The sequence below is a fragment of the Mytilus californianus genome, unplaced genomic scaffold (genome assembly GCF_021869535.1).
Source record: "Mytilus californianus isolate M0D057914Y unplaced genomic scaffold, xbMytCali1.0.p SCAF_9, whole genome shotgun sequence".
NCBI lineage: Eukaryota > Metazoa > Mollusca > Bivalvia > Mytilida > Mytilidae > Mytilus > Mytilus californianus.
The window spans coordinates 38699186-38801565 of NW_026262745.1; the positions used below are offsets into that span (position 1 = coordinate 38699186).

General features: G+C 33.0%; 4 protein-coding genes across 4 annotated transcripts; all 4 read left to right on the plus strand.

Moving 5' to 3' along the window:
* The first annotated feature begins 11247 nt into the window (after positions 1-11247).
* Positions 11248-19827, plus strand: LOC127715872 (uncharacterized). The gene is made up of 4 exons (XM_052221994.1): positions 11248-11984; positions 12997-13191; positions 19274-19379; positions 19822-19827. The coding sequence occupies exons 1-4, from the start codon at positions 11266-11268 to the stop codon at positions 19825-19827; spliced, it is 1026 nt and encodes a 341-aa protein (XP_052077954.1). The 5' UTR covers positions 11248-11265.
* Positions 19828-22173: 2346 nt separating this feature from the next.
* On the plus strand, positions 22174-77708 carry LOC127715477 (cytotardin-like). Its single transcript, XM_052221538.1, has 10 exons — positions 22174-22253; positions 30100-30300; positions 41451-41567; positions 59501-59686; positions 61102-61245; positions 63167-63313; positions 67062-67287; positions 72024-72116; positions 75337-75432; positions 76599-77708. Exons 1-10 carry the CDS (start codon positions 22177-22179, stop codon positions 76917-76919), a joined length of 1608 nt encoding a protein of 535 aa, XP_052077498.1. The 5' UTR covers positions 22174-22176; the 3' UTR covers positions 76920-77708.
* A 7941-nt stretch (positions 77709-85649) lies between these two features.
* Positions 85650-88775, plus strand: LOC127715873 (uncharacterized). Its single transcript, XM_052221995.1, has 2 exons — positions 85650-86383; positions 88619-88775. Exons 1-2 carry the CDS (start codon positions 85671-85673, stop codon positions 88773-88775), a joined length of 870 nt encoding a protein of 289 aa, XP_052077955.1. The 5' UTR covers positions 85650-85670.
* Positions 88776-90428: 1653 nt separating this feature from the next.
* On the plus strand, positions 90429-102173 carry LOC127715482 (uncharacterized). Its single transcript, XM_052221542.1, has 9 exons — positions 90429-90655; positions 91375-91503; positions 92101-92289; positions 94973-95068; positions 95431-95568; positions 99292-99517; positions 99887-99979; positions 100939-101034; positions 101763-102173. The coding sequence occupies exons 2-9, from the start codon at positions 91436-91438 to the stop codon at positions 102066-102068; spliced, it is 1212 nt and encodes a 403-aa protein (XP_052077502.1). The 5' UTR covers positions 90429-90655; positions 91375-91435; the 3' UTR covers positions 102069-102173.
* The last annotated feature ends 207 nt before the right edge of the window (positions 102174-102380 follow it).

Sequence of the window (102380 nt, forward strand, 5' to 3'; positions counted from 1 at the left end):
CCGTTATGGAATAACCGTTTCACAGATGATATCGGATATGTTCCTTATGTCGTAACTACAATACCCTCCCTTTTCACGAATGTGACTTACCGAATTAGACTATTTATCGGATTTGTAATAACATAAGCAACACGACGGGTGCCACATGTGGAGCAGGATCTGCTTACCCTTCCGGAGCACCTGAGATCACCCCCAGTTTTTGGTGGGGTTCGTGTTGCTTAGTCTTTGGTTTTCTATGTTGTGTCATCTGTACTATTGTTTGTCTGTTTGTCTTTTTATTTTTGGCCATGGCGTTGTCAGTTTGTTTTCGATCAATGAGTTTGACTGTCCCTCTGGTATCTTTCGTCCCTCTTTTATGTAGTGTTTAAAATATTTTTGAAAGAGCAGATATAGCAATCTGCTCTTTGAAGCCGCCAACTGTTGTACAAAGGATTGCTGATGTTGGTAGAAGGTTCCATTGTACTATTGTGTGCGGATTAAATGAGAATTTGTAAGTGTCTTTATCGGTTTGAATTTGTTTATAGTGGTTGGTATGTTTATGTCTTGTTCTGCTGTCTGATGTAATAAGAAGATCTTAAGGATAGATTGCTAAATGTTTGTGAATAATTTTATAGAATACCACTAGTCTAGTTTGTATTCGTCTCATTTGTAATGTAGGCCACTGTAGGTGTTCGAGCATATTTGAGACTGAGCTGGTATTGTGGTATCTGTTACACGTGTAGCGGGCTCAATTTGATTTTTGTTGTGATGGTCCCTGACACAAGAGCTAAACTCATGCGTGGGTCTAACTTATGACATGTATGCCTTTTCTTTTATTTGTTTGGAAGATACTTTTAGGTTACGTTTTAGAAAATTTAGCTGTCGATTTGTATTTGCTGTTATATTATCTACATGTTTGTTCCATTAAGATCTGATTGGATGGTTATGCATAAATTGTTATATTACCTTATCGGCGTACTCTACTTATACTTACAGGTATCGACGATAACATTTATAAAGGGTACATAAAACCGCATGTTTTCAAGGGAGACAATTTGTTGACTCACTAGATTTTCTGCAATCTCAATATTCAATCAACATTCTAGCTACTAGAAGATGCCCGCGAAATCGCGGTACAATTGGGCAAGTGTTGAAACAAAGAGTGTGGACACAGTAAGGATTTGGACACGGTTAATGCCTTTAATTATATTTCTTTAAAGAGATGATAATGAGGAACATAATGCAAAAGACCCCATTCTTCTCGTTTAAATAATTTCATCTTTTAGTCAAAACATTGGGTAGGGGGGTTTACACATAAAAAGGGGGAGGGGTCCGGACATCGGGTGTTTCTGTTTACACATAAAAAGGGGGAGGGATCCGGACGTCGGATGCCTGTGTTAATACATAAAAAAGGGGGAGGATCACTTCGACACGTTCAACGCCCATTTCATTTTTGGACAGTTCTGCACCTGAGTAAAAAGGGTGGATGTCGTTTAATTTAGCAAAATGATGCACTTACAATACAATACATGATCCTTATAGGCCTAACTGTCCTTTTTTCTATCCTTTCGTCTTACATTCACTTGGATTTCGCGGGCAGTACGTCAACTGAGCATGCACGAAAGTGTATAAGACACGGATCGATAACGGTCTCCGAATTTGGATATTTTCTCAAAAATTGGCGTTTTCTGTGGAAAAAAGATTGTTTCAAAGTTTCAAAGACAAATTTAGGAAGTACAAAACACTGCATTTATACGTCATATCACAAATATTTCCGACTTTGTATGGTTTCAGAGGAGTTGCTGCTAAATGAAATCGGTCTCTTCCTTTAGTAGTATAGAAATATAGATATATTTTTGTAACCCATTGAAAGAAAAAACTTCTCACCAATACGTGAGTGTTTTAGTTGGTTCATTTTACTTTTGATGCGATGGCCTATATATTTCTTTCTAGATGATTTTGTCAATTGAGGTTATTCCGAAGACCGCTGACGTCATTCAATGCGTTCCGAAAAGTAAATTTCAACCAATCAGCGGAATTTTAATTTTGGCCATATCTATTTTTGATGCTGATATTCGCAGATTAAAATGGAAATTTTAGTAAAATAGAATGCTTTTATTAGATATAAAACAGGAAATAATGAACTCTTTTAGCAAAAGAATTATTGGATCGGGGTTCTGTTTATTCACATGATTTGTATTTCACTCCCTACTCTTGAATTTTGTGGTAGAATTTTCCGACCCAAATGGTTCACCAAAACATTTGTTTTTTTATATAGTATCTACTTTATATACTACTAAAAAAACGAGGTCCAATTTGTTAGTCGGCATGACGTAAAAACGACGAATCAAATAATTCAACTTTATATATAATAACTTATATAGGACAATGGTGCTGATTAAAAATTACACCATTTCAGGCCCTTTTGTTTTTCACATAATTAATATCTACCAACAAGTTGCTTTCTTTAAAAAAAAGAAATGCAATCGTGAACCTAAATGCCTGCTTGGAATGATAGATCAGATAATTGTTTCAAGTTATAAAGTGGCATGATTTTACCTCATTTCTTTTTTATATAAGATGTAGATAAAATGACATGGATTCTTAATTAGACTGATGTTCTATGTTGGGCATGATTTTGTTGTTTAAGAAATAATTTCTTTCTCTCCCATCCCTCAGTCGCTTCCGATAGATAAAATTACAACATGATAAATAAGAAGCAACCACTGTATGTTAATTCCTTTCTGAGGTGCTATTTTGGGAATTAGGGGTAGCTTTCTGGCTGAAGTCGAAATGTTACTGTGAAAACAGTCTTTGTTGTAAAGAGGTTTAATAAAAATGAATCGTGATTATAAGTTTTTGTAGCCAGTTTGAAAATAGTTCAAAACCCTAAGCTATATTCTTATTTGTTAATCCCGAACTAAATCCATTTTGGAAAACCAATTACACTGGTTTGCATGGTTTGGTAATTGGCTATCATATTCAAAATATGCTTGATCTCAATTTATTTATACTCCAGGCAACAAACTCAGATCAGGTATTTAGAGTAGAAACAGTTTGAGACATCAACTTTATACTTAAATCAGTTTGTTCAAACACATCTCACTTTTTCATTTCATAACTTGTCCTTTTGTAAATTAGCCAAAATAAAATGAAGTTGGTGTATTTATACGAGTGTGTGACAGACAGAGAGAAGCAGGAATAACAGTGTAAATTCAGTATAGCTCATGTCCAGTACGCAATTTAAAAATCATTTTTTTGCAATTGCATGTCCGTTGAATACGGATATTGATTTTAAGAAAAAATAATTTGTTACTAAGTTGTGCTATTTTTTCTTATGAATGCAAACGTTTTTGTATCGTCTAATTTGTTATGATACCGTTCTATTTTGTCGCCAAAAACGCTCTAAGCCTGTGTCAACTAGACCCTCTAAATTCGCTTATGAATAAAGATTACCTCGACGCATTGAAAACAGATTGACGGAATTCCCAGAAACTTGCACTGATTCTTCTTTAGCGTGGACACGAAGTTGTGCACCAGCTACATGTTTGTACTTCAACTTTAAATCTTATTTTTTATTTATTTTTTTTGGGGGGGTGGGGGTGTTCACATACCAAAAACAAAAGAATTGACTATGCCATTTATAACTATATTTTTTGGAGAGAGTAGCCGACACACGTGCTTTGTAAAACTCGCACATTTTCCTACAAAAAATTAACATACGCATCTCTAATTTTATAAAATAATCTGGAATAGATAATATTCATCTTCCTGTTATTATAAGTCTTTTCTTTGAACAATTGCTAATATATTTTCGCAATCACATACCGTTAGTAACTTAAGTATAATAGTTTTCAATCCAAACATCGAGGAATAGATCAGACCTCATTTTTTTTACTTCATAGACCATAAGTTTTAAATAAATAGAGAGTCATCACCTCAACTCCAAAGAATATCACTCAGTGTCGTTTCATATCTATAGAACTATTTTAAGGACTCAAACGCATATTCATTTATGAACTGTTTCGATATGACATATAATTCAACTCACCTAAAAGGTGCCTTTAAATTTCGTCATAATTTCCAGGGTTGACTAGTATTTTAAAATAAGATTAAGTATGGTTTCTTTATATAAAAAAAGGAAAATGTGGTATGATTGCCAATGAGACAAATTTCCACAAGATACCAAGTGACGTTGAAGTTAACAACTATTGTCACCGTACGGCCTTTAACAATGAACAAAACCCATACCGCATAGTGAGCTTCAAAATGCCCCGAAATGATAAACGTAAAACAATTCATACGAGAAAAGTAACTGCCTGATTTCATTGTGTTGTCTTTTATTCTAATTATTGCCTTTTCCCCCTTATTTATATTTTGATACAAATGTAGAGCCTTAATTAATATAAATAGAAATGCATTATCTTATCTCTGACTGTATCTATCATCACTCAGTCCCTATAAAAGACAATCGTTATTTTATCTGACCCTTATTAGTATTTCACTCCTGCTATTGCATAATTTATGCATAATCAACTTTTCTATCATCCGTCATGTCAGACATCAACTTGAGTCCTACAATTTAATTATTCTTTCAGAATCATCAGCATACCGCTGCAAATATTTTAATAAGTTAAACATGTTAAATGGTTATTAAAAATTGAAATATTTCGTTGAAGCATCTCATATCTGCATTTTACACATCTCAACGATTCTTTAAGGTTCAGTTTGTTTTTCTTTAATTTATTTTCTTTTTATTTCAATTTGTATTTTGATAACGATAAAAGATATTTTGTTCCCATATTTTACCAATTAACTAATATGCTTATAATGAAATCCATTTTTGCTATTTTGATTAAAATAGGAACAATTTTTAAAAACTCCTTTATTACTGCATAAACGGACTTGAATTCGCTTAAAATCTAATGTCCAATGTTTACACAGCTTGTATATCAGAAAACTTAACATATGCGACTATGATTTAGTTAACTACTGATGTAAAATATCAATCTGTCTCCATTTACACTTATCTCTATAGCAACTGTAAAAAAAAGACGCTAATACATATCCATTAGGTCAATTAATTACCTATTACGCAGGTGGCCACAGAAAAGAACTGATGTATTCCGAAAAGACAATAGGCATGTCCGGTATTCCGAAAGACTACAACATCAATTAATATATATGCGTGAACCCTCAGGGGTTCACGCAATAATTAACAAGTTCCGGATCGAATCCGATACCGATATCAGTAGTACCTGTTACCTAATCTGTACGTTCCGCCTCTGTTAGGCGCACCACCAAACGGTGTATTTGGGATTTGCTATATACACGAGTCATAATCACACCTGAACTTTGTCATTATACAGGGATTGACACATCTAAATTCAATCATTGACCCAAAAAATATATCTACAAGTAGTTTCCGGTTGTAGTAGGAAACCAGGGCGGATTCAAACAGAAATATTTTGAAAGCAGAGAAAACTGTGCACTTTATAATCAGCATGACTTTATCAAATGACAATATGAATACTAAAAATCCATGCTGGAAATAAGGCGTAGGTACTTTAATTCAGTCACGGAACCGCGATGTCGCGGGTGTGTTCTAGTAATACTACTAAAATAACGAAGTCCAATTTGTTAGCCGGCATGACGTAAAAACGACGAATCAAAGAATTCGACTTTATATATAACTAATATATGGGACAATGGTGTTGATTAAAAATTACACCATTCCAGGCCCTTTTGTTTTTCCACATAATTAATATTACCAATAATTAACAAGTTCGAATCCGATACCAATAGTATATGTCACATGTATGTATGTATTTTCTGTATCTTCCTCCTTTAATATGAGCACCACCATGGGTCATGGTGTAAAGGAGGACATTTAACACACTGTATCGGTACAGATTTAATGTGAACATTTGCCTACCCAGTTTCCCAGCCTGGCCGTTACAACCAAAACCTTCCCCAAAACAATAAGTACAATGCAATAAAACATATACGAACACACACTCACCCGATTCGCCCATCCTCAAAGTATAAAAAATGCAAAATATGAAAACAATTATATACAAAATAAGGGACAAGGTCACCCCGGATGCCGCGCAAATGCCATGGCAACAAACGGATAACCGGTAAGGCCATACTTGGATTACAAACCGATATCGCTAAATGCCCAGCTGTTTTCCTGGTAGAGTAAAGCCAAAAATCCTACGATAAAGGATCTCTGAAAGATACTATCGATCTATTAGGGGAACAGATAAAACCCTCAGACATCAAATAGATTGGTCTGATAGTTTCCCACATGGAAACTACAAATATATCCCAAGAGCACATGTCTCAAACAAACATTAAAATATCTGTAGAAACTTTCCTCAACAACAAAATATAATTCAAAACATAAAATATACGATGTAAGGATAATGAAATTTATCCTTGAAACAAATTTGACAAAGCAATTTCAAACATGTTGAAGGATTCTCTCTGCAAAAATGTTCACATCCGCTCTCATCAGTATGAATCACCATTTCCGGTTGTGGTAAGAAAACCAGGACGGGTTCAAACAGAAAAATTTTGAAAGCAGAGAAAACTGTGCTTCTTATAATCAGCATGACTTTATCAGATGACAATACCAAATCCAGGTTAACATAAGGCGTTGGTACTTTAGTTCAGTCACGGACCCGCGGGTGTGTACTAGTAGTAATAATAGCAATGGCAATAATCTGCATTTATTTGCTCTAAATATTGTGAAAAGGATTGGGGGTCGTAGTGTTAATGTCACAAGTGTCCCCAAAATTTAGTATAAAGTAGAAATGGACATTGTTCTTTTAAGAGATCATAAAAAGTTATACATAAAACATTTCCAATGATCATAAAACCCAAGTTTTATTATCACACTCCTAACTATGTATTGCCACCTTAATGTTACTCCTGTTTTCAATTAAACGGTATTTTCTCACTTTCCGACATTTTTTTTTTAGATTTTCTGAATCACATGCATACGCTCTGCAGGTAAACGGTTAATAAGTGTTGAATTATTCTGGAAATTAAGGTTTTTTCTACCCCAAAACAGATGACCCTGGAAGTATTTCACATAACTTTTTTGAATTTTTGACTTTAAACGCTCTTCAACCTCATATTTGATTTGACCTTCCAACTTTTTTGATTCGAAAGCCTCTAATGAAACTTATGTGCCCAAAACGCGCGTCTGTCGTGCCGAATTATAAGTCTGGAACCTTTGATGATTTTGTTTCATTGGATAATTTGATTGTTTTTCTTTCAATTACTATAGCTGCGATCAATTTGAGTTAAACAAACTTTTTGTTAACGAATATCCTCTATACTAGTGATGTAAACTGTATAAACCACACACCTGTCTATAAGCCCAGACAGACATTCATTATTCCAGAGGGTTGGGTAAATAAAAGGTTTATTGTTGCAGTAAAATTTATTAACCGATAGTGAGTCAAAATTAATATCAATTTATTAGATTACTGAAACAGGTATATGGTGTCATGGTGTAAATTTCTGTGAATTTATTTCATAACTTTTCAATACTGTTTTATGTTGTTACAATCTTTTTCAATCCTTATGTCGTAATCTGCTTGAAGTTCAATTAGTAATATAGACATTAAAGAGTCAATGTCATTTTGTGACAACGGATTAAGCTTAACTAGTACTGGTGAATAGACCAAATTTGTCAAATGTATATTAATTAGTGTCATTTTATATTCGTGCAATTTAATATTTGTTATAAAAAGAGACATTAAGAAAATATTATAAGTTATATGGTTCGCTACTGACCCCCTACGGATCCATAGAGGGTTAGTAAAATCCATAGGGGGTGAGGCCGAAGGCCGAATCCCCTGTGGATTTTATTCACCCTCTATGGTCCGTAGGGGGTCAGTAGTGAACCGTATAACGAATTTATCGCACGCGAGACTTTTTCTGCAGCGTTTTGTAGAAAAATAAACAATGAAATACAACAACATCAATAGATGACGTCACCATTAACAGTAGACGTGACGTCATGAACCCACTATGAAATTTACTAACCCCCTACGGATCCATAGGGGGTCACCACGTGACGGCGTTAAACCAATCACAACGTAATAATTTACCCGCGGTGCGATAAAGTCAGTGAGGATTACCGAACGTTAGAATACGGACCCCGTATTGCTAGATTTAAGGACTTTCCAGCGGACTGTGCGTTGTTATTGTTTTATGGACTTCCATATGTAATTTTGTTTTATGTAATTATATTGATTTAGTTTGGATTTAACAATTATAGAACATTGAAAGTACAACCTGTGTATTTTTTTATTTATTCAAATCTACCGCTAGTTCCCCCGTGTTGTAAAATTACAATATGTCAATTGGTGGAGCGACTTAAAGATCCCTTGTGTAGAAGAATATATGTGGACCAGATCCAAAGGACCAATAGACCCACATCACTCTTGGCTATTAAGTATGTTTCCAGAAAATGGCACCCCTGCAACACAAGCTGGAGAAACAACTCTTATCCTCCAACAACTAGGAACTTCTGGTCTCCAACAACCAGGACCTTCCGGCCTCCAACAACCAGGAGCTTCCGGTCACCAACCAGCACCAATGGCAACAGCAACAACCACTACAACTACAACAGTACCTACAACAGCAACAGCAACAGCTCCAACAGTGAGTATTAATGCACCAGTCATTGCATATCAACTTCCACCTCAACCATCTACCTAACCAATACCGCCAGGTTTCCAGATAGAGCACAAAATAAATGTTCACATAAAACCGTATGATGGGAAAGTTTCGCCAAGTCAATGGTGGCAAAAGTTTCTGGCTTTTATAACACTTCAACATATGACAGACAAACAAGCGGTGCTATCATTGCCGTTCCATTTAGAGGATAAACCAGGTGAATTGTTTTCAACCCTAGCCGATGAGGCAAAACAATCTTTGGCAACTATCAAGAAGGCCTTCATAAGCAGATTTGAACCAAAAGTCAGTTCAAGTATTAACTTGACAAAATTAAAACAGTCTCCAACAGAAAATATTGAAGATAACATTCATCGGACAATTCAATACAATAAATATAGAAGTGCCTCAGTACCTTTTTTAATAGAACTTGCTATTAATGGAATGAAATCCTCAATTGCCCACATAATCATTCATCAACAACCACAAACGATGGAAGAGTTAAGGAAAATTGCTTCGATAGCTGAGATGACAGTTAACCAAACAAAATCTCAAGATGAAACTAACCTAAATGACAGTGTGGAAAAATTTGTGGCATCAGCTGAAGCCAAACTCATGGACAATTTGGCAGAAAGATTCTCAAGTACTATTTCTGCCATCAATTCTTCCATGGACGAAAAATTGACCAGTTACAACCCAAATACCAATAGACCAGTTAAAAACCATCAGTATGAACAACAACAATATCAACCACAACAACAGGCTAATTACCAACATCAGTACCAACCACAACTCCAGAATAACTATCAGCCACGACAGCAATTCCAACAATTCCAGCAACGACAGCAATTCCAGCAATTCCAACCACGCCAGCAATTCCAGCCACAACAGCAGAAAAGAACAAGATATCAGCAGGGCACAAACCAGAGACAGCAATGGCCACCACAAAACCAGACAAACCAAACTACAAATTGTAAAGGCTGTGGTAAGTTTTGTATATCAAGGTCCAAATGTCCTGCATTTAATAAGTTTTGTTTAAAATGTGGTAAACAAGGTCATTTTCAGTATGTATGTGGGCAAAACTTTCAACAGTCTGTCAATTTCCAATAGGGGTGCGAGCCTGCTTGTAGGCAACCAAGGTCTATAGGTGGGCATAATGACAATCACAGTCATAAGGCAATTGTAAATTTGTTGACAACTTTTCATCCTCAAAAGAGTACTACACAAGTTTCTGTTGGCAATGCGAAAACTCATGCTTTGTTAGACAGTGGGGCAAGTATCTCAGTCATGCATTCTAACTTTCTAAACAAAACTACATATGCAAAAGACAAACTTCTTCCTGCTGATATACCATCTATAATTGCAGTGAATGGTGATCATGTCAGAATATTAGGCAAAATAAAAATCAAGGTCACAATAGGAGAAAGAGACTATCAACAAATGGTATATGTGCTAAATAAACTTCACCATTCATTTATATTAGGGGTAGATTTTTTGAAAAATTCACAGTTACTTTAACAGACAACCCAAGCATATCAACTGTTATAAAAATGGACACGAAATCTGGGTTAGCAAGAGTCAAAAATGCTGTTATAATTCCTAAAATGTCTGGGAAAATTATATCAGTCAAAATTTCAAGACAAAAACATGGCGCTGAGGTTTTACTAGAACCACTTCACCTGGAACCTTTGATGATTTTGTTTCATTGGATACTTTGATTGTTTTTCTTTATTACTATAGCTGCGATCAATTTGAGGTAAACAAACTTTTTGTTAACGAATATCCTCTAGTGATGTAAACTGTATAAACCACACACCTGTCTATAAGCCCAGACAGACATTCAATTCCAGAGGGTTGTGTAAATAAAAGGTTTATTGTTGCAGTAAAATGTATTAACCGATAGTGAGTCAAAATTAATGATATCAATTTATCAGATTACTGAAACAGGTATATGGTACAAGAATAGAATACAAACATATAAAACTTACAAATAGTAGTAAGCGTTTTAAAAATACAGAAATTATATAAGTATCGTGAAAATCTACTTCCTTTTTTGTCCACTTCTCAAAACTAACATATATCCATAAAGAAAGTTCAGCAGAATCCGTATGCTGGTTACATATTCAGTAAAAAAAATGTGATGAATTGCAACCATTATTATCTTTATTAATTTTCTAATATATAATTATATATGTATATATAATAATTCATTTCAAATAAAGTATTCTTATTATTTATTCATATTTAAATATAGTTAAGCATTATTTTGAAGGTATTCATCAGTACACAAAGTTTTGCAACACATTTAACCTATTTACTATGACATAAGACAGGGGTCATTGATCGGGATAACGTGACTACGAGGAATTAACGATCATTGATTAATGGTTTTATTTTTTAGATAAATAGTCTAAAAATAGGTAAAGAAATTAAATGAAAATGATAATACTGATTATCATTAAATGACTGCTATATAACTGGAGGTAGATTGCAATAACAGAACGAAAGTAAAGAACTATTTTTGTTTGCTTATTAAATTACTTTCGGTTTGTAAGAGGAAGTAATAAATGTATATACAACTTTAATCTGAAAATGCCAATGGAAACTTGTAAAGTATGTGACAAAAACTCAGCGCAATTCTTTGACTGTGAGATTTGCAGACTGTATTGCTGTAGAGATTGCTATTCGACACATATTGGTTCGTGTAAATTTATAAAAGATGTTAAATGCAGCATATGTACAATTCACCAAGAGCAGGTAGAAAAATATTGTTTTAACTGTCGTCAGCTGATATGCCATGAATGCCTTAAAGGTGGTCATCCAACACATACTATACTCCAGTTAGGTATAGCAATTAGCAATATCAAATCAGGAATACCAAACGCTGAGACAGAATTAGCAGAAAAGGATGATATGTGTCTGCAAAATCTCGATACATATCGAAGAATACAACACGATTACAAAGATATTGTTAGAAGGGTCAAAGAAGAGGAGACGAAATGGAATACATTAATATCCGACATAAGTCGAAGTCTTGTTCAACCACTAAATACAAACATAGAATTGATTGAGACAAAATGCAAGGGAGTAGAATATACTTATGAAATGATAAAAGATACACAACATCAATTCAGAGACTTAGAAATCACAAAATTCCCACTGAATTTTTTGTTCAAATGGTCAAATGCCATGCAATTAAAAGATAAAAGTGATGAAAGATTAATGGGAAATGTCATTAACAAACAGATTATAGAAAGAAGCGAACTAGAAAAAAGCAAAGATATGGGATCGGTTTTCCAAAATCTTGTGTCGTAAGTTGTTATCTATTACCTATATATATAAAAAAAATCTTCTCACATACTAAGTTATGTACAAAAAATGTGCCGAATACCATCAAACATTATCATTGAAATATATATCATACGTATACATTTACACTACAACTTCTGTGTTGGAACTGGTCTTGGTGGACTTATACTCCAAGAGAGCGCCTTCCGATAAGTACTAAAAGCGGTTGGTATTTGCATAAATAAGATTGGTCATTTTGACTTAATTTTGGTAAACAAACCATATGTCTTGCATAGTTAAACTGGTAAAGATTATTGCAAACATTGACAATTCTTGGTTTAAAAATGTTATTTGTTACTAAAAATTATGTTTTTGTTTTCGAAAACTAAGGTTACCGTTCGCTCAGACAGCAGTTTTCACTTACGATCAAAGCTATTCTTGTATTTATCATTTTATTTAATGCAGCATAAATGTACATCTTTGGTTGACAAATTGTTTGCTCCTGGTGTTTCTGTTGAGGTGTCTTGAAAAAACTTATTCATCATATGCATTCATTGCAATATTTTCTTATTTTACAGACCTCAGTCGTTTTATATTACAGATGTATATGTGTTGCTGAAATGATTTTCATCGGGAATGTTCGAGGCTAAAAGTTTCAAAAGTCAACTAATCGAAAAGAAAAAAAAAAACCAAAAAAAAAACATGACTCTTTTTTTAGTTTGTCCATTCCTATTTGTTTCAGTTCATCTATCAGTGTTGCATACTTTAAATAGTACTTGTTTATTTGAATCTTGAATGAACATTACGAGGGTCCTCGTAAATTTAGATTTTGACATAATGCATTGACACCTGTATTTTGTTCAAGACTAAATGTTGCCTCTAAATGACTACACCACATTATAAAAATATTTATTGAAATAACAGCAAACTGCAGGTACGATACTCTGAACCCGAAATTTGTGTAATGGTGTAACTTAATTGTACTATCAACATTTTGCTAAACAAAAAAATACCTCATAATTACTTTAACTGTAGAAATATTGCGAAGATGAAAGATTCACCAGCTGAAACAATGGACACACTTACAGCTCAATTTTCAGAATTTAGCCTGAAGGAACCGCCTTCTCAAACAATGTCGGGCCGCCAATTTCAAGACCAAGAAAATTATTGCAAAGACACATCTGGAAATGCAATACATTTAAAAGAACAAAGTTGCAAAGAAATAAGCAAGTAAGCATACGAAATCGACCTCTTAGGCCATTGATGCAACCTTCTTAGAAATAGTCTGTTCGAAATATTTTTTTTTTAAGTCGTAACTTTAATATTTTGCATATAAACACTTGACTAAACTTTTGTAGAATAGTTATCCGGTTGTCAAGTCAAAAATTGGACATGCTATTGTTTGATGCATATGATACTCCCAATGTGACTTCTTATCATTGTTACAATAAGTACCATGACGACTGTCACTGGTGGTACACATATATACGATGTTTTTTTTATGTATTCCTCTGACAGATGCAGTCGATTGGAAAATATAATAGACTACATGCACATGTAGTAAACTTCAAGCTAGGTTTTTGATTAAACAGAGAAGTGATGCTAGTAATTTGAAAAGTTGTTTCATTGTGCATTCGGCAGACCCAACTGTATAGAAATGTGTAGAAAGGAATACTAAACTGATCTTGTTTAGTCTTGATTAGATATACGCTTGTTTTCAAAATGTATCTTATATCTAATTTCTTTATCAGAGAGTTATATAATTCGATTCACAATAAAAAAAAGTGACACAGTAAGGGCTATTGTCTCTCGGGATAGCAATGCTACACTATTTAGAACGCAGAGAGCCGGCTTGTATAAACGTGGAACTTTCACAAATCAGGAGGTGTTGACTTGAAACCGTCAATGTTTAGCTCCATCAACATATGTTTGTAGATAAAAAAGGTAATCGGAAAACTGTGGTTTATAAATAGAAGATAGTCGGAAGATACTACTCTTTGAAATACAGAGACATTTTATACTTATTGACTTGGTATGAGTGGAATAGTAAGTTTATTGTCCCCGAGGTGCAACTATTGCCCTGAGGCGTAGCCGAGGGCAATATTTGTATCCGAGGGGACAATAAACATACTATTCCACGAATATCCAGTCAGTAAGTGTTTTGTTATACCGAAAGAGTCAACAGACAATAAATGTCGGGCTAAATCAACTATCGTAATATATAAAAAGCAGAAACACAACCATACTGTTTCACGTTTACTTCATATATATTCTGAATGCTAAGGCTACGTCACGCACAGACGTCAACCCTAGATACAATAGGTAAAACGCGACGTCGTAACTCCCGCGGTATTCTCAACATTATCCAATTCCGTAGCTGCATTTGCAATTCCGCGAAATATAATGACGCTTGCGGTCAAATAGTTTCACCGAGGTACAATAGTTGGAAACTATTGACCGGTCAAATAGTTCAACGTTTGCAATTTGAAAAAAAGTGAAAATATTGTGTACTTTTTTTTATATAGAAAATGATAACTGAGGTATAATAAATTATGTTATAGACTGATTAAAATAAAATGTTGTTTAAGAAAATATTTAATGATAGACGTTTTACATTGAATTACTGAGTGTGATACGATATTCTCCACTTTAGACAGTTTAATACACCTTATCGCTATTTGTCCGCCATTACTAGACATCGCAAAGGTTCCCGTAAAATGTTGACGTCATAATAGCAAATGTCTGACGCCACAAAGGAAAAGTGACGTCAATAGTTCAAGTGTCGCAAATACTGAGGTCAACTGTCGCACATTCTGAGGTCAAGTGTCGCAGGTTCCGAAATAGCGATAAGGTCTATAATTATAGTCAAAACACGAGGCTAGCATTTATTTAACTGTAGAAATTGGATAATTATCGTATTGCAGGAGTTTCTGTGGTGAAATCTGTTTCTTCATAATTTTAGATTACATAAAATTGAGAATGGAAATGGGGAATATGTCAAAGAGACACGCAGACAAACAGTATCTTTCTTGTTTAAGTTTCTACGAACAGAAATGTTCTTTCTATGAGACGCTATCAGACACGGTCGCCTTTTTTTTGTGACGTCACAATAGGAAATTAAAAGGAAATCAAGAAAAATATGACGTCATAATTGAATTTCGACCAATGAAGAACTTATCAAAAACAAACCACACGTTTATTATAAAAAAAAATCATCCGGTCGGGAAAAGTATTTATCGAATAAGAATAGAATAACGAAAAAGGACGGATACTTGCATTGATTCATGCTACCTTGTCTAATATGTTTTAAAAAAAACATGAGTTTTCCTAAATTTCGACATTTGTGTTAATGATATAGAATGACCATTGATTTCAGTTTCACTTCACACAAGAGAGCTTGTCCAGAATATAAGAAACTGACGTTTTTGGTAAAAAATGGAAGAAACAAAAAGAATTAATAGTACTGTTGTACACATCTGCTGTATCATGTAAAAGCAGATTCATTGGCAATCATTCCACATCTCTATATCTACTTATTTTATATACAACTTTAACATATGGTTAAAATTTTGGTTTTACGTAGTTTGTGTTCACATCTACAGTAGGAAAACCAGATGTGCCTTTTTGGCCAAAAGGTGATTCGGCGGCGCTCAGCAGTCCAACGCGCAAAATTGGACTATTTTGTGTCGGTCGGCGTCAACTGAAAAATGACGCGCTTTCGTTAACTTATTTCATTTGTTTAATACAAAGTGCTGATGATTACGACTCTTGAATATAAACATGTTTATGTGAGAAAAATATATGAAAATACGTATTATTGTCATTTTTATATTCTAAAACAATAGGAAATCTATGCATAGAATTAAGGATTTTGATTTTCTGCGCTGTAAAATTAAATGGCAAATTAAATATTCAAAATGGGTACAAAAAAAAATAAATATCCTTCGATTTTCTAATAAAATTTACATAATTTCTCGCTAGTATTTGGCATCGAAATTCGTAAAGAAAAGGGGTGATCACGCCAGGGCAAAAATTTGCACCCATTCTAAAGTAGGGGTCTCAATTTTATAGATTTTTCTTTGCATGTGCGGTAGATTTAGAAATTGGAAGAGCTTCTGTTTAAAAAGTAGATATTCATTCAAATCTCACAAGAAGTTGAACCTAAGTTATTTAACCCATTTATAAATAACAATATGTGTCAATTAAATTGTAGAATTATAGATTTTTTTTCGAAATTGAAGAAGGCGCTATTTTTGTTTTTTTTTTTCTATTACGTCTATAGGTCTGTTATAATTATCAGCTGTTTCTAAAAAATCTCCGCCTCGATTTTTTTTTATACTTTCATATAGTAGCAATCTTTGGTACATAATGTAGATGTTATGAAAAATTTAGACAATTATATCGAGTAAAAATGGAGAACGGTCATCTTTATTTTGTGTGTCCCCACTACGGGGGCGTGGTACTCCCGCAACCTTGTTTCCGAAGTACACGATAGCTATTCATCTCTCGAAAATAATTATCCGCTTAAGAATTAAAAAAACATAACAAATATATTTTAAAACATTAATAAGTGTTAGCTGCTAGTGATATTTTGAAGCAGAATTGCCGGAATCCACCTCAACCGAAGTTGTATCAGTATATATAATATAGACCAACGTTGCATATTTTCGGCGCCGAAAATGTCAACGTTAAATGTCATTAAAAGTTAGATTCTTTTCTTCTTTTTAGCATTTTTTTTGTGTATCTAGATGACAAGGAAGTCATGCTATATGTTGAATCCATATCAACGTTTGACCAACACAGGCCAAGCTTGGCAAAATTTCAGCTATAGGCCTAAATGGAATTGATTTGTTGATAAATATACATCTCTGACATCGTACTTCGTGGATCCATATTTATTTCGTGAATTGTTATTTACCGATGTGTTTTTAATGAACATCTACTTTGAATATGCCAAAGAAAATCTTTCGTTTTTTACCTAATTTTCTTTGTCTGTTATGGTTTTTGTGTAGTTTTGGTTTTTTTTTGGGGTGGGTGGGTTGGGAGGGGGGCTCTTTTAAAATTTAGTTTTTAGACAAAGGCGTAGGTCATTTTTAGGGGCTCATGCTTCTTAATTTCTGGTTTGCTTTGTATGTTTAAACCGTCTGTGACTTTACTTTTTAAAATCCAATGTGCAGCATCTTAGGGGAACAACCATTTGATATTCTAGGTGGTCGGAGGGCGTGCAGTAGGATTTTTTCTGGATTGACTACAAGTATTTATTTGCATCTATTGTACTTATGTATCCTGTCATACTTTGAATGACAAAATTATTTTATTTTATTAATATTACTTTTACTGTTAAGTCTGTTTTTGTGATATCCATCTGACGTGACTCTGTACTTATGTATCCCATCATAATTTGAACGACAAAATTATTTTATATCTACCTGTGTGACGTCAAACGCGCGATTCTACGCCAGTATTTAAAACCTTCCATCCTTTATGGGTGGATTTTACATAGATAAATAAAATCGTATAATAAAAAAAGCAAAATGAGGATGTTAAATTTGATGTATGCCTTTTTGTGCTTCTTTGTTACATTTGTTTGTTTTATAGTGATTAAGATGATAACACAATGTTGACTACTGAACCCCTATTTTTGACATTTTTACTCATTGTGTCTGTTTGTTTTGTTCACGCATCGTTGTCAATATAATGGAATTTGATGCGACTGTCATACAATGGAGAGGTTTAGCTAGCTATAAAACCAGGTTTAATCCACCATTTTCTACATAAGAAAATGCCTGTACCAAGTCAGGAATATGACATTCGTTTGATGTGTTTGAGCTTTTGATTTTGCCATTTGATTAGGGACTTTCCTTTTTGAATTTTCCTCGGAGTTCAGTATTTTTGTGATTTTACTTTTTGCTACACATCCTTATTTTTTTCTAAATTTATTTACACATTTGTATACATTTGTATCCTGATCTATTCTGCATTAAGATGCAGAATATTTATTTTCAGCTTGTCTTGTGTCAAGTTATTTATTTCCAGTTCATACCAGGCCAGGTTAAATATTTAAAAAATTCTCCTGACCCACTGCTCATTGTTGAAGGCCGACTCTGACCTATAGTTGTTAACTTCTACATCATTTGGTATCTGGTGGAGAGTTGTCTCATTGGCAATCATACCACATCTTCTTATTTTGTAATCTGTAATCAATTTTAAAGCAGGCCAACTGAAAGGGAACTATACTACCCATAATAAGTAACTACTGTAAGTCAGAAATTATTGCGTGCATTAATTATTGCGATTTTTGAAGAATGGACAAAAATGCAAGATTAATTATTGCGATTTCAGGAAAAGCTGCATACAGATTTATGTATCAGATATCATAATGCGAGTTCTTATTATTGCGATTCTCATCCAGTTGCATTATTCGCATTAATAAAAACCTCGCAATCATTTCTGAATTTACATTACTTCAAAAAAACTATTACATATAAAATAATGAATGAAATATTTCATAGGATAGCTGCCATGAAAAATTTTTGTCTGTTGTACACCTATATTCTCCTTTTGGTGGCAGGGGCTATGTTGTATGGTTGGCTGTATCATAGCCTGTGATATGATATAGTTGTGCAGCGTTTAATGCAGGTGGCATATAGACCCCCTTCCAATAATTGATTTGGATAAAATCACTAAATTGTTTCACTCAATCTCAACAACAGAGCAAAAGGTGAAGGAAATCAATCCAAGTACCCCGGTATTAGCTGCATACTAGATTAAGTATGATATGTGATAAATACTCAATTCTGTATGAAATAAGTACCATAACTCTGGAATGACAAAAGTGAGCTTATTTGATCAAATCTAGCCTTGTGATACAATTTCTTGAAAAGGTATAAAGCAAAGTTGAGTTTTTGTACTACATTTGAGTAAATGTCTAATTTTCTTGAATACATTCCAATAATTCTGGAATGACAAAACCTGGATTTGTCAAATGCAAAAGGGAGCTTTGTTTCGTCAATCCTAATCTTGTGTTAAAATTTCAGGATAATGGGTGTAAGCATTTAGAGTTACTGTACGAAGTGTTGATCTTGTATATCATGAAAATTGTGTAGGATCGACCAAACTCGCAAACTCAGTGATATGTTCGTTTTGTATATATGCTGAATAAGGGTTCGACCCAGATTTGATTTCACGATTCACTGAACATGGAAAGATTTGCTATGATAGTGCGAGCGGGGCATGATGTCCTAGGGCAACATATTATTGTTTATAACTGTAGGTGGTGCATTTGTATCCTATCTTTTTTTCCCTCACACAGACCTTCACAACATACTAATGACTTAAAGCCAAAGATAGACATCTTTGAGAAAAGAGTTTCCGGTTTCATGGTTAAAAATGAAGAGATGAAGCACAAAATTAGGCAAGTATACATGTTTATAGTAATAAATTCTTTTAGAGGTTTAAATACAGGCGGAAAACTTCCTGTCTGTTTTTTCAAAGTATGTCTACTATAAAATATAAATAAAATTTCCGGCGAAATTTTAGTATATAAGAATCAATTACTTTGCATTTGTGGACCATGATCCTCATGTCCAAAATGCTTGACAGCATTTATAGTTCTATTGACTCATTCTTCAATATTAGAGATTCGACAAAAATATTTTTACCGTTGACAACATTATTTTCAAACATAGAAAACTAAATCGAAACGTAAAAAAATACTAGTTTTTGAAAGTTTTGTCATATTTATCTGACCTTTGATAATGTTGAACGATACAATCTTCTAAATTAAACAGTCAATTGCATTATATAGTTCCTGCAGATACTGTGACATTATTGTAGCCTGCAATAATTGTTTAATTTCAGCAATAATTTTCTTTTAACCATAATAATGTAAATCAATATGCACGGAGTAGCACACAAGCATTTATATTGTAGAGCGGCATAAATTCATATCATTTATAGCTAGTTAAGTAACTTGAAATTTCCTTCACCAAATGCGAGCATTATTTGATACGGTATATACGTTGCTTTTTATATGCTTGTTATCATATTTTGTTTATTTATTATACCGTTGTATCAATTAATAACCTGTGTTTCCTCTACTGAAATTACATGTTTGCTAACTTATATGACCGTTTACAAAAATGAATTTTTCGAAATACCAAGGATTTTCTACCCCAGGAATAGATAACCTTAGCTGTGTTTGGCAAAACTTTTAGGAATTTTTGGTCCTCAATCCTCTTCAACTTCGTACTTTGTTTGGCCTTTTTAACAATTTTGATTCGGGATTCACTGATGAGTCTTTTGTAGACGAAATGCGCGTCTGGCGTACAAAATTTAAATCCTGGTATCTATGATGAGTTTATTTATATACATCCTGTGTTAGTTCACTAATGGAGAAGAGGTTGAGATATATATGTATATAAAGAGTTTAATGCTACCACGAATCTATGAGCATGTCTTATGTCAAGAACCTCATCTGTGTTTTTTTCTTATGTTATATCAATTTATTTTGTATTTGGAGATAATATAAGGTGTTGCTTTATCTGCGTGTGGGTTAAGTTAAAAAACGTTCACTGCTTTTGATACGGGACGATTTAGAGCTTGCATAGACACCTATATATTGAAGAAGAAGTACGTTGCCCCCTATATGTCTTTTGCTTATTATGGTTGTTGGTTTGTTGTTTTATTGCCGTTTACAATGTTTATGCCCCCGCCGTAGTGGAGGGGGCATTAACTTTTACCCTTGTCCGTCTGTACGTCCGTACGTCAAAAAATTGGTTTCCGTTCTCTAACTTTATGCCTTGTTCACACGTACATTTAATTCGAATTGAATTCGAATCGAATGCCAATCGAATTCGCTAATCGCGTTCACACACTCTTCTTTTTTTTAAATCGAATCGAATTCGAATTGGCTAATTCCTTTATCCAGTTCGCATTAGAAATGCGTTTTCGTTAATAATTCGCTTTAATTCGAATTAAACTGTGGTGTGGACACTTTCTAAATTGTAATTCGAATTAAATTATAATTAATTAATTGATAATGCGAATTAAAAGTTACCGTCGTTTGGACAGTAAAGCGAATTTGACGCGCATTGCAATTCGTATTAAAATTTACGTTCAAACGTAAAATGTTTCGAATGCGAATTAAACTAATTCGAATTAGTTAATGCGAATCGAATTCGAATTACGTGTGAACGCAGCATTATTTTGCCTCAACCAAATGTTATAAAACTTATACACACTGCTTATTACCACAAAACACAGATCAAGTTTGAATTTTGGTGGCGTCACTTTTACCGTTCTAGAGTTATGCTCCTTTACAAATGGAAAAATTGCTGAATTTTTCGTTTCCGTTCTGTAATTTCAGTTTGCCTCAACCAAATGTTATAACACTTATACACAATGCTCATTACCACAAAACACAGATCAAATTTGAATTTTGGTGGCGTCACTTTTACCGTTCTAGAGTTATGCCCTTTACAAATGGAAAAATTGCTGAATTTTTCGTTTCCGTTCTCTAACTTTAGCTTGCCTCAACTAAATGTTATGAAACTTATACACAATGCATATATGCAAGCGGGGGCATCATCTGTGTCCCATGGACACATTCCCCATTTATTTTTTAATTCATATTTAACCCCTATAAGTAACATAAACATTAGAGGCAGTAAAGAGGTTATTCATTTCGTTGCATCCTAAACGGTGCATTCAAAGTAGAGCACGCATTACTATCAAAAGAAACAAATCCCATTCAAGAGTTTTAACTCTCAAGAAATGTTAAATAAGAGTTATCTTAACATAATATTTTTCACACTTTTGTAAAGAGTACCTAAACGACTGAAACAGAAGAACAAATTCCCTCTTTGAGTTGCACACACTATCTTTGGATTGAAGATTGGTCGTAACTTTTATATATTATTGTTTTATAAGGACATACTACTAAAATTATAATTGTGTGTAATAAAAATAGTACATTTATATTTAATTTAACATGACATAAAACAAAAGAATTGTAATTCTGTTTGTGATTCCTTATTATATTGCACGCTGCAAAGTAGCGGGGGTATATATATATACCTGTCCGTCAGTCTAAATGTTGTATCATCTCTGTTTATGTATAATGTTTCAATGTGTATTGCGTGGGAGTGTTGTATGCTTGCTCACTAATGTATTTAATTACGTTTATTTCCCTTTTTCAATGTATGAAGGAATAAGATGGAGGAATCCGCTAATCTTATATTTCAAAATGAAAGGTTGAGAGAACAGATCCAAAACATGTCAGATGAAATGGCGTAAGTTTATAATGTACGAATTCTGATTCTAATTACTATTTACCTCACTTTGTTAATTAATATAGTAAGGAAATGTCAGATGTGTTTAAACTTTACGTGACTTAATCTGCTTCCAGCATTCTACAGCCCTTGCAGAGTAAACCGAAAACAGTCTCCACTGAAACAAGTAGACCGATATTTAAAGGAGCTTAAACTCATCATATAAAAAAAAGGAGATGTGGTATGATTGCCAATGAGACAACTATCCACCAAAGTTCAAATGAAGTGGATGTAAGCAATTATAGGCAACCGTACGGCCTTCAACAATGAGAAAAACCCATACCGTATGGTCGGCTGTCGGTCTAATATGTTCAACTTTAATAATACTTTTTGTAGGAAATGAAATATAACATTCAATTACGTCTATGATATACAGAATAATAGCATTTTCATTTTTGATACTGACTTTATCAGCAAGAATATGAAGCGAACCCGCTAAGGAGAGCTGGTATTCGAGCTGATAAAGTCAGTATAAAAAAATGCCATTATTTTTTTTTATCGGCAATTTGTCTTATAACTGTATGATTTTTGGTTGAAAATATGAAATACAATGAAATTATTTTGTATCAATGGTTCTGATTGGATGACAATAGGCGTAAAATTCTCTATCTCCCTGTCTGTAACTAAGGAAGCCGATATTTTGAATACCGGAATGTATTGACATGTGATTTCTTCAATAATAAGCCAAAAAACTCACATTTTCAGTTGGAAAGCAGGTCACGGTTTGACCCCAAGTCTATCAGCAACAATAGAGTCACGTGACCGTGAAAATTCAGTAAAACTACGGATGAGACAAACCTCACTTTTACTCACTAAAATACCACTGTCATGGTAAAAACTTATTGATCAAAATAATCTTGAATATACATAGTTTTAACTCGTCAAAACTTACACATCAACTCAAAGTCCTTTATTCTTTATTTTATCTTCAAACTTGAAGTTTGTGTGAAAATTGTCCATGCTCCTGATCGAAAAATCTAAATATTTTCGAGGAAACTAAAAATGATGGGCTGAATTTAAATTTAATTAAGCATCTCATTAAGACAAACACTCGATATGAATATCTAGGCAATACAGTTTTGGATACGCAAACGTCAAGTTATGTTCAACACGAAGCGGTGGTTTTTTGCCGATTTGTGCAAGTGGTTATCTCCCCTTGATACCACCAGTCAAAATAAAAAAACACCAAAATGAATAAAAAGGAGTTTATTTTACAAAAATCAAGAAGAAAATAAAAGAAAGTCGATTAACAACTATGTTATTATAATATTAAGAAGAGATACTTCCCTACTTTTCAGAGAAGGATTACAGGTAAAAATTAAAAGACAAAAAAATGGTAAAAATAAGATCTAGAAACCTAGCTGAACTGATATAAATTAGCTCTGGCTGATGACATTTACTTTCAGTTTGCAATTTTTATAATGGGATATGGGATCACTCCTAATGGATTTTTTTAACTACTTCTAACAATGTTTAATGCAATAAAACATACTGTATACAATTTAAATAATCTTTCTGAAAAAAAATAGTACTGACCATTTTATATACTTTATATTTTAATATAGTGGGACCAAGAGTCAAAATTTAGTTTCTTCAAAGTAAAAAAGCCTTTTAACTCAAGCCTATGTTTCTTAGTTGAACAGTACAGTACAGCCTAGAAAATATCCTACAGAAAAAGGAAAAGTTTACCAAAAAAATGACAAAAATTCTGTAAAAAAAATGCTTAAAATTATAAGTGAAAGTGACATAATTTTGAATTTAAAAATCATTATTATTGTAAAATTCAACTATTAGATTAGCTAGCACAGTAGCCTTTGTCCAATTTCTCAGGGTATTTTATAGATTATGAAAGTAAACTCTTTGAAAAAAAAATGGGACTTCTTCTCTTCAGGTTGCTGTATCTGCTGCTTTACATATTTATTAACAAAGTATTGTATATTTTATCTGAATAATTGGATATTAATCTCAGAAATGAAAGTTGGTATGACAAATCTTGTGCATTTTACTTTAATAATGATCAATGATGATTAAATTTGACAAGAATTTGCCATTTGAATAAATTCAATTTTGTAAGAACACATCTCTATGAATTAATTTCTTGTTTGACTTGAAAAGCTAGTGTTTGCTCTTATTAATGTAGCTTACTTAGTAAAGAGATAATTAATAAGCAAGGTTTTTAACTTATAAAATATAAATATAATCAGCTGACCTTCATTTCCTTTTTTCATATGTTTTTTCCTCCAGAAATTTTCTTTGCAATGCATTTTCTATTGCTATTTTTGTGCTTTTGTTTATCCATAGGCCATCATTAATTTGTCATATTTGCTTCCAGTACAAATGAAATTTTCTTAGACCTATACTATAGTTTCAAACGCCATAAAGAAGAACTTTGTTGTTTCACTTGTCCAATGTGTAAATTTTCACTATGCACATGACCCTGACACATATTTTGTAAACGTTATATGACGTATGTTGAAAAAGAAAACAATGTCACCGTCAATTTGTGTAGGGGATCAAAAAGGGTTTTAATTACTTTAAAATGGAGGTATCGTATGGAATTGTGAAAAACAACAATTTTTAATCACAATTTCATTCATATCTTTAATAATATCAGTATTTTAGAGTACTTTGGAAACAGGTACAATGAAAAGAAGTTGAACTTTACTGTTTTGAAGTAGAAACGCAGCCAGAACCAGGTACAAATTGACATGACTGGTGGTCACCAAAATTGATGTATAATAGAAAAAAATGATGGCTTCAAAATTGTGTAGAAATTTGAAATAGTTTACCCGGTTTCATTTAAGATTATTACCGTTCTCTTCCGTATTTGGATACGCAAACGTCAAGTTATGAAAAATCGATGTTTTTGGCGAACAAAAAAGATGGCTGAAATTTTTTAGAACGGACAGGATAAAGAAATAGCAATAACAAGCTATTTTTGATAATGTTTTAATGACTTATTTAATCTATATTGGTCGCAAAACCTACAAATTTTAAAATTCAATTATAATAAAAGCATGACAAGTTGAAATAAATACTTTAAACGTCAATCTTTAAGCCGATTGATTTGGCGGACTTTTTGACGTCACGGACGACTGTAGCGCCATCTAATTAATTCCCCCTGCTATTGTTGCTGATAGAGCTTGACGACAACGGACGTTTCCAAGGACTTGCTTTCCAACTGTTTTGCACCTAGAAATCTTCTTTTTATCAAGTTACATTCTGAAGCGAACAAGAAGCCAGAAAACGTCCGGTGTTTACATTTGAGGCCGGAATCATACCTATGACGTCACATAGTTTAAGCACCAAAGAAGATAACATCATTTCGCGGAATTTTCGTTTAATGAATATTTTACTTAAGGAATGACTGTAATATTTTCTGTCTATGTAGAAATAACATCAAAAATGTGGTGCACACTGAATAACCCGCGTAGCGGGTTATTTTAAAGTGTGCACCACATTTTTTATGTTATTTCGAATAGACAGAAAAAATATTACAGTCATTTCTTATAATTTAATTCTTAATTACACCTTATATAAGAATGCCGGATTTTGATTGGTTGTTAGCCAGTGTATTTTTCGCATATTCTAACATTTTTTCCTCATTCCAAACGAATTTGCCTGTTTTTCACCACTGCCGGTGAATTTGCCTCAAATTCCCCTCTCTGCCGTGGTATTTGCCATTTTGGATATTCCTTTTTTACCCTCGCGAGCCAGTTCCCGCCAAAATTATTCGGAACCTTTCTCACTTTATCCCGACAACATGGTTAAGCACTATTTATTGAGTTAAACCGAAAACTGAGGGAAAAAAATGTCTATACAAATGAACGATTTAATGATGGAATAACAATGACGTTTACACATATGGATACCATGACGTTACAAAATGACAGCACTAACGCGTATAAGTACATGTATAATTCCCGCGATACTACGATTTCCCTTCACATGTACAGACAGTTTCAATCAAAACCTATTCGGTGTAATTAAACAGATAAACCATGTTATGGGGGGGTATTTGCGAAAAATACCAGTCTTGGGACCAAATTTCCCTCGCCTAGCGGCTTGGGAAATTTCACCGTCCCTTGACTGGTATTTTTCGCAAATACCCCTCCATAACATGATATATCTGTTCAAAATTCCATTTTAAACCTGAGTAAACCATGAAAAAACGTTGATGACGTCACGGTCACATGACAAAATTATGTCTATGAGCTGATAAACAAAACAACGTCAGCCAATCAGAAGACGCGTTACATCCAAAATTAAATTATACTGAAATAATGACTAAACTTGAATGATTTGTTTATTTTGCATTAAAATAGAGATAGGTAAACTAAATTTGCGACAGTAAAACTACCGATGGACGTCGGCAAAGCTTCAAATACAATACAGTTATCTCTAAAGTATAAAGCTATGTTTACGCGTACAAAATATGTGATTATTTTTGATAGGTGTTCGGTTGTATGAATGAAGTCGCGTGCATTTCATTGATAAATTGACGCGGATGGACATGAACACCTGACGTTGCTGCACTAATACATGACGTCATGACTTATATTTTCGAGTATCAAGTCCTGTCCATGATCTTGAAAATACTAGGCAGTAAGATCAAATGGGAAATGTACAAATTGCCGATAAAAAAATATTATTCTTAGATGTCAGGTGGGCACTATACAAACTAGAAATAACTTCATAAATTTAAAAAAAAAACGTAGTTTTTTGTGTATTATATAGCCAACAGTTGTACGTGACGAATACTTCTCGCCACTGTATAAAAGGGGTTTTTACCTTATTTCTTCTAAATGGGCAAGGAAGGGTCAGTTATAATCGTTTTTCTTTCCATGTTCAAAAACTTTTGTTCAAAGTAACATTTTGATATAACAATGACCGATAAAAAAAGGAAGCGAGTATTGTCAGGAATATTTTACCCCGCAGCATTGTACTGTGCTGTCTTAAGACATGAACTAGGTGAGCATCTAATGTTTAGGGATACTATAAGTAGACTGGCTTAAATTTATTTTAACTCGTCTTGACTCGGGACTACTTACTATATGAAGTTTTATATAGATGCTTGCCTATTGTTTGTTGACCTCTATATGTCATTTTTTATTTATTGTGTCTATTGATGTAGGCCTTTACCTGGCACTTTTTTTTATCTTGGAGATGGGGTCTTGAAAGTCACGAGTTCCCTTTTGTGTATGTTTCTGTAGAAAATCAAATTCAAAAACATAACAAATGCAAAACAGTATGAAAGAAAGTATTGCCCATAGTTATGATCGGAAATAATTTTAGTACCAATATCCCTTGTATTCTTCACCTGCAACACACCGTATATTATTTTTAAATGGTATTTGTTACATCGTTAACCGAGACAAAAGGTTAAAACAGTTCCAGATTTTAGAGGCCGTAATAACTGCTGCTGAATTTTTGTAAATTATTTTGTTCCAGTGGAGTGTGTTTCCTCTTAGATCTTTTCTTGTTCTCTTCTAACCGATGCAAAGAATTTGGGTGTTCATTTCGGATTTTTCAATGTGAATCATCGCACAGAGAAATAGAGAATACTATTATCGACTTGATCCCTTAAATTACAAAATTGAATGTCAAACACGCAGAGAACATTGTTTCATAAGTTCATCCTTTATGATTTAATTATTTATATTTATACGTTTAGTGAAATTCAAATCACTAGAATTACTTCTGTTTAATCCGGAAAAGGCAGACTTCAAATCCCTTTAATAAATCTTCAAGCTGGACACAGATGGTGCATGCATGGATAAAAATATAAAGGGTCTATAAGAAATCAAATTAAGCTGATGCTAAAAGTTGATGAATATTCCCTATTCAAGCTACACTATCTCCTTGAAACCATATTGGAAATAGAAATACAGAACCCGTAACATCTCTCTACAGGTTGAAATTAAGTCATTTCACATTTTTTTTCATTTAATAATTAAAACTTTATTGTCATACTTGTATACGAGTATGAATAAGCCAAATATAGATATTATGAATTAGGCCGTTAGTTTTTTCAATTGAATTGTTTCACATTTTTCATGTCGGGGCCTTCTATAGGCGACTATACGGTATGGCTTTTTCTCATTGTTGAGTGCTGTGCGATTGCCTATAATTGCTTGCATACACTTTATTTCAATTTTTGGTGGATAGTTGCCTCATTGGCAATCATACCACATCCCCTTATTTTTATATTATGAGTATGAAATATTTGTCGCTGAACTAAATGACATTCAATTAATTAATTGTAAATTCAGTTAACACTTCGGAGATGGAATCATTAAATATATAGATTTAGTTAATGTAAATTAAATATTTCGTCTATCAACTATGTGAAGACGACTGAAAGTGCCCTTCAATAATGCACCATATAATGTTTAATGACACGAATTAGAATTCATCCTAAAATGTTTGTAAAAATATTTTCCTACAGGATTTACACAAATAAAACAGTCTAAAGTTTACGAGATGTATGTATGTAAAATAAGCAGTTAACACTTCCCTCCTTCATGACAGGAACTCAGCTAGCAATAATAAAGGACACTGTGAAACATCGAAAGTAATATAAAACATGGTCAAATTCGGCATGTGAAAACTATTAATATGATTTTTGTTTATCAACTTAAAGTCATGTATGTGTCACTTCAATCAAACACCATTTGCATAAAAAGAACTGAACTCAGATAAGCATATGACAGCTTGTTAGATGCATTGGCAGTGTGTATTTTATCAACAATGTTAGGGAATTTCTGTTGAGTTCCATGTTTAAAATGAGTGTTTATTTTATACCTTCTTTTGGTATTTACCGAGTTCTTACTTTGTGTCCTCTTGGGATTCTGCCATGGGTGGACCGAAATGTCCATTTTGGACTGAGAGGGTAAACACATACAAATTACTATTTGAACATACGTAATGTGCGAAACTTTCTAAAGTATTTTTCAACACACAGTCTAACAAATATGTCGGAAATGCAGTCAATAAAGTGTTTTATATGATGCAAGTCTGATAAATTACGATGCAAAAAGTGGCGACCCGGTCTTGTTGTTAAATCATCTTGTGTTTCCAGCTCTTAATATATTAATCTTTAAATTGTCAGCACCAGTTTCATGAGCGTGCATGCAAATATAAAAACCAATGTAGTCGTTTTCCGTACTGGTAGACGACTTTTTCAGGGACAGAAAATTAAAATTTACTTTTGCCATAATTATAACGTCATATTGACGTCATGGATATCACGTCATTGCTTTAAAATACACTAAAGTGACCGATGGTCAACAATGTTATAAAGCATTTTAAAATTAGTTAGTCTATTATAGGTTGCAATGTTTTGATTTATAATGTATACTTATTGCAATATTGATGAAACGACATATATGTCGCCTTGGCATCAAACCACCAAACGACATATATGTCGCCTTGGCATCAAAGCCCCAAACAACATATATGTCGCTTTGGCATCAACACTCAAACGACATATATGTCGCTTTGGCATTAAGAGGGTTAAGTTTTTTTTATATACAATGCGTACTTTTAACATAATTATACGATTATTGTAGCATTACACTTTCGAATCCACTAATCTTTTTTTTACACTTCATTGAATTGTACATGTATTTGATTCCTTATTCATCTTGCCACAGCCCTAAAGAATTCAACAGTTGACCACATTCATATTTATTCTTGAATACTTAAAATAATATTCAACTTGTATCTAACGTGCTTTCAATTTACTGCTTTAAAATGTTTATAGACAGTCATAGTTTTAAGTTTAAACATTTAAAAATATTTTCAGCAACTATCAAGAAGAACATACATATATGTTAGATATGTTGAATTCCTTATTACCAGATACAATGACACAAATAGATCGGGCGACTAGCAAAGCAAATCTTAGATTTGAGGAGCTTCCAAGACAACCGAATGATTTTATGAACAAATGCACAACAGCGATTGAAGCAGTAATGATTCGTTACATAAAAATGAAAGAGGACCTGTAAGTTTAGTTAGAATAATAAATCTTGATTATGTATAAAGAATTAATTATTATTTTGAACTATGCTTAAATTATAATTATGAACTTCAGTTAAATTTTGTACTAGGCAAGTTATTTTCAGACAAATACGGTAAGATAAAGGCAAAAATAAAAAAGTAGGTTCTTTAAGTATGTCGGTGTATCATTCCACCTGATATGGCCGACCGTTGAAAGAAGATTAAGATTTTAACATGATTTGTTTATAAATGTTTATATGTAGTTAGTATTTTTTATAACAGTATGCGATTCTTTTATATTTAATAATCGAGGAGACAAAAGAAAGTGACTCCCCTTGTCAGACAAAATTGGACACAAACGTACAGAAAGAAATAAGATATTAATTCAAAGAGGCATAAGTCAATATATAAGTTTGTTCTTCCAGCAGCGAGCAGAGATCGCTTCCAGTTTTTAACCGGGTGTTGGGGTTGTGTGGCGGGTTGGCTGGCAAATATGTTTGGGCGTGCATTAAGGCATGTGGTTTCAGCTGTTTGCGTCTAATACTTCATGAACAGTTAAATTAATATAAAAATAAGAAGATGTGGTATGATTGCCAATGAGACAAAAAACGCCCCGAAATGACAAATGTAAAATAATTCAAACGAGAAAACGGCCTGATTTATGTACAAAATAATGAACGAAAAACAAATGTGATATATAGCAACAAACGACAACCACTGAATAACAGGCTCCTGACTTGGGATAGGCACATACAGAATGTGGCGGGGTTAAACTTGTTTGAAGGCGCCAACCCTCCCCTAACTTTGGACAGAGGTGTAACAATACAACATAAGAAGGCTATTCACGTTTTAATATGTTGTTACAAATGACAAAAAAGAGTTCAAGTTAGATATTTGCTTTTTTGAAAAAATGGCACTTAATGCCGTTCCGTGCAAACAGTTAGGCACTTTCAAACCTATTCGTTTCACATTTTTACATGGTTTTTATGATGACAATATGAGGTCAAGTTCGATATTGACGATTTTCACTTTTACCATTCAGGAGTTGTAATGGCCTGACCATTAAGCATAACCATCGATTGGGCTCAAGCAATAAGACTATCAGGTGCTGATAATTTATTCCCAAACCAATCTAAATAAATGGTAAAAAGCTGAAAATACAAAATAAAATACAATTTTACAATGTGTTCAATTAATGTTATAATGTATGAATGTCAAGTGTAGACAATAGCAAAGTCCATAGAATGCGAAATAAAGCTGCAGTTATTAAAGGTGAAGTTTCCAGTATATCACGGATAAAAAAGTTTATTTATGTGAAGAACGATTTGAAGGCAACAAATTACAAAGTTATAAATGTAACTCACTCTGTGCTTAGCCACGAATTGTGTCCTAGATGACGTTTGTCCTCAGAATGTTCTCCGGTACTGAGATGACCTTGCAGTATTCAGTTCGAGGTACGTTTAAGAAAGGGAAAGGTAACGATGATACGATGTTTTGACATTCTAGAAGGTTTAACAATGAATAATCATCCTAGGTCTGGAACGCATAGATTAAAAATATAATTAAACAAACTGTTTAAAATGACGAATGAGGTTACAGAATACTCCCCGTCTGATATCTATCTGATCACTATTCTATAAAATATAACACATATGAATGTCACTATATAGATCCAATATATGTACACAGAATTATACAAGGTCGTTCTCTAAGAGAAGAATCATGTCCACGATGGGGCGAGTGTAGATAGTGACTTTTCCATTAACGATTACTCGCACTTCTGCTTCTCGGACATGTTCGTCGGAACTTTTAAATGAGTTCACTATAATTCCAACGGGCCACTGGGTTCGGCAAAGGTTTTTGTCCTTTAGAAGAATGACGTCTCCTTCGATGAGATCACGCCGATCTTCGGTCCATTTTCGTCGTTGTTGTAGTAACGGCAGGTACTCTTTCCTCCAACGGGACCAGAAAACACTGGCTAGTGCCTGTATTCGTCTCCATTCGGCAAGACATAGATCTCGTTTGTCGAATTCTCCAAGATGATCTGAAGTTAAAATGTAGTCGGTTTTCTGTGCCAATAACATAGCCGGAGTTAATATTAACGGATTCTCTGGATCTGTTGATACCGGTACTAGAGGTCTAGATTTCACTATTGCTGAAACTTCTGCCATAAGTGTGTTGAGCACGTCATGCGTTAGGCTTCTTCCGGCTGCATTTAGAAGCATAGAATCAAGAATTCTCCTGGTGATACCAATCATTCTCTCCAAGGCTCCACCCATGTGGGACGAATGCGGCGGATTGAAGATCCAAGTTGTAGCAGAATTGTACAGAAAGTTCTTGAAGGGTCCATCTTCAACGTTGATTGAGTCAATCTTTAACTCGTCGATTGCGCCAATAAAGTTGGTTCCGCGGTCAGATCGGAAAATCTTAATTGGCCTCTTATAGCGGCGAATCTCCTGACGGCGTTTATGAAGGCCGAAGAACTCATTTCCTCAATTAGTTCGATGTGAATAGCACTTGTCGCTAAGCATGTGAATAAAATTGCCCAACGTTTTGAGTTGGCGTATCCACCACGTGTTTTACGTGAAACAATTGTCCAGGGTCCAAAGGTGTCTATTCCAACGTTAGTAAAAGGAGGTGACGGTTCAAGACGGTCCTCTGCCAAATCAGTTATGATTTGATACTCGGTTTTTCCTCTGAGTTTGCGGCATGTCACACATTTGTGAATAATAGAAGAGATCAAGCGTTTTGCTCCGACGATCCAGAATCCTGCGGATCGAATAGCTCCATCTGTGAAATGGCGACCTTGATGTTTTATCTTGTCATGGTAGTGTCGGACTAATAATGTCGCTAAATGATGGCGTCCAGGGACGATCAATGGTTTCTGTTCACGGAGGTTTAAGTCAGATTTGGCAATACGGCCTCCTACTCGTAATAGTCCTCGTTCGTCCAAAAACGGATTGAGGTTAGCTATCGGGCTCCGCTAATGGATTTGTTCCTGACGTCTAATGCAATCTATTTCATCTCCGTAAACTTCATGTTGAGCAGATATCAAGATGAAATTCTCGGCATTCGATAAACCTTCCAGAGAAGTCACTGATGCTGCCTGTTTTGACACGTGTAACCGGGAGAAACGTTCCAAAAAGGCTATCGCACGCACAAGTGATGTTCAGTTGGAGAATCGGTTGAACCTATCAGTTCCGATACCTTTATGCTCAGGTGTGGCAAATGGTTTTGCAACATTAACAGTTGCACGGATTTCTCCATCTTCCTCTGGATCTATTAGCTGATATTATGTCCTCAGAATCCTTCTGTTCTAAGGAAAGAAGTTGTCTTGGTCCCAACAACCATCCACTGCTATGAATTTCGTGGGCTGGTACAGACCTGGTTCCCGAATCTGCGGGATTACGGTTAGTATGTACATAATTCCATGGACTTGGAGAGCTAAATTTTCTTATTTTTTCTACTCTGTTGGCGACGTCGATAAAGAACCTTCTTGTCTCGTTACTGATGTAACCTAAGACCACTTTACTGTGTGTAGAATTTCACGGTGTCTATGTGTAAATCTAAATTATCCACGATGGTTTGTGTAATATCAACTGCTAATACAGCAGCAGATAGTTCCAGTCGTGGAATAGTGTGACCACTTGTTGGTGCAACTTTAGCTTTCCCAAGAATGAACCCTGTGTTTGGTTCACCACTACTGTCGGTCGTGCGTAGATATGCAACAGCTGCTATGGCTTTTTCTGATGCATCAGAGAAGACATGTAACTCCTTTGTGGCGGTTTTGCTGAGATACGGCACGTAGGTACGTGAAATGCGCAATGTTTCGATAGCAATTAGAGTATCTCTCCAAAATTTCCACTCAGCTGCTGTCTCAATAGAGAGAGGTTGGTCCCAATCGACGGTTTCTGATACTATTTTCCTTAATAGGAGTTTCCCTTGTATAATCACCGGAGCCAAAAATCCAAGAGGATCGTAGAGACTGTTTATCGTTGATAAAATTCCTCTCCGAGTGATCGGTTTGTTTTCTGATGATAATTGAAATAAGAAGTTGTCAGTGTTTACGTCCCAGCTGAGTCCAAGACTACGTTGTAGGGGTTTGCTGTCGGATTCTAAGTCTAGATCCTTTAGATTTGAAGCCAAATCACTGGCATGAAACGCAGACATAACTTTCGCACAATTAGAGGCGAACTTGTGAAGCCTTAAGTTTCCATATTTTGCTAAAGCCTGCTGTTTGTCCCTCATGAGCTTAACAGCTTCCTCTTTTGTAGGACATGACGTAAGACCGTCGTCGACAAAGAAGTGTATGGTAACAAAGCTAGTCACGTGACTGCCGAACTCTTGTTCTGATGCCTAAGCTGCTTTTCTGAGACCAAGCGTAGCAACGGCAGGTGAGGGACTATTTCCGAAAACATGAACTCTCATGCGGTATTCGACAAGGTTCTCTTGTGGTTCGTTGTCTTTATGACATAAAAATCTCAGATAATTTCGGTGGTCTTTTCTGACTACAAAACAGTGAAACATGTGTTGAACGTCTGCAGTTACTGCGACCATTTCTTTCCTGAAACGCAGCAGTACTCCCAAGAGATCATTAGTCAAATCTGGACCTGTTAGCAGGACGATGTTTAGTGAAACTCCGTTACATTTGGCGGAAGAATCAAACACACCCCTAATCTGATCGGGTTTCTTCGGATGATAAACACCAAACAATGGTAAATACCAGCACTCCTTGTAGTCGTTCAACGGTGGAGCGAGTTCTGCATGATTGTTGTCTAGGATCTTACTCATAAATGTAAGAAAGTGTTCCCGCTTTACTGGGTTTCTTCTCAGACTGGCGTCTAACAAATTAGCACGAAGAAGAGCTTGTGGTCTGTTGCTTGGCAATTGTTGTCTGGGCACTCGGAACGGTAACGGTGCTACCCAACTTCCTTCTGAGTCCCTCACAAATTCGTTGTCCATCTGTTTCATGAACATTTTGTCTTCATATGACATTCCAGGCTTATCATCATCCCTTGTTTTTTCAAAGAGTGGCGGTTGTAAATCTTTCTTTACAGGGTCTGTATAATTTTCCCGGATATCAAACTTGCTTGTGCATGGTTGAAATGTTGACGGTTGTCCCGTAGGTAAAATGTTGGTTATTTTGACGTTTAATTCGAGAGGCACATGCTGCTTGTTAATGCAAGTTTCTCCTATCACTACCCAACCCAGTTTCAATTGTTGTACGTATGGAGTTCTGGGTGGTCCTATGCGCTGGTCAAGGACGTGGTGTGCCTCTATAAGGTCTCTGCCAATTAAGAGAAGAATCTGGCATTTTTCCTCTATTGGTGGAATGCTACCTCTGAGTTCTTTTAAATGAGGGTGATGCATTGTGACTTCAGGAGTAGGTATCCCTATTATTGGGAATATGATCACATTCTATCAGTACAGGCAGGTCAAATTTGTCATTACCATTTATTGACTCCATGACGAAACCTCTTCCTCTTTTCCCGGAAGTGACAACTCTGCCGGAGCATGTTGATAAGGTATAGTTCTCCGGTTGATCTTTTACGTCGAAAAGATTGAAAAATTCAGGCGATGCTAGTGACCGGTTGCTTTGGTCATCAATGACCATTACTTTGTCCTGGTTATCCTTGTGATAAACATTCACAGGAAGTATTTTAGCACAAGATTTCCCGCTATATGTATCTTTGCAGATCTCAGTACAGATAGAGTTAACTGAGGTTGACTTAGTTTCAGCGGATTCTGTTGGCTCCCCGCCGTAGGCTTGTTTGGGCGAGCTAGACTGAGAACTTGCAGGTTGCTGTGTTCTAGTGATGTGAAGTGCGGTAGTGTGTTGTTTACCTTCACATTCTTTACAACTTATGTGTGCATTGCATTCCCGGCTCCTGTGTGTGGTGGAGTCGCAACACTTGTAACAGACATTGTTTTGTTTCAAAAGACCTTTGCGTTCTTTTATTGACTTGGCTCGGAACACTCGACATTCATTTAAGGAATGCTTTGTATTGTGCAGAATACAAAGACCTTGTTTGCTGGCGTCTCCAGATTGCTGCTCAACCGCTGTTTAATGAGCACCAACTTAAGTCTTGGGGTAAGACGTGAACCTTGGCGCAGCACCTTTTGTATTTGGTGTGACTTTTGACCCAAAGATGAACCCAGGATCGTTTTTAATTTTGCTAATTTCACTGATGAATGCAGATAACTCTGTAAAAGGCGGAAAGGCAACGTCGTGGTTAGATTTGTATCTAGACGCCCTTGTAATCCACTTTTTCTGAAGTCCATAGGGTAGTTTTTCAATAATAGGGTTTATTCCGGACGGTGAGTCAAAATAAGCTAGCAGACATCCCAGCTTGGGATTTTCCTTGTGATATTCTATTTCTGATAGAATATCAGACAGTTCATAGAGACGTGCGTTGTCCTTATTCGTCAAGGTTGGGAATTTGGCAAGTTTACTCGTGAGAGAGGCCTCTAACATTTCTGGAGCGCCATACCGCTGAAACGCGCTGTTTTCCTGTGCCAGTCATTGTTCCCAGATCTGGGAATACATTACTAGTAACTTCAGGCGACTTAGCATGTGTAGGCAAGACCGCAGGTGTTTTTGATGGCATGAACGCTGGTGCTTCATGACTTAGCTCAATCTTAACGGGATTTTGTTTTATCTTTTGAGGTCCTGTCACTTCATGTACGGCAGTTGTTACAGGGTACTTATTTACGAAATCTTGCACACGTTGGTGCGGGTCTTCTGTCTCGTCAGGAAGATCGCTAAACGCTTGGCTTTCATCGTATTCCAGAATACGAGCCTCTGCTTCCGCGGCTGCAGCTTCTCTCTGTGCTTCGAGAAGGTTCAAATTGGCCTTTAGTTCAGCGTTTTCCCGGCTTACACGCGCAGCCTCTTGTTCTAGTTGAGCTTTTCTGCGTACGGCCTCTTGTACTAGTTTAGCTTTCCTTTGTGCTGCCTCTTGTTCCATTTGAACTTTTTAATGTAAGGCTTCTTGTTTTTCTTGAATGGCTTGTTGGTCCATTTCGGCTTTAATTTCAGTTTGTCTTGACAATGCCTGTTCCTCTAATAATGCCTCCTGTTTAATTATCAACGCATGTTTTTCGGCAAAGGCTATTTTTGACTTAGCAGCCTCTGCTTTTGCACGCTTCCTCCGTGCCAGGCTTGACATATAGGAGACGTTGGAGCTTCCGCTATGCGAGGTTTTCTTACCCTTAGATGTTTTTGTTTTGGTGGATTTAGCCTTTGTCAGAGCGAGACGATGCTCGTGCAGGGTTTCCATAGCCAGGTCCACTTTAGACAGTCGAATTTCTGATGACTGATTACATGTGTCTATGTTCTTAAGACTTTCCGGCGTTCTGGTCTTCTTCAAAAAGTTCAGGCACTCATCTATGCGCTTGCGATAATGAGCACAGGCTTGTACGATTTTGTCCTCTGCTGTAAGCAGTTGTTGGAGCTCGTTTGGAGGAGTGGTCATTTCCAATAATTGGAATTCTAAACCTGACCAAAGGGCCTCTAGCTCCTGACAGAACTTGTCACGTTTCTCTGCGAATGCTTCGTGTCCTTTTTCTGTGAGATCACGTACTCGCCTAGTCTCGGGATTTTCATCTAAATGTGTGGTATTAGACGGATTTTCTATTAGTTCTTCAGAAACATCTTCCTCTCGGGGTTGAACCTCGTCATGCTGTTCCGCGTGACTGGGATCCATGATGGCTCAACGTTGTTGGTTTGCTACCTAGTACACACAAGTTGTGTTGTGCACTGTCGGTGTAACAGTACGTACGTTGAGGCTCCCGCAGGGTCAAAAACGACCTGCGACCTCCGGGCTTTTTAGAGGCGACTTCCGACCTGAGGGCCTTCTAAAAACGACCTACGACCTGTAAAATTTGGAAAAAAACAACCTCCGACTTCACCCACGCTAAAAACGACCTTGCCATTTTTGGCGCGATATTTTTCTTTGTGATTTGATGTCGTTTAGGATAGACTATTGTCAATCCGTCAGTCAAAAAACCGTAAGACAACAGTCAACTATGTATATAATAATGCCGGTACATAACCAATTAATTGCTACGAAGAACCGGAGGCTGGCAGTGAACAAATAGAGATGTGGAATTTTGTTGTTCCTCAGACAGAAGGAAATGCATCCAAGTAAGGTTGATGATCAGTTTCATGTTTTATGTCTCGACAACATTGTTGCGGTAAATATAGTTTTTCGGTCTGTTCGTCCATCCGTTCTTTCGTCAGTTACACTTTGGTTTACCTTTGCGTTTAAGATGATTTCCTAAAAAGTTTCTAGTCGAATCTTCATGAAATTTTGTACCATACTCTTTATTTATCATGATATGGACTAACAATTTTGTAAAAAATGGGGGGGTTCCATCGAAAATGGAAATAAGCGCCGAGCGGGACACCCCTGTCCTCAAGACATTTCCTTGTTACCATCAGTCTATTGATCGTGTTCAAAGTATCTCAGTAAGTAAATCCAGCTCTACATCCCCGGTGATTTTATAAGAGTTCTGGGGACTTGCTCAATATGAATATTGTGTTGGATTAGTGAAATACTGAATGTTTGGTTGAAACTACAGTTCTGAAAAATCGAAAAGTTCAAGTCCTGTTTTGATCTCAATATGGAAAAGAACGGATATGGGTTAATGGCACGAAGACATCACATATTGATCATTAAATGCCACACAAAAATAAATCTAGAGCTGACGACACCGGAACTTCAATAGAGCAGGAACTTCCCACTTACAGACAGCCATCTCTGGATGGCCTCAAACAAAACAAGAACAACCGAACCCAAGGGCCCAGCAAAATGTCCAAATATCTAATTTAAAACTAAAAGGTTTAATCAGGAACATATATGTCCCTGGTTTAATAACACAAAAATCGACACAACAATGACTTAAATGGATCCTTTAAATAATAAAACGACTTCCGACCTCTATGTTGGAAAAAACGACCTGCGACCTGTACATTTCCCTTAAAAACGACCTCGCGACCTTGCGACCTGAGGGGGGTACCCTGTGGGAGCCCCTACGTTGCTACGTTGTCGTTCCTTGTCTGGATATGTAAAGACAGGTTGTCGTCAATTAACTGTACGTAAAGGGATGACGCGTTGGTTGTAGCCGTAGAACTGACGTGGAGTGGCGTAATCTGTGTGACACAACAGGCAAGTTGTAGACTTTTTACTGTAATGGCCTGACCATTAAGCATAACCAACGATTGGGCTCAAACAATAAGACTATCAGGTGTTGATAATTTATTCCCAAACCAATCTAAACAAATGGTAAAAAGCTGAAAATACAAAATAAAATACAATTTTACAATGTGTTCAATTATAACTTAATGTTATAATGTATGAATGTCAAGTGTAGACAATAGCAAAGTCCATAGAATGCGAAATAAAGCTGCAGTTATTAAAGGTGAAGTTTCCAGTATATCACGGATAAAGGAGTTCAATTATGTGAAGAACGATTTGAAGGCATCAAATACAAAGTTATAAATGTAACTAACTCTGTGGTTAGCCACGAATTGTGTCCTAGATGACGTTTGTCCTCAGAATGTTCTCCGGTACTGAGATGACCTTGCAGTATTCAGTTCGAGGTACGTGTAAGAAAGGGAAAGGTAACGATGATACGATGTTTTGACATTCTATACGGTTTAACAATGAATAATCCTCCTAGGTCAGGAACGCATAAACAGATTAAAAATATAATTTAACAAACTGCATAAAATGACGAATGAGGTTACAGAATAGGAGTTTTGTCAATTGATTTGTTTAATTTGCACCCTTATTGCGTTTCTGAACAATAGGTTGAGAAGCTTTTAACCAGCGTTTTATAAAGTTTATTATGTTGTTACTATTGACGACTTTACATTGCCGAACAAGAGTTTTGACCCTTATTTTCTTTAAAAAAGAGGCGGAAGATATTAAAGCGATAATCAAAACTCATGACAGACTAAAGCATGGCAAAAAAACTAAAACAAAACGATGCAAAACACAAACTTTACACTACATAAAGAACTAAAGCATGAGCAGCACGAACCGCACCAAAAACCAATGATGAACTCAGATGCTCCATAAAGGTAAGCAGATCCTACTCCACATGTGGCATCCGTCGATTTACCCAAAGTAAGTACACATTTAAAGTGAAATATAGTTCGGTGATGTTCAAATCGAAAAAAGAGGATACAGAAGGGCTAAGGCAATTGTAACATCTTTGTGGTCATCTGTGACACAGATATTCCATAATTTTCAACCGACTCATGCCCGTAAAACTTTCGAAGGAAAAATCATGCATGGGATTCAAATAAAGCGCGAAGAAATTTGTTCGACGTCAATAATCCGGTATGTCTAAATATCTCAGGTAGGTCAGGTTTTTATTTTTTTAAATGAAATCATGAATAGCAATATTATTTCATCCAAACACAATGTGAAAAATGGACATTTGTGGTCAAATATGTCAATTTCAGCATGTTTATGACGTCATATTGACCTTTCTGTACAAAAGTGTCCAAAGTATATTTACTGGGTCAATTACCAATAAATTAACATCATTTTAAAAATCTTAAAAAATTTAACTATATTTGAAATTTCAGGGGCCAAATAATGGCTCTTATCATATGTCCTCCTTTCTTGGTTATTTATATTTACATGAGTATGTAAAAAATTTACTCATTTGAGATGTTAATGGTTTAAATAATCTGCGCTTGAATTTCTATTTCAGACTTTTTGAAACATGAATGATAAAAACATCCTTCGAAAGATGATTAAAAATATTCTTGGATTAACTAGCATATGAAGTCATGCTCAATTAAAAGCAAAAACATGCACTAATTTTACAACTCACGTGTCTTTTAAAACGCTCGTGTATAGAGAGTGCCTCGCTCTCTACTTTAACGAACCATTTCAACAACTCTTTTAGGGGACCGTAGATGGCCTGTGGCAAGGCTTAATTTCTGTCTTTATCCACTATATTCTTATTTTCCAGTGGCAGTCCAAATTTCTCGCCCTTCATCCCTGTCGTTCCCTTTAACATGACCTAACTATTGAATTAATTGTTAATATGTGTTCTCGTCCTGAACATACGTGAACTATTTTCCACTGGACATAAAGCAAACAACAATCAATCATCTTTTAAATTGTTTTATAGGATAAAAGCTAAACAAGACCTGGATGATAAATGTAAATCTATAGCAGAATGGACAATGAAGGTTAATTATGATAGTGGAGAGGAAATGAAAGCTTATCAGGAACAGAACAAAAAAATGTAAGTAAAAATAGATGAAGATGAAAGTATTGAGTCAAGACTCTAGTCTACCATACAAATTTATATAACACAAAAATATACATGATATATAAGAAAACGTAGAAACAGATTTTTTAAGGCAGTACATGTTGGCACGTGTTTTTAATTAAAGGTCTACTTTTATTGTTCATATTTTCTCATCATCAGTTATCGGGAATATGAATTAGTCCCTTTCCCTGTGCAGAACAAGACCACGGATAACATATTTAAGTTATTATCCACGAAACCTATACACAAACAAACCCCCATCGCATTCTATCAAGTTCTAAGTAATATGTATTGCAGTCACATGTATATGAAAAACCTTCCTTAGAATAAATTAGAGCTGTAACTTGATGATTTATTTAACAGACTTATGAGGAAGCACGTTCTACAGAAATCGTTACTACATAGTATTACATTTTATGGTCACCATCACGAATTGGTTGATCAATTTCAACAGTAAACTACTGTTGTCCCAAATTTTAACCATCTTTACAGTTTATTATTTGGCAGTTGATATAGGGCGTAAAAGCCGAATATGCATTTCCGTTTATATAATCCTTAAATATCGAATGCAAAACACGTCACAAATACGTGTGCTCTCTGAAAAATAAACATTTTCAACTGATTTTTATAGTTCGTTCTTATGTTGTACTGTTACGCCACTGTCCCAGGCTAGGGGGAGGGTTGGGATCCCGCTAAAATGTTTAACCCCGCCAAATCTGTATGGTTGTGCCTGTCCCAAGTCAGAAGCCTGTAATTCAGTGGTTGTCGTTTGTTTATGTGTTACATATTTATTTTTTTTGTTCATTTTTTGTACATAAATTAGGCCGTTGGGTTTCTCTTTTGAATTGTTTTACATTGTCATTTCGGGGCCTTTTATAGCTGACTGTTCGGTATGGGCTTTGCTCATTGTTGAAGGCCGTACGGTGACCTATAGATGTTAATTTCTGTGTCATTTGGTCTCTTGTGGAGAGTTGTCTCATTGGCAATCATACCACATCTTTTTTTTTATATTGAAAATCACAAAGTGACGGATGCAGATTATCAATTAAGTGAACATTTTTAAAAATAGTGTTTATGATTTTGTAAAGGCATTATAATGAATACAACTCCTGGGAAAGATCGAAAGTTTTCAACCTTAATGTTTAGACAAAAAAATATAAAAAATACTGGGACATCCTGATTTGGCTTTCTTCTGACTATAAATGAATTAAGTTGATGGCAGTTCTATAAAATGGGCGGACCCCAACCGATGGATTTTTATTCTTTATGTCTGATAACCAATCGCAAATTATACAAAAGTTAAGAATATTACATAAAGAGGTCTTCAATATATTTAACTAATCTCTTATCCGAGATTCTTAAAACTATTCTTAATACAGTTAATACAAGACGGATTTCAAAAACAGCTGTGTTACACCAGCAGTTAATGTCAATATGACTTTACTAAAACGTCAAAAGAGTTCCTTAATATTGCAACAATATCAAGAAGTGCGATCTTTAGATCTTATATAAGGCAGATACAAGTTTCTAGTTCTAGATCGAAGAAAAACACATGTATAAGGATACATGTAAAATCTTTTTTTCAAAATATCAGTTCTGCAATTTCACCAAACATATAACTTGGCATTAATGGTATTTCATATATGTATTGCAGATAAGTATAAAAGCAAGCATAATTATCTGTAATAAGTCATTATAATATTATGTCCTTTATAAATCATATTTATATATCTGTGACAAGAAATGATATTTTGGGTCCAATTGATGTCATTAGTGCAAAATGATATTTTTCGTGCATGAAGTACCTATGTAGAAGAGAATCAAAGCAGTAAAATTGCAGAGTAAGGCCTTATAATTTAATAGTTCTTCTGAAATCTGCTCCAAAAAATATGGGTCGGGCAAGGGACGTTTTTTGTTGTTATTTTTTTTCTTCTGGAAAATAAATTTTACTGGCGAGTGCTCTACAAGATAAATATGTTTTTTTATATGGTGCGATTTAAAAGGTGTACGATTCATGTAAATGTTATTACTCAGTTACTTAATAGAAATACAAAGAAAACAACAAATGCTCTAATGCATACAGTTTGCTCTATTGGTGCCCGTACCGAATAATTTTCCTTTAGCCGGCGTTTACCTCTCTCTGCAAATATTCGTTTGAATCCTTATGGTTTAGAAAGAATTGCAACCACTGCAACTTCCTTTTATATGAAACATAAAAAATTTTGTCAAGCATATCTGTTAGTGAAACGAAGTTTCAATGAAATCAAGACAAAGGTGTTTCAAGAGGAATTATGCTTGTTAAATTTGGATATATGACAGGTATTGAATAAAATTTCTCTTGTCAGTTGTGTTGGAAAAATATTGGAAAGAGTTGTTTTAAGCACTTGTACAACCATCTACACGCTAACAATTTAATTTATGAATATCAATCCGGATTTCTTCCTAAAAATGCAACTGTTCATCAACTTTAAGAAATATACAACTGCATCTTAAACTCTTTGGAAAAAAAATTGTTTGTATTCTGTGACTCTCTAAAGCGTTTGACAAAGTTTGGCATAGAGGTCTTATTTACAAACTGAAAGCCTATGGTATTGATGGAACCTTATTACAGTGGTTTGGACATTATCTGCATGATAGAAAACAAAGAGTAGTACTGCATAATTCGTCCTCTTCCTTTTGTAATGTGTCAGCAGGTGTACCCCAGGGATCTGTTTTGGGCCCTCTTCTCTTTGTTTTAAATATTAATGATATTGCTGATAAGCTTACATCATTGTGTAGGCTATTTGCAGATGACACTTCATTCAGTTATTCTGGTAACGATGAAAAACATTAAATAGTGATCGACCGCCACCTGAAAGAGCTGGGTGATTGGTCAACTAAATGGCTATTGTCATTTGATCCTGATAAAACAGAAATTATGATATTTTCAAATATTTAGATACCAGATCTCAACTTTTCCTTAAATGATAAAAATATCCCTATAAGTACATCACATAAGCACCTGGGGTTACCTTTAGTAGTGAATCAAAATGAAACAATCGAACAATTATATTGCAATTATAATTACAAGTGTAAAGAAACACCTTAATGTTCTTATAAACTTATCTAAGTTTAAACTTAGATATCGACTGTCTCGAAATAATTTAGAAAAACTCTACCTAGTTTTTATAAGACCCATTTTTATACGACCGCGAATCGTATATTGGTATGACGTTGGCGTCGTCGTCCGAAGACACATTGGTTTTCGCACAATAACTTTAGTTTAAGTGAATGGATCTCTATGAAATTTTACCATAAGGTTCAATACCATAAAAGAAAGGTTGGGATTGATTTTGGGGGTTATGGTATCAACAGTTAAGTGGCCAAAAAGGGGCCAAAAATAAGCATTTTTGTAACTTCCAGACAATTATAACTTGTGTGTTAGTGTATGGATCTCTCTGACATTGCACCACAAGTTTCTATATCACAAAGGAAATGGTGGGATTGATTTTGGGGGTAATTGCCTCAAAATTTTAGGAATTAGGGGCCAAAAAAAGGGGCAAAAAACAAGCATTTTTCTAGTTTCATGACAATAACTTGTATGTAAGTGTATGGATCTTTCTGAAATTGTACTACAAGGTTCCAAACACAAAAGGAAAGCTGGAATTGAGTTTGGGGGTAATTGCCCTAAACGTTTAGGAATAAGGGGCCAAAAAGGGGCCAAAAATAAGCATTTTTCTAGTTTCCAGACAATAACTTGTGTTCAAGTGTATGGATATCTCTGAAATTGTACTGCAAGGTACCATACCACAAAGGGAAGGCTGGGATTGATTTTGGGGGAAATTGTCTCAAACTTTTAGGAAAAAGGGGCAAAAAACAAGCATTTTTCTAGTTTCAGGACAATAACTTGTGTGTACAACAATGTAAGTGTATGGATCTTTATGAAATTGTACTACAAGGTTCACTATCACAAAGGGAAAGCTGGGTTTGAGTTTGGGGGTAATTGCCCTAAATGTTTAGGAATAAGGGGCCAAAAGGGGCAAAAAAAAAGCATTTTTCTAGTTTCCAGACAATAACTTGTGTTCAAGTGTATGGATCTCTCTGAAATTGTACTGCAAGGTACCATACCACAAAGGGAAGACTGGGATCGATTTTTGGGGAAATTGCCTCAAAATTTTAGGAATTAGGGGCCAAAAAGGGACAAAAACAAGCATTTTTCTAGTTTCAGGACAATAATTTGTGTGTAAGTGTATGGATCTTTATGAAATTGTACTACAAGGTTCCATATCACAAAGGGGAAGCTGGGTTTGAGTTTGGGGGTAATTGCCTTAAACGTTTAGGAATTTAGGGCCAAAAAGGGGCCAAAAAACAAGCATTTTTACAGTTTCCAGACAATAACTTGTGTTCAAGTAGATATAGGAAGATGTGGTATGAGTGCTAATGAGACAACTCTCCATCCAAGTTACAATTTATAAAAGTAAACCATTATAGGTCAAGGTAGTGTTCTTTAGATATTTGGATGATATTTTGGCTCTCAATAATGACGACTTCAGTATGTATACTAAAGAAATTTATCCTGTTGAACTTACTTTAAATAAAGCTAATACTAACAATGACCACTGCCCTTTCCTCGATCTTGATATCTATATCATTAACGGAAAGCTTAATACTAAAATATATGATAAAAGAGATGATTTTTCATTTCCTATCGTTAATTATCCATTTTTAGATGGTGACGTTCCCTTGTCACCATCTTACGGTGTTTATATATCTCAACTTGTACGATTCGCTCGTGTATGTAACAATGTTTTAGATTTAAACGAGAGAATTTTAAGTATTACTGAAAAATTATTACACCAGGGTTTTCGATATCACAAACTAGTCAAAACATTTACTAAATTTTATCATCGGTATAAGGACATCATTCGTAAATATAGCTCAACATGCAGACTTCTTATACGTTCAGGTATTCACATCCAATTTTTTATGAAAATATTCTTTATAAAGCACAAAAACGTCAGTATTCACCTCTGAAGCTAACAAAACCTTTAAATAGACTTATTAAGAAGGGATATAGTTACGATACTGTTGTCAGGTCATTAAAGATTGCATATTTTGGCGTTAATATTGATTCACTTATAGGGTCTTTGCATCGGCACTAAACACATTTATTTAAAAACCAGTTGTTGGCATGACACGGGTTATGTTCTTCTCATATATGTTATGATGGTATGATACTAAACCCCTAACGGGAAGGAGTGTGCCTGATATTCATATGATGAAGACATAATCTTTCAATCAGCTTAATTGAAGTCTGGAGCTGGCATGTCAGTTAACTGCTAGTAGTCTGTTGTTATTTATGTATTATTGTCATTTTGTTTATTTTCTTTGGTTACATCTTCTGACATCAGACTCGGACTTCTCTTGAACTGAATTTTAATGTGCGTATTGTTATGCGTTTACTTTTCTACATTGGCTAGAGGTATATGGGGAGGGTTGAGATCTCATAAACATGTTTAACCCCGCCGCATTTTTGCGCCTGTCCCAAGTCAGGAACCTCTAGCCTTTGTCAGTCTTGTATTATTTTTAATTTTAGTTTCTTGTGTACAATTTGGAGTTTAGTATGGCGTTCATTATCACTGAACTAGTATATATATTTGTTTAGGGGCCAGCTGAAGTACGCCTCCGGGTGCGGGAATTTCTCGCTGCATTGAAGACCTGTTGGTGACCTTCTGCTGTTGTCTGTTCTATGGTCGGGTTGTTGTCTCTTTGACACATTCCCCATTTCCATTCTCAATTTTATGGATCTCTCTGAAATTGTACTGCAAGGTACCATACCACAAAGGGAAGGCTGGGATTGAGTTTGGGGTAGATGAATCATAAGGGGGTTCAAAAAATAGGGAGGGGTTTTTTTTCCCCCCTTTTTTTTTCCTTTTTTTCCTTTTTTTTTCTTTAAAATTTTCCATTATAAGTTGGTTATTTTTTAGTTATATATAAAAGCAAATAATAATGATATGGTTTGATTTCATCAAAAATTGAAATATTGGGGTTCTTTGATATGCTGAATCTAACCGTGTATTTAGATTCTTAATTGTTGGTCCCGTTTGCAAATTGGTCTACATTAAGGTCCAAAGGGTCCAAAATTAAACTTAGTTTGATTTTAACAAAAATTGAACTCTTGGGGTTCTTTGATATGCTGAATCTAACCGTGTATGTATTTAGATTTTGGATATTGGACCATAATAGGTAAATTAAAAAAAATCAAGTTCTTAGACCTCATTCATTCTGAGTCAGAAACCTATGCTGTGTCAAATATTTAATCACAATCCAAATTCAGAGCTGTATCAAGCTTGAATGGTGTGTCCATACTTGCACCAACTGTTCAGGGTTCGACCTCTGCGGTCGTATCAAGCTGCGCCCAGCGGAGCATTTTATTGATTATGCCACGGAAGTGTGGGATAATTGTGGGATATGTTATTCAAATAAATTAGAGAACTTGCAATTGGAAGCCGCAAGAATTGTACCAGGTCCGCGCCTACCAATTTTCACTAAAACTGATACTCTGTACTCTGAGGTTGGCTGGGAATCTTTATGTGAAAGTTGAAGAAGACAAAAATTACAGATGTTCAATGATATGAATAAAAAGCTTGCACCTGAGTACCTGTGTAATCTTAACTATCCGTTGCGAAACGGTCAAAATATCATTGTTCCATTATGTAGACTTTCCTTTACCACTGAATCTTTTATTCCATCTACAATACGAGAATGGAATAAGCTTGATTTAAAAACTCGCAACATCGACTCTACTAGTATGTCTAAATTTAAGAAAGAATTTTAAAAAAAAGTAGTGTCCAGAGTAGAGTTGCAACGTATTATCTGTACGGTCCGTAGAAACTGAATATTATTTTAACTCAATTGCGATATTCCGCTCCATTTCTTATAATGGATCCTTCCTGTCAGTGTGGGTCTGATATTGAGGATGTTTATTAATTATTTTAGCTCACCTGGCCCAAAACGCCGTCGTCGTCGTCCATTAAGTTTTACAAAAATCTTCTCCTCTGAAACTAATTGACCAAATTTAACCAAACTTGACCACACTCATCATCGGAGTATCTAGTTTAGAAATTGTGTCCGATGACCCCACCTGCCAACCAAGATGGCCGACATGGCTAAAAATAGAACACAGGGGTAAAATGCAAGTTTTGTCTATTATCTTTAAAACCGTTATAAATAGAGAAAATCTGACAGGGGCATAAATGTTCCGAATGTTGAGCTCTACCAAATGTCAATTTACGTCAAAACTGTTAGGGGACGTCTTATAGGAGTTATTGCCCTTAAATGACAAATTTTACCATTTTTTTCATTTTTGACTATTATCTTGAAAATTATATTAGAAACAGAGAAACTTTAAATAGCAAAAATGATCAGCAAGACAACCCTACACATACGTTAAACATGGTTGAAATCGTCAGTTGACTCCGTCTTAGAGTTATTGGCCTTTGATGAGGATTTTCACCAATATACGTTTTTGCCTGATATCTAAATATTTTTAATAGATAGATAGAAACTTAAATAAAATAAGTAAAAATGATCAGCAAGACAAGATCTACAATTAAGACAATATGGAGGAAATCGTCCGGCGACTCTTTATTGGAATTATTGCTCTTTAGTGACGACTTTAACCATTTTTTTTGCGTTTTGCCTTATATGATAAAGATTATTATAGATGAATGGAAACTTTAAATAAAAAAAAAATGATTAGCAAGGATCTACAAACAAGTCATTTTTTTCCGATATAGTTAGTAGACAATCACTCTTTATAGGAGTTATTGCCCTTAAATGAGATTTTTTTTTCTTTTGTGTTTTGAGCAAAAGCTGAAGAAGATAGAGAGAAACTAAACAGTCAAAACGATCAGCAATACAAGATCAACAAACAAGATTTTTTTGTCATGAATTCTATTCTCGTCTACAATGTTGGAGAGTGTCTTTTGTTGAATATGCACTTAGACCTAGGTGAACGACACAGGCTCTTTAAGCCTCAAGTTTTCGTTTGCCCAAAATACACTACATGTAGAGAAAGTTTACTCAACAATCTTAATTGGCTTACCGAAAACTTTGTTTTAGATACTTAACTGTTAACTTCCGGAGACTTTGAACTTTCGAATGAACAAAATCTCCTTATTTTTAAACATGTTCAATATTTTATTAAAAGGTCAAACAGATTTCTAGTACCTTCATAAAGTGTTATTGATACTGGCACAGACGATCGTCGTCATCATAATCTTAGTCATCATCACAGAAAAATATTAATTGTTTTTTTCTTTTCTTCTTTTTATTTAAAGTTCGTATAATATCTAATGAATTTGTTCGATTTATATGCATGCTCATAATATTATTAATATATATATACTTATATTGTAACACGGAGAATACTTCATAAGTATGATTTACTTTTGTCTCATTCGTTTTGCTTAGGTTTAGCAAATAAAATATGTTTAAACTATTGAATAAAATCAAACTGACATGTGTATGCATCCAAGCAAACGACCCTTGAAATTATTAGATAGAAGTTGTTAACATTCTATAATAAAGATTGTTTGTTTTATCAAATTATATATAAATGTCTATCAAGTTACTAATTTTGTTCACCCTTTAACCAATCAATATCAAAATCATTCTTTGCAAAGCGAACTTTCATTTTGTCAACTTTTTTACCGTACGGTAATACATATCTAACACTGTAAATTTTTACCGTTTGTGTAAATTGTTTCAGAAACATATATGCTATTTGTCCATCCTGTTACCGTTTTATTAGACAAATTTGAACAGATATCTACTTTTTTATCACTAAAGTTTGTTTCACAAAAAAGTAACAGGATAGACAAAAATTAACAACAGCGTCCATAAAACATTAACTTATTTCTTGTCCGGGTTTGACTTTACTTTTGGTAAGTTTTTGTTTTATCAGCTCTTCAGCGTTTGTGTAAGTTTTTTGAACTTTCAAATATTTTGGTCTGAAGCATTACTGAAGAGACATTAATTGTCGAAATGCGCATCTGGTGCAGTAAAACTGGTACGTTAATGTTTTTAGATGTTGTTTAGATTGCATATTTAAAAACTTAGTGCACGAAGCAGTAATTGATTTTTTATGGAAAATTAATCAATTCTATCAGTACATCTATGGCGTTTAAGTTTCATAGTTAATTCTTTTTCCGTGTAAGTAACTATGCACGAATGACCACAAGGGTAAGATTTCTTTGTATCGTAATGAAGATATTAAAAACAAAAATTGACATTGGCTATTTTGGAATGAAATGCTGTCTCCCAAATTAAAAAATCAATGCTTGTAATTAGTTTTCTCATTGAATTTTATATATCCTGCTATTAAAATCTTTGGTTTTAATAAATATTTTTGACAAATGATTGTTTCTATCATTTAGATAAAGAATAACAAACATGGTCCTTAATACCTTGATTAGAGTACAGCGCTATCTGGTAATTGTGGTAATTTATCATCCATGCAATTACTTTGTAATACAAAAAAGGTAAAAAAGTATGTTCTATGAAACCGTGTGAAGGGAAATTAAGGGAACTTGATGATTATTTTTTTTTAGCTTTCTTAAGGAACATGATCCATTTAATCATGCATTGAAAAACCGTGATAATGTCTGAAGGGAATATATTCTAATAAAGTTTTTAGTTTTTATTTAAAAAAACCAAAACTATAACCTTTGATCTATTGGTAGTTGCTTTCTAATGCCTATCCACTAGACTATCTATTGGAACATGCATCTATATTTTTCCAAATTTATAATAGCTTTAGTTTTACTGTGAAATTGAAAAATGTTTTCGAAACATGTAAAGCTCCTGCTGCAATTTAATTATATATGCTAGTTTTTGCATGGTCAGTTTAATATATTGGCATCTTACCATGAAAAGAAGAACATGTAGTAAGACACTGCTTCATATCAATATACATACTTACACCAGCAGCTACCAACTTATCATTCTGGAATCGAGGGCATTTTAAAATCACATATTTTATGTGATATTGAAATAAAGACGGTTTTCCCCAATTAGCGATTGCTGCATTTATAAACTCATGATCTGGTAAATCACTGCCACTGAGTAAATTTATAAAAAACATGAAACTTAGTTAATGAACTCCGTTACAAACACCTGTGATACAAGTAGTCAGCCAAAATAAATTATCAATAGACAATTTAAAAGAGTACTTGAGTTGTAAATATGTGCTAAATTGGATAGTCTATGAAAATGTATATACTATGAAATTAAGTACAAAATATTGGCATGTAATACATTAAACATTTTGTATACGTTAACCTTAAACTATGACATTAAGAAACATTTAAATTGACCATAAATTGGAACCAATGATCAAGCTTTTATTTTTTAAAATGACCGAGTTATGGTTATACAGTGAACACGTATACTTAATACAAGTTAACGGAATTGGTAATCGGTGTTTTTTTGCCCGCAAATAAAAACTTATGTATCCACATAGTTGCATATGTCGATTAATTCCGTACAAAATCGGCATGAAAATTCATTGACTATTTGTTTTTATACGCCAGTTTACGGGACGTATTATGGTATACCGTTGTCCGTCCGTTCGCCCGCCTGTCCGTCCGTCGTCAACATGTTGGACAATAATTCAAAAACTCTTTAACCAATTTTCATGAAATTTTAATGAATAGTTTATATCTATTGTCGTAAGCTCCCTTTAGATTTTATAAAATTTTAGATTTTCGTTTCCGAGTTATGGGATTTTATTCATAAAAATTGGGGGATTTTCCAGTTTTCTGACTATAACTCAAAAATGCTTTGAACAATTTTCATGAAACTTTGTTTAATTGTTTATATATATTGACATAAGTTTCCTTTCGATTTAAAAAAAATTCTGATTTAACTTTTTGGAGTATTGGGACTTTATTCATAAAAAAGGGGGATTTTCCAGTTTTTAGACAATACACAAAAATGCTTTGAGCACTTTCATAAAACTTTGATGACTGGTTTATATCTATTGAAATAAGCTCCCTTTTGTTTTTTTTAATACATTTCTGATATGACATTGAGGAGTTATGGATTTTTATTCGTTGAAAAAGCGACGGGTGTATCATGCGCTCATGGCGCAGCTCTTGTCATATTTTGTTAACCGTTAGAAAATAATATCAAGGACAATTTAGCGATATTAAATTTTTCAGAAGTTGTCCAATATATAAATAATGCCAATTGCAAAAATAGCTATTTGTCATGGTAGACCGTTTAATTAACTACAGTTTAGATATAACTAAAATTCTCAAAACACGTGCTTTGATTAATGAGGTTTACGTATAGTATAATTATCCAGTTATCTCTTGATTACCCTTTAGAGAAAATAAGAACATACTTACATGTAATCATTAAAATCTTTGAGAGTTGACACACAAAAAAATCAAAATTGCTAAGTTTAAATTTAACGTTTCCAAGATCTTTGTAACCACGAAAAGAATCATTACTTAACGAATACTCAATATATATTTTATCAACTCTTTGGTATAACTCAACGATGAACGCGGCAATATTATTAATCCCTTTAAACTGTTACATGAATGCTCAGCAGCTGGAGACCGAATCGTCGGTTTCAGATTGTCAGAGTTTGCTTCCTGTAAGAACTGTCTTCACTCTCACATTCCGTATACGTAGTTAGGAAATTTGTCCCGTTTGCACTGCACCGGTAGTTGAAGAATGCATTTGTTTTGTAGTTGTTATCTACTTGCTTTGGCATTAATGGAAATTCTGTATTTGCATGTCTGGAAAGTGTTGAACAAAAGCCTAAAATTGTATCGGGAAGTATTATGGGGATACACATAGTCTGAAAAGTGCATTGCCTGTTTTGTGGCCTGTTCATTTTTTTTTGCTGAATTACAATGCACATTTTCATGGACCTTTGAAAACATTTTATTTACTAGTATCTTATTTTAAAAAAAGTTTTTGAGATTTTTTTTTATCTCAAAGTTTGTACTTTAAATATCTAAGCTGAATAATTTGGATTAATGGGTCCGTCTATCAAGAAATTTAGTAAGATGTAATTTAAAGATTGCGGAGATTGATTTGTCACCTTTTTCAACAATTGTACTACAGTTTGGGGGAAATGATGCAAAAATGAGAGAAGAAGTATTCAAAAGCAAATACAAAAATGTTGTTCGAAGTGCGCGAATGAATGGAATCAGTAATATCATTATTGGAGGCTGCTTACCAAGGTCAAAAACAAATTTAAACCATATTAACAAAGCATTAATTGAAATCAGTAAAGAAGAAAACATCAAATTTATCAGCCATATGGATAATTTTGTTTTGAGAAATGGAGAAATTGTACCAGGGTTAATTAGTACTGATGGTGTTCATCTCACACAGGCTGGGACAGAGAAATTAATAGATAACATCAACAGAGTGATAAAAATTAGGAGCGCTAGTGTCAATCTGTCAAGTAGGTCTTATCAAACAAATGATGCAGATGCGTGGGAACCCTATTGCTATAATTGTGGTGAAAAAAACCACACACTTTCAAACTGCAAATTTGATAAAAGGATCAAATGTTTCTGGTGTAATGGTCTAGGACATAAAGAACGTAACTGCTGGAATAAAACTTTTGAGTGAAGTGGTGGCAAAGAAGATCAAGCCAATGATATAAATGTACAAAATGACTTTGATATACTCTATTCGATTTTATGTGATTTCTGTCAAAATGATTATTTAGATTGTATTTGTAATCTGAGGCCTTCTACAAATGATAGTAAATCTTGTACAAATGGTAATAAATATCAAAGTGAAGTATCCATTATCAAGAATGATCAAAATGCTTCAGATCAAGAGAATATAAATACATGTAATTATAATATGTATGGTCATTCAGAAAAGGGGATAAAATTAACATGTCATAATATACAACATATTTTACCTAAGATTGATGAAATCAGATCTAATTTTGAAAGTCTTGAGAAAACCCAAAGACCAGCTATTATTGGCATGTGTGAAACATTTCTGAATACTAAAAAATGTAAGCGGGATTCTAATGAGATTAACATCCCGGGGTATAGCAATGAAAGAAAAGATAGGGAAAATAAAAAAGGTGGGGGATGGATAGTTTACTTTGATAATGATATTAAATATGAAAGGATGACTTTATTAGAGAGTGAAAACATAGAAACTGTTTGGTTTAAGATTTTTCCAAAACACAAAGAATCATTTTTATTATGTTTTGTATACAGACCACCTAATAGCCAAACCTCTTGGTATACTAATTTTGAAAATGAGGTTGTAAATGGCTTATCTATAAATGATAATATATTGTTAATGGGTGACTTTAATATTGATTTTTTGAAGCCTCTTCCTTCTAAATGGTCATCTTTTATTACAACATATGGCCTTCATCAAATGGTGGTTGACCCTACTAGAGTTACTTCTACTAGTGTCACTTTAATTGATCATATTTACAGTACTAATCCTACAAGTCTTATCAATGTTACAGTACCATCATACGCCCCAGGTGATCATTATCCTGTTAGCTGTACTGTAAACAAATTTGCAAAGCTTATTAAAGACAAATCAGATTCACATTTTGAGATCAAATACAGAAACTTCAAAACATTTAATGATGAAATGTTTTTACAAGATTTGTCAAATCAACCATTCGATATAATACACGAAATCAATGATTCAAACCAAGCAATGGACATGTGGCATTACTTACTTGTCAAGGTTTTAGATAAACATGCACCTGTTGTTACTAGACGTGTAAAAAATAAATATCAACCAGAATGGTATACTAATGAAATTGGTAAATCAAAATTCCAAAGAGATTATTTTCACAAAAAGAAAGACACTGAAAATTATAAAAAATATAGGAATAAAACTAGTGAATTAATTCGTTCTGCAAAATCAAAATATTTTATGGATGCAATAGATAACGATAAAAACTGTAGAATTCTTTGGAGGCATTTGAAGGATATGAATTCAACAACAAAACAGGAAATTGACATTTTAACACACGAAGGAAAAGTACTTATAAACAAAAATGATATTGCTAACTGCTTAAATGATCATTTTAGCACAGTAGGTAATAAGCTGATATCAAATCCTCACAAAATTTTTAAATCTGAGAAAATTAACAACTATGTCAAATCAAAAATAAATGATGATGCTAAATTCTCATTATATACTGTCACAAATGATGAGGTTCTACAAGCTCTAAAAAATCTAGACATAACTAAATCAACCGGAACTGATGGTGTTGGACCAAGAATTTTAAAATTATCAAGATCGATTGTAGCAAGCCCCCTTGCTCACATAATAAACCTTAGTTTATGTACAGGAATATTTCCTAATATATTAAAATTTGCTAAAGTTGCTCCCATATTTAAAGGAGGGGATAAAACAGATCCAAACAATTATCGACCCATTTCAATTTTACCCACTGTGTCCAAGTTATTTGAAAAAACTGTCTTTAAACAACTATATTTATTCTTAACCACACACAAATTATTAATACAACAGCAGTCTGGATTTAGAGAAAAACATTCTTGTCATACAGCACTCATTAAAATAATTGATAAATGGTTAGAGGAATTGGACAATGGAAATTTTACCGCTGTTCTTTTTTTAGATTTTAAGAAGGCATTTGATACAGTAAATCACAATATACTTTTATCTAAACTAAAATTATACAATTGTGATGAACACTCTGTAAAATGGTTTTCATCATACCTCTCTCAGAGAATGCAAAAAGTTAAGTTAGGAACCACCGAATCAGAATATAAAACTGTAACTTTTGGAGTTCCCCAAGGTTCTATACTTGGACCTTTATTGTTCCTTATTTATATCAATGACTTACCATTAACCTTAGAATATACAGAATCTGATCTATATGCTGATGATACAACTTTACATTTGTCATCTAAACCTATTGTAAATTTAAATATATGTTTGAATAAAGACTTAGACAATGTTATTAAATGGTGTAAAGAAAATGATATGATGATAAATAGCAAGAAATCAAAATGTATGCTTGTTGGATCAGACAGAAAACTGGAAAGCTGCAATGAATGTTTATGTGTTTTATCACAAGATAATATCACTTTAGATAATGTTGAAAAACTTCTTGGAATTCATATTGATAAAAATCTATCATGGTCAAATCAAATTGATAAAATATGCGAAACTATTTCAACCAGAATATACCTGTTAAAAAGGTTGAAACGTTATTTACCGTTAAAAGGTCTTATTCTTTTTTACAATAGCTATATATTACCCATTATTGACTACTGTTGTACAGTATGGGGTCTTACCACAAACTGTAATCTGGAGAGGATACATAAGCTCCAAAAACGTGCTGCAAGATTAGTTTTATCTGTTTCTTTTGATTTTCCATCAACATTAATGTTTAAAAAGCTTGCATGGATGACTATATTTACAAGAATACAATATTTTCAAGCTGTGTTAATGTTTAAATGTATGAATGGTCTAGCACCTGATTATCTATCTATTAAATTTACTGCTTGTACTGATCTTTATAATTATTGTCTCAGGTCGACAACGTCAAGACTTCTTCATGTACCAAGACCTAATTCTGAATTTTTAAAAAGAACATTTAAATATTCTGGTCTTATTACTTGGAATAATTTACCAAATAATATTAAAGAAATAAATAATTTAGATACATTTAAGATCAAATGTTCAAACTATTTTCAAACTGTACAGAATGAAGATGCTTGATTCTAATGTATTTTTTCTTCTTCTATTGAATGCATATGTACTTATTCAATATTTAAGCTGCTATGTATAACAGTATTGTGTATTTTATTTTGTATGTATTTTGGTTTTTTTGTTTTTTTTTTCTTTTCTATTTGTATTAATAGTTTTTGAAGGCCTCATGGAAGATTAACATGTAATTGTTAAATGTGTTACCTTCGTTAAATAAAGAATTTTATTTATTATTTATTTATTATTTATTTATTTATGTGCGTCTGTTGTCATTTTATATAAAGGACAATCAAACAATTATTAGACGAGTATACAAAACAAGCTAATTTTGTGGACCGTGAAGCGTTACCAAACGAATTTGTAAAAAACAAATCATCAAAATGATTAGATAGGTATACCAAGTAAGACAATTTTGTGCTATGTGAAGTGTTACCAAATAAAATTGTAAAGAATGAATTAACAAACAATATGTAGTCAATTATTAGTCCAGTGGTAATGCTTTGTAGTCTTTCTATAAGACTACTAGTAAGAATTGTCACATTAACTCTAAAATAACTGTAAGAATTTGACAAATGTTTGGACATTTTTCGTTTTTTTCAGCGACTTATCTTGCGAAAATTGACGGAGATTTAAGGGGATTTTTAATATTCAAGAACGCACGGACAGTATTCTTTTACTGGTTTTATTTTTAAATGGTTGTCACTAGCGATGTTTTGAAATTTTAACAAAAATGTGTACCTTGTATTTGTAAAGAAATCGAGTAAAAATTACCGCTATTACTGAACAGTTGCTTAAGTATAATAATTTGTCCAAATATCAATAATACAGGAAATATTTGATGTGAAAGCGATTTTTGATTATCAATAAATCCTATATAAAAACAACTTGTTATAAATGAAATGATTGCAAAAACATCAATAAATAAACGTTTTCCATTGCAGATTTGAGGAAAGGACACCGCAATTATACCACATTACATGATTTTCTTTGCACACAGCAAATAACCTACTGCAACTCCTTTGACTTGCAATGTGTCATGTGACCATATAATATTTCGAGATATAAATCTCAAACAATCCAGTATGCTATCTATAGTTATTGACTGATAACCAATCATGATAACTGTATAAATGATAATGCTTTAAATTGAAAATTTCCAGATCATTCCCATTGTTTCACAGATTAGACTATATGCTCCAGCTGCTTTTGATTTACCCCCTCCGTTTCAAATATAAGCAAAACCAAGTATCATCTATACTACTAAAATAACGAGGTCCAATTTGTTAGCCGGCATGACGTAAAAACGACGAACCAAAGAATTCATCTTTATATATAACTAATATAGGACAATGGTGTTGTTTAAAACTAACACCATTCCAGGCCCTTTTGTTTTCCACATAGATAATATTACCAATAATTAATAAGTTCCGGGTCGAATCCGATACCGAAACCAATAGTATATGTCACATGTAGTTTCCGGTTGTAGTTACCGGTTACTTTCTGTAAATCTCTTCTCTATCAGGAGAACCTGGAATTCTTCCAGTAGTTGTTTTATATCTATGTTACGCTATAGTACACTATTTAACAAGTCTGTTTTCTTCCACCTCAATACCACTATTAATTTTGGTGAAAAAGTCAAATTTAGTTTATAGTAAGTTTATTGTAGTAAAAAAACACAGGACGGGTTCAAAGAGAAAGATTTTGAAAGCAGAGAAAACTGTGCACCTTACAATCAGCATGACTTTATAAGATGACAATATACGAATACTAAATATCCAGGCTAAAAATAAGGCGTAGGTAGTTTAATTCAGTCACGAACCCGCGATGTCGCGTGTGTGTTCTAGTATTATATTATCATTTTGATTACATCCACGTCATTTGGGTTCTAGTGGATAACGGTCGGCAATGATACCACCTTATTGACGTACTATCGTTTTCCTTTCATATCTATAACGACATTAGTAAAACGAATAAAGGATCCGAATGATATATTTTTAGAATGAAAACAAAAGACGGAATTTTGCTTTGCTCACTCATCAATCTGTTGCTTTATCCCCATACTAGTTTTGCATTTCATTTGTTATTGAGTATCCATTCAGATGTATGAAAAGTATATGCAGTCTAAAGATTCTGAGATACACAAATGTACTGTATTTATTATCCAGTAGGATGTATGAAAATGATATCCAATCAAAAGTTTCTGAGATACACGGATATTCTTCTAAAATCAAAGAATTGAAGGGAAAATATGCAACCGTAGAACACCAGTTGTGTGATATAAAAACATCAAACCAAATACTAGAACAGGAAAATATGAAGAAGAAGAAAGAGCTGGTTGATTTACAGAAAAGGTAAAATGTCAAAATAATGATGTAATAAAATAATGTAGCGTTATTTAAATATTGATACCAATAAGAAATATAAAATATCATAGTTTGACATTTTTATGAATTAAAACAGATAAAAAAGCAGACATATCAATATTCTATAATTGATTATTTTTGTTTATACTATAGTATAGATCGAGGTCTAACTGACACATATAAATGAGCATTATTGGCGACTGGAAAGCTTTCACGTGCGAAATAAGATTCTACAGATAAATGTATATGAAAAAATGTTACGAGTTATTATTGATAATTGTAAATTAAGTTGACAGTTGTAAAGTTGAAATCATCAGGTTTGTCGTAGATTTTAGTTTGATTTCGTCCATCTGTGTCAGTATCGAGGAAAATATCAAGATGTGAAGCAGACCTTCTTTCGGTAGTATCCTTAAAAATTAGCATAAAAAACTCATCAAAGATTGCAACATATAAAAACAAGATGAATATAGAAGTACACGAACCTTAAGAAAACTGGAATTCGCGTAGATGCTGCTTCTAGGTTTTTGGTAGCTTCTGTATTTGTGGCAACCGTCAAGTTGATAGTATTCAAATATGATGCTAATCGTTAATAAAGATTCACTGGGTAATGTTTCTTGGCAGACCATCAAACATTTCTAAATTAATAATCCATAATGATTGATATCCTTTTAAAAAAATCAACACGAAGTCCACTTGAGAAAATTTGGGATTCACCAAGGTGCTACTAATAAATAAGCAGATTTCTGCTCAACTGAAAGCACCCGCTATGGTGCGTATGACCAGAAAACATTCCTTGATAAGTCGCATCGTCGTGAGCGAGGAAAGGAGAATGGAATTGGTATAATAGTACATGGCATTTAGTGTTTTAGGGTAGACTATGGAATGAATATACTATAGAAGTAAATATACGTTGTAGAAGTAACAATCGTTGTCATTTTTTAATTTACATCATTAGGAAAGGATAGTTGGGGAATGAAATTATCATAAGATATTCGTTATTGCAAAATTATAAATTAACTTTGATTCAGGCTATTGTTTATCCTGAATATACCATAAATAAACACACTGTGAAATTTAGCGATAGCTGCCAAGCCTTTATAGAACAAACATTTACACGTATAAGCAACAATTTGAATTATGAAACAGATGAAGTCTTTATTCAAAGTCCATCATTTGTTGTTCCATGAAGGCTGTGAAGCTATGTAACAACTACAAAAAAAACCTGACCCTACCGCCGATTTTCTTCAGCGAATTTAACGAATCTTGTTCATCCGTGGTTCAGATAAACAATGATTGTTTTAAAAAAAGGATCTGTTTAAAATTGCCTTAAGATAATAATTGTACTTCAATATTTCAAAAGTTTTATTTAATGTTTTGCTTTTTTAATCTTACCTAAATTTTAGTCTGGAAATGGAGAGAGAGGAGTCGAGAAAAAAAGATAGATTCATTGAGAAATGTCAAGCACAAGAAACTCATCTGCAGTCACAGATAAGAAATCAAGAGAACATGCAGTCACTAAAACTAGAAAAGGACAACTTAAAAACAAAGTAAGGATAAAACACTAGGATGAAACAGTTTAAGTTATTTGAATATATTTAAGTGCATTTTGTTCAATTCTGTTAAAAAATTCTAACAAAAAGTCATTAAAATCGAGGTATGATACAAGCCGTTATGTGGCCCCAAAAATTACGAACAATAGTAAGAACGTTTAACAAAAATACCGACGTCAAAGGCAAATTCAAAAAGGGGATGTCCATAAAAACTGACAAAATCAAACACTATCAATGAACGGAACAAGTGAAAAACAACTGCCATATTCCTGACTTGGTATAGGCATTTTCCGAAGAAAATGGTGGGTTAATCCTGGTTTTATAACTAGCTAAACATCCCACTTGTATGACAGTTGTTTATTGTTCCCGGATATGTGACAATAATTAGGACCCAGCAGCCAAAACTGTGTAGACATACATCACAGGCATACAACACAACTGACTAAAAAATTCAAACAAACATACAAATTAATCTAACAAAGACGCCAACCAAAAAGGTGTAGTAGAAAGTAATAAACTCATCATAGATGCCAGGATTGAAATTTTGTACGCCTGACGCGCGTTTCATCTACAAAAGACTCACCAGTAACGTAAATTTGACAATGATGTCAACAAAAAAAGTTTTTGTCGTTGATAGTACATATAGTATATAATATACATTTTCTCGATAAGGTAAAAATTAAGTAAATATAAATACAAGGTTAAACAAAATAGAAACAACACTGTAAATACCCTTTGTTTCCGAATTGCACATCATGATCCACCTGCACCAGGAATGCCCAAGTTAAAAGGTCAAAAACCCGATGGAGGGATGCATAAATACCGAGTCACGTCAAAATTTATAAAGTTTTTCAAACTATGTTTATTTTATTGATAAATGAACATGCAAATGTAATCTAGACTCTTTAGTTCAGAAAGGTAACTTGTAATGTCAGAATGCTGTCACAAATATATTGAAATCTATAGGTTTGACCTAAAATGGCTATTGTTCACATAGCTTTTGGACAAAATAGATATGAGCCAAAGCCTTCTGTACAAAGATATCTGCAGCCAATGTTTTTCTTTTCAAAATAAATCTTGTTGCAAAATATCTTTTTGAGTCACGCCTTGACTCATATCTTAATATGAATGAGAAAATCTAAATATGAGATTTTTGTAGTTTTGCACTAAATGCAAAATGTTTGACGCTGTAATTTCTGATCAACTAAATAAATGTCTAATCAACATCTGAAGTATGACTTTGGTAGACTTATATTTAGAATTTCAAGCGCCAAAAAGTGGCCTTATCATACCTTCTCTTTTTCGTTATGGTCCAAAATGACAAGAAAACATTAATTTATTACCAGGTCATACTTATTGGTACATGAACAGAAATTGAAAAAAAAACTCAAGAAAAGATAAGTTCTTTATTGCATGAATATCCCTGCTGTTGTAATTCAAATGCAATAAACACATATATCAACTCATGTCCTAAGGCATCAACTAAGGTTGTTATAATCTCTGTGTGGTTTTAGTAGTGTTTGCAAGTCTCAAATATAACGACATTAAGCATAAATGTGGCGACATTATATTTGCATAAAAATTAGTACTCCTTGTTTTATTACCGTAATAAATTAAAACCTTTCCAAATTAAACTTGCATCTAAAATTCAGATAATGCAAATGAGCTTTATCTTCCAGCATAGAATATAACTACAAAAAGAGAAAATGTATGAAATAATACAAACAGTTACTGTATAATATATCATTTTTTTTTCAAAACACAAAATTCAGTTTCCATTGAACTCAGAAACTTTCTGTATCATAAGATAGATAATCATTACATTGTTGCAACACTATATTTGTTTTTTTTTTATGTTTTATCATTTTTATTAACACTTTTTTTCATTTTCATGTGCTATATCATCTATTCTATTTAGAGTACTTAACCAGCATGATGACTTAATGAAAACGAAAAATGACTTAGAGTCAATGAAGCATAGATTACTTCATGTACAGACCGAAAATTCCAACCTTGGAAAAGATATACAGGTTTTAAAAAGAGAGAAAGACGATTTGCAGACAAGGTTTGGATATAGTTAACAGTGAAGTTTTGAAATAAAAACTATCAATATACTGGTTTTAAGGAAGACGTTAGATACAAAAGGAATATATTCAAATTCATAAGTCGATAACAAACTGACAACGCCATGGCAAAAACAAAAAATGACGAAAAGACAAATAATCTACAAAACACAACATAGAAACAACTAAAGACTGAACAACACGAACCCCACCAAAAAACGAAGGAGATCCGGAAGGGTAAGCTGATTCTGCTCCACATGTGACAACAATTTAAATATGAAACCCAACAATCCGTTCTATGCTCAAACAACAGACGAAAAACACAGAACGCTACTAAATACAAAAACTGATTTACAGACTAAAAAATGTGATGGGGAAAACATGTCTGCGAGCGCTCCCCTAACATTGGAGAGTAATGTAACAGAGCAATTTTAGAAAAAAAAACCTGTCAAAATCTGTTTCAAATTAAGGGTTGATTCATCAGATCGACAAGAAGCAAAAGGACAAAAGACACAAAGTACCGGTATTAGATTTCTCACAGTTACTGAAAACTAGTTCAAAGCCTATAACAACATATAGATAAGTTTGTAAATTTTGTATGTTTTGACAGGTAACTTAACGGACTTGTTGGTATATAAAATTAAGGAGATGAGGTATTATTGCCAATGAGACAACTATCCACCAAAGTTCAAATAAAACGGATGTAAAGAATTATAGGCAACCGTACGGCCTTCAACAATGAGAAAAACCCATCCCGTATAGTCGGCTATAAAAGGCTCCGACATGAAAAATATGAAACAATTCAATTGAGAAAACTAACGGCCTAATTTATAACAAAACAATTAACGAAAAACAAATATGACAGACATGAACCAACGACAACCACTGAACTACTACTGTTAAGAACTAGAAAGAGGATAGTTGGAAAATATATTAAATCAGTCCGATATCTTTTCAAAACGATAAGAATTGGACGATTCCTATTTAGGAATATGCAATCCAGTTGTGTTTAAAAAAGGATGTTTGAACTTTTAGGATTGCGGTAACTGATCACAAGGACGTTAAAAAGTGGCAACTTTGCCTATTTTTGATAGCCAGTGAAGATAATTGTTTGTTATCCTATTTTCTTTAATGGATAGTTATATTATCCTTCAAAATAACATTTACCCTAACATAATTAGCGAACTCTACTAGAAAGTCCGCAGTCATGAAAACTAAATTTAAACAAGATAATAACATACGGTTATATGATGATTTTGAAATAAAAAGATAGAGTCCGTTTTTTTTTATAATGGAGTTGATATTGAGTGTAACCCGAAGGAAGCGAATGTGCGAATAACTCTCTTAAAACAAAGTGTATATGACGTCATCCGTTATTTATAAATTTTGCCTGATAGGCTCAATTTATTTATCTATCTTTAATCTATTTTTGTGCCCTTCAATCATGTGTAGGTACCTGAAGGTTAAGTAATGTAGGTTGTCAGTTCGATTAAACTTATATCCCATTGATCTATCATCATAATGGTAAAAGAAAGAAAATTGTTTTGATAATTGAAAAAATGCTAGACATCTTGAATTTTTTTCTCGCCTCGGTTAGTCGAGAAAGCGAGACTTATGCCACTGTTTCCGGCGGCGTGAGCGGCGGCTGCGTTAACAAGGCATTAGTTTATGATAAGGTCAGTTTGAGGGGGAACCACTGGTTGCAGGTCGATGATATTTGGTATGCAGTAGTATAAACATCGGCACATCTCATTTCCATGGAGATTATATGACCCCGCCCTCTCTATATGCATATGGTACAATGATTCATTGACGTTGAAACTTTGCATAGTTTACTTTTATAAGTTTGTGTTTATGTCATTTAAAAGAGAACCACTCACTTATGGTAAGTCAATTGTATTTGATATGCAGTTGTATTAGCATTGGGATTTGTCATTTCCACAAGGAGATTATTTGGCCCTGCACCATCAGTCATTGTTCCTTGACTTTGAACATTTTGCATAGTTTACACGTTAAAGTATTGCAATTATCCTTCAAAATTGAATATAGGCGAGACATATCTCTGGGTCAACAGTTTATTTCAATATTTGATAGATTTTGCAAGTTAGTCATAAAGTCGGGTCGATGTTTTAAATTTAATAAGTCACTCAAATTTCTTGTATTATAATATGTACCTTAGCTGATCGCAAAAAAAAACGAAATGCATTTACAGAAAGTGATAAAATTCAGTTAAAAAAAAAAAAAAAAAAAAAAACAACAATAGGTATTAAAACATTTTTCAATTAAAGTTCATTGCAGGATATGTAATTTTGTCATTTTTATTTGTAATTAAAGTAACATCAGAATTGTTGTATTAGCCTCTACGAATTACAACGGACACCCCTTCTTTTGCTCCAGTTGTAAACATTGTATGTCGTTAGAGACGTTATCGTTTCAAAAATACTTCGTAAACTGAAATATGTTCAAACCATTTCCATTAGTTTAATGTAATTAATTATCGGCAGAACAACATCAAATCCGAAGTTCTGATCTACAGCAATGCTGCTTGGGTTATTTTTTAAATTGAAAAAAAATATCCAATTTGACTTTAGGTTGTCGAAATGATGATTCAATACTTTATAAACTATCAATTTAACAATACAAAGTATAATTTGTTATAAGTTCTAAAAAAATAAAAAAATATTTGTTGGAGTAGGTTTCCTAGGTGAAGGAACGCGTGGTTCGATGGTCTAAGTTTCATGTAGGATCAAGAAAAACTATGTTCAAACATATTTTTTTTTTTCCCACTTTCTGCAAATACGCAATAGTTCAAACAATGTTCGCTTACCACTTTCTTTAAGTTTTCTATAGAAGACGAAACAAAGTGGTCACTTTTGTTTTCTTATATTACCGATAGTTACAATAGTAACATGCCCTAGTAGAGCTGTTTGGAACAGGAAGTACATCATTTTTCGTCTCGCAGTTATCGAAAAAAACCACTATTTTATGCAAAAATAAAACATTAAAATTCATTTTTTTCAGACATTCAGTTTAAATTACTTGTAATAAAAGAGATATTGCTTATCCGCTTACTGGACAGCAACAACCAACAGAATTGAAAAAAGGGCCATTGTTGCTTATAAAAATGAGGAGATGTGGTATGATTGCCAACTACACATTTGGCCACCAGAGACCAAATGACGTAGATGTATGCACACTGGATCACCGTCCGGTCTACAACAGTAATCAAAACCCATATCGTATAGTGAGCTATAAAATGCCCGACATGACAAAATGTAAAACATTTCAAACGAGATCAACCAACTGCCTGATTAATCACAAAACAATACACGAAAAACAAAAAAGACAAACAGCAACCAACAACAACCACTGAATTGCAGGCTTCTGACTTGTGACAGACACATATGTTATTTGAGATAAACATGACTGTGTGTAAGCACTCAAGCTCCCTTCTAACCTTATAAAGTGTATACTAAACTCTCAAGTTGGTATCCAATTGTGGCGTCTATATTTTGAAAGTTTGTAAGAATCGGTAATATTCAGTATGGATATCTTTCAAATCATTACATAAAATTTTGTTGAAAGGAGGTTTCTGGTAACAACTTACTTCAATTTACCGCTGCTTGAAAAATTATGTCTGGAGACAGACAAGCAAGTACTTACATATTAGGCCTTTTATGTCTACTACTGCCATTTCTTAGTCATTTATCAATACCAAATATGCTTGAAAAACAATAAATACTTATATAGGCTTAGCAGTGTTGCTGGAGAAAAATTAACGAAAGGCAATCCATCTATAACCGACCTTGGCGACCCGAATCGGCCAATGAAAATCGGTGAGAAGTATGGGGAATTGTATGACAATGAATGGACTGATGCTATGGAAAATGTAGGAAATGTGAAGAAATACTACAGTGATATGAAAGATGTTGAAAATGAGGAAATCATCATACGTCATCTTCACAGATTATTGGAGGTAAAGATCATTTAGTTCAGCTCAGTTTTCAATATTTGTTTTCCAGTTTGTCTTCTAGATATTAGATGTCAGTAAATAATAAATTTTATTAATGTAAAATTAAAAAATCATCATCCACTTGACATTTTATTTCATACATGCATACATGTATGAATAAAATGAGATGTAGAACAAATGTTAATAAAACAGCGACACAAAGACACAACAAAAAGAGACATTAGGTAAACGTACTTTAGTGACTTGAAATTTTAACCAGTTTCCGTACTAATTTCTTAATTGAAGTATGACATAAACGTTAATGTCTATTTGTTTTCAATTTTTTTTTCACTTCACAATTTACTTTTAAACCCTCAGCAAATATAACTAGTTTTAGTTAATGCAAAGAAACATCTTAAATAATAGAATACACAGGGAAATTTTGCTCACGTGAAATTCACCTCAAACGAGCTTATAAAATTGAGAATGGAAATGGGGAATGTGTCAAAGAGACAACAACCCGACCATAGAGCAGACAACAGCCGAAGGCCACCAATGGGTCTTCAATGCAGCGAGAAACTCCCGCACCCGGAGGCGTCCTTCAGCTGGCCCCTAAACAAATATGTATACTAGTTCAGTGATAATGGACGTCATACTAAACTCAAAATTATACACAAGAAACTAAAATTAAAAATGATACAAGACTAACAAAGGCCAGAGGCTCCTGACTTGGGACTGGCGCAAAAATGCTGCGGGATTAAACATGTTTTTGAGATCTCAACCCTCCCCCTATACCTCTAGCCAATGTAGAAAAAACAAACGTACAACAGTACGCACAGTAAAACTCAGTTTAAGAGAAGTCCGAGTCCAATGTCAGAATAGGAAACAAAAGGAAATAAACAAAATGACAATAATACATAAATAACAACAGACTACTAGCAGTTACTGACATGCCAGCTCAAGACCTCAATTAAACTGATTGAAAGATTATGTCTTCATCATATGAATATCAGGTACAATCCCTCCTGTTAGGGGTTTAGTATTATACCAGCATAAAATATATGAGAAGAACATAACCCGTGTCATGCCAACAACTGGTTTTAGAATAAATATGTTTAATTCCGATGCAAAGACCCTATAAGTGAATCAATATTAAAGCAGAAATTTGCAATCTTTAATGACCTGACAACAGTATCGTAACTATATCCCTTCTTAATAACTCTGTTTAAAGGTTTTGTTAGCTTTTGAGGTGAATACTGACATTTTTGTGCTTTGTAAAGACTATTACCATAAAAGATTGGATGTGAAATACCCGAACGTATAAGATGTCTGCATGTTGAGTTATATTTACGAATGATGTCCTTATACCGATGATAAAATTTAGTAAATGTTTTGACTTGGTTATGATATCGAAAACACTGGTGTAATAATTTTTCAGTAATACATAAATTTCTCTCTCTAAAATCTAATACGTTGTTACATACACGAGCGAATCGTACAAGTTGAGATATATAAACACCATAAGATGGTGACAAGGGAACGTCACCATCTAAAAATGGATAATTAACGATAGGAAATGAAAAATCATCTCTTTTATCATAAATTTTTGTATTAAGCTTCCCGTTAATGATATAGATATCAAGATCAAGGTAAGGACAGTGGTCATTGTTAGTATTAGCTTTATTTAAAGTTAGTTCAACAGGATAAATTTCTTTAGTATACATACTGAAGTCGTCATTATTGAGAGCCAATATATCATCCAAATATCTAAAAGTATTGTTAAATTTTTGTATCAGATGCTGTTTCGATGGGTCTTTGCTGATTTTAGTCATAAATTGTAACTCATAACAATACAAAAACAGGTCCGCAATAATTGGTGCACAGTTAGTCCCCATTGGAATTCCGATAACTTGACAATATACGGAATCTCCAAAGCGAACAAAAATGTGATCAATTAAAAATTCAAGGGCAGATATAGTATCAAAGCATGTCCAATTGACATAGCTCTTTTGTTTGTTGCTACTAAAAAATGACCTAAAAGAGTTTGAACAAATGTATTCGCATTCCGACTTTTTAAATGCCCATTTAATTAGGTGTGTGAATTTTTTCTTAATAAGAATATGAGGCAAAGTGGTATATAGGGTAGCAAAATCAAAACATTGAACAGATTCAAAATCACCAATATATGCATGCAATTTATCAAGTACTTCCAACGAGTTTTTGACACTCCAAAAGTAGTTAATTCCACTATTTTCAAAGGCCTTATTTGAACAATTTATTATCAGGTTTTTGATTGTACCAAGTGCACTAGTAAGTAGAATAGACAATTTAGTAGTGGAACAATGACTTGAAGACGAAATAAATCTATTTGTGTAGCTTCGGAAGCAAGTACATAGTTGGGACTTTCATTGTATTTGGTTCTGCTTGTAAAGACGTAGCTAATAGTTTATGTTTGTTACAGATATCGTTTTCTGAAAATGAAGTCAGTTGGAATGTTGGTGAATTCGTGATTTCCTTTTGCAGAACCTCAATGTAAAATTTATGTCAAACTATAATGATATTATTAGCAGCTTTATCAGCCGGGACAAAAACAAATTCCTTGGCTAGTTCTTTTAGTTTATGTTTGATACGAGAAATAGGATTTTTATGGTTGTTGTTAAGAGTAAAATGTTCTTTATACATGAATCTCACTTGAAATTTCTCACGTGAATGTCACGTGAATTTAATTCCCCAAAAAATTGGTATTTTTCATAATTTTGATTAAATTTGAAAATTTAAATGTTATTTGAATAAACTTATTTTCAAAATTCATGTGAATTTCACGTGAAAAAATTCATGTGATTTCGACATGAAATTCACTTGAGTTTCACATGAGATTCACGTGAAACTCACATGAACTGATTTCACGTGAGTTTCACGTATAAGCTCGTTTGAGGTGAAATTCACGTGAATCTCACGTGAGATTCACATGAATTAAAATTCACGAGAAATTCATGTGAGTGAAATTTGCCTGTGTACCTTCCAAATTATTGGATGACTTTTTACGTTCTAACCATAAATAAATCACATTTTCCCGTCCAATTTCTAAACAAATAGGATGTGCGATTGAATTAGATGTTTCTGAATCAGGACTATTTTCATAAAGTTGTAAAAAGAACATATGTATGGAAACGTAAAAAAAGGATGGCTTTGTGTTCATTATAGCCTTGACCAGGATTGATCTACAGGTGATTACATGCTATAAAAAAATTTCATGAAGCGTTATGGAAATACGAATGTCAAACAATTAAGTCATGCATTTATTGTGTTCTGAATTAACCTGTAGTATGAAAACTTACTATTATTCGTTTTGAAAAGCAAGGATAAAAATAAAAGATATTGGTAGTTTGTTTGGTGTTCTCTCTATGCCTGGTTTTGTTATAATTCCTGCTGCCCTTTTTATGTACAATAAAATTACTGTTGTCCAACAATAGGGACCTAAATACGGAAAACTGAATATCTTAAAAAAACGTATATGATATATTCATGCAGTTTAATTGGGTTACTGCTTCAAATTCAGGCTTAATAGGTGGAAATTCAAATATTTTTTTTTATTCAAAATGGTCAAATAAAGATATTTGTAAATTGAATGGGACTTAAATAATTAGTATACAAGTTATACGTCTAATATCAATAATAAAAACACGTATTTCAATGGTTTTTTATTCAATAAAAAGTTGGAAGACAATAGTTACTGTACCAACTGGACAATCACTAGAATAAACACTACGATAACCGTAATGTTGTTTTGTAACTCCACCTGTATTCCTTGACTCTGATAAAAACTTGTTTTGATTCTTCTTAGATAATAAAAGCTTTTAGGCCACTCACCAGACCAATCATAATTTTTTAAAGCGTGTACATTGCATATATCGAAGAATTTAAATGAACATGAAGATTGTATATGCTGAAACTTCTGAATTAATAACTAAGAAAGACAGAAATGTAATGATTTCCCTGTCGAGAGTAAAACAGTACACTCTCCATACTCTCATAATGTTATAGACTGAGGTTATTGAACTCCTTGGTTTTGAACTATTGGTGATGCAATTATGTATGAATACCCATGAAACCAATATTTGTACAAAATTGTGTTTTGCTCGCCACATTGCAATAATAGACAATATACAGAATACGGTTTTAATTTATGAATATATATCAAACTTTAATAAATAATTGTCGAACATATTATACTATGACAAATTATATATCATAAGACAATTTCATATTCGTTTCAATTTCCCTTTGTTTGAAACCACATGTCTCGTTATGTTATAAGCTTTCGCAGGGTTGTTAAATTATGATTAATAATGAACATGCGTTCGTCTTTCTTTTACTTGTTCTTTTTACCTTAATACATGTTTTGCAGTTTAAACCGTGACAATTGATTACATCTTGGTAATTAACTCTCAAGTAACTACACGGGAGATAGAAGTAAATATTAGGTATACATCAAATAGACAGAAAACAGACTGTATGTTTGAAAGTAATTTCTTCGGTCTTTTTTTTTTAGTTCAAAGTAAATCCAAATACCGATGAACATTTATTCATAAACAATAATTTGTTTAGAACCGCACTAAGCAAAAAAACAATTAAGGAAACTTGCAAGCCATTTCCTACACTAAAATTTTGCATATATTATATTTAACCTTAAGATTTCACGATGAAAAGATGACTGACATTCTATTGAAGAACACAATCGTCATTCTTATTTTTTAAAGTGTTGCTATAAAGAATGCTTTGAAATGGCAGACGGACAATTACAAAAACTAGGAACGACGTTTGCAGAAACGATGTGCTTGGGTCCTATGTCGGTATGTATGTTTATTGAAACTTTTACATATAAGCCGATTACAGAATTTAGTCTTTGAAAAAATTAAAAACAACCTTATGTAATTAATATTACATAGCTAAACATGCATTACACTTTCTGCGTCCCGACTGACTTGAAATGTGATTTTTATATGATCGAGAAGTAAACATTAAGTATCCAACTTCATTTTTGTTTTAATTAGATTGTATATAGATCTATATATAACACAAATATTCACAGACTTTCAAATCGTTTTGATAAGTTATTATGGACATTGCTAACCTCAGACCATTCAAATCCGTGACAACTACTTCAAAAGATGAGAAATTCGCAGAATGCGAGTCATAGGGATTACTATCCGGCGGCGGTGGCGGCGGCGACGGATTAAACTTTTTATATATATATTTGTGTAAAGCTTTATATTTCAGAAGGTAGAAGACCTGGATACTTCATACCTTGTATGCAGATGCCTTAGTTTACGAAGTTTTCGTCTGTCATATGTCAATTGTACTTGACCTCATTTTCATGCTACAGCGACTGCATAAAAAAAAATATATACTTTGGCATGTGAAATACACAACTAATATGAGTAATACGTTAACTATATTTGCTACATGGAATTCTTGCATGGTTACATGTCCGTCAAACAGGGTTCACCTGACCTCGATCTGATTTCATGGATCAGTGATTAAGGTTAAGTTCTCGTGATTAAGTCTGTATCTAAGATAATATATAAGCAATAGGCATACTATATTTTGTGTATTGGTATAAGGAATAATTGTAAGGTGTACATGCCTGACTGGCAGGTTTTATCTGACCTTTATTTATTTTCATGATTCATTGGTCAGTGTTATGTTTTTTTGTGGTTTGGTCTGTTTCTCAGATACTATAAGCAATAGATCAGTTGTATTTGGTGTATAAAATGATTGTTAATGTACATGTCCGTCTGGCAGGTGTTATCAGACCTTGACATTTTTCATGGTTCATTGGACAATGCCAAGTTTTTGTGGTTGGTCTATTTCTCAGATACTATAAGCAATAAGGCCATTATATTTGGTAAATGGAATAATTGGACAATGAACAAGTCTGTCTGGAAGGTTTCATCTGACCTTAACCTTATTTTCCTGGTTAATTTGTCAATGTTAAGTTTATTTTGGTTATATTTGGTGTATAAATTGATTGTAAGGTGTTCATGTCTGTCTGGCAGGGATCATCTGACCTTGACCTCATTTAAATAGATCATTGATAATGTTATGTTTATGTGATACTTATATCAAAACCACCATATTACAGAATTTCAACATGAATTCAATCATGATATTAATAAGTAAAGTAGGCAAGACATTTCAGCGTTTGCACTCTTGTTTTAATGTAGAATTCGCTTATAGGGATTTAGATGTAATCAAAAGTAGAAATATTTTCAAATAAAAACCTGTGCAGAAATCATTAACTGAATGATTCAAAGATAAAACTACACCTGTCATTTCATATACCGACATCAATCCTATTTTCATCCAAGATTTTCAACAACAAAAGGGTATTAGAGACCTTTTCCTTCCAGAATGTAAACTCCAAACCTCCCGATCGCAACTGCTCGTCTTCCCCGTACGAATATAATACAGCTGGTCATGTTATAACTGGAGACCTTGGCATCGTAAACAATAAACAACAACTAAAAGAGTTGTTAGCCAAATGCATTAAATATCGAATTCAAAAGCCAAGCAACTGGAACAAAATCTTCAGGTAGCTGATGAATGCAGTTGAAGACTATGTCAAGAAACTGGTAAAGCGCGAGCCAAATGAACCAAAATAGGATACTATATCTGACAACTGTTCGGTCATACAATCAGAAGCGAATTCAATATCTACAACGTATAATGAACAGAGGGTTTCCAACCCAATCAAGAACCGCGAGGTTCATGTATCATGTATCTACGACAAAAATGTTGTTGTTCCAACACACATAGCATCTAACAATATTGATTGTATGTACAAAAACATTATAAGTTGAATGTCTAACTAAAGAACTCGGAATTCACAGCAAAAAAAAAAAAAAATGAAAACAACATGTGATAAATTTCATTCGTCCGAAGCGCTTTTCTGGGTTAACCTATATCAGGAACGCGCAAAGCCGAATATTTGAAAGCCAAGAATGTGTAAGAACCGAAACAGTTGAAGAGCTATATATATGACCAAAAATTACCTAAAAAATTGCCAATTCGATCTAAGTCAACTTTGCCTGAGGGAGTTGAAACCTTAGTTTCTTTATAATTTCAAATTTTAAATACGGACAAGTTTAGAAAGTTAAGGTTTGTTATAAATCATGTCAGCACCGAAGTAAAACTGATATTCCGACATAAACCTTTCCGACATAAACCTTTACATTATTCACGAAGGAGATTTCAAAAATATTGTCATGAGGTATATTAAACTATTGGTGTCATTCAGATGTGGATTCTTAAAAGATCTAAAAATCTACTGCAAAATATACAATTACATTTATCTCATGACGTTTTACAAAGTCTGATTAGCAGCTGCAAGCTCTTGAATACCGAATGAGTTGGGAAATGTATATACCATATGCAGGTGAAGTTGGTATATTGCTACTAAGGTGGGGGAAATTGATAATTTTAAAATTAAAATCGTCTCGTTTGCCATTGCTGTACTGTGTATACAGGTTTAAAGGTTTTTTTTTTTAGGTCAAATAAAAGGCTACTGTTGACACAAAACAAGTTTCACAGATTCATGAGCTTACCTGATTAAGGTTATCCCCAAGAACCATATGTATGCTTAAATCGGTATCTGTCACTTGAAGTTACTGGTTCTGATGGATTGTCAGTTCACCAAATGACCAGTGCTTCAATAGTGCCATAGTTTGAATGATATATTTTATCTGAGATTACAGATGCACGACTAAACGCATTTAACGAAGATAGCATCATGCCACTGTAGAAAAATATAAAAGATATTTAAAATAAAAGTTTCCTCTATTGTAAATCCATTTGATACAGTAATAAAGTTTTAAATTTGAAAGATAGATTATGCGTAAAAACAATGAATACAACGAATTGTGTTTTAGCAAAGTGAAACGTGATAATTTGGCGTAAGCATTAAGTTCATTGCTTTCAGCAGTATCGTCAATTTTCCAAACCCGTAAAAATTTTAATTATCATTATTAAAATCATAATTGTCTGATTGTTTAACATTTCTTTTTTACCAAGAAAGAGGAAACTGCAAACTTACCTGTATGTAGAGAGGCATCTATTCACAGAAGAGCAAACTCTGAAGCTTTTGCAAAGTATTTATATGGAAAAAAGGTAATTTTATCATGCTAACTACACCTATAGTAAATGATTTTTTTTAACTTCTACAGGTTTGATTTTTTATCTGCAGCTAAAAAAAGTTTTTTATTTTTACATTTACAAAGTGAAAAAATTCCTTCACATCTTTCTTTTGGCTTAAAGGGCTTACTTATACAATTCATGATTACACTATTGCTATTTAATGATTGCAACTGGTTTCTTTTTGGATTAATATAAGTTTGTATACTTTAACTTTGAAACAACGTTGCACTTCTGTGTTGAAATGAATTAATTCAATGACTTAAAACAATTAATTGATTATTATTTAGAATACGTATCATTTACATTTGAATGTTTAAATAACATTACACTCAAAATATGGTTTAGAATACAGCTTGAAAAATGTTATTGAATATAGTGTTGAATATACCTATGCTATTTGTGGTGACTTATCAATTGTTATCAACAAGAAAAGTTTCAAGCCAAAAAAGGTTAATCTTAAGGTTATTCTAAGGCATTTGAAACGGCCGGGGAAGTCCAATATGTTTCTTAGTCATAACATTTAGTATCTTTGCTGATGTAATTGTATTTTATATTTTGTTTATTAAGTTACAATTAACTGTCCAAAATGTTCAACTTAACCATCCCAAAATTCTGAATAAAAAATGTCCATGACTTATATGATTTTAGAAGGTTTTCACAGAAAACAAGAAAAAATGACGCCTGGTTTTTTTTTCGTCGTACAAATAGGCAGTGACGGAAGTTTAGAAAAGAAAACTTGATATTATCGTACCATGTGATCAGAAGGATGACACTTAATTTCTTTTGATCAGATAAAGGTTTCGCACAAAAAGAATTTTAAAATGATTATTCATTTTGTTGCACCTGTTTCCTATTTGAAAAAAAAAAATACACAAACAGTTACTGTAGTTTACTAATGTTTAAATCTAGTAAATCGATTAGGAAGAGACAAATCAAACTAAAACCGAAGAATCACATGAATTCCAAAAGAGCGAGACCGGGTACTCTATTGCTACTAACACAAGTGAATAAGTAAAGTTGAGTACTAATATCTTGCCCTTATATCATAAGAATGAAAGATAAAAGCAGGTCTAGACATTTTTAGTATTATCCCACCAGTGGTACTAATGCATATTCATATTTCTTATCATTTTTTTCAGATAGTGTGTAAAAATATACTGAACGATTGGGACTACCATAACAAACATGAAAATGTTATGCAGCTTTTGATGGAGACGACATTTTTTGAGAAATGTGTCTATCTCTGCTGGTCTATGGCGATTCAGGACCCTGTAATGTATCTAGATGACGATTTGAAAGCAGGTATGCCGTTGGACAAGAATACGTATAAAGAATTTGTTAAGAGTGGGGATACAGTAGTGTATGTCGTCTGGCCAGCACTGTTTTTGCACAGAAATGGACCTTTGCTTTATAAAGGAGTTGCACAGGCATCCTGGAAAAAAGCGGAACAATTTGTTTAAAACCTTATGTCCTTTCAATAGAGTTGTCTGTGATACGTTGCTGTTTGTATTTATGTGACTGTATACATGCTTTTATTTATTAAAGTGATTGATGGTGAATTAATTCGAAAGTATGAATTCAAAAATTCAAAAAGGTTCGTGATCGCATTAAACTAGGAACGCCTGCATTTTTAAATTTATATCTAGAAAATATCAGACGCTTTGTAGTCTGACGATTATAACATTCGTAATTAATAAAAGTTTCCAACGCACAAAATGATACAGTTTATTACGTTAGTGTGTGATGGTATTTTTTCTTATAAGTTTTGTTCTTATATTTGATAAGAATTATAATTTTTATAGCATATTCGATTTTTTATGGTAATAGGCTCAACTGCATTCATTCACTTCATTTGCAGATGCAAACAAAAGTGACTTTCAAGGGATAGCACATTTGGTTGTTTAAAATTATCCCAGATCTTAACTGCTTGTCGGAGTTTCGTTTTCAGTGTCATTATATGCATTCAAAAAAGTTCATCCTTCAACTCTGATATTGTGATTTGCAAATATTTTGCAAGTAAAAGGGGTTGAGTAGCTTATATCTACTATTTCACAAAAAAACAGCAGATATGCGTATTGTCTTTTAGATTGCTTTTATTCGTAGGGTCCATTAATTATGATATTATCAACAAAATTTACTAAAAATTTAAAATGCGATTAAGTACATAAGTAGGTGAGGAGCGTAAGGTAGAAATGCAAGGGACACTCGAGAACCTGTTCCTTTAGTACATTTGTTTCTCCTCTTTTCACTGCCTCACATTCTAATATGACATGCTACTTTCGCTTTGTAAACAACAGCGTCATAAAATTCTCGATATATCTACACTTAGCGCAGACTCAGAGATGTACATATTAATGGCTGTTACTATTTACCCCCCACGTAAATCCACATGTATCGTAACCTATGTGCAAATACTATGTGGATTACGTTGTGTTCAAATTCAAATTGAAAATGAAACTACAGAACCGTTATACATATTCTAATGCATAACAAAACGATTTAATGCATAAGATGTTAAAAAATGTATTAAATCAAAATAAAACAAAATCCCGCGAAATTTCATGAATGATCTTGGCGCATTAACGTCATGTCAAAACATGACGTCATACGAAAAAAAACTCTCAAGCTGAAGATTATTCCTTTACGTGTATGCTCTAAATTCGGATAATATCGCATTAAAATGGAGTTTAGAGGTAGGTGTTGTTTCATTTTCTATTCTATTGCATCATTCTTACATTCATGAATTTCAGCTAGTCAACATGGCGGCTCACTCCTTAGTTACGACAGTCAACTTTGGATTTTAGAATGAATAGTAGCCAACGAAAAAAAATATGTTTGGGTTAAGAATTATAAGGATTGAACACATTTTTTCTAGTGGTTATTTAAAAAATAATTCATGCAAGAGTAAGATTTATTTAAAAGTTGTAGCTTCTATCTTACAGGGGTTAACATAGAACAGCCATACACACGGCAATCTTACCTTCGCTTCAGTTTTTTTTTCAAATTACAATATTTGTCCTATTAGAATCGAAATAATGCATGCAAGTCGTAGATTGGTTATCATTTTCACATGGCCTGGGCCGTTATATTCGTTAATTTTATTCCTCGCTAACGATTGAGATAAAATTCGAATATAACGACCCAGGCCATGTGAATTTCCAACAAATCTATGGCTTGCATGAATTATTTCTAAAACAATATTTCGTAAACCTTCATCAACGTTTTTTTTTTCTTTCATTTACTTTCATAAACTGAAAAATCAGTTAGTTCAAGCTTTGGGCTCAACTATCGATATAAAACTGCAATTTTTATACGTGTGCATGCAAAACAAATTTCTGGATAGAGGGGTCTACATACAGCACAAACAACATTTTCCAAAAGACCAAAAAGTGAACAAGTATATTTTAACAAAACGCATTTGACTAACAGGTCGAACAACAGATGTTCTTAACCCTGCTGACTGCCATTGGCGATTACCAAATAAACGGATCACAACATGTTACAAAATGGATCTTAATTATTAATTTAATACCAAACAGAAAACAATAAACTTGCAGAAAAGATGGTATACCGCAAACAAAAGGTGCAAAAAATAGTACACCATATCCGGTTTTCGACAATTAATGACTCTTCAGTGATGTTAGGGATCGAAATGGTATTTGGAAGGCCATATAATTTACTTCAATTATATATATATATATACACATGTGACATTTGTCATAGTTTTTACTGTTAGATACATCTTATATGTTTGTATGTCTATCAAGATTATGACTATGTTCAGACTCTTTTTGCAAAACATATTATAGTACAATTTATATACTGTAATGATCCTTTTATAAAAAAATAATAAAGAAAATCTATATATGTTTGAGTCTTTGAAACAAGAAAGAAAGGAGAGATTTTTTTGTACTGCATTGCTTTATATTAGTCCAAAGAAAACATTGAAAATACTTTGAGAAAAACATCTGAAATTTTTACATGAAGTGTACAACACACCACTGATTAACCCTGCTCTCTATTGTCATATTATTGATAAAGTTGTGGGATATATATTGCTGATGTTTCAAAAAGAGCTTATCCAGTCAAGAGAATTTATACCAGAATGTTCAAGGTTGTAATCTTAAAACTTTACCTGAGTAGAAAAGTACCATTAACTGATAAATGCATGAAAAGAATATGGTATATATTCGAGGGTCGTAATGGGGATATCTTCTTGAGGAATAACGGTAAAAATCTTGCCAAATGATGTTAACGGTAATTTTTGGTGCATGACGATAAAAAAATCGACTGATTTTGACAAATCACGTTTTTTTTTTTTTTTTTAAATAAACAGTAACGGATAATTATTTGAGACCTCTGACGAATCAAGATAAGGATATTTTGACAAATCACGATAAGATTTTAACCTATTTGAAGCTAACGGTATCCGAAAGTGACCATTTGACGCCTGATGGTAAAGGGCATTTCTACCCTCAAATTCCAGAGTCAAAATGGATATAATCTATAGGTCACTGTATGGCCTTCCACAATGGTCAAAACCCATATGGTATAGTCATCTATAAAAGGCCCAGACATGACAAAATGTGGAACAATTTAAAAAAGAAAAAAACTAATGGTCTGATTAATGGTAAAAGAATAAACAAAAACAAATAGAAAAGACAGCAACAAACTAAAACCACTGAATGACAAGCCTTTCAACCCGTTTTGCGACTTTTCATGAAATAGTTGTTGACACAATTGAAAAGTAAACAAATTTAGCAATGGTACATGCTGCTGTATATAGCACAGATAACAGCAAGGGAATTAAAATTGTGTGCCTTAAGATAAAAAAAGCATTTTTCTTTAATTGAAGTTAAAAAATAAAAGAATCTATATCATAAATTTAAAAAAAAAACAATGAAAAAATCAAATAATGAATATTTAAAAAAAGCTTGTTCTGAAATCTAGATTAAAGCTTATGAAGATGTTGTCAAAATTTTGATATTTAGAATTCTGAATCAATTTAATTTATTAGGATCCAAACCAGTATAAAAGATGGTGTATTTGAAAATTGGTTACTGAAATATATTATGTACTCTTAATAATTATGGTATCTACTCTTGGTAACTAAGATATCTTCAAATAAATAACTGAAATATTTTTCTTTTACTACATACTGAGATAAGCAAGTATAAAATATTTTCACTTACTGAAATATCTTTTCATTATAATCTCTATGCTGTAAATTACTGAGATTTTGGTTCATAATAACAGGGTTATCATATCTTAATTACAAGCTTAAGATATCTGATGTGAAATACGGAGATATTTACTCCCCTGGAAATGAAAGATACAGCTGCTATATTATACTTTTGTTACATCAAATGTTGTATAGGAAAGATTAGTAGTAATAAAAAGTGGTCATACAAATTAGACTTTGAAATTACATAAATATATGACATTTATCTTTTCTCTATGTTTTACATTTTAATACTAAATGATAAATGCTTGTCGAGACAGACAGCATTAAATTGAACTCAAACGTTTTTCATATTTTGTTATTAAAATGAAGTATACTAATGTTATGATGTTCTGTTATTGAACTGTCATGATCCTGTTCAAACTGACTGGGTAGATTTATACAAAAATAAAGAATAGATTTTGTTGAGACAATATTTCATATAATGTGAGATACGAAAAGCAGTAACAAATATCTGAAGCTTTCTGTATTGCTTAACGAGAATACACTCACTAATGCTTTTCAAATAAAAATCTCATGGAATAAAAACACCCAGTCACTAAACTTGTTACTACAGATATATTGGGTTGGGACAATTTGTTTTTGAGATGTAATAGTAAATAAGACAATCAGTGGTGTACAATGTAATATATGATAAAAGTCTCATCAAAATATTTTATTAGAGTATTTATTATAAACTATATCAAAGAAGAGGTGCAGACTATTATCATAGAAAAGCAGTATAGTATTATTATAAAACTGATATAATTTTTGTCTTGTCGGTGATGAATGTCTCAGAATATGAGACATATTGATGCTAATACAGTGGTGATGGTGTATTTTTTCTAGCTTTCAGAAGGTTGAAGAGCTGGATAATCCTTATTTGGTATACATTTGTTTTATGTCTAAACTGTTTGGTCTGACATATGTCTGTTGTCATTTCAATGACCACATACTAAAACTCTATATTTTATTTTATCACAAAACTTTTGACTTGGTTGTGATGTTCGAGTGGTTGGATAGGGAAAGTACTTAAGGTGTGTAATCAACTCTTACTACATTTTATTTTGTTAATTAAATGAATAGTCAGTGTTATTATAACTTATTAAACAGAATGGCCATCACCCTGTTCAAAACTGACACAGGGTAGATATAGATTGCAAAATATGGAGAGAAAGTACTAGTATTGTTCTTTTCTTATAAGGTTATTCTCACTATTGAAACACCTTTTTTGTTCTTATGGTATTTGGCTTGTCGTGGATAATGTGGGTAGGGGTTTGATCTTTGGTTGCTATACTCCAACCACTTTATAATTGGTATCTGCTGCTTATTGTCCAAAATGTAACATTTAGGAGTAAGGTTCAGGACAATCAGCCCTTAGTCCAATAATGTGTTCATGTTAAGTGCAATATCTTTCTGTAGATTATTACTTGATGAGAAAGCAGTTTAAACAATAAGAAAGTTGGCACAGCCAACCTATGCTTCCTTTACTGCACATTAAGGGATGGTCTGTGACATACCAAATGCTATTGATGCAAAATAAAAAAAGAAGGCATACTTACCTAGAAGCTGAAATTGTTAAAATTCTTTCTTCAAAGCTCAAATATACAGAACTCGACCTGAACCCCTGTGCATTTGCAGCAAGCTTGTAGCAATGCCTACAAATACTTTGAAATAAAAATCTTTATCTGCTGCAAACAATTTATCATGCAAATCAGGGTTTGCTGCTGACCTGCAGCAGATAATTGTATGTGCATTAATATGTCTTCTGCGTGTTTGCTGCAGACTTGCAGAATTCACACAAACTACAATATATATCAATTGTGTATCTACACTTAACCTTATTCGAATTACACACCAAATTCTAAAAAAGTTAGATCACAGATGATACAGCCATTCCAATAAATTATCTTTTGCTTAAGTAATTTAGTATAAGCAATATAATATATCAAAATGCATTCGTGTCAAAATTACACGTTTTCTCTATCGACAGCAAAAGGAGGCGAGACACAGGATTTTACGGTACCCCTTACAATTTTGTTTTTTGGTTTTTGCAGATCTATTATAGAAAGAGAGCAATAGTAAGTAGAAAAACTGTTCAGCAAAAATAAAACCAATATGTATGACATCAGCAATTAACCTTAAGAATACTTATTGCCCTTAAAAGATAAATTTACCCATTTTGCATATTTATCTTGCTTAAACGAACTGGAAAAATTGAGACTTAAGTATGCAGTTTCTGTTGGCTGCATGAACAATGTATTAGTTTGTGATAATTTCAGTTTATGGAGAACTACAAGTGGTAGGTCTGATATTTGGTATGCAGTTGAATTATCATTGGTGCATCTCATTTCCATGGAGATAATTTGGCCCTGCTCCTTTTAGTCATGTGCTATTGACTATGAATCTTTTGCTTTATTTACATGTTAAAGTTCGTGATTAGGTCAGTTAAAGGGGTACCACTTGTAGTTGGTCAATATCTTTAATGCAGTTGCGTATATATAATTAGTATTGCACATTCCATTTCCATGGAGATTATTTGGCCCTTCCCCCTTGGTCGTGGTCTATTTACGGGCTATGAAACCTTTACATAGTTTTCATGTTTGTGATTAGGTAAGATAAACCACTAATGTTTAAAATAGTCAACCCTTTTCGTCTTGATGTTAATTCTCTTAATTGATGATTTTTACTCATTTTTTAAATTTGTGCTTAAAACTTTGGTAGATAGGGAGAAAATTTAAAATAAAAAATGATGAGCAAAATAAGATCTATAAGTAAGTCATTATTGCTGAAATCCATAGACTCCTCATAGGATTTATTGCCCTTGAAATATTTTACCCATTTTTGCAGTAGCTGTATTAGAGAGCACAATAATATATACAAATAAGTCAACATAACATAATTGAAATCGTCAACTAACCATATGGTCACCCCCAATCTTTTATAGTTTTCTTCGTACGAGTTTTGATCATTGTTAAAGACAGTATGGCGACCTAAAATCGTCCACCTCCTTGTTCTTTCGTCTTTGATTAATAGTTTTTTCATTTCAACTCCAGCAACGGCAACGGTATTCTTTACCTTTTCTTCAAAATGGCAAAAATGTAACAATCTAGATAATGTATAAAACGAATTTCTAATAAATAATAATCAGTAATTCAATTTATTAATGCAAAGATTAAAAAAAAACAGTGCAACAATTTTCTGAGTATCAAGTCAATTCGCACACAATATTTAACGTACAAACGTTTATTCAAAGAAAATATTTGTTGGACGAACTGACGGACAAGGTGCATTTTATGACTCCTAATTGTACAACAAGCACTGGTCAATATCACTGCTGTTGGACTGTTAGATCCCGAGGGCATAACCAGCCTAGTAGCAAGTACTTAGGTTTTGGCATGAAAATACGGATGTTGTTTTAATTGAAATTTGCTGTTATAAAATTTTTGGAATCGTTTGAAATTATGGAGCTATATCCGTCATGCTTATCTCTGATTTCTTGTTCGGGTTTGGCTTTAACTTTGGTCCCTTTTGGTTTTACCAGCTCTTCAATGTTTGTTTCAGGTTTGGGATTTTATAAAACATTTTGGACTTTAGCATCACTGACGAGACTTAAATTGTAAAAAATGTGCATCTGGTGCATGCAATACAATTGGTACCGTTAATGTTATTAAAGGGATATTGGGCACACTCCTAATCATATTGAAATGCAATAATTTGAGTAAAGAATATATTTTGAGATCTGTTTCAACTTATCAGCAGAATTAGCTTGAAAACGAAATTTGATCATACCACCTGTTTGCTGATTGTCTATGATTTGATAGATGCTTTTTGCGACATTTGGCATTTATTCTGATAGGAGTGGTGCTATATCGCATTAACCTTGTCCGTCCGTCCGCCCATTCTCTTAACACGTTTATTTCACACTTTTCTCGGGCAATACTGCACAGAATGACATCACATTTGGTCAATGTTCAGCTTGACAGTGATAAGTTGTTACGTTTGTCCGTTTGTCCATGAGGTCATTCGTCCACAACGTATATTTCACATTTTTCCCAAGTACTTCAGAACAGAATGACCTCATATTTCGCCAGTAACTTGGTAGTGGCAAGTTGCAATGTGTGAACGCCTTTTAGATCACCAAGATACCTACTTTCTGTTTTCCGATACTATGATTTACAAGTTGGATATGCTTGCCACGCAAACACGTCTATTCTCGTTCCTTTTTTTTAATACTGTACTCGACTGTCCCCTATGTAACACTGTGCCCCCTACATAACATTAAAACCACTATGTGACACAGCAACTTTTCTCGTTATAACAATAAATGGTAAATTATTTTTCATGTAGATAATTTTTTGCGGAAGTTTAATTAGAATGTAGTTTAAATACAAGTTAATCTATCAAACCAACATATTTTAACTTTAATACAAGTAATACATTTACATGTCTACCAACATTCTCAATTATTTGAAATGGATGTGGCTTTTTAAAATATTTGTAAAGATTAACATTGAATGGATCGATGTCTCACAGCTGTTACATCATTCGTTTCTGATTACAAGACTTAAATGCGCAGATTTTTTGTGTGCAATGACTCATATTATATCATAAGCTTAGTAGTAACAACTTAAATTCCTATAATGTACGTTCTGTAATTTCTATTGGCTTAATTTTTTTTTCATTTTTAAATTGCGTCTGGTACCTTTTAAAATGTACATGTATATGCATGTATAACCCCGATTAATTCTAAAAATAAACTTTCATTTGAAATTTATATGATATGCCTAAAAGATCAGCCTATAAACAAGGTAAGAGTAGAGTTGTCTTGTTAAAAAAATATATTCAAAGACATTTGGTGGTGACGAGTTGTAATGTGTGAACGCTTTTCAATTCTGTCAGACACCTACTTCCTATTTTCCGATAAATTTATTTTCACTTTAAAACAGGAAGTAAAACCTATAGGAAGGCGTACAAAGATTAAAAAACAATGTCGAATAATGACGACTGTGTTGTGTGTGAACTATATGGGATTATAGATCTATGTGAGTATTGTGGTCGCAAGTTGTGTTGTGACTGTCTACCAGACCATCAAAATAAATCCTGTTCCGTTCTTGGATCCGTTTCTGCTAGCTGTAAGTGTACTTTACACGATATTATTGTAAGTGGGTACTGTAGTGAATGTTCTGAAATAACCTGTATACAGTGTAAAAAACATTCAAAACATGTGATCCTTCCTGTAAAAGTGTTCCATAACAACATTAAAAGAGATTTACGTGCTGTGAGAGATGATTTAGATCTTCTTTGTGGCCAATTAAACAGTTACGATGAAATGTGTGCAAGTAAGATAAAAGAACTAAGTTTAATAAAGCAACAGATAGAAAATGAAGGAAGTAAATTGACTTATCATATCTTAAGAAAAAAACAGTCCTTGGTTTCTATTATTGATGGTAAGATTGATCAACTACAAGATAACTGTCAAGAAATGGAAATACTTCTAACAACAGCAAATGCATGCTTCAGCAACCTTGAAAATAGTAATGTATGGACATTTTTGAAGTCATGGTTGAAAATAAAGCACACAAAAGAAGAGTTTGAAAGTATGGAACCTGGTCCATATTTGTTGCAAAAGCTGAAGTTTCGTCCTGGAGTTGAAGATTCGTTTGATGTTAGCAATCTATTCGGCAAACTCATTGTTGATATGTAAGATTAGCCTTTATTTTGTATCAATTGGGCATTCTACAATGATAATACATGTAGCCAAATAGATAAATCATACTGATGATAATATGTATGTGATAACACAAATATCTCGACTTGGTAAACAATAGAAAAGGTCAGATTTTATATATACATATACTAAATGTTTCTACATGTCAATGAGAGCAAACATAAAAAAAAATCACACGAACAGACATGTATACAGGCCTACTTGAGTTAACAAAATGCACATTTGTTTCAAAGTCTCACATATCTGACATTTATGTTTTTTTATTTGAACCATGTATTGCGCTCAAACAGTTGTCACTTGAATTAAAAATTGAAAATTTTTTATTGACAAACGCAAAATCTATTAAAATTATAGGAAAGTTCTTGTTATCAATGTAAACCTGATATTTATTAATATTGTCCACGTTATGTTTTTGAAACTTTTATCATTATTGCTCAATGCATAATGTAGAATATGTTGTTTTTTTCTTCATTTTTTGAGTAATATTTATGTAGCAAAAATTGCTGATTGTCTTTAAAATCAATGCCTGTCTCACAAGAATGTGTCTACTGCATAAAAGAGTAGGGTTATATATAAACTCGATTAGTCCTGTGTGGAAACTAACCTATACCACTACAAGTATTTCAAGACGTGGTACCGAAAAAAAATGTAGTCCCGACTTCCTTTACCTAAAACATAATCTACTACGTTAGCAGGTTTTGTTTCTTTTTACAGCTGTCACCGTGACAAATTTATTTCCATGTACACCATAATTAGTGTTTGCACAAATCTGATTTAATAGTAGTTTAAATTCAAGCGGATCTGTAAAACGAAATGCCTAATATACGGCAACCCTACATGTATTTTCCCATCTAATAAAAATTAAAACCGACGAATCTTGCTTCAAATTGAACTATTGTTCTAAGATTTTAGTATACAATTAAACAATATTTTATTTTTCAAATGTGCAAAATTACAAATATACAACAGAAATATAGGGATTTATTACCTGTCTTCCTTCTGACATATCGAGGACGTCCGTTAGGATATACAAACAGATCATTTCCAACAATTTTCAGGGCTTTTCGATATTCAGATTTTAACGTTTAAAAATTCCATATTTTTAATAAGAAAAATTTAATTTACTTTTGATGGCAATTGTTCACCATAATGAACCCCTAACGTAAAGGTTATCAAAGTTGATGCAGATTGTCAATTTCCCTTTGTATTTGGTCCGGTGGGATCGCATTTAGATCGGAACATTTGTGAGTTTTGATTTTTACCCTAACGGGGCTTATCGCATGTTACTGAAATAAAAAAGTCAATATGAAACCAGACTTCTAAGATAACATGTAGCCATATTTTTGAGGAATATATTAAAAGATTTTTTTTTTTAAATTTTCTTAAAAAAGGGACGAAATAGGGCTTGGAATATGATGTTCCGTTTCTATATGCAGTTAGTATAGTTTAACATTATAATTTTACTATAATACCTTTTACATTTTTTCTCAATTATTTGGGATGAAGGTGGTTGTTTAAATAGTTTTGCATTGTAAAAAAAATGTATCAGCAGTGGTTAAAATTGGATACTCAATGAAAAATGTTAAATTTGTCTCTTTAGTTTGTCATTAAATAATTATTTCAAAACTGTTACGTAATGTTCATAACACAACCGGTTGTCATTTTTGTTTTCAAATGGTCCTTTCTGTTTGAGATTAATGTTGCAATTTTATTTCACAGTTTCTTTATGGTCGCATTAGTTGTCATGTTGGAGATAACTTGCACGAGTCAAATGAACCATGACCCACATACGGTAATCAACAATAAACGAACTGGAAATCGGTTCAAGCAGTACCAAAGTCAATTACACATTTGAAAATATGAAAATTTATATAGGAGCATAGACACATCAGTCACATTTTCGTGTCATTTAAACGAAAAGAATCGCATCCAAGTTGGTTGTAACCTATCGCCTAAGAAAATAAAAATAAAAACTCTATTGAGAAAAAGTATTCAGTTAAGCAAGCAGTCCTGAGAGCATATTTACCGCTGATATTATCTCTTCAAAATGTCGCGATCGCACATAAAAAAAAAAACGATAGGGTCTTTCTACGGAAAGATGGAAAGACCTTTTAAAAAAGTAAATGAATTGATAAATAAACTAATAATTTTAAGTACATTGTAATAAAATTAGATACTGAAAAATGTATGACTTTTATATTTCATAGAAATCAAGAAAATGAAAAGGGGGTGGTTCGACAAGAAAATAAATCATATGAAGAAGAAGTTGACAAATTATCATTACAGTTATCGAGTATCAAAATCCAAGAATACCAAAGAGAAACAAAATGTCATCAAGAACCAACATATAGAAAAACAGGGTAAATTATTGGCCTTATTTAATGATAAATATAAAATAAGGAGATGTGGTATCATAGCCAATGAGACAATTATCTACCAAAGGATTTTATAAATTTGTTAAAAATGTACACTTTTAGCTATTTATTGGAAAGTAGATTACTTTTGTTACATAAATATGGGCTGTTTTTTTGACAAAAGAATTGCACATTCATTAAGTACTTGCATCATTAAGTCATGCAAAATTACTGAAATCTTCACAATTTTTGCGTTTGTGCTAAATTTTAAACGTTTTTTAGATGGAAGTTGCCGCGCTTGTGTTCAGTCTTAATATTCAAATAGAATAGAATAAAATAGAATATTTTTATTTCCCAAATTACAGGGCCCATAAAGGGCATAAAATCAGTTACAATTGATTGACATATATAATTGATAATATATGTCTTTTTTGTTGTATTTGATGACAATACATAACAATTATAAAGGTTGAGACTGAACACGAAGGGCATAAAATCAGTTACAATTGATTGACAGATATAATTGATAATTTATGTTGTATTTGATGACAATACATAACAATTATAAAGGTTGAGACTGAACACGAATGCGGCCATTTTAAAACCGGAATTTTTAGACATCTGAAAAGTGACGTTTTATTGCTTGTTCGATAGATTTTTCTTATTTAAGGTTGAATTTGAGTGTCTTTAATAATATCTGTTCAAATTTTTAACATAAACTAATTGAATCGACTGAAGTTGACACTTAAGTGTTTAAAAAATGTCAAAAATCTTTCATCAGATGTATTTCAAATTTTTTAGCCCTTACCGGACCTTCTCCTTTCAAGTTTTTATCTATTTTTCTCAGATTTGAGAAGCATGCTCGAATCCTATGAAATGTGCAAGTACATGTCATTAGAATCATCTCAAGTTCAATCTTTTGCAATTTAAAATCGTTATTACAACAACAAAAACAATAAACAAACATTTACCTTTTTTATACCTCCGCCTCGAAGCGGGGGTATAAAGTGATGCACATGTCTGTTCATCTGTTTTTCTGTTCATCACACTTTTTGTTTCCTGAAATTAATAAGTACTACCTCAACAAAATTTTGAAATCTTAAACACAATGTCATGGACCATAAGATACAGATCAACTTTGATTTAGGTGAGTGTTTACATTTACGTTTCAAAAGAGTGCCCTTAGTTACCTAAAAAATTGGCATAACCACAATTACAGGTCAAGTTCAGTTTTAACGTTTTGTGCATAATTTACGGTTGGGGAGTTTTTATACGGGGCGGGAGTATCTGTGATAACATCCATTTCAGCTCATTCTAGTTCTTATTTGTTTTTATTTAACTTTTCCTTACTGCATATGTGTTATACTTTTCGTGAATATTCAGTTTCATTGTTGACACGCTTAACGAGCGCCTTTTGGAACATACTCTAGAATATATTTTTTACGATGAATATAAAAAAAACATATTTTTTCCCTAAAAAAGATCAAAAAGTTTTCTCACTTCTTAAATCATAAAAGCAGTCTAGTTTGCTAAATGCAAGACACGTCAAATGCTCATCATAGTAATAAAAAACTTAATCAACGAGACAAACAAAAGTGTTAAATTTCATAGAAAGAAATATTTGAAATGTTACTTTTAGCTCATATGTACTCATTGTGTGGAAAATGTAATCAAAAACCTTTTTTGCAGAATTCAAGAAAATGACCAACTGAAACAGTTACATTTTTTAATTAATGTTATACACAAGTTTACTAGTGACGCCGATATAAATTCATTTGAAGACGATGAGCGAGCTATATTGACAAGAAAAGGTGTCAACGATGAAAAAAGTTCCTGCATAGAAAAAGGACAAGAGATTCTAAAAGTTCTTTTTGAAACAAGGAAACGTTAGTATGTGAGGTTATTAAAACAAATGGATAACATCTATCTTTGTATCTGTCTACAAATGTTTTTTTTCGCCAGACTTAGCTGTCGTAAAAATGAGAAGTACGATTATCGTTATCAGACTCAGAATTCAACCAATCAAATATACAGGATTTTTGTGTATCGAGGACAGTTGTGCACTTCGAGTACTGAGTTAAGTTTTTAGACCGTAGGCCCAGATGAAAAAAAGGGGATATGAATGTCCTCAAAATATTTGAATTTGAATTGTTATGCCAGGGTAAATCCTTATTTTGTTTTAATTTTTCTTTTGTTAATATGAACTTTAGACATGACTATTTCATTGGAACTGTACGGGGTTTCATTCGAATATAAATAGACAAATATACAATACAAATTGACAATAAGATTATGGATTATAAATTATACATTTTGGCATACAAATTAGAAGAATCGAATATTGCTACATTTGACATGCCGTTTATGATACTTTATTACTTTTTAAAAGAAAATGAGAAATGATTAATTGGTGGTTTTCATCCAATTGTAAATATTAAATGCAGGACTCAAATATAAGCAATGCTACTTTGCTATTGGTTTTGACATGAACATTTAGGATTTTAATGTTCTAAATTTATACACCAAAACCCTCCATTTCCATTTGAACCGATTTATTGACACTGGTGATGGATTTAAAAAAAACAAAACAATCTTGGGTTTTATTTTAGCTTACAACTAGAGAAAGAACTACAGGAATTAAGTCTTCGTTATGCTAAATGGACAGACGATATGAATACAAGAGAAAAGGACCAACAAAAGGCATTTCTGTCACAACTAAACAAAAACGAAGGAAAAATGTATGTTGAATAATCATTAATTTATTACTACGTATAGTGTATAAGAATAGAAATGTATCTTTGATGTTGATGATTATTTATGCTGACGTTTTCCAAAACTTATAAGACTCAATCGGGCAAATTTAAAGTTTTGTCTGTAGCTGATCATTGTTGAATGCTATGATTATCTCAAAATGTGTATTTTTGCTACACTATGCGCTTTTAATTGCTGTTGCATTGGTACTGGCCATTACGTCGCATTTTATTCATCCCTTACAACAAAATACTACGTACCTAAAACAGTTATTCGAAAATTAAATGTTAAATGACATTATAGAAAGGTAAAAAAAGAAGGCATTGTGTTACCGTAGTCTACATGTAATATGTATGCAAAAATACACAAACACACTCTATGAAATAAGAAAAGGGTTTTTCAGTTGCATATTAAGTGATACTTTCCTAACAATATTGTAATATCTTTCATGATAAAATTACCCCCCCCCCCCCTCGTATTTACCAATGGCTTCATTCAAAATATAATAGACGTACACCCCTCTAAAAAAATGAATGACATGAATTTAATAACATGATATGAAAAAACTTTTCTCTTTCAAATAGCAAAGTATATAAAAGCGAAATAGAATCAGCAGAAAAGAAAATAAAACAATTAAAAGAAGACAACAGTGTGATAGCTAAGGAATTGGATTCTCTTAAAAATGAGTCATATCAGAAAGCGAAGAACATGTTACAAAGCCACAAAGATGAGGTCGACTCATTGAAAAGACAAAATCAGGATTTACAACAGTGGTAATTATATAAATTTCCACGAATTTATTAACTTATAGTTCTTGTATTATTTGCATATCTACAAAATTACTGCTTGAATTAGATTGGTCCGTCAGAATTTCTTTTCTTTCTTTATCGGTCCAGTTTACACATCAACAACCTTTAGAAATATTTAGGTAGCTCAAATATCTTCTGTTTCACATACACGGGTAAATCTGAAAGTTGCAAAAAACCTCATGAAATTGGAACATTGAAGAGTCTATATAATATTCTTAAACCAATCATCAACAATGTTATAGTCACGTTTCCATAAAAACAAAAAAATATACAGTGCTACACGTAAGTGCTTAATACGAAATTGCAAAATGTTCACAAAATTTTGCATTTAAGAACATCTTCATACGAAACAGTTTCTATTCGAAAGGCAATTTTTGGAATTATTTCAAATAGTGTTTTGTTTTTGGTCTAGAATTTTGTTCTATATTTTTTAGATATCTACTTAAATGTTGCCAAAATATATATAAAAAAATGAATTTTTAGCCATCGTTAGGAATATAATATGTTTTGAAATATACGTCAAAATGTTTTAGAAATCCTAAAGTACAGATTTGAATCCATGATAAAGTGAAATTTACTTAAATTGAAGGCCTTTTAAAAAATTATCCTAGTGTGGAATTTTTTGCTCTTTCAGGTTTCCCATAACAAAACATGAACGTAGCCATTTCTGCTCGTTCATAACTCGTTTAATACATTAATTCTTGACAGAATTCCACCAAACGTGCACAAATTTTTCTACAGGCCAAAAAGTTGGGCACCTGCTAAAACAGATTTATACTAATAAAGATGCATTTCGAACACTTTTAGAAACACAAATTACTATCTTTTTACGCCTTGCCTAATCCCTTTTCACTGTTACAGCATATATCTTGGGTGTTTAACGCACCATTGTTTTATTTAGTGTTCCAATAACATATTTTTGTAACATGCAGTGACCCAATTACAAATGCTTATAAACATGTAAAAGAAAGTTGAGAAATTCCTTGTTTACTTCCATGGAAGTTTACTTTTTTTGAAGGACGGTACTTGATATAATTTTATTCTTTCCAAGTATTTCTTTTTCAAATCCGGTAAATTCTACAAATTATTATACCCCACGCAAATTTTTTGCGAAGGGTATAATGTTTTTGACCCGTCCGTCCGTCTGTCTGTCTGTCCGTCTGTCAGTCCGTCTGTCAGTCCGTCAGTCCTGTTTCTTGTCATCGCAACTCCTCTCAAACCACACAACAGAATTTCATGAAACCTTTTCAGATAATAAGGACATACTATGTTGTTGTGCATATCGACAGGAAATTAAGATTCATTTTTTTTTCTAGGAGTTACGCTCCTTTGAACTTATTTGCTTCAATGTACTACTGCAACAGTTTGTCATCGCAACTCCTCTGAAACCACACCACAGAATTTCATGAAACTTTGTAGATAATAAGGACATACTGTGTAGATGTGCATATTGACAGGAAATTACGATTCAATTTTTTTTCTAGGAGTTACGCCCCTTTGAACTTATTTGCTTCAATGTACTACTGCAACAGTTTGTCATCGCAACTTCTCTGAAACCACACCACAGAATTTCATGAAACTTTGTAGATAATAAGGACATACTATGTAGATGTGCATATCGACAGGAAATTACAATTCATTTTTTTTTCTAGGAGTTGCGCCCCTTTGAACTTATTTGCTTTAATGTACTACTGCAACAGTTTGTCATCGCAACTCCTCTGAAACCACACAACAGAATTTCATGAATTTTTTTAGATAATAAGGACATACTGTGTAGATGTGCATATTGACAGGAAATTATGATTCAATTTTTTTCTCTTACACTTATTTTATTTCTCCAATGACAATGTGGGGACGTGGGGTATGTGAGAGCGCTCACTAAGGTTCTTTAATTTTGAAAAATGCTAATTTTACTAAGGTTAATAGGGGAAAACAATGGTGGTACTACCCCTTGAATTGTTTCACAATTTGTCATGACTGGGCCTTTTATAGCTTGCTTATATAGTATGTGTTTTGATCTTTGTTGTTGTCCACCTCGACGTCATTTGGACTCTTGTGGGATATTGGTTCATCGGAATAAACAGGTCACATCTCCTTATTTTTATATTATAGACATTAATTTTCCTCTTTGAATTGTTTTACACTAGTCATTTTGGGGCCCTTTATAGCTTGCTGTTCGGTGTGAGCCAAGGCTCCGTGTTGAAGGCCGTACTTTGACCTATAATTGTTAACTTTTTACACATTGTGACTTGGATGGAGAGCTGTCTTATTGGCACTCATACCACATCTTCTTATTTATATTAAACACATCTGTATTGCGTTTTCTTTTATTTTTTTTGTTTTTAATGTTCTAATATAGTTGTATATGACCTATGTCACATGACAATCAGGAGAAGTTACTTGAGATAAATAGTACACGCCGACTTGAATAATAGACTTGGGAAGGAATATAGATACAAGTTCATTAGCAAGTTTTCCCAATATCGTTTCCATTAAGGGAAAAAATCTAATCACCAAAATCACATTTTTGCATTAGAAATCCAAAAACAAGTGACCGAAGCTCAAGTTTTATAAAAGTAAGATAATATTTCGTGATTCGGTTTCCAAAGAATAACTGATTCTATATATATAACTTCTGATTTTTCAGGCTATCAAGAAAACAAGACGAATTAAAGAGTTTGAAGGCAGCAAGGGATAATTCAGTCATTGAAATAAAAAAAGAAAATCAGAATCTTCAGCTTAGGTATAATACTACTATAAAAAACGCAATATGAATTTATTTCAGAGCAATTTGATATCTTTTAGTGAATGTTCATATAAGTATTGTCTTTAATTTTGCATTAAATAAAATAAACAGAGAGCTTTTCAAGCAAATGTTATTTCATCCCCTCCCCCCAATGAAAGTTTAATCGTAATTTTTTATCCACTTCATTCATTGTGTATTTGATCAAATTGACTATTCAAGCTATTTTGCTGAATAGTATATCAGATATAATTAATATGCATAATAATTTCACAATGAGGGGAAAACTTAAAGATTTATGATATTAAAAATAGTATAGTTATACAATAAAGACGATAAAAAGTATGAGAATTTGTTTTTAGGTTTGATTCGTATTCTCGTCAAATTGATTTACACCAGCGACAGACCGAAGCAAAAGAAAAGAGTTTGAAAATTTCAATTAAGGAAAAAGAAGACTTAATTCTTGCTCTAAGGAAAGAAAAAGATGATCTCCAAACAAGGTATTCATAATCAATGGTAGACACACCGTTTTATCGTTCAGTTGAACTAATCTATATGGTGTTTATAAGAAATTTGATATGTTTTGATATTTTACAACATCTACCTGCTATTAGGATAAATATGTACTTTGGGTGCATCACCCGTTATTTAATCCCCATCATAGTATTTCAAAATAATTCATGTATCTAGTGCCAAATTGTCACGAACAGAAAAATAATAAAACTGGTAATAAAATAAGGGGATGGTTGAATCGCTGGACGAGTAAACATAGCAAGTTGAGAAACTTAGTCATTTTAACGGCACATTTCATAAAATGAGATACTTTAAAAAAATAATATGAGACAGATCGTTGATACTACTCAGGATTGGAAAGATTTCTGTAGGAAGCTGAAATTTTGACTTGACTTTGTTATTGATTCTAGATTTGTGTCAACAATTAGTTTTAATTTTGAGAGAAAAATACGAACTAGATCTGTTGACCTTGATATGTCTTTTATTCATTTTGAAATGTCTTATTTTCTTAAACCCCACACCCTTCTTTTGTTTGTAGTGCCCTTCAAGTTCAGTATGGCTCATGTATACGCAATCAAAGTTATCTTGGATCAATACTCATAACTAAGTGAAAGAGCATGACTAATGTTAGAAATGAAAAATGAGTTATTTAAAGAGTTTTCTTTGTCGTTTGGTCTTTACGGAAAAAATGTCTCATTGGCAATGACATAACGCATCCTTATTGTTATAAAATGGTTTTTTTAACAATAAATATATGTTTATTCTTCAAGTTGTCTGTTACAATTATACTTTACTCTCCGAGCTATAGTGAAGTATTCACCTGAGCTGCATTCTGAATATCCTGGAAAAAAAACATGCAAACTTTGCAAACATTACACCAACTAATTATGAACATGCATCTAAACATTCTTTGCTATCTATATTTTTAAATATAGGAAGAACGAATTTTAAGAGACCTTTTTGCTTTCATTCATAATTGTTCTTTAGCCAAATCATAAGAATATTATTATCTGCTCTGATACTGTACATAGACCAAAAACATATATAAAAAATACTGTCAAGAAAAAGTGAGATCATAATGTCCTGTATTGGAGATTTTATATCCAAAACATTTTTCCTTACTAATATCTTGCTCTAAAAGTTAATATTTCTTCAAAATTTTGTAAAAAATAACATGCAATAAAGAGGTATAAATACTCTTCCTCTAGTTTTTTTTTACCAAAAAAACAAGTTTAGTATGTTTAGGAATTTTCCATTTTAATTCTAAATGTTTTGTAGGAATCATAAACTGAGAGTTTTCCATTGGACATTTTCATCTTGTTCTCTGTTCAATATTTTAAGTTAAAATCTTTGGGTACGACATATGGGCGTGTGTGGGCAAATATTGATAACAGTTGGCTTTGTATATGTTTAATCTGCTTAAATATAATGAAGCATTTTATTATATATATCTTGTTTCAACTTGTTTCTTTACCATTTCAGTTTATCTTTACATATATTACTTAACACTGTATATAGTTTTTTTTTTATCAGAAATGCAGCCGTTCTTTTGTAATAGAGAATTTTCAAATTTAAACTCAGCCTTTTTTTTATCACTTTCTAAACAAAAATATGATAGCCTTCAGATCCAATATGTCATTAATAATTTTAAGAATCATTCATGTTTTACCCGGTTTTGACTGAAAAAGCTATTGCTGTAATATTTAATGTATATTTCCCCCCAAACAGTCTGTTTTCTGATGTTCGAAAAATTATCTGTAAATTTGGTTAATACTCACCCTGTCTTCACCCAACTTGCAATGAGTTATACACAAAATTGCAGTATTCTCCTTAACTTTGTTGTTGTGATTTTACATTATCTAAATTCATGTTATAGACCAGAAAGTTTTATGATCAATATTTACCCAAATTAAATTTTCTTTTGTTTTTCGATGCTGTAATTCAGGATTTTATTTTGTTTATTCTATGTTCCGAATTTAACTGTGCACGTTCGTTTCTGTTTAATTATTTAATCCACAATTTTCTAATAAGGAAATGCCTGTACCAAGTCAGTTGTTTTCCATTCGTTTGATGTGATTGATCTTTTGATTTTGCCATTTGATAAAGGCCTTTCTGTTTTTGAATTTTCCTAGGAGTAAGGTATTTTTGTTATTTTACTTATTTCTGTCAAGATCAAAATAGATTCCCAAAACTTTTACGTATCAGTCAGTCGAACGTATGGCCTCAGTTTCTCTTTGTTATGTTTAAGTGCTCGCATCCCAATTTCTTGTGTTTTACTACGATTCAACCTCATAGCTGGAGTCTCAGACCCGAGATAGATCCGAGAGTTTCGATAACATTCATAGCGTTTGATATGCATGATATGTCGGTTTTAAAATACAAAAAGTTTTGTATAATCAGCTAGTTGATATATTTTGATGCTATGTGTTTTATTATCTACAGCCTCTTATAAGTACAAAATCTAGCCATTACGTATGGATTTTGAGTTCGATACAATTGGAAGACCTTTGAATATCATATGATAGAATTCTGTTAAATTTATTAAATATTTTGTTAATTAGAATATGTCGAATATTTTTTTTGGTGTATTTGATGTTTGACTTCTCTCCACCATACACTGGCATTGCCTATTCTTAATGAAAGGACGGATCGAAAGAAATAGTCCTAATTTGTTTCATTAAAGAGAATGGCCAACGTTCATACACATATGTTTTGTAGAAAGGGATAACTCATACTTTGTTAAAAACCAGTCTAAAACAAACAAAATATTTTTTGATACTGACACTTTCGAAATGCTATATATTTTGTTTGACAACATATTCGTTACGTTTGTATGCCGTGTTTTTCAACAATCAATCGGTATTCCTCTGGGAAACACCGTGTTCTTCTTTTCGTCGACTTTTTCTTTTGAATTAGACAAACTACATACAGAAGCTTCCAGGAAAAATGGAAAGAAGCTGGCATTATCATTTAACTTCATTTTCCGCTCTATGGACGATGTCCTCTAACTAGATATTTCACAGTTTGGTGAACGCATCTATCCACAGATACAGTTCAGTCTCCATCTTATCTTGACTAACATTTAGAAATTGACAATGAAAGTTGGTTGAGAACTAAATTTTACGACAAAAGGATTTATTTCAGCTTTCTTATTGTGAACTTTCTTTTTCTATATAGCATCATTCAAAAAGCGACTGCATATGGTGTATATGTCTCCCAGTTAGTACGATATTCCAAACCTAGGGTTTCCTATCTTGATTACCTTGATAGAGGATTCTTGCTTACAAGGAAGCTGTTGAACCAAGGGTTTTAAATTGTAAATCTGAAGTCATCCCTTCGAAAATTTTACGGAAGCTATCACGAGTTGGTTGACCGTTGTGTAATATTTGTTACAAATTACGAATGGATATGTTCCAATAATCCTAGCTACAATCTCGTTCGCTTTCTTAGACTGTGACATCACCGAATGGGACTCATGACAGAATTAAAACTTACCACCAGTAACATGACGGGTTCCACTAGTAGAGCAGGATCTGCTGATCCTGAGATCAACCCCAGTTTTTGGTTGGGTTCTTGTTGCTTAGTCTTTAATTTTCTATGTAGTGTTTTGCGAACTTGATTGTTGTAATCTGTGCAACATAGAAAGTTGTTATTCTAAGCCTGAATACAAGACTATTAATTTGTTTACATATAAAACGAATATTGTTTAGGTTGAGTAGTGTGGCAGGAGAGAAGCTGACGAAGGGAAATCCAGCCATTACAGACCTAGGAGATCCAAATCGTCCAATGAAGATTGGTGAAATGTACGGTGAGCTGTATGACAATGAATGGACAGATGCTATGGAATATACCGACACAGTTCAGGGTTATTATCCTGACAAGAAAAAATCAGAAATAGAAGAAATTGTCATTCGCCATCTTCACAGATTACTAATAGTAACTATAGTATCAAATATTATATGAGAAATCAAACCTATACATTTATAACTTTCTCTAATAAAAATTTAAAATAAAACGCAGTCTCTTAATTTATAGTAAGTTTGCTATAGTAAACATGTTCAAAGCCTATTAATCATAATGTTATAATGAGACTGAAGGTGAAAATATTTCCGCATAATATAAGAAACAAGAAAAAACTGTTTCTTCTGCTTTAGACGTCACGATATTGTTTTATCTCAAGGATTTTAATATTAAGAGCACAATCGATTAAGTTTTTAACGTTTTGCTTGTTATATTTATATTTTTATATACATTGCAGTATTGATTTTGAACGTATATTCATAATCTTTTTCTAACATTTTCTAGTGCTGTTACACGCATTGCGTAAAAGTTTCTGCGGAGCAGCTTTGCACCATTGGACAGAATGTTGCAGTAACATTGTATTTGAATTTGGATTCGGTAAAGCTTAAAACAATTTTTTAGTTATAGAAATATAAGTACGAACAAACAAAGACTTGAGTCACTTACATTTGCATATCTTGAAAGTCTCATTCATATACGGATCTTTTTCTTGATATCTACACAAATGACAAATTTTTCTAATTTCTCACCTGTAATATACCTTATGCCCCATAGTATAAATGATATATTAGGCGCGTGCTTGTCATCATATCGGCTTTATTGACATAATGTTGCTCCTGAAAACTGGCCTAGTACGAGGGAAACATTCAGAAATCAACATTATACAAGTTTTAGGTCATCACAAATGGGTTGGCCAATAAGATGTCACTGTGCCTCAACTCCCAAAAGGCATGTTTTTTGTTATTTAGATCTAAAAACTCCAGAGAAGTCGCCTTTTCCCTATGTTGTCATTTTGACTTGGAGTGGATTCGAATGGCGGGTAAGCATGCATTGCAGGAGACGCTTAATTTGTCAATGCACGCAATCTCCGGTTAGTTTGGATATCATGCGATATCCTGTTGGTATGTTTTATCTGGATCAATATTTTTATGGATTTATGTTATTTCCACGTTAAAAAAAAAATAACAAAAATACCGAACTCCAAAGAAAATTCAAAACAGAAAGTCCCTTAACAAACGGCAAAATCAATAGCTTTAACACATCAAACAAATGATAAACTATTGTTGCCTTTAATTTGCACCAATATATAATAACATGATTACTGCAAGAGATATGAATTAATATGGAATTTGAATGGCGTGTACTTATTTAGGTTTAGCCATTAACTGTGAACGTTAACAAAATTTTGTGATCAAAGGCGATTATATAACGTTTAGTGATCACAAATTTTCATTTAAACAATTTTTGCGAACTGCATTTTATAAAATTATTAAATTTTTGTTTATCTCAAAAGTAGCACTTATTTGAAAAATGAAATATACACATTTCTCTTGTAGGATGAAAAATATTCGTCATTCCCTGGAAGTAAGGAAGTTATTATCAAAAGAAGACATAACATAGAGAATACCATAAAATTCTTCCTAGAAAAACAGGTATAAACCTTTTTAAAATCAACGTCTAAACGATCTTTTCTTAATTATAATGAATATCTTCAGAGCAAAATGAAATGTATTTGTCCTTTTTAATTTTTTTCCGAAATCATTAATTTTGAAATGTAAGAAATACATCTGCATTTTTATTTATCCGTATATTTTTATATAGCGTTCTCTATAAATAATTGTAAGATATTTGAAATGGTCATGTTTTATTTAAGTAGGATTTTAAAAAGAGAAATTTAATCCATTAAGAAGCAACAAAGAACACAGTTGGAAAATAATCTATCGATTAGATAAACAGATTATTGATTGATTCGTGATAGTTAGATATTTTTTCATGCCACCTTTTCGAAAAGTGTTAAAATCCATCAGCAAATATGAAAAGCAAACAAAGCAAAATGAATTGTATCATTTCATGGAGTAATACGATTGGTGCAAGAACTATAGTTCACTGATTATTTATTTATGTTTTAATTAACTCTAGTTTCATTATTACATTTTTTTTCCATAAATATTACAATTCAAAATAATGGTAGAGTATAGGTCAAAAGTAATTGGGTAGGCAAAGGATTAAAATATAGTGTATAAAAGATTTTGGTAGGAAAAGAATTAAACTTTATGTCAAACGGTTAGTGAAGGTTTTATACTTGAGACTATAAATCGAGTCGTAGTCTTCTACTTGTATGTATTTTAATGCACAATGTTGTGTTATTCACTTTTCAAAGGTTATTGGAAAGGAAATGGTTGTGCAGGGCTGGGAATTTGAACATAAAAACGAGAAACTTATTTCGTCATTATTAAAAACAACTTTCTTTGAAAAGTGTATTCATCTCTGTTGGTCAATGGCAATACAGGATCCGATGATGCAATTAGATAAAGATCTTCAGCCAGGAACAGTGTTTGATAAAAGTCAATACAAAGAGTTTGTGAAGAGCGGTGATACAGTCAGTTTTGTTGTTTGGCCTGCACTGTATTTGCATGAAAACGGTCCCTTGCTGTATAAAGGTGTCGTGCAGGCTTATTGGCAGTAATGATTATTTCTTATTAACTATTTCTGAGCGCTATTTTGTCAATTGACAAATTAAACAATTGGTAATATTAGCGATTTACCTATGTATTGTGTTTATTTATGTATACCTGACAAATACAATACAAAACTTTAAAAAAAATAGAATATTTTGTGTTTTAATTTACACACCATTGTCCTATATTGTTCTCTTAAAATTTATTTTTTTGTTGAAAAAGTTTTACGTTTAAAATTATTTTTACATTTTCCTTTAAATTATATTTTGTTTTAAAACAACACCCTTTCACTAAAACACCATGTGTTCAGTTATTTTTGT

Coding starts and splice junctions, on each gene's coding strand:
- LOC127715872 (XM_052221994.1), top strand. CDS start 11,266: ATGCCAATGGAAACTTGTAAAGTATGTGACAAAAACTCAGCGCAATTC. Junction 11,985..12,996: donor GTTTTCCAAAATCTTGTGTC/GTAAGTTGTTAT, acceptor CTTTAACTGTAG/AAATATTGCGAAGATGAAAG. Junction 13,192..19,273: donor AGTTGCAAAGAAATAAGCAA/GTAAGCATACGA, acceptor TCCCTCACACAG/ACCTTCACAACATACTAATG.
- LOC127715477 (XM_052221538.1), top strand. CDS start 22,177: ATGGAGGAATCCGCTAATCTTATATTTCAAAATGAAAGGTTGAGAGAA. Junction 59,687..61,101: donor CTGGTTGATTTACAGAAAAG/GTAAAATGTCAA, acceptor CCTAAATTTTAG/TCTGGAAATGGAGAGAGAGG. Junction 63,314..67,061: donor AAAGACGATTTGCAGACAAG/GTTTGGATATAG, acceptor ATACTTATATAG/GCTTAGCAGTGTTGCTGGAG.
- LOC127715482 (XM_052221542.1), top strand. CDS start 91,436: ATGAATACAAGAGAAAAGGACCAACAAAAGGCATTTCTGTCACAACTA. Junction 99,980..100,938: donor TGTATTTGAATTTGGATTCG/GTAAAGCTTAAA, acceptor TTTCTCTTGTAG/GATGAAAAATATTCGTCATT. Junction 101,035..101,762: donor AATTCTTCCTAGAAAAACAG/GTATAAACCTTT, acceptor CACTTTTCAAAG/GTTATTGGAAAGGAAATGGT.
- LOC127715873 (XM_052221995.1), top strand. CDS start 85,671: ATGTCGAATAATGACGACTGTGTTGTGTGTGAACTATATGGGATTATA. Junction 86,384..88,618: donor GGCAAACTCATTGTTGATAT/GTAAGATTAGCC, acceptor TATATTTCATAG/AAATCAAGAAAATGAAAAGG.